General features: G+C 47.9%; 3 protein-coding genes across 8 annotated transcripts; 2 read left to right on the top strand and 1 right to left on the bottom strand.

Moving 5' to 3' along the window:
• Window positions 1-584: 584 nt before the first annotated feature.
• On the top strand, window positions 585-8,587 carry BARHL1 (BarH like homeobox 1). The gene is made up of 3 exons (XM_006076059.4): window positions 585-1,995; window positions 5,997-6,219; window positions 7,810-8,587. The coding sequence occupies exons 1-3, from the start codon at window positions 1,530-1,532 to the stop codon at window positions 8,102-8,104; spliced, it is 984 nt and encodes a 327-aa protein (XP_006076121.1). The 5' UTR covers window positions 585-1,529; the 3' UTR covers window positions 8,105-8,587.
• A 4,206-nt stretch (window positions 8,588-12,793) lies between these two features.
• Window positions 12,794-86,344, bottom strand: DDX31 (DEAD-box helicase 31). Of its 3 annotated transcripts, XM_044926484.2 has the most exons (21): window positions 86,105-86,343; window positions 81,272-81,528; window positions 81,089-81,164; window positions 80,024-80,067; window positions 78,656-78,726; window positions 77,687-77,751; window positions 71,477-71,521; window positions 70,120-70,161; window positions 69,256-69,320; window positions 67,615-67,734; window positions 67,381-67,487; window positions 65,771-66,006; window positions 64,863-65,039; window positions 62,209-62,268; window positions 50,913-50,963; window positions 49,267-49,406; window positions 45,119-45,200; window positions 38,465-38,576; window positions 32,492-32,660; window positions 13,402-13,498; window positions 12,794-13,035 (listed from the first exon to the last, which is right to left on the bottom strand). In XM_044926484.2, exons 1-21 carry the CDS (start codon window positions 86,198-86,200, stop codon window positions 13,027-13,029), a joined length of 2,121 nt encoding a protein of 706 aa, XP_044782419.1. In that variant the 5' UTR covers window positions 86,201-86,343; the 3' UTR covers window positions 12,794-13,026. The 3 variants fall into 3 exon arrangements, with proteins under 3 accessions (XP_044782419.1, XP_006076122.3, XP_044782420.1); XM_006076060.4 differs by having other exon boundaries at window positions 12,794-13,498; window positions 86,105-86,342; XM_044926485.2 differs by lacking the exons at window positions 12,794-13,035; window positions 13,402-13,498 and adding an exon at window positions 28,726-30,580 and having other exon boundaries at window positions 86,105-86,344.
• Window positions 86,345-86,417: 73 nt separating this feature from the next.
• GTF3C4 (general transcription factor IIIC subunit 4) lies at window positions 86,418-102,772 on the top strand. 4 transcript variants are annotated; one of them, XM_025261935.2, is made up of 7 exons: window positions 87,132-87,269; window positions 90,602-90,715; window positions 91,602-91,736; window positions 93,342-95,153; window positions 98,084-98,214; window positions 101,028-101,116; window positions 102,514-102,772. In XM_025261935.2, the coding sequence occupies exons 3-7, from the start codon at window positions 91,683-91,685 to the stop codon at window positions 102,576-102,578; spliced, it is 2,151 nt and encodes a 716-aa protein (XP_025117720.1). In that variant the 5' UTR covers window positions 87,132-87,269; window positions 90,602-90,715; window positions 91,602-91,682; the 3' UTR covers window positions 102,579-102,772. The 4 variants fall into 4 exon arrangements, with proteins under 4 accessions (XP_025117723.1, XP_006076123.1, XP_025117720.1 ...); XM_025261938.2 differs by lacking the exons at window positions 87,132-87,269; window positions 90,602-90,715; window positions 91,602-91,736 and adding an exon at window positions 86,418-86,638; XM_006076061.3 differs by lacking the exons at window positions 90,602-90,715; window positions 91,602-91,736 and having other exon boundaries at window positions 86,842-87,269.
• The last annotated feature ends 30,360 nt before the right edge of the window (window positions 102,773-133,132 follow it).

Consider the following 133,132-nt stretch of genomic DNA (forward strand, 5'->3'; position numbering starts at 1 on the left):
TTCTCGGGGTCCCTCTAACATCCCAGACCCGACCTGCCCAGCTTTCCAGCCTCGCCCCACAGTGAAGCCATCGTTCTGTCTCCTTCCAGGCGCAGACACCAAGCTTTCCCCACCCCTGCCAGGCCCGCCAGGTCCAAAGAGGTCAGAGAAGGGGGGCTACAGATTTTCCTTCACGAAAAACATGTAGACCCCAAAGGAAATACCCGAAAACGACGCAACAAATTAAAATCTCTTCTCCACACATACAATTCTTTTTCTGCTGGGTTTAGTCCCTTTTTCTTGCTAGAGGAAAGAAGAAAAAAAAAAGAAAGAAAGAAAGAAACAACGGCCGGGCAGGGAGGTAGGGAGGGGGTAGAAAAGGTATCGTTGACAGCCCGATGGAAGAATAATTTGAATAACTGTGGGAAAGTGTAGGGGAAAAACTTAAAAACCTTACGTCCTAAACCAAGGCAGCGGCAGCCAGGCTTTGGACCCCTCCCCGCCCGCCTGTACCCCCCTCGGCTAATCACCCTCATTAGGAGCCTCATCACCGGCCTAATGAAAGCAAACCGTGTGGAAATCGCCGGTAAACAGTTGGGTCTGTGCTGTAATTAATTCAGTGTCTCTTTTAATCAAACTGAAAGGAATCGGGCAGTGGCTTGCGGAGCCGTGACATCACCCCCAAAATCGGCCAGAGCCAATCAGCGTCATCACTCCGGGGACACGTGGGCGAGTCCCCTTAAAAAAACACACACACACACACACACACACACACACACACAACACAACGAAAAAAAAAAAACCGAAAAAAAAAAACCCAGCCCCAAAGTAAAAGTGACACAAGTTCATATTTTAAAGGAAGGGGGGGAGGCGAAGGCGCGCGCGGAGGACGGGCGGAGAGCTGCAACCGCGGAGCCGGGAGGCGCTGTCCACGGTGCTGACGGGGCCCCCGGAGCGGTGGGAGCGTGGAGAGAAGACCTCACTGGCCAGGTGGAGCGTCATGCGCCCAGGGCCGCCGCCGCCGCTATCCGCGGTGCTGACGCCGCCAGGTGCGCCCCGATCCCTCGGCTGGTAGCTCGGCTCGGGCCCGCTGCTATCCGCGGTACTGACCCCGCTGCCCTCGGCCACCACTCGCCTGGAAGAAGCGTGCAGCTTGGATTTTTTTTTTTTTAAGCCCTTCTTTATTTAGATTCCAGCGTCTTCGCATCTCTTCTGTGCCAAAGGGGAGCTCAGGCCGTCCTTCTCCCCCTTGGCTCTCCCCAACTTGGCGCACCCTCCCTCCCGCTTCTCCCTGACACTCCCACCACCCCCCCTCGGCTCGGCGGCTCGGCGCGATGCTGCAGAAGACGCGCTGAGCCCTTTTGGATCTAATGCGCAGAGGAGGTTGGCCCAGAGCTCCTGGGCTCCCCCAAGGCTGAACTCCATCCAAGGTGCCCGCAGGCTCCCTGCCCGCCTTCCCCATGCCAGCCCGCAGCTAGGGGCAGGGGCAGCGGCGGCTGGGGTTGGGGGTGGGTGGGGAGCTTTTGGGGAGGACAGGTTGCAGCTTGGCTATGGAAGGCTCCAATGGCTTTGGGATCGACTCCATTCTCTCCCACCGAGCGGGCAGCCCCGCCCTTCCCAAGGGGGACCCCTTACTCGGGGACTGCCGCTCTCCCCTGGAGCTGAGTCCTCGCTCAGAGAGCAGCAGCGACTGCTCTTCACCAGCCTCGCCAGGAAGGGACTGTCTGGAGACGGGAGCCCCGCGGCCTGGCGGGGCTTCGGGACCAGGTTTGGACTCCCACCTGCAACCTGGGCAGCTCTCGGCCCCAGCCCAGTCTCGCACCGTGACCTCCTCCTTTCTGATCAGGGACATCCTTGCCGACTGCAAACCGCTTGCGGCCTGTGCACCCTACTCTAGCAGCGGGCAGCCAGCCGCTCCTGACCCTGGGGGCCGTCTTGCGGCCAAGCCTGGGGAGGACTTTAGAGACAAGCTGGACAAAAGTGGCAGCAACGCCTCATCGGACTCTGAGTATAAAGGTAAGAAAGTGGGAGGTGAAAACCTAGGGGAGGGGGCTCCATTTCTGAACACGGCATTAAAACTGGGGTGCACACACGCGGGGACATGCACATGCTCACCCGGAGTGCCACCGGCCCAGGCAGAGCCGCTGGTCTCATCTGAAGCTTTCAGTCAGTTAGCCCCGTGGTTATGCTTTTGAGCAACAAAGAGTCCAGCAGAGAGAGCGAGGAGAGGAATTCTATGTGACGACCCAGGAGAGATTCCCGAAAACACACAAAGCAAACTTTCCAAACTTCGGCTGGGACTAACCAACCCTCCAGTGGGCAGAAGCAAGTGCCTCTCAGGCCAGTGGCTCTCTGGGAAAAGACGTTGCAGAAGCAACAGAAGACCCAACGGGTTCTTGCTCGAATGCTTTTTTATAAGGGGGAAAACCTAGCAGGAAATTTCCGCTGGAGCGCTGAGAACAGTCAATTTTCCACCCTTTAATTTGAATATCCAGATGGGGAGGGCAATTCAGCTTTCCCTCCCGTTGGCCCCGGGTGTGATCCGGTCCAGGGAATCATGCAAAAGAAATGCTCACTTAAAAGTAGAAACAGCAGTCAGGCAGGTGGCTGGCTGGCTGGGATCGCGTTCAGAGGTCTCTGTGCTCACCCAACTGTTCTCACTGGATTTCATTTGAAGTGTACTGAGCAATCAACTTCGGGCTGTGTGTGTGGGACCCAGAGATCCCCCAGCACCCAGCCTATACTGGGGTTGCAGGACCCTTTACTTGCTTTTTCACCCCGTTAATCTTTCCAGTTTCCTTTCCATCCTGTCTTAACCAGGGAGCTGAGATCAGCACTAAGAAGAAAGAGGGAAGGAGGAAGGAAAGAAGAAAGAAAGGAAAAAAGGAAGAAAGGAGAGAAGGAATTCCTTAATTTTGTTTCTCGTCCTGGCCACTGCCTTGACTTTAGGTCTTTGGTGAAGCCAGAGGCACGAAGTTCTTTCTCAGGGAGAAGTCAGGAGGCAGGAAGGGAAGGAGTTTCAGAGCCCTGTGTCCCCATCCAGTAGAAAATGAAGGGCTGGCAGGGGCTGTTCAGAGCTCTTTCAGCCTTATAATTAATTCCCAGAATGCTTTCCATGAGATAAAACTTCCCTATAACACCAACTTCTATATTGTCTTGGGGGCCCTACATCTCCTGACCCATATTTGCACTGCTAAGTTGCTTCAGTCGTGTCCGACTCTTCGCGACCCCATGGACTGCAGCCCACCAGGCTCCTCCATCCATGGGATTTTCCAGGCAAGAGTACTGGAGTGGGGTGCCATTGCCTTCTCCTTTATTTGCACTAAGTTATCACAAAAATTTAGGAAGGCTCATTTAACACTCTCTTCCCAATCAAGAATGGGTTGTGGACATGCCCTGACCTCAAACCAAAACCCATATGAGGCCCCACTCCACATCTCATTCCCTCCTCCACTGCCCCAGGCAACCAGTGGAGACTCCAAGGTCTCCCTGGGTCTGCCGTGCTAGATGGGCAGGTTGGGCTGGAGCTGGAGGAAGGGGGTCCAGACACCTGTGGCCCAGAGACCCCTGCTCCTCCCCCCAGGTCTGTTTAGAGAGGCAAGGAAAACTTGCCTGGGAGAAAGACAGGTGTGTGGTGGGGAAGTGAGGGGGAGCAAGGGAGGCAAGGTAAATATATATGTGTAACAGCATATTTTATTATTTATAATTCTCAACAACACCCAGATTTATAGTTAGAATAAGTCGCAAGCCCCCCCTGCACCGCGTGGTGCTGGTGAAAGAGTTTGGCTTGTGTCTCTTTATTTGTTTATTTTTTTGCCCATAGGTGGGATTTTGAGTCAAGGTTTCGGTTAAGATAATTGGAATATCAATTTTCTTCTCTTGTCCCTGATGATATCTGATCGGGGTGGTGATGAGGGCCGGCTGTCCACATATCACTTAAATAGGGTTGGAGCTGAAGACAGAGGAAGGTCTCCCCCACCCCTAGGTACCCCACCTTTGCATCAACAAAGTCCGGGTGAAGAAGGAGAAGAAATAACCGCCTCCGGAGCATTTCTCAAAGGCGGACCCGAAGCAGGAGACCTTACCGAGAGACAGACAGACACACGGGGTTGGCGGCTAAGCGACTCCCCTATCCACCTACCATGCGAAGAGTCCCTCCTCCAAGGAGGGCACACAGGGAAGGTCAGTCCCATCCTGAGTCCGGTATCAAAGGTTCCTCAGCATAACATTTAAAGAAGCGGAACCGGGCTTTGAAGTCAGGTGTTCTGCAGCGCACGTTCTGGCTTGCAAGAGCCGATATCCATGGAGAAACGAAATGGGCACTGTGCTCCCAGCCGGCAGGGTCGGGGGGCCTGGAACTCTCAGGCGTTGAGATTGACTGAGCCTGCTTCGGAGGTTGAGGCTGGGCACCCGCGAGTGTGTATCTGAAGGCTCCAGCCTGCGCCCGAGAGAGGAATTAGAGAAAAAGCCCCAGGAGCCAACCCGTTCTTCTGGACACCCCAAACTCAACCTCCACCCCACCCCCCAACCTTGGAGCTCAGTCCTGAGAAATGGCGGGGGGGAGGTTTACAAATAGGGCCAGACAATGAGGTCAAAAAGTAAGGTTTCCACAATATCAGGTTAAAGGTTTGGATAATCATTTCCTCAAACTTGCTCAAACTTTACCTGCCTGGCATAGACAGAAAAGATCCTCCGACACAGACAGAAAAGATCCTCCATCCTAACAGATCCCCATCTTCTGAGGCACCCTTGCCCCAATGTGGCCTGAGTCCAGGAGGGCAGGGAGAGGCCAGCGAGCTGGTCTGGAGGAGGCAGTGGGAAGGCGTGGACCCCTGCTCACCGGCTTCTCACCGGTTTCTCACCCCCTAGCGCTCTCCCGGCTCAACCTCAACCGCTGGGGTGTACCTGGTGACCGGCGCCCTCCCAGTCTCGAACCACTTTCTGGTTGAAAAGTCTTGCTCCCTCTTGGCTCAATTAACCGGATTATTGTTTCCTACAGACAGAAATTAACTCGCATTCAGCTGAACCCAATCACTGCAAACGCCATGCTCAATGAAACTCAACATAAAGGAAAAATAGAGAAAAAGGGAGAGGGAAGCCCCATGTCCATTTTGGGGAGATGGTCTCTGGTGGTATCATCACTTTAGGGGAAGAAGGAGGGAGGTCTTTGAGCTTGCTCCAGCAAGTGTGCATTTTTGGTGCAGTCAACTCCAAAGGAAAGTGCTGGGGAAAAAAGAAATCACATTGTCCAGTACCATCCTTGTGACTCGGGAGCGGGGACCCTGCTGGTGTGTCTCGACCATCGGGGGAAACACAGGGCAGCCACCTTGGCAAATGACAAGGACACACGGACCTCAGAGCTGTGTGCATCTGAGGGGTAAACGAGTCACTTATTTTTCCAAACGGCTTTGTGCTCCCTGATCGGGCACCTGGCAGTTCGCATTTTGCACTGTGCGCTGTTTGTAGTTTAAGAAACAGGGGAACCATCCCTATAGATTCGTGCCCAACCATGGGCCAGGCGAGATGTGGGTGTCCTTCAGGACCACCATTCACTCCAGGGTGAACAGGCTTTTGTCCCTCGACGCAGGTTCTTCTCCCCAGACTCTGGCCCTCAGCTTCCTCTCTTCCTGGCCCAGATGCAGCCAGAGAATCGGGGGGCATAGTCCTAAACCCCGGAGCACGCACTGGAGCAGCCCACCAGGCTAGAACTCCTGGGTCCCCTCCCCACCGCTCCCCTCCCCTGGCAGATCCACCCAGTCGGTCCACTAATCCCTCCAGGGAGCGCCCGTGCAGTGTGGGAGCTGGGTCGAGTTCTCTGTAGGCTTTGGGTTACTTCTCCTCGGAGGTGTCCATCCTCCTCGGTCTGGGGGCTGGGAGGTCTCAGCCCTGAGCAGCTTTGCTGCGGCCCCAGGGGCTCGAGTGCAGTGGGGCCACCACCACCGGGAGCCACATTTACAAGACCGTAAGGGTGGGCGGGCGGTGAGGCTGGGCCCTGATGCACAGCTGTGTCTCTGCAGTGAAGGAGGAGGGCGACCGGGAGATCTCCAGCTCCAGGGACAGCCCCCCGGTGCGCCTGAAAAAGCCACGCAAGGCGCGCACGGCCTTCACGGACCACCAGCTGGCACAGCTGGAGCGCAGCTTCGAGCGACAGAAGTACCTGAGCGTGCAAGACCGCATGGAGCTCGCAGCCTCGCTCAACCTCACCGACACGCAGGTCAAGACCTGGTACCAGAACCGCAGGTGAGGCCCCCTCCCCTCTCCTCCCTGCCCCTCCACGGACCCGCCGGGACACGGGTCTGACTGAGCTTTCCCCATTCTGGGGACCTCTGCGCTTTCCCCATTCTGTGAAACTGGGAAAGTGAGGCCTCGGACGGAGAGAGAAAGCCTTGCCCAAAGCCCACAGTGATGGATAGAGACAGGACTCGATCAGGTGGGCAGATGGACACGTGGACCATGGGAGGTCCAAGCCTGCCCACCCAGGCCACGTCCTACCACCTCCCTCCAGCCCTGGGCAGCTGCTAGGGGTAGAGGGGGTGGCACTGAGTTTTCCCGGGATTCTTCAGGCCTCCCCAGTCTTTCTAGTACCTGAGACTCAAGGAGGGAAAGGGCCCAGACCTAGCTCCTTGGGGCCTGGGGGACTGGAAAATTGGTGCTGGGCACTGGCCTCAAACCTGGTGTTTCCTAATCTTCCTTCCCAAGACATTCACAGAATGAAGAGAAACACAAATGCATACAAAACACACACACAGGCACACGCTCAATCCAGTCACACACTCATGTCGACACAACTCACTAATACAAACACACCCACAGTCACCAGCATACTCTTAGCGGAGGCTGGAATGTTGCTTTCCATAAACAAGCTCAGAACACGCTGCCCCATTAATAATAAATACCGATTACTGCTTCGGGCATTAATAATTAAGGCCCGTTACAGTAATTACACAATTATGATGATGATGAATAATTCAGGCAGGAAAACGGGGGTTGGTATGGCTGAGTCCGACTCAGTGGGGCTGCCTCACCGGCCAGGTGCACCTAGGAGTCCGGCCGCAGCCCTAGCAACCAGCGTGGCCTCGCTTCCTTGCCTTCCCGCAACCCCAGCCGGCACTCGGCTGGGGCCTCCCGGCTTCGGGACCGGACAGACTGTGGGGCTGGCCCCAAGCCTCGGACCTGCGCGCGGGGTGCGGCGGAGGCGGCCGTGCGCTCTTCCTCTGCGGTCGCCGCGGTCTCTGGCCCGCGGGCTTCCGCAGAAGCGGCCAACTGTGGTCCCGCGGCGAAGCTGGTCTCCTCCGGGCCGGTGGTGCGGCTGGCAGCATCAACCGCTCCCCATTTCACCGCGAGCAGACCGACCGTGGCACCCCCTGCGGCCCTCTCCACGGTGATCTTTCGTTCCAAGGCCTCCCCCGGGGGCCGATGCACGGGGGCGCGGGGCGGAGAGCTCCGACATCCCGCTCCAAGCGCCCAGGCTGGGTGGGACGCCCTGCACGAAGTGTGGCGAGCTTAGACCGCAGGCTCTGGGGATAAGACAGCCTAGCTTGGAACTCGGGGTCTCCTCTTTCTAGGCCTTCCTGAGATCTGACCCACTCCTCAGTTTTCTTATCTGTAAGCGGGGATGACAGTCATGAAAAGTTCGTGGAAGATTAATAGCATCGATGCCTTTAATACGCGAAAACGGTGCCCGGCAACCGGTGATTTAGTGATATGAACGAATTAGTGGGCTCCCTCCTGGCCTCTCTGCAGGCGCTCCGGGGCAGGCACTCTGAGGGGCAGGGGTCTCCGAGCGCCCCAGTCCTGATCCCTGCCTTGCGCGTTTATTTCGGTCCCTAGGACTAAGTGGAAGCGACAGACGGCCGTCGGGTTGGAGCTGCTGGCCGAGGCGGGCAATTACTCGGCGCTTCAGCGGATGTTCCCGTCGCCTTATTTCTACCCGCAGAGTTTGGTTTCCAACCTGGATCCCGGCGCCGCGCTCTATCTGTACCGCGGGCCCAGCGCACCGCCGCCCGCGCTGCAGAGACCTCTGGTCCCTCGCATCCTCATCCACGGACTCCAGGGCGCCAGCGAGCCGCCGCCGCCGCTGCCACCGCTGGCCGGGGTCCTCCCGCGCGCCGCGCAGCCTCGGTGAACGCCCGCCCGCCCGCCGGCCCGCCCGCCCAGGCGCACCCGGCCCCCCGTCCCGGGGCTCCGCACTGGCCCCCCTCCGCCAACCTCGGGGAGGGCGCGGGGTTTCACGCCTCTTCCTGGGGCGGGGGGCGGCTCCCCGACCGGCCCTCCCTGGCGTCGGGCCCAGCGTCCCCAGAAGGGCCAAATGCCAAGTCTTCTAAGGCCCGGACCCCCGGACTGAGTCCCCCTAATCCTCCCCGCCATCCTCTCTCCCGGTCACTCTATCAGGGAGCCACTTCCATCGCCGGTGTACATACGTCCCATCCCCCCAACCCCGCCACCGGCGCGCCCCCTCGCCCCTCCCGGGAGCAGGTGGGGCGACCCCCTTGCAGCGCTCTCCCGCTTCCCGCTCCAGCTGTACACCGAGCCCTCACCCCGCAGCCCTGACACACGGAGGAGAAGGGGAGTGCGAGCCCCCTGTCCCGCGCCAGGGCCGGCAGCAGAGCTGTACATACGTGTGCAAAGTGTAAAGTTATTTATTCGTGACCCATCAGCCCGTGACTGTGTCTGTGAATCAGTGAGTCTGGGGCCTGTGCCCACACACCGCCCGCCCTCCCAGGCGGGGCAGGCCGCGGCCAGGGGACTTGCCCACCCACACCCCAACCCCCGCGTCCAGCCTCCGTCTGGGGGACAGCCAGACCCCTCGGGTTCTCTCGTTTTTTAAATGTCGAAAATAAACTTCTTACAAATGACCAGGCGCTTGTCCGCGCGCTCCGTTGGTCGGTCCGCGCTCCGCCTTTCCCCATTCCTCCGGAAGATTCCTTTCCCGCTTCTGGGACTCAGGCTCTTTTCACCCTCAGTAAGGAAGCACTGTGACTCGTCTCCCTCTCTTTCTGAGAGCTGAGGTTGGGGGCAGGCGTCCCCCTTCAGGGCCTCAGTCTTCCCATCTCTATAGTGAGGCGAGCGCGCGGCTCCCCCACCTGCTCCAGCCTCTCCATCTGGTTCCGCGCTGTTCAGCCGGTCCCGGGGGCCGGGGTGGGGTCAGCGCCCGGGCAGGCTCGGCTGCAGGCCGGGATGCGGTGCCCTGGCTGAGCCGGCTCATCTGGCCGCAACAAGGGCGCCAGCAGCTGGTGACCGGCCGGCCGGGCGCGGAGCCGACAGATGGGTTCCGAGGCTGCTCCCCCCGTGGGCCCCTCCGCCCTGTGCCTCCGCTGCGGGCATCAGCGACCGGCGAGGAAGCTCCTGGCCCCTGCCCCGGGTAGGACCTGACCGCTGGGGAATGCGACTCCCCCATTTTCTCACTACCCCTTCACCCCACGACCATGATGGGGACACCACCCAGAGGGAAGCCGAACCCCGGTAAAGTCTGCCCTGGGGCCCCAGCCTCTGACTCCAGGTCTCAGGACAGGGATTTCAGTCTCCAGCCAGACTCGACTTCACTTTCCCGTTCAAAGGGCCAAGGTCACCTCCTGGGGCCCCGCAGCTCACAGGGGAGGTGGGCTCAGGTGGTCCCCTCCCACACACCACCTGCAGCTCAAACTCCCCGGAGGCGCCTGGAGCTGGGAAGTTTGGGGGCCTGGCAAGCCCAGCCCCGCTCCGTTTGTGGCCGACTGTTCCAGGAAAGGACTGCCTGGTGGAGGAGGAGTGGGGTTCGGATTCCACTCTGGACTCCCCTCCGCTGGCCTCTGCTACAGTTTCCTCCCGCCTCCCCGCCAGCACCCTCTCGCCACCCCTTTTCTCTCCTAGGGTGCTGAGGGTATTATTCTAATTTTGCCAAATGCACAGCAGCTAATTAAGTCAAGGAGCCCCTCGGCTTTCGAGTTCTTTTGCATGTGAATGGGGGTTGGTAAATCCTCAGCTCTGGCTGGAGGAGGGGGCAAGGGGGGGACTGTCCCCAACTCAGGGTTAATGAAGTGGGAAAGAAGTCTCTCACAGCCTCCTGCAAACAAACCCTCCCCCCCCCCACCCCCATGCAACACACCCTGCCCAAATCCTACATGGATTGACTTAAACCCAGGGGATAAGTGCTTTAAATTAATCTCATTGAATAAGAATGAGACCAAACAAAACTCTTTAAAATCATATTAAAAATCTATCAAAGGACAACTTGCACTGGTGTGCTTTTCATTTTGTGCAAGAGAAGGAGAGAGACTGGAGCAACCACCTTACATTTACACAGCGGCCGTGTAAACCACAGACACATTCCCACTATGTAATTGTCCTTGTACCTCCGAGCTGATTTCATATCTTACACTAATGAAGAACAAGGCTCCCCGACAAGTTTATAATTACAGTATTTTAAACTGTCCTGCACTTCCCATCTGTAATAATAACTTTACAACCTCTGCAGTGAGGTGGGCTTCGGTTTTCATCCATTTAGAAGGCTAAAACGGTTTCTCTGTTCCCAACCCTGGGGGCTGGGTGAACTCTCCCTTAGGATAGAAAAAAAAAGAATGAATGTGCGAGCCCCCCAGCAGGCAAGACAACAGGAGAGGCACTGAGAAAGCAGCGTCTTGGCACCTCTACTGACCCCCCCCCCGCCCCCGGAAACCTAGACTCCGGGGGCAGCAGAGCTGGAAAGAAGCTGAGATCCCCTCGCAGTCTTGTTGTGAGGCTTCTGAGCCTGTTTGAGAAGTCGAGCTGATTTTAAGGGGTGCTCGGCCGCCTCCACGCTGAAAGGCTTTGCTCTGAACCTCTCCTCTGGTGGAGCAGATTAAGAGATAAGGTGTCGTGGTCATGCAGGCAATTTAACAAGACCAGTGGAGCGCCCTTTGCAAGGAGGGCAACTTCTCCAGTGGGGGGGTGGAGGGAGCCTTAAATTTCTGTCTCCTGGAAGTGACGGTTGGATTCTAATGGCTTCCGCTGACTTTCCATTGAAGGCCTCAAATGTTAAATACCAAGGGTGCTAGCGGCTTGGATACACCTGCCTTAAGGGGCTCTCATTGACTCCTCTGTCTTCCCTAAATCTCGCCTCCCTTCACCACAGGGGGGAGAAAAAAAAAATCAAAGGAATCCACCAGGCTTTGTCAGAATGTCCTTTGCTGAGAGTCAGTTGGCTCTGCTTCTCTGAAAGTAGAAAATGTCGCTTGCGTTGCATCAGCGCGGCCTTCCTTACTCACTCACTGAGGGCTCTCTGCCCTTTAGTGCGTGAGAATGGGGGGCCCTGTGAAGATGCGCAGCCCATAGGGTTCCAAACATGAAGATGTCTGGGATTAAAAAAGAGCATTTTACAAGCCCATGAGGGAAAAAAGCTTTAGGCTGCAACATTCCATGAAATGTCCAGATTCTCTGACTTCTAAATATGGGGATCAGGTTTATGAGACAGAGAAAGAGGTAAGTTTGGGAAATTAGAAAAAGAAGCAAGATTAGAAATACACACAAAATTAGGATATGTACAGTGGAATTAGGCTAAAGCTTTCCCTAATTGATGCCTGAAATGTATAATCTGTCAAGAGCCATAATAAGAGAGAAAGAGATTTATTTTAAGGTTATTTAAATTTAGATAATATTAACCTTAAAGCTGCTAAATCCATGTTTCTTTATTAACTGGGGGTAATGTATTGATTCTACTTAGAAACAGGCCCGGACAGCACCCATGGCAAGAAACCTTCACTTCAGTCTCAGCACATGAAGAGGAAGTCTAGATCTCAGAATTACAGTCACTTAAACGCTTTGCAGGGTCCTGGCACTTCTGCCCGCTCCCAGGGCAGATTCCTCTTTTCATGGAAAGAGTATTTTGCGTGGGGGGAGGCAAGGAAAGCAGGGTTTCTCTTTGATCATTCCAGATCACTGGCATTAACCCTCTCTCAGACAGCTGGGTTTTGTTGACAAAGTTTGATCCCCCCTTTTCTCATCCCAGTCTTGCGGACTCTTACATATGGAAACAAAAAGTAGGTGGCAGATTCACCCCGAGTCAGTATGGCATGTGCTGCAGGTGTATTTATTTATTATCATTGTTACAGATTTCACCAAAGATCCCTATTAATTCCGATATGACAGCCAAGTCTCTGAGGCCACATTTTCCCTGCACTGGTGGGCCAGGGCTTATGAGACTCACCCTCACCTTCAGGACACGTCCCTTCTGGTGGGATGTCCATCCACGTTCACCTTACACCTGAAGGATGGAGCCAGGCCTCCAGGCTCCCCATGGCCCCCGCAGACCGCCTGCCTGTGTAACACTCACCATCCTCGCCGGGCCCTTGAGCTCACGTGGCTCTGGAGGCGTTAGGGGGGCCTCCACACTCGTGCTAGTAACTTCAGAGAATGGGGGCTGAGAACAAGAGGAGAGGTGGAGAGAGCACTGCCCGAGGACAGGAGGGGCCAGGAGGCTCTGCTCTCCCCCTCTCCTGGGCCACTGGAGTTACCCTGCCCAAATCTTACATTTATTGGGAAATCAATACGCCCCGGGGGTGTTCTCCTTCAGACCTCCCAGAAAACACAACGGGGGAGGGGCTGCTGTGGCCCGGGCTGCAGTACAGACCCCGCGCCTTTCTGGAGCGCAAGATGGAAGAGAACGCTCAGGGCAGCGGTGCCTTTTGACTTCAAAGGCAAACTAGAAAAAGGCAACAGTAAATCAATTAGTCCCAAGAAAGTACGTTTTCCCCTTGACAAGAAGGACAGAGCATCGCAGGAGAGTGTGACGTGGGCGCTCAGAGCTGCTTGCATACGCGGGAACTGAGACCCGGAGGCATTTGTGACCCACACCAAAAGCTCATTTGGTCCTTTTTAATAAAGCATTTGTATACATCAAGAAAAGGATCTGATAGTCTTTTCTCTTTACCAATTCCAGTTTTTAAAATCCTGTTTTACAAAATTCAGGCTAACATACGTGTAGAGGGCAGCTTAAAGTGAATGGTGAAACTTCTTCAGAACGGCATCACCAGGCAGGATCCCCTCCAGGTGGGTGCCGCAGGACGTCAGGATTTACATTAAGTGATTAAGTGCTCATGTGATCTACGGGCAGTGATGGAATACATCTGAGAGGGGTCTTAAACAAGGCAGGGTAATCAGCTAATCCACCTTCTGCTGACCCCTGCCCCCAGAGGGACAGGGGTCTGCAGGGGGTGGCGGTGGCACCCTCAGCTCTCACGGGGCTCCTGATGCGAACAGGACGCCCACTCCAGGGCCCACCCGGAGGCCCCGTCCTGTGCAGGCAGAGGTTAACATACTTTCTGGGACGGCTCCCCGTCCCTCCGGGAGGCCTGGGGGCGGGAGGGAGGTGGGTGTTTAATCTGTTCCCTCGGCCGAGGCTGGGCCCGGGGTACGGGCGGCGCCGCGGGGCTGGCTGGCCGGCCCCCCGCGCGTGTTCTGCTTTCTGACCTTGGCACCGCCGGTCTCCATCCCGCTGGCATATTCGGAACGCAAGATTTCAGCCAGGCGCTGCTTACTCTGGGTCTTCTTCCTCTGAAGGTCAGGCCTGAGGAGCAGTGATAGTGGGGGGGGGGGGGGGGGGAGAAAGGAAACTTTATTATTATTTCTTTTTTCCTTCTCCATTTGGGAAGAGATGGCAGCTGGTTCCGAGAGTGCGGAACTGACATTTTTGTATTAAGAGAAGTACAATCCCTTCAATAGCGCCTGTTTTGATACTCTATGCACCGCAAGATTAGACACGCTGCTGGCAGATTTTCATAACGGTGGCAAAATATCATGGCATTTTTAAAAGTGAGGCTTTGTTCTGTGTTGTTTTCACGGAAAGAAAAGAATGAAACACACTCATACTCTGATGGCAAATGAGGTGTATGATACAGCAGTTTGCCAAGGGATGGGGGGAAACCCACCCTGAAACTCACAACACTCTGCACGCCAGTGCCTGGGAGCCCCCTGCCCTCGGCTGCCTCCTGGGGACCCGGCTGGGAGGCTGGTGGGGGCTGCGGTGGCTGCCACACCTCTTTCCTGACGGAAGAGCCTCTGGTAATAATGAATCATTTCTGACCCTAAAAGTCCCAGGTGTGCCTGGGCAGACGGCGGCGCGGCATCTGCACCAGGGATGGACCCAACCCACACGGAAAATGCCGAAGCCTGAAAATCAATGTCAGATGGTGAATCCTAGTAACTGGTTTCAAAAGGCAGCTGCTTCATCGTTTATTTGATCGGAAGATCAGAGGGGGAAATTTGTAGAAGTTCAATCGTACACAGAAAAAATGATTATGAAAACTGAAGAGTAAAATAATGCTTCTTAAGACAGGATTTTATCCAAAACAACAGGGTCGTCACCAGAGGATCCGTCCTGCTGTGCCCACGGTGCCTTCAACCCTGAGGTGGCAACGGCTTGGGCTCTAAAAGAAGGCAGACACTACCCTCTGCTACCTGCATCGACAGCATTCCCTTTGCTGTAAAAATCAGAGGATACATCAGACTGAAAATAAATACAACAGAACTCCTTCAAAGCCCAGGAATTAACTACAAGACTAATACTGTGCCAGTAAAGTGATCAGGAAGTCTGTAACTAGGTTAAAGCTACCGTCTCCCTTTACACTCACACTGCAGAGGGCGGGATGCATGTGATGGGGGGTGGGGGGGGTTCAATTCATGCCAGTCACAAACGGGGAAAAATGCAAAGCCAACCTCTGCGGGGAAGAAGACTCAAGGCCGGGGCTGACAGTACCCTATGGTTAAGGGTCAGGCGTCTGCAGTAACACACATGTGGCAGTGCAGGACAGGGCGTGGTGAGGAGGTCAGAGCACGGGGGAGGACTGTCACTCCACGAGGCAGGCTCGGTCACCATCTCATGTTACAGACGAGGAAACTGAGGCCGGAGGAGGGGAAGCACTGCCCCAAGACCATCCACCTCCCAAGAGCGTAAGCCAGGTTCTAACACGGGCCATGGACACAAGCCTGAGCTCCTCCCACCAGCAGGTCCCGGGTGGAAGCATCGGGCGGAACAGGAGGGCCCAGCGGGATCAAGGACGACAAGCCACTGCGATTTGACGTGGAGGAAGCCTTCGCGCCTCACAGGCATGTTTCAGTGGGGCAATGCGGGCGGAGGCTGGAGGACAGGGGGAGCTGGGAGGGGAGAGCTGCAGCGTGAAGGGAGGACCGGGCCTGGAACCCTGCTCTGTCGCTCACTAGCTGAATGACGTCGATGGGGGACTCGGGCTTCCGCATCTGAAAAATGGGGACGATCCTTGAACCGTAGTTCACAGGCTTTGTGAATGTGAAAGAGAATAAGACATATGGAGTGCTGGTTGGTGGCTGGCACGTGGGCTGCAGACAACCACAGTTAAAACCAGGGCAACTGAAGTCCAAAGAGGCCAAGAGACTCCCGCTAGGCCACAGGGGAGCTGGGACCAACTCTGGGGCCTTGATGTCAGCGCTGGGCTCACCCTTTCAGATGGGCAGTGGCTCTAACCCCCAGGCCCTGGTGGAGCTCTGTCCACGCTTGGGGCTCACGTGCGGGTGGCACGCAGCAGGAGACGGGCCTGCAGCTGAACGCGCCCAGCGTGTTCCAAACGGAATGCTGCCAGTTCCCGAGTGTGCGGTTTATTTTTAGTCGGGTGACATGACAGACAGACTGGAAAGGTTCTGACAGGAAGGAATGCTTTTTCTTCCCTCTTGTTTGAAGCCAGGTATTCACATCGTGTATAATTTTAAATGTAACAACCCGAGTTTCAAAATATGCAAAATTTCAGTCAAAATATCCTCCCAGCAGCCTAAGCGCCACCACTCCGACACTGGCTCCTGCCGCTGTTAAGGCAACATAAACAACCAGCATCTTCCTGGGCATTGGTACGCTAATTGCCGGCAGCGCGGGGCACAGAGCAGGGATGCGGCCTGCTTCCAGCCCGGGTGCTCAGCAGCCGCCTGCGCTCCAGCCGCTGGGCTCCAGACCTGGCATCAGAGGCCATGCCGAGGTGTGTGATGCACCAGTGCGCACGCGCACACACACACAGAGTGATTCATAGCTGTACACACACACGCGTGTGCAATGTACCAGTGTATACACACACACACAGTGTGACGCATGACTGCACACACACACGTGTCCGATATACCAGTGTATACAAACACACACAGTGACACATGACTGTACACACACACACACAGTGATGAATAACTGTACACACACACGCGTGCGTGCGATGTACCAGTGTACACACACACACACACACACACACACACACAGTGTGACACATAACTGTACACACACGCCACCTCCGGGCCCCCCTCAGTCTGCCTCTGAGTCATGGGAGATCGGTCCTTCCAGGCTGACAAGCTCAGCCAGGCCTGGGCTGGGAAGGTGACCTCTCGGGGGTGGCTCCTGCCCTTGATCCAGGCCTGGGGCTCTGAAGGGTGACCCCTGGTGGGCAGGTGGTGCCTTGATCAGGAACATTTCTCAGGGTCTCCGAGTCTACCCTGACTGAGGCAGAAGATGTTGGCAGAAAGCTGGATGTGCTTGTCTTGAGATTATGATCTCAACATTTCCTAGCTATTTTAGGATTCCTTATGATTTTACTTTAATCACTATTCTTCCGACTTGAGACCCAAACTCCAGCTCTTGAGTGACGGTCCAGAGAGTAAACAGGGGGTCCTGCCTTCCAGGCTCGGACCTCTTCTGTGGGAGGAAGGGCCTCGGGGTCGGCCCTGCACGGGTTCCCCCTGGTCAGGAGACACCCTGACGGGAGCCGCCTGCTTTTCCTTTGTTCTGGGGCCCAGCACCCGAACGGGCGAAGTGCAGATGGGAAGATGAAATGACGGGTGCGTGGGGCCTCGGCTCCTTCTCCTGCCAAGCTGCAGTTCTCCCAGAAACTTGCCAACTTTCTTGCCCTCCTTGCCCTCCAAATACCCAAGCCCCTCTCAAGTGGGCGTCCTGAGCTTCCACCAGAGTAATCCCGTAGTTACCAAGCAACAGATCAGTTATCTAACCACAGGGAACTCCCTTGTAGTGAAGGCTGGATAACCCCCCCTTGGTTACCAGGCTGGATTACCCAGCAGGACAGGCAGATGCCACTTCCACTGCCAATGAGGTGAAATCCAGCCTAATTAGGGAATCAATACGCCTGCAAGGATGACCACTGAAAAGGAGAGCTCTCAGCACCTTCTCCCAACGTCACCAATAAATTCAGAGACAACCATCCTAGGTAAAAAGTCAGTCTAACACGTGGCATGCTTTTGCAGGACAGAATCGTAAATTGTAAAAGAGGATAACAGATGCATTTTTATGTATTGTCTAGTCTCTCAATATTTTACATTTTACAGCTTTAGGATTATGCTTAGAAAAGTCTTCCTCATTCCAGCTTTTAAAATATTCAAGTATACTGTGTTTCTTGAAAGGAGAGCAAACTAGTCAATCCCAAAGGAAATCAACCCTGAGTATTCATTGGAAGGACTGATGCTGAAGCTTCAATACTTTGGCCACTTGATGCGAAGACCTGACTCACTGGAAAAGACCCTGATGCTGGCAAAGACTGAAGGCAGGAGGAGAAGGGGCGACAGAGGATGAGACGCTGGGATGGCATCACTGACTCAATGGACATGAGTTTGAACAAACTTCAGGAGTTGGTGATAGGGAAGCCTGGTGTGCTGCAGTCCATGGGATCTTAAAGAGTCAGACACAACTTAGCAACTGAACAACAACAATTTTCTTTGAGCCTGCTACTGCTTTAATTCTATCTAGGTTTTGTTTTGGTTTATGGTAGGATGGGAGAAGGCAATGGCACTCCACTCCAGTACTCTTGCCTGGAAAATCCCATGGGCGGAGGAGCCTGGTAGGCTGCAGTCCATGGGGTCACTAAGAGTCAGATATGACTGAGCAACTTCACTTTCACTTTTCACTTTCATGCACTGGAGAAGGAAATGGCAACCCACTCCAGTGTTCCTGCCTGGAGAATCCCAGGGATGGGGGAGCCTGGTGGGCTGCCGTCTATGGGGTCGCACAGAGTCGGACACGACTGAAGCGACTTAGCAGCAGCAGCAGCATGGTAGGATGTGGCAAATTCAACCTTTACTTCCCAAGAGTTATCCAGTTACCCCAGTCACTAAACAAGAACTCTTTCCCCCATGGTCTTGAAATCTCCCTCTAGAACATTCCTTCAGACTGTCAGAACACTCTCTGCTGGCCTTATTTAGCGAGTATGTGATAATGGTGATGCTGATGATGCCAAACTGGAAGGGTAACAGGTCTACCAAACATATTAACACACAAGCAAATAAGAACTATGGGGTGTTCAGCAAATTTAAATATGAAAGTAAGTCAAATCATAGCCACTGAAAAGATGGCTTGAGGCCACCTCCAGGTTTGCACCCTCCTGCCTGGCCCCAACCCTTGCTGATGAAGAAAGGCCCTGAATCTGAGGGGGTTTAGGTGGCTCTCGGGTGACAGTGAGAGTAACTGATAACTCCAGGGAGAAGGTGACAGGCAGTCCTCCATGCACAGCACAGTCGTTCAGGTACAGAACCCGCTAGTGTGGACGGGAAGGTCAGCGCACCGAAGGAACACACGCTGTCAGACCTCTGACACCATGGAGGGAAGGAAGTGCATCGGGCTCTTTAACTCCAGCTTCTGTTTCGGCAGAGACAGGCGCTGATGGGCAGCCTGTCTTAAGGATGCCTTCTCTGCAGCATCTTAGGATCAAACCAACTCGAGCATCTGTAAAACTCCAGGGCCCCAGAAGACACTGCATTCCAGGGGAGCCCTGTTAGGCCGGTGCGTGCTATCCCAGCAAAGTGCCTGAGTGGCTCGTGGACACAGAGATGGAGGAAAAGTGGGTCTCGGCCTCACCCCTGAGCGCCAGCCCCCGTGAGGAGCCAGGCGCAGGCGCGTGTCAGGCCATGCAGGTCCCAGGCGGTCAGTAGGGAGATGCCAGCCTGCCCTGCCGCCTGGAGAGGCGCTGTGCTGGAAGGGGGACAGAAACAATGCCCAGAGATGGCCGGGGTCTGAGAGTGACACCCTGACTGAGAACCCCAGAAGTGCATGCAGCTTCAGGGTTACCTAAGTGCCAGAAACCTTCCATGGGCCCCAACAAGATGTAGGCCGAGGACTCTGATGGTCCAGCGTGCCCTCCCCTAACGGCCCTCCAGAGTCGGCGGCTTCCTTCCATGTCAGGAAAGGCCTCTACGGGGTGGGGCAGGGGTTGTGTGAAGGGAAAATGAAGAACGCTTTATAAAGCCTAATTCTCTGTGAAACTGTCAAGTTGGAGAAACACAGGCTGGACATGGAAACGATGAAGTTTTTGGAACTGGTGTGACTGCATCCTGTGAATACTGAGACGGATGAGCTCGGGGCAGGATTCCGGCACCAGTCCCTCTGGGCCTGTCCTGCTCGACACTATTATCGGTGACTTGCATGACATTACGAGGCATGTTTATCACACCTGCAGACAAGAAGCCAGCAGGGACAGCTAACACAACGGACGGCAGGACACCCACAACACCTCAGCAGGCCGGAAGGATGGGCTCGCTGAAAGGTGACCCTGGACTGGGGCCACTGGAGGGCTTGCTGGTGGGTCAGGGAAGGCGGGTGGTCTGGATCGTCACACCTGCACATGGGCAGGGGATAGGCTGCCAGGAGTTTCCACCTGAACCGCAGGGCAGACCTGATGCCAAGGATAGGAGAAGCTACAGTGTGATGCCAGGAGGCCTGGGTGTGAGTCCCTACCCTGCCCCGCACTGGGGAGGGACAGTACCTGAGGACACGGAGGACCACAGGAGACCCATGGCTCTACGGGAGTCCGGCTGGGGCTGAGTGCCATGTGGGTGGCTGCAGGGACAGATGTGGCCGCCCTCCTCTCTGGGCCGGCCAGTCTCCACTGCATGCTGAGGCAGCTGGACGAGCCAGTTTTGCCAAGAACCTGGGTGGAGAGAAAAGCCACCCAGATGCCGGGCTGGACGTGGGGCAGCTGGAGGTGCTGGGGAAGTGCGGCTTGCGCCCGGCTGCCAGGGCAGAGCCACTTTGGGTGCGGGAGGACCCAGCACTGCCCTGCAGCGCCTGTGGAACCTGCTCTCTGAGTTTCAAGGCACCTAGTTCTCCCAGTGCCAGTCTGCTCACTCTCAAAGGATGAAACGAACCAACGAATCAAAGCGAGTATCAGAGAGCCTATCGTGAAGGCACTCGGAAAGCGCTGACTATTATTATTCTCAGCAGCTAGGAGAAAGCAGACGAGGGGCGTCATCAGACACCTGACGCGCTGTCACGTGAACCCGGGGCGGCTTTGATCAATGAGAACAACACCCTGTATTGTTCCGTTTGTAAATCGTGCACATTCGGCATTTCAATCTCAGAGACTAAAGGGTAGAAGATGAAAATGGTCACTTTGGGCTTATTTCAGGAGCCCCAACTAGTGAGGAGGGTCCACCCTGGAGGCTGTGAGCACCCTACCTCCACCAGGAGCTGGGAACACAGGCCTTATGGGAGACCAAGGAGCGCTGTGGCCAACGGCACAGGGCGCAGGCATGCGGGAGCGTGCAGGACGCGCCTGTGAAGCCTGCACTGTTTGCTCACAGACTCGGAGAGAAGCGGGCAGGGAGAAGGGGACACGTTTACTGGACAACGACTCCAAGCCGCGCTGGTGCTGTGTGTCTGTCGTCTCTCCCCACGCTCCACACGACCTGATCATCCAAGCCCAGCCCCTTTCCCTTGCACCCTCCGCCTAGACTGGGAAGGAGATGAGAGAAAAAGTCAGACCCACATCTTGCCCACAGCTGTCTCTTCTCAAAGATCTATCTCAGGAGCAGAAAGCTTCTCCAACCCACTCCAGGAAGGTTTGCTGCTCTGCTGGCTTCAAATTAAATCCTTCCACCTAGGCACCGAAACACCTCCCGCTCTAAGTCTGCTTCTCCTGTTACACAGAGAATTATCTGTTCACATGGGAAAAAACACCCTTCACAGAATCCATCTACCGGTTACTCAGCCCAGTACTGACTCCAGAAGCCAGAAGCATCTTGAGGGTGCACGCAAGGCAGCAAAGCAAGGTGCGCAGGCTCCGGGGTCACCCAGACTCGGGGCTACGTGACGTCTCCAAGACCACGCACACAGACTCTACACAGCCCAGGGCACACGTGTGCCCTTGGGAGAGATGCTGCCACCACCAGCAAAGAACAGAAAACCCACAGGCAAACAGCCACACACCACACCCCGGGATGTTGGTTCTCAAACCGCGTCCCACTCCTGGGCTGTTCAGTGGGTAAGACATCCCTCCATGCTTCAGACTGCTGCCAGAACCTTAGGACCACAATGCAGACAGATCGCCTCTGAAAAAGACCTGGAGGCATTTCGTGTGGGCCCTAACCAGATGGAAAGGCTCTGGGTCATAAAAGCAGAGAGGACGTGGAGGGCTGGCAATGGGAAGGAGCCCAAGGAACGTGGGGACAGGTGAGAGGAGGGGAGTGGTCACCTTCAGGGGAATGGAAGCTGTGTGAACAGCACGTGGAGAACCAGGGGACCGGCGTGCTCCCTCCTGACTTCTCTGTCGGTCTGAACTAGGGGAGCCTCAAGCCAGGACAAGGCGATGGAGGGCTGTGTCTTCTGCTGCACGAGGGCTTGTCTGGCATCTGCTGATGCATGCTGGGCCGGCCACATCTCCTGATTGCTGCACCAGGAAGGCTCCAACGGTGAATGTGGCCGTCCCAGCAGCCTCCCGGGAGAGGCTGGCTGGGTTCCTGCTCTTTGTTGTCAGTCCAGACTGCTCGCCTGAAAGTGCGCCCATGGTTCCTGCTGTCTGCAGGTGACCCAGGTGTGGAGGAAGCGCAGGGCCACCGTGAAATCCCTCTAATCGCCTCATTAACCGGGTGGGGATGGGGGGGCGTGTGCTCCATGAGGAGGCAGAGAGCTGGTAAGTGCACGGTGTCAGGTAGGAAAAACACGGGGTAGAAGCAAGGGCCAGATGCAAAGGGGCGCGTGTGCGGAGCGTCATCAGGCGGAGCTCGGTTGCGGCGGAGGGCAGGGAGCTACCGACGGCCGAAGCAGGGTGCTGAGAGCAGGAGGGCCAGCTCTCCGCAGAGCCCTGCCTGCAAGGCTCAGCCTGCCAGGGCTGCCTGTGAACATGACTGGGGACCCAATAAACACATCATCCCTGAGCAACCACGGTGTACCAGGGTTCTCCGCCTGGGTCTCAGAAGAGACCCAGTCACCGACCACGGCACTGGTCCTGCCCCGTGTCCCGGTCTGGACGCTTCTTCTTCGTACAATTGTTCCAGAGAGACAATCCAGTGTAGGCTTCAAGGCTGCCCTTGACAGAGAAGCTGGGAGAATATACTCTTGTCTACACCCTGTGCAGCTTACCCAGGTTCTACATGAAAATTCTCTTTTAATCCTTGTTGTTGAGGGCACTAAGTCGTGCCCGACTCTGAATCCCCATGGACTGCAGCACACCAGGCTTCCCTGTCCTTTACTATCTCCCAAAGTTTGCTCAAATTCAGGTTCACTGACTTGGTGATGCTATCCAATCATATCATCCTCTGCCACCCTCTTCTCCTCCTGCCCTCAATCTTTCCCAGCATCAGGGGCTTTTCCAATGAGTCGCGTCTTGGCATCAGGTGGCCAAAACACTAAAACTTCAGCTTCAGCACCAATCCTTTAAATGGATATTCAGGGTTGATTTCCTTTAGGATTGACTAATTTGATCTCCTTGCTATCCAAGGGACTCTCAACTCTTCTCTAACATCACAATTTGAAAGCATCAATTTTTTGGTGCTCAGCCTTCTTTATGGTCCAACTCTCGTACCCATACATGACCACTGGATTGGAAAAATCATAGTTTTGACTGTACAAACCTTTGTCAGCAAAATAATGTCTCTACTTTTTGATACGCTGTCTATGTTTGTGATAGCTTTCCTTCCAAGAAACAAACGTCTTTTAATTCCATGGCTGCAGTCACCGTCCACAGTGATTCTGGAGCCCAAGAAAATAAAATCTTAATCCTAATTCATCTTTAAACCACAGGTTCACGTGGTGAGCTCCTCACTGCCCTCCTGTCTTGAGGCTACCCTATCACCTGTTCTGAGAACACACTCTTCCAGGTTCCCAGGGGCTGACGTGGTCTAGATGTTCCAGGTTTGACAGTCAAGTTTAGCGCCACTTCCATCTCACTCTTCAGGATTCCACACTTCCTCCAGGCTAAGGTCCAGCGAACTGACCCTCCACAGGGCATCTGCTCTGGTCTTGTCCAGGCCGGTGGAGGCCCCCACTGCAAACCCACTCATCTCCACGTTCTGCAGGTCAGTCCACATGCCTCCTACACTGCAACACCAGGCAAACAGGGCCAGAGGTGTGGTCCTCCTCGGGACTGCTTCACGCTACGAGGAAAGTGACCATGTGCTTGTTCTCTCAGGACGGACTAGCCGAGGAGTGGTCGGGGCTCCAAAAAGCAGGATTTGCTGTTTGCTGGGCTCATGAAACAATTAAGAGGCATCGGCCTGGTTCCCATGCCGCAACAATTCCTCTCTTCTCTTTCCCTTTGTCTTCCTCTCAGGATGACGGCAGGCTTTGAAGTGCCAGCCATCTATTCGAAAATACTTCCTGAGAGCCTACTATGTGCCAGGTCAGTGCTGGGGCTGTGATGAGAAACACCAGACAGAGTTTCCACCCTGAGCTACATGGAGGCAGAGGAGCAGAATGGACCCACACACGCAGACACCCCAGACGGTGGAGGGCTGTGGCGATGGCAGTGTGTGTGGAGGGATGGTGAGGTGTCTGCCCGGGCAGGCAGGCCAGAGAAGGCTTCCCTGCAGGAGGGACAAAGGCCCGAAGACAAAGAGGAGAGGGGAGAGGCCCAGGCCTGCAGCACGCTGGGCAAAGGCCCAACAGGAGCACGAGGGAGCAGGACCTCACCAAAACACTGGAGGGAGCAAGGGCCTGACGGGTGAGGGGAGCGCCGGTCAGCAGGGAGCACAGTGGCTGCAGGAGACTCAGCAGCGGACTGGCAGTTTCAGGGATTCATGAGGTGGGGGCTGGGGAGCTAAGGGAAGAGACGGATCACCACCAGGAGGCCAGAGGGGCCAGGAGACAGGTCGGCAGAGCAAGACACTGCCCTGAGATTGGGGGCGGAGAGACACCCCATGCGTCCTTTATAAACCATTGTGGAGAATCTCTGTTACACGTAATTAATGAAGAATTTAAGGAGGATAGTATACACATCAGTGGCTAGAAGTTATTAATATCAGTGTAGAAGTCAAGCTATGGGATGTTTGTTTAAACTGTCCTCATCATTTTTAGATGGTAGTTACCCGACTCCCTTGCTTTCGGCTTCGTAATCTTGGGGACCACACAGTATTGCTGCAACCGTATTTGAAAACCTCCAGGAACTTTCCACTTCTTCTTTCCAAATCAAGCCTGCATTCCACTGCCTGACTTTCAAGACTCTCCATAATTTAGTTTTGCTTTGGTTCACATTTTCTCCTGTTTGCTGTTGTCAACTCTTAGCTCTGGTCAGTCTGTTAACTGTCTCCAAACTTACTCTGGTCATTGGTTTTTGTTTATTCATTCATTCATTCATTCATTCTTGTTTTGGGTATGCTGAGTCTTCGCTGCTGCTGGGGCTTTTCCTTCTCTGGTTGCAGCGAGCGGGGGCCACTCTCCAGCTGCGGTGTGGTGGCCCCTCTTGGAGCATGCGCCCTCGGGTGTGAGGCTCAGGAGCTCTAGCAGTTGGGCTCCATGGCTGGAGGCGGCTCTGCAGGGGTGGCACATGGGCACAGCTGCTCCTCAGCATGGCTTGGGGGATCCTCCCAGATCAAGGATCCAACCTGTGTTTCCTTTGTTGTGGATTCTCCACCACTGGGCCACCAGGGATGCCCACTTTGGTTGGTTTTAATTCTCTTTATTCCTTTGCGTCTCAGCCTTCACACAGATGCGTGTCCATGCACATGTGCATGCATGTACACATGTATGCCTGCCTAAGGAAACGTGTGCACACGCACTATACTTGGCTATCTTTCCCTTTCCGTACAGTCTCTCCACATCCTGCCTCACTTGAAGGTTGAGTTGAGGTCCTTTACTGTCCAAAGTGTTTCCTTGACCCATGTGACCATCCTTTCTTCGGAAATGCTGCAGTATTGACCAGCTTTATTAACGTTTAATTAAATACTGACTTTCAGTGTTCAGGGGCTCGCTCCAGCCTCTACACTCACGTCTGGCCGATCTGTCTTCTGACAGGATGACGACTGGCTCCATGAAATGGAGAGAAATCTCACAGTGGGCAAAATTCCAGGACTGCCTTCAGCTAATTAAGTGATATTAGGGAGGTTGTAAATGCCACATAAAAACTGGCAGGCAAGCTGCCCCTAACGATGAGAATATCGCTTTGCAGGGAGATGCAGCTGCAGCGTCTTCATGTTTGTCTTGGAGGCACCAGCTCGTGTGTTCAAGGTGCTTCCTGATAAGCAAAGTTCAAGGTGCTAAAAGGCTGGCAGTGAATGGCACGTTCATGCTTTCTGGTCCACGGACACTTAAGTGTCAGGAAGGCCAGCGGGAAGAACCAGCGCTCCTATCCCGGTCAGCATATCCACAAGTGCTCCCAAGTCCAGTCCCAGACATGGTGTCGAGGCTTTGTACTCATCACTCGGTTGATCCCCAGAAACGGTAAGTGATCCAACCAAGATGCCCGTGTGCGCAAACCCAGGCCCTTCATCACTGCATAACACGATCAGCGTTTAAGGAATGAGGAGGGCAGGGAGATGGCTGACAGGGGCAAGGTAGATTCTTTATCACCTGAGGGGGGCAAGGTAGATTCTTTATCACCTGAGCCCCAAGAACTTCTCATACCAGAGTATATCCAACATGGTAACTCTTGCAGGTTATTAACAGTTATTAAACAAGTGAGAATCATAGAGAAGAACACAGCAAAGGCTTTTAAAGATGAAAAACGGGAGGAAACTCTCACTCAAAAAGATGCATGGACCCTAATGTTCATAGCAGCACTAGCCATAATAGCCAAGACATGGAAGCAGCCTAAGTGCCCACTGACAGAGGAATGGATAAAAAAGATGTGGTACATTTACAACAGAGTATTACTCAGCCATAAAAAGAATGAAATAATGTCACTTGCGGCAACAAGAATGTATCTAGAGATGATCATACTAAATGAAGTAAGTCTGACAAAGACAAAATATCATATGATATCACTTTTATGTGGAATCTAAAGAATGATACAAATAAACTTACTTACAAAATAGAAAAAGACTCTCAGAGGTAGGAAACAAAATTACGGTTACTGAAGGAGAAAGGTAGGGGAGGGATAAATTAGGAGTTTGAGATAAACAGATAACACTACTGTATATAAAACAGATACACAAAGCAGAGGGTGGGACAAACTGAGAAAGTAGCATTGAAATTTATACATTACCATGTATAAAATAGAGGGGAAGTTTGGCCTTGGAGTACAGAATGAAGCAGGGCAAAGGCGAACAGAGTTTTGCCCTGAGAACCCACCGGTCATAGCAAACACCCTCTTCTAACAACACAAGAGATGACTCTACTCATGGACATCACTACGTGGTCAATACTAACACTGAAATCAGACTGATTATATTCTTTATAACTGAAGATGGCAAAGCTCCATACAGTCAGCAAAAACAAGACCTGCAGCTGACTGTGGCTCATATCATGAGCTCCTTATTGCAAAATTCAGGCTTAAACTGAAAAGAGTAGGGAAAATCACTAGACCATTTAGATATGACCTAAATCAAATTCCTTAGGATTATACACTGAAAGTGAAAGTCGCTCAGTTGTGTCCAACTCTTTGTGACCCCATGCAGTCCATGGAATTCTGCAGGCCAGAATACTGGAGTGGGTAGCCTTTCCCTTCTCCAGGGGATCTTCCCAACCCAGGAATCAAACCCAGGTTTCCCGCATTGTGGGCAAATTCTTTACCAGCTGAACCACAAGCAAAGTGTATGACTATACAATGGAGGTGATAAATAGATTCAAGGGATTAGATCTGGTAAGACAGAGTGCCTGAAGAATTATGGATGGTGGTTTGCAACACTGTACAGGAGGCAGTGACCAAAACCATCCCAAAGAAAAAGAAATTCAAGAAGGCAAAGTGATTGTCTGAGAAGGCCTTACAAATAGCTGAGAAAAGAAGAGAAGCAAAAGGCAAAAGAGAAAGGGAAGATACCCAGCTGAATGCCGAGTTCCAGAGAATAGCAAGGAGAGACAAGAAAGCCTTCTTAAGTGAACAATGCAAAGAAATAGAGGAAAACAACAGAATGGGAAAGACTAGAGATTTCTTCAAGAAAACTGGAGATACCAAAGGAACATTTCATGCAAAGATGGGCACAATAAAGGACAGAAATGGTATGGGCCTAACAGAAGCAGAAGATATTAAGAAGAGGTGGCAAGAATACACAGAAGAACTATACAAAAAAGATCTTAATGACCCAGATAACCACAATGGTGTGATCACTCACCTACAGCCGGACATCCTGGAGTGTGAAGTCAAATGGGCCTTAGGAAGCATTACTACGAACAAAGCTAATGGAAATGACAGAATTCCAGCTGAGCTATTTCACCTCCTAAAAGATGAGGCTGTTAAAGTGCTGCACTCAATATGCCAACAAATTTGGAAAACTCAGCAGTGGCCACAGGACTGGAAAAGGTCAGTTTTCATTCCAATTTCAAAAAAAAGGCAATGCCAAAGAATGTTCAAACTACAGTACAACTGCACTCATTTCACATGCTAGCAAGGTAATGCTCAAAATCCTTCAAGCTAGGCTTTAACAGTATGTGAACCGAGAACTTCCAGATGTACAAATTGACTTTAGAAAAGGCAGAGGAACCAGAGATCAAATTGCCAACATCCACTGAATTATAGAAAAACCAAGAGAATTCCAGAAAAACATCTACTTCTGCTTCATTGACTACATTAAAGCCTTTGACTGTGTTGATCACAACAAACTGTAGAAAATTCTTAGAGATGGGAATACCAGACCACCTTCCCTATCTCCTGAGGAGCCTGTATGGCGGTTAAGAAGCAGCAGTTAGAACTGGACATGGAACAACGGGCTGGTTCAAAATTGGGAAACGAGTACGTCAAGGCTGTGTAGTGTCACCCTGCTTATTTAACTTATATGCAGAGTACATCATGCAAAATGCTAGGCTGGATGAAGCACAAGCTGGAATTAAGATTGCCAGGAGAAATATCACCAACCTCAGATATGCAGCACCCTAAAGGCCAAAAGTAAAGAGAAACTAAAGAGTCTCTTGAAAGAGGAGAGTGAAAAAGCTGGCTTAAAACTCAACATTCAAAAAACTAAGATCATGGTATCTGGTTCCATCACTTCTTGGCAAATAGATGGGAAAAAGTGGAAACAGTGACAGACTTTATTTTCTTGGGCTCCAGAGTCACTGGGATGGTGACTGTAGCCACAAGATTATAAGACACTGAAGGAAAGGTTTGCACAATCTGTAATTTGAATTTTAGTGATAAAGCATTTCACAGATGAGAAAAGTCTGGCAGTATGATTCCGCCCCCAAGGATGTTTCCTCATTTAGCGAGCACACTAAGTGTAGAACTTTGGAAGTAACAGAGGTGAAGGACACGCTCTGTGGTGCTGGGGACGGTGGCTGGGAGGTGAGGGCAGGACAAAGGGGACCACCCCACGCCCCCTTCCAATGTGGGTCCCCTGAGAGCACACCCGGATCCAGAGAGCCGTAAGTTTAGACTGTTCACCTGTTTGATCACATCAGTACCACCAGGCAACACTCAGCTCGGCTGGTGTGAGAAAATTTATTGAAAGATGCATCTATGCATTAACAGCAACATCGGAAAGACCCAGATGGTAGAAGCCAGGGGTGGGGCCAGTCTCAGGTAGCTACAAACCAGACTGGGAAAAAGTCTTGGTAAATTTACAAGTATAGCATATAATCCAAATGAGACAGGGTGGCTTAAGACCAGGAGACGCGCCCTCCCACACTGCCACTGTAACAGTATGCCCTTCCTTGAGGCTCAGAGTTTCCACGTGCCTGAACCACTGTTCAGAGTATCAAACAGATGAGGGAACTGTCTGCTCACTGGTGCTGGATAGGTTCTACTCACACGCGTGACTGCCTAGAGAGGCAGACAAACACCCTGGTGAACAACACGACTCTGCCCTCCCAGGGCGGACAGTGCTGTCTTCTGGGAAGATGGAGATTTTGGAAGGTATGTTTCCTTTCAGGAATTGCTGAATATACGTGGCTTTAAAATAACAACCACGTTTCACGAGAAGAAAACGCTGTTTGTGCTGGATGTTGCTAAGGGGCACTCAGCCTTTGCCAGCGGCACCGGCTCGTGTGTGAGCAGGTGTCGGGTGGGGCTGTCTCACAGGCCTGCGTGTCGGCGTCACGAGAGTTCTGTGCGCAGGGGGAGGCACTGACTGTCCCCTTTCAGAATGGAGGACTGAAGGGGGAGGCAGAGACACGCCTGCTGAGGAAGGTCTCATTTGGGGAAGGTAGCTCAGTCTTTCCTTTTTCTGAAATAACGGCATGTAAGGAGACAGAAGTCCCCTTGTCACTGCACGGAAATGCCTGGTCATCGCCTCGCGTGCCCTGCCCTGGCCTCACCAGCTAACACCTGGGTGAACTCTGGGTGGAGATGGCAGGTGAGTTGGGATTATGCTTACGGTCTCAGAAATTTGGTTTGCAGATTATCAGAGGTTTACGCCTGACATAATTATTCGAGGAAGTAAACACCATAAAATGGACCGCAGAACAGTTTGGGGAATTCAGCACTATTATTTCATCCACCCACACAAAACCCAGGGAAGCTGTTCTCTTTCCCGACAGATGGATTTCAGAGGAGACGCCTCAGCTCGGAACGATTATCGTGGCTGTGGCATAACGCCTCCACACTCGTGCGGGCTTCAATGGACTTTTCTTTCCCGTCCTCAAAGAGCAGCAACTGGCACTGGCTCGAGCGCTGCCTGAGGTGTGGAGAATTTGTCAGGTCTCTCTGCCGCCTCCCTGGCCACGATGACACGGTCCATGAGCAGATTAGCTGCCCAGCCATTCTTCCTCCAGGAGCAACAAGATTCCCCCCCAATAAGAAAAAGTACCTTACTGTATCCTTGAGGGCCCGTCTGCCTTGGTGAGGCAGGGCTGGGGCGGGAGGGTGCAAGGAGTGAGGGAAGAAATGCCTTCAAAAGACAGGCATAACAACGGGCAAGCGGCTGTGACAGGGCGGTGACATGGCAGGAAGAGGCGCGTCATTGTCCCGGGCGGAGTAATCCTGTGAAACACTGCTGCCACTCAGTGCCTGGCTCCCTGCCGCGCCAGCCAGACATCAAAGGCTGCCCCATACCATCCTACATGCTCTTTATCGGCTAATCAGCCCATTCTTCCCTAAATAAAGCCCTGTTAAATCCCCTGCTCACAGGGGGACACTCGTCCTGGTGCCCATCTGCCAGCGCAGGTCAGCGGGGGCGGGAGGCGGCGGCTGGCGCGCTCCCTGGTGGCTTCGCAAGGTGAGGACAATGCCAGCGCCGAGCCCCCCCCACAGGCCCCCCGCCCTGTGCTCCTGGGGCGAGGCCGGCACACCCCGGCAGAGGAGGCACCTCAGCCGCGACAGTGAACTGCTGGGGTCACACTGATCTGCAGGAAGGGGGATACATGATACAAGTCTCTTACCAGTCATCGCCTGGCAGCCCGATTCTTACCTCTTCAAGCGTCAGCATTTTAGAGACGGTGACACGACGGTCAGGCTTCCAGACCACTAGGCAGTCACTCCAGATCTGACTGTGAGCCTCAGGGCTTTGTCACATTCTTAAAGGTCAGTTACCACGTACAGACGTCAGCTACCCCAAACCCAAGGGCAGGAAGCTAACTCTGGTTCAAGGCACCCCAAATCTGGAAGGAACTGGGGCACCCTTTCCCTCTGGGAGGACCCGGCTCCAGCAGAGGGGTCTCTGGCCACAGCCCCGGCCAGGACAGGCCGTGTGTGGCAGCAGGCAATGCTCTGCACCTCGGAACCGCCTGGAAGAAACCAGAGCTGGACGTGTCTCCATGTCCTGCAGGCGTCAGAGAAGGGCGTGCAGAGAAACGCCTGCCTCGCAGAAGTGCTGGGGTGTGGTCCTGTATGACAGGGGTCGGTGTAAGAGAGAAGACGGGGCATCTTAAAAATTCCAAAATGGGAACTAAAATCAGGTAACCTTTTATCCACCATGAAGAGCTTCATGAGGGCCAAGCCCCTGGACAGCTCCCGCTGGGTGCTCTGAAATCCTAGCTCACCTGGCCTCCAGCTCTCTGCCCTCCAGTGTTTCATCTCGATGGCCCTTCATGCTTCAAAAGGCACAGTGACACGCGTCACAGGCCTCTGATTCTTGTGAAGTGGCTAAAAGCACAGATTTCCCCTTCCCTCTTATGGTTGAGGAAAACAAGGCTCTGAGACATTAAGCAAAGATACGGTCTGAGGCTCACAGGCTCACATCAGAACTGGAGCTGGAGCTGGAGCTGAAGGCCAAGTCCTGCGACTCCAAGACCAATGGCCTCCTCCCTCTGCCATTTCACAGCAGAGAACCCAGGCCCCAGTGAGGCTGGCATGTGATCAGCACTTCTTGGTGAATGTGCAAGACAGACACGGTGCGGGAACAGGTAACAGTGTGGTGCTGCCCATGGGTGCTTGGTGGCAGGGCAAGGAGGTACTGGCATTTGTAACTGACGTGCAAAAAGAAGGATACACACTGGAAGATAACTGTCCAGAGCACTCGTGGGTTCTCTGAGCCCTTCCCACCCACACATCACACAAGTAGTAACCACGATGCACCCAAACTCCCCGTAAAAGCAGCTCTTGGCATCTAAGATACTCTAGCTTGCACACAGCCTGGGGCTGGTACCGAGAGAACACCTATCTCTGAGGAGATCTCACAACTGCATTTTGTTGAGGGGAATCATCTCAGGGCTTCCTGAAATTGTGAAGATGGCCTCAGAGCCCAGCGTCCAACTGCTGGGCAACCCTCCTCATTTAGGCTCTCCTCTCACCAGGGCCCCTGGGCAGGTGCTAAGGTGTTTTTTGGGGGCAGGGGGTGGGAGGGGAGGAGGGAGATGACGCCAGTGCAGCCTCTCCATGGGAGGTTGCATGTCAGCACCACAGAGAGCAGCATGTGGTGTTGGGGGCCCCCGGAGGCCTCAACAGAGTTTCATGGACACCCCACAGTCTTCCAGGGTGGACCGCAGCCCACAGCATGTCCGGAGCTCCGACCCTGGCAAGCCCTGAGTTACTCTACCCGTGGGCAGTGAAGATGGTCCACAGAAATTTGTCTTGTAGGTCCAATAATCCCCACCACTCAGGACCCAACAGGTGACATCACTGACTTCCTGCAGATGCCTTAAAAGCGTTCAGATTAGGCGTTTTCCCGGTTGATCCAAGCACTCAGCATGGTGAGAGAATCGCAGAAACCTGAGCTGGCAGAGTCTACCCTGAGCACACAGCAGCCCACCACAGTGCCGCCAATCTGAGCAGAGGCCCCGACACCCACCTGGCCCTTGGCCTCTTGTCCACCTTACCTTTTCAGGTTTGCTTTCTTCTTCTTCATGGCCGAGGCGCAAAGATTTTTAGGGGCATCTCTTAGCCCAAAGCTCTTAGCCATGTGCCCGAGGTGGAGCAGTCGGATGTGGAAGATATGCTTCAGCTCCCGGGGGTAGGTGGCATAGGCCCGGATGAAGGACTGCAGGGCTGGAAGACAGTGGGGGAGGCGGGTCAGGACAGGTCTCTGCTGCCCAGCCTAAGGCCTGTCCTGTGCAGTTCACCCTGCCAGGCAACAACGGACACACAACCAGGACGGCGTGACAGACATGAGCAACCTAAATCTACACTCACATATTTGTTTAATTCCTAAAAATAAATAAATAAGCCTACCGGCCACAGGGGAAGTCTACGGGCTTCCCCTGTAGCTCAGTCAGTAAAGAATCTGCCTGCAGTGCAGGAGACCTGGGTTCGATCCCTGGTTTGGGAAGAACCTCTGGAGAAGGAAATGGCAACCCACTCCAGTATCCTTGCCTGGAAAATCTCATGGACAGAGGAGCCTGGTGGGCTGCAGTCCATGGGGTCGCAAAGAGCCAGGTATGACTGAGCGACTAACACTTACTGGACACAGTGAATAAACCCAACATAACTTCACTTTAATAAAGCTGATATTATCTCAGATTTTACTGTATAGCTTATACTGAGCCTAGAAGGCAGGGCCGTCTTCTTCCTCATTATGGACCTGGGCCTAGCACAGTCCCTGGCAGACAGCATGCTTACTTTTGGCTGCACCATGTGGCATGTGGAATCTCAGTGCCCCCACCAAGAATCAAACCCACGCCCCTCGCACTGGGAGCTGGAGTCTTAACCACTGGACTTCTGGGGAAGTCCCACAGCAGGTTTTTGTTGTGCAAGTGAATGAGCAAGAGAATGAGTGAAGAAACTAAGACAGGATCAATGCATACCATTTTCTTATGAAAAATGAAGTCATTACATCTTTACATTGGGAACACATTTTCTATTACATTTTAGTTTTTTGAATAGTTAACACAAACAAATGTTATAAAATCCAAAAGGTCCACAAGGCTTTATCGTGATTGTGGGTCATGTTCATTATTCCTACACATTATTATTATTATTATAAACCCTGCCTCCACCAGGAGCCACACCTCCAGTTCCCCAGCCACAGGAATCACTGATACCAGTTCACCGTAGACTCATGAAATTTTAAAACCGAATTCACGCAAAAGCACCCAGGATTGACCAATGCAGTGTTTCTTACCCATTCAAAAAATGTGTTAAAAAAGGAGATGAAAAAAGAATTTTAAAGAGGAGAAAGAAAAGGATGTAGTTTCTAAAAGAGCTCTCAAAACAGTCATCAATTGCCATGGGTTTAGAGCTGTTCACCAGACAGTCTAACCAGGAACGTCTGGGTTGTTTTAAAGTTAGAGAGAGGCCCCTGTTCTGGACCCCTCACTGGCCAGAGAGAAGCCAGGGGTGGCTCCCAGGCAGGCGGCACTCTGGATCCACCTTCACTGGATGCTCCTTGGAGGAACCCTTCTTCCATCCCTGGTTTCCCCGGAATGTCTCTCCACAATAGTGACAGTCCAGTGTCTTGCCCTTTTCTCACGAGCGCTCGTCCTCATGCACCGACTGAGCGTCCCTGCCTTCCTGGCCCAGTCGTAGCCCCACCCCTCTCCACCCAGTTGCTGGAAGCAGGCACCAGTCTCCCTCGCCCTCACTGTTTGAGCCACTGGACCGGCAAGTTTGCCCACAGCTTAAACGTAATATCCAGGCAGCACCTGGAGATCGGCGTTTATGAACAGTAATAAAAAGTGTCATTTTAGCAGATCAGCTCCTGGAAGGATCCTGGGAACCCATCAAAGCTCTATTTACTGAGCAAAGTGAACTCCTTTTCCCAATCGATGAGAAATAATAACCAAGGCGACTCCTCTGCACCCCTCTTGTCATCTGTGCTCACTCCCCTTTTTAATAACTGGGGACGAGGTTTTTCAAGGAAGATCTTTAATGTTTCAAATGGTCTCTGCAGTTGGGAGGGTTCTGACACGAATTCAAGTCCTCAGAGGGGAAAGTGCTACAACCACCACGACCCAGGAGACACTGCCTCTTCCCAACCCCCAACATCTACTCTAGACAGAAAGAGCAGGCTGGGACCAGGACATGCCAAAGAGCCTGCGCCTTTAAAACCTCATTTACCCCAATGCTGGCCCAGGCCTCCTCATTCACACTGCCCTTGTGCTGGAGCAGATTAGAATGACTGCTCTTCACACCAATCCTGAGAGCTGAGGCTGCACAGCCTAGTCCTGGGAGATATAGGGGCTCCACGAACAGCTAATCCATCCATGTATGGATGTGAGAGTTGGACTATAAAGAAAGCTGAGCACCGAAGAACTGATGCTTCTGAACTGTGGTGTTGGAGAAGACTCTTGAGAGTCCCTTGGACTGCAAGGAGATCCAACCAGTCCATCCTTAAGCAGATCAGTCCTGGGTGTTCATTGGAAGGACTGATACTGAAGCTGAAACTCCAATACTTTGGCCACCTGATGCAAAGTACTGATTCATTGGAAAAGACCCTGATGCTGGGAAAGATTGAAGGCAGGAGGAGAAGGGGACAACAGAGGATGAGATGGTTGGATGGCATCACCGACTCAATGGACATGATTCTGAGTAAACTCTGGGAGTTGGTGATGGATAGGGAGCCCTGGTGTGCTGCAGTCCATGGGGTCACAAACAGGTGGACGTGACTGAGAGACTGAACTGACTGACCGAACAGCTACAGGGAAAGGGGTCTGCCAGGAAATGGCAGAAGAGTCCTCTCCCTCAACAGGCAGGTTGTACTTCCAGGGGGCAGGAAGTGGCTCATGCTGGCAGTGGAAGGAAGTGGGGCTGTGAGGTGGAGATGGGGCGGAAGAGGAGAGGTCATGGAAGGAGACCTTTCATGAAAGGAGACTTGCGGGATGCAAGTCGGATGACGCTCCAGCCACTCAGAGCTGGTGCTCTCACTGAACCCCATTTCAGAGCTGTAAGGATGACAGGATTTAGGGAAATCTGTTTCAAAATACCTTCCAAGGACATAGGACATTTTGTCCTTTTGAGCAATAAAACCAAATCTATTCTTGGACATCTGATCAGGAAGAGCAACATCTTGTAGATGATGCTTAGGGTCAAGGAGGCAGAAAGGAGCAATACTCCAGCCTGGAAGGTGCTGCCCATCCTTGCTCCTCCCAACCCCAGTCCTGCCCCAGAGGAGCACACGTCTGGCACATTAACAGTGACAACCACCCAAAGGTAGTGGGAGAGGCGGCTTGCACCAATTCTCTTAAAGGCAAAGTGTTTGACCAAGGAGCCAGCCTCCCTCTAATCACAGGGAGGGATGATCCCTTCCGAGCCAGGCGTGACCCTAGCACATAACCCCTGCTCTTCGGGGAGGACCCACAAGAGGAAGTGGAAGTGGTGCCGTGCAGCTGAAGGACTCCGCTTTCTGAAATTTTTGTTCAGGAGTCTGGAGTTCAAACTTACATTACCACAACTTTTACCACTTGAAGCTCTACTCACAAGATGCAAGATGTGAGGGGGGAAAGGGCTAACTGCTTCTGGAAACTGACCATGATGAAATCCTGGATATTAGCAATAGCTTGGTCAGAAAGTACAAAAGGAAAACAAATGCATACTTGGCCCAGTTTCCAACTAGTTTTCTGCCATGAAGGCAAAACCCAGCTGCTTTTGTTAGTTATTCATGAGGTGGGTTCTGAAATGGCTAAAGGGGAGGAGAGTCAGGGGTAGAGAATTTGCATATGGAGATAAGGAAATGCAAAAGACAGAATCAGCTCCTGGGGTATGGCAATTCCAGGTCTCCTCTCCTCAAACCTCCAGAATTCAATCCTAAGAGGAGAGAGGAGCAGAGAACCTAACGCCTGCTGCAGGGTGACCAAGATGTTCTACAGGCAGTTCCCTTAAAAGGTAATGTGTTTATTTCCTTCTTAGCTTGTAAACATTGGGAGTAGCCCCACTCCAACATCCTTTGTAAAGAAGACAAGTAACCCTGCCAGCCTCTTGGTGTTAGTAAGTTCAACGGTAACGCTGAAGAGAACCCAAAACCATATTCTCTAAGGACTATTTACTGTCACTTTTACCCTGATGACCCAGACACGCTGAAACAATTGTGGGCTCGCTAGGATATCCAAAGCACCTCTGACGCCAGCAATACAGCGCTGGTGTGGCTTTGCTTTCTTCCTCTTCACTCCAACTCTGTTATCAACCCTGTGGCCAGCACTTGGTCAGGTATCCCATAGCAAGTTGAGTTCTTCTAACTTTCAACATGTGCCCAAACCCTCCCTGAGACATTCTGTTCTCCATGAGAGAATGTTCTAGTACATCTCCAAAGGCAGGTTCTCAGGAAGAGCCTTAGGAGTTGCTGAATTCACTGCAGGGAGACACGTGAACATATTATTAGAAACCAGACTTCTCTGGTTTCCTGATTACCATAACTGCCTGGGAGCCGGTCTCCTGGCCTTCACCTTTACCCGGGTCTGTTCTCACCCAGCCGCATGTGACCTTCTCAGAACCGCCAGACCACCTCTCTGCCCCAAGGCCTCCGCTGGCTCCCCTTTCGCTCGGGGTAGCTGGGTGCCCTGGATGCCTCCACGCCCTGCCTCTGCTGCCCCTCGCCTCCTTCCGGGCACACTGCACAAGGCGCCTGCCTGGATGCCCTCAGTCAGAGCCCCAGGACGGCCCCTCTTCAGGGTTTCACTCGTATGGCAACCATCCCAACATGGCTCACTCTGCCCTTAGCCCTCCATCTCCCTCATCTGCTCTGTTCCCTCTATCACTCTATCACCTTTCACTGGACTATTGAATTAAACTAGTTAATTATCTTGCTTTGCCAAGTCTTAGTTGTGGCACACGGAATTTTCAGTTGTGGCACGAGAACTCTTAGCTGCAGCATGTGGGATTTAGTTCCCTGACCAGAGATGGAACCCAGATCCCCTGCATTGGGAGCTCGGAGTCTTAGCCACTGGACCCCCAGGGGAGTCCTGAGACTCTCTATCTAATGTATGTGTAATTCATTTATTATGTTTGTTACTTTCACTGTCTGCTTCCCCACTAGAATGTGACGATTTTTGTCTCTTCTGATCCCTGGTGTGTCCCAAGCACCGGGAATGGTGCCCAATTCAATAAATATTAAAGGAATTTTTAAAAAAGTTTCAGTTCATAAAAAGAAGAAAACAACAGGCTGTAGTGTTTATCTCTTGGTAAGCCAGCCTGGCATTCTTCTCCCAATCATGGGTCACTGTGGAACTCCCCATAGCGGGGGTGGGTCTCATCAGCAAACACGGGACAGTCAGCAGCCAAGACACTCACATTCCAGCACGGAAGGCATTGTGCTGTTCTGAGCTCCCCTCCCCTGCGCTCTGTTTGGTGCTCAGAGTGAGCTACTGAGTCCACACCTAATGCCTGGGGCCAATTCACGCTACAAAGGCGCCAAATACTGAGTTAATACCTAACCCTTTCATAAACTTCCCATGAGCTGGGTTCATGGTCTGCGGCCCTTCCTCAGCACTGCTCTTTCTAGCTTTTCTTTGTATTTTCAAGTAGGAACTGCTTTGGTCTAACATTTCCAGACCTTGCCTTCATCTCTGATTTCCATCTCTACAACTTCTACCGACGTGCCGTATCTCGTCTATCCAGTTTTCAAAGAAAGAGGAAAATGGGTCCCGGAGACCTAAGTTGCTGGGTCACAGCTCTAGACCTGATGTAAGCCAAGATAAAGCCTCATTTGTGCAAAACGGGAGGATGGATGAAATTAACATTTAATATCACTTTAAAGCCTTCCGTGCCTGCTTCAAATCCCTGCAGAATTAGGGAGATTGAAGGCTTTTGCTGGTGAGCAGAGCTGCCTGGTTGGCCTCCCAACCTGTCTGGGGCATGTGGGTGGAGGTGGGACAATGCCCGGTTGGGTTATCCATCTACAACCACCCAAGAAATTGACCAACCTTTCTTGGCCCCGGAGACCGTCTCCTCACTGGAGTGCACGTAATCTTCAAACAGCGTCTGCAAGACTGTGGCTCGTTCCCGGATTTCCTGGGGGCCAGCAGCGCGGGACTTCTGGGAAGGTGACGGAAGGATTAGAGGACAGACAGTCAGAGTCAGGAATAATGAAGCGGTTTATAATAGATTTAATAACAGTAAAATCACACAGTAACCACCAAGGGGCCACCAAGGGTAATCCTTTCAATATTACTAGGGAAGAAAAGGGAACGATAAAGATGTTAAAGTCAAGCAAAGATGAGGATGGCTTTGTGAGGGAGCAGGTCGGGTCTCTTATTTATTTACTTGTTTACTTTTCTTCCTGGCCTCTTATCACGCGTGTTCAAAGTGAAAGTCTATGGGAGACACTTGGGAATTTTCCAAGTCCAATTCAGGCCTTTAAAACATGACGGGACAGAAGCGGTTTTCAGAGGAACCTTGTATGTCCCACTTAGGCTTTCAATCTGCCCCCAGCCTGGTATTCATCGGTGGAGCTCTGGACATTCCTATCCAAGAGCAACCCACAGCCACCTGCCCACAAGGTGGTCTGTCCCTGAATCACAGAGCACGTGTCCTCACTCCTGAGAGGTCTGGACTCTCAGTGTTCCAGAAACATTCTTGCAGCCCAGAGCCCTGTGCCCAGGAACCCACGGAGGACTGGGCTGCTCCAGCCAACCATTCGAGGCCACCGCCATGGATCTCTGCAGCCAACGGTCCCTCTGTAAGAAGTCATATTTGTATGCACAAAAGACCCTACGGGCAGAAAATGTGAATAAAACCAAAACTTCATTTCTTTTCAGCCTTTAGCAACCCCAGAGAAAAGATTTCCTTTCTTTACATCCCCCCGAAAACACGTGGCTTATGTGTTGTATCTTGACACGAACGCTGTCTCCTGAATGTGAAACTGAGAATCAACAGAACCCAAACTTGGCTAATCCGCCTTCCCAGAGGTGTTGATCCTTTGGATGGTGCTAATGAAGCTCCAGCCCTCCTCACCCGCCACACCCCACGTGGGTCACCAGGAGAAAACCTGCGTGAGGCCCAGTTCATGCTCCTTTTAACTCCCGTAGAGGACAGGGGGCGTGCTCCGGGGTCTGCTGACCGATCCTCTCGCAGGCACCCTGGCATCTTTCACGGTTAAAGCTGCTGGAGGAAGACTAAAGGGTGGGGCGGGGGGAGAAAAAGCCTCCTTCTTGGGAGCAGAGTTTGTCTCTGTATTAATAGAGACTTAACAACCTGAAAATGTTTTTAGTTTAGTCAAATCATTCCTGCTATCTGTTTGGTTGATGACAGTCTAGCCGATTTCACGGTACATGGTCCCCCTAAGGGTTTTATCCACTCAAATGTCAAGAGAAAAGTCACTCAGGAGCTGTGTTACAAAAGTGGACATTTGCTGTTGTCATTAACAAGGAATTTTTTTTACCCTCTTAACTGATGTGAAATGCAAACTTTTTTTTTTTGCTGTCCTCCTTTCGTTAAGCCACCTCAGCAACGAAACTGTCACCTTCCTTGCGCTTTTTTTTTTTTAATATGAATGTGAAATTAGCAAGGATGCCCTTTCCCCTGGCGGACAGAATCCTCTGTTATTAAAAAGTAAAGCACTTTAATAATGAAAACTTTTTCCTCTTTTTCCTGTGTTTTAACTGTTTAAAATTAATGAGAAGGGCAGAATGGTTGTCAAAGCGATATTGAAAGCCGGGCAGCCAGGACCGAATAAGCACAAAAATCCCTCCAGAGTGTTAAATAAACAGAGCTCCAGCCCTCTCCAATCCCTCTGTTGGTTATTGTATACATTCTGTAACAGCTCTCAGAATAGATCTGAGAGCCAGGGAGGCAGAGAGGTTTCAGAATTCCAATAAAGGCCTCAAATTAAAGACAGCCTGGTGCGAATTCCAGGAGAAAATTAAAGAGACCTCAAGCTTAAGTGACAGGTGACTTGCTTCTGTGTCACAACTGCCAGGGGATTTAGTGATAATATGGCAATATATTACAAAGGGCTTTTCTTATTCCCCCCTTTAGGTTTCAAAATGAGGCATCTTTTCTTCCCAACCAAAAAAAAAAAAAATTACATATACACATATATATAATGTGTGTATACCAGTAAAATATGTAGGAAAAAGGCGATAAAACTAGGTTCGCACATTTGAAATGATGAGGTCAGTTTTAGTAGAATATAAGAAAAAGTTAATGGCAGGAAACATCATACACTGAAGAGAAAGCAGGTCTTAGCCCCCCTGCCCCTTGCCACTTCCAGAAATACTTTATTTTAAAATTGCCCCTCTTGAGAATGAACGAGTTATTTTTCCGTTGTCTTCTGGGGAGGACAGTCTAAATTTAAACTGAAGACAGAAGGGGCAGAGTCAGGCAGCACCGGCTCAGCCCCAGACAGGGAGGAAGCTCCCATAATGAGGGGGGTGAGACCCCAGAGGGCACATCTCCGAAGACCAGCCCCCCCCAACCCTCAAAGACGCAGACTCAGTCCTGCTTAATGAAGCAGCTCGCAACTAGCAGACAGTGGGTGGTTTAGGAAAAAAACATTTCCAAAGGTCTAGACACACTCAATGCTCTGTGTCTGTAGAGACTTTCTGGTCTTGGGAAGAACAGACAATCCACAAAAACTAGACGATGGCTAGTGATCTTATTTTAATCTCTCATGATGCCAAGGAGCTTTCTGTTAGGATGAGCTTATAGGTGTATCTCATTGGACCAAAAAAACTTTTAGGAAGAATATGTTTGGGTGTGTGTTTATAGTGTGGAGATGGAAATTCATGCCTATCAAGAGTCAACAGATGAGTACAAGACAGCTGGGCGGGGTTATTTTTGTTGTAAAAAGTTTTAGGTGGGAGCAGTTGGGGTGGGAGACTTTTTTTTATCTGAAGCATGTGTTTTGACATTGCCAACTTCTAAGGTATTTTTAAACTAAATGGAAGGATTTTGTTTTAATCACTTTACTGCCAAGCTGAGTTTTACCTCCACAGTCCCTAGAACCTTCTGAGTGCTTCCCAGTCAAGTTGAAAGATCAAATTTATTCTCTTTGTAGGTGGGTGAACATTCGCACGCCCAGACGCAGCTATATATATTTTATATACCTAAATATGAAATATACATTTTACAGATGCTTCACTCGCTTGCTTTCTGTTCACGGAAGCCCTAAAATGTATGTGCCAGAGGGACATTTACAATGGCCTTCAACCAAGCTGGGTGAGGATGGGCTTCATGATGAGGCACCTGGCTCGGCATGAAGGCCCAGCTACCACACCCACCTTTGTGTGCCAGGCACTGGCTGGTACGCCAGCAAGAACTGCCCACATCAAAGATGCCAATTAGGGCACTGCATCTTTCAGGCAAAACAGAATCAAAAGTTGTGTCCAGCATTCACTTTATTCTCTTTACCATTCATAGGATTCACGCACATAATACACTCTTGAAGGCAGTAACCTACTTGATAATCAGTAATGCAGTCAACTGAGTTTTTGTTTTGCTTTGTCCTGTGAATGAAAGGTAAATTTGGGCAAACAGGTGGTGCTGATGGATGTGACATCTAGAACCTGGCATGACTAGTTGAGTTTTCTAAGTTCACCAGTTAGTTATTTTGGCGTGGTAGAAGCCTGGCCTTACTTAGCACTTTTTCTCTTTCAAAGATCACCAGACCATAAAAATATCGAAACATCATGTCCATCAAGGCAGCAGTTCAGGGCGGAGGTGAGCTCACATGACCCACAGTGTTCCGTGTGTTGTTTTATTTAAACCTCACAGCGGCCTAGCAGTACAGGTACTCGAGACGTCCTCCTTCTCCAGGGGGGAAAACCCAGGCTGGGGAGGATCTGCCAGGTTGCAGAATGACTGACTGTGAAGCCAGGACTCAGGTCCAAGCCTGTCGGACTCTGGGCCCCGCCTCTCACCCACCATCTCAGGAGGGCTCCTCAAGCCCCAGCCAGCCTTCCAGGCTGGTCTCGAGCCACAGAAAAGGCTTAGGGAGAGGAACTAGGGCCGCCAGCCACAGGGCGGATGTTTACAGAATGGCTTGTTTCCGAGAGAGCAGAGGAAGGTTCTCTTGCTCTGGGGAAGAGTCCTGCAGGAGGCGCCCTGTGCCCGTCCACAGCCTCCCCCGAGATACTCGGAGACACGACCATCAGCACCCGGGACAGAACTGGGCTGTGCTTAGGGGATAAATACTGAAACCAAAGCCAGTCCTGGCAACAGTGTAAGTGAAGACAAGGTTATTGAAACCTTCACTATCTCCTTGTGTAATTTTGCTGCTTGCTCTTAATTCCGGAGAACGGTCAAAGTGAAAGTCGCTCAGTCATGTCTGACTCTTTATGACCCCATGGACTATAGCCTGCCAGTTTTCTCTGTTCATGGAATTCTCCAGGTAAGAATACTGGAATGGGTAGCCATTCCCTTCTCCAGGGAATCGTCCCCAAACAGGGATAGAACCCAGGTCTCCCACATTGCAGGCAGATTCTTTACCGTCTGAGCCACCAGGGAAGCCAAGTGCTAATTTTCCATTTAGTGTGAAACTGCAAAAAAAAAAAAGGCACTGGGCTTCGTGTCAATGAGTCTGAGCTTCAATTCCATATATGCTTGTGCTGCTAACTGATGTGATATAATAATAATAATAAATACATTTCAGTCCCTGTGTTGGAACTCTTGGGTTATTTTTCGCTCAATTCTTCAATCTCCTTCTGAGAAGAAAACTAAAATTATCTCAGTTGTACACAGGAAGAAATTGACCCTAAAGTCTAGTCCTGGCCCAAAGCCACACAGCTGGTGAGAAGAGGATTCAGGCCCAAAGGCCGTGCTCCTGACCACTGGGCTATCCCATCCTCAGACAGCTCCCCGGGTGTCCCTGCTCAGCCCACAGAGCTGTCCTGGGGCTGTAATTACACAGCTGTGGGAACATCTGGAAAAACAGAAAACAAACCCTGCCCCCTAACTAGAATTTGCAGTAGTTTCTGAAGAACAGAGAAGTGTGCCAAGACCCATGAGTCTCTATAGTTTCCAGCCAGTTCCCACAACAACAGTCTATTATTATGGGATGGCCTGAAGGCCTGGGGGGGCCAGACCCTCTGTAGTGAAATATCACTTAATATAACAGGTTGACTGATCAAGTCCTTAATAGCTTTTCTTGTTCATGGGGATTGTTGCTGTGGTACCATTTACTGACCAAATTTCACCTCTATGAACACAGCTGCTTAGTTGCTCAGTCATGTCCAACTCTTTGTGACCCCATGGACAGTAGCCTACCAGGTTCCTCTGTCTATGGAATTCTCCAGGCAAGAATACTGGAATGGGTTGCCACTGCCTTCTCAGGTGCGCTTCCCAACCCAGGGATTGAATCTGCGTCTCCTGCATTCGCAGGCGGATTCTTTACCCACTGAACCACCAGGGAAGCCATGAAAACAGCTAACGTTACCCAATCTAGAAAGCATTTTAGTTTCATTACTTGCCTAATTAATACTGAATGGAGGCTTGCTGGTATCCCGTGAAGGACAGGTGGCCTACTTTCACACCAGAAGGACCCACAATTATCAGTGCACCCTCACGGATGTTCCTTCAGCTCTCTAAGCCTCAGTTTTCTCATCTATGAAGTGGGAGAGTAACATCCGCCTTGTGGGCTGCTGAGAGGCTAAGACGGGGCCAAGTGTGGGAAGAGCTCATCAGCACACAGCCAGGCCCAGAACACATGCTGGGCAACAGACGTCTGCTCCTCTCCTCTCCTTAGTGCATTTCTGCATGTTCTCTCGAACAGGACAACTTAAATCGGGGTCAGGCAAACAGACTCCTTGCCTCGGAGAGAATACTGATCCAAATAAAGACATGTACTAACGCACAAAAGAGACTCTTAAACTTCACCTATTTGGCTCCGATTTTCCAGTCTATCCACAGGCATCAGGATAGAGATGCAAAAATATCCAAATATTAAAATTTCATGGACAAAATTATACAGAGCAACACTACACACACACAGATACACACACACAAGTCTAGGTGGTAGACCTAGTAACACAGTACAGTGGGAGTGGAAGTGCTTCCGAGCAGGGGGAGGCCTCGGAAAGAAGCAGGAAAGGCTGTCCGGGGAGGCCTGCGCTGCTCAGGATCTCCATATGGAAGTGCTCAGATGATAAAAATTCTTCTTGCTAATGACCTCAACTTTACTCTTCCTCTGCGTATAGCACACGTTAGAAAATGGATGAACTAAGTGTGTCTGAAAGGAGGTTCTGAGACATTTACTTTTCCACGTGGTCCTGGGTGGATGGGTCAGGCCAGGTGTCCATGTGGGTAAGCTGGAGGGGGACCACCAGGGCTGAGCATGGAGCGCTGCTGCCTCCAGACCCTTTCTGGCCGGGGACGAGCCCTCCTTTTGGGGAGCCTGCTGCCACCTGGCAGAAACCCAGGACGGACGGGGGCCCATTAACTGGATGGGCCAGCAAATGCATCCAGAAGCAAAGAGAGAGAAACGCCAGCAAGATGTGGCCTCGTCTAATGTTCATGGTCCCGAAAACACACACTTTACTCGCCAGTGGTAGGAAGTGCACAGTCCTCAGAGCCGCTGCCTGCCCACACCAGGAGATGAGTCACATCTGTGAGCAGCAAGCACAGCCAACAATGACACTCACCTGGCCTCCCCCTCGTCTCCCCTTAAAACAATCATCCTTTGTCAGAACAGACAAAATGTCTTCCATCTTCACCTCAGAAACGCTGTAAAAAGAAGGACATATAGAGGTAAGCTTTTTATTCTTCCAGAAACATTATTCTATCAACTGTGATGCCTAATATTGGCCTCTCTTCCGGCTAATCAGATATAAAGGGGAAGGGACACTTGGTCACGGGAAAGGGAATGTTTTCCTAACCTTTCAGGAATTCGGAAGGAAGGGGACTCTATGACATTAGAGGGACAGAAGGGTGACATTACCACCAATTCTCATCCTCCCGGATACATGTACATAGGCTATGTTTAGAATCTCCTTTATGGGGATCACATCGTTATTTCTTAATAAATCTGGAAAACTACAGAGGCCTACTTATTGACATATTACCTGGACTTGAGCAGAAGGCAACAAGCCAAAAAAACATTTCCGACAGTCCCTTTAGATAAAGGAGGTGGCTGAAGACCCTTAGTCGGGCAAACAAACGCCTGAAAGTGAACAGGTGGCCAATGTCTCCCGCTGACAGCGCCAGAACTCTGTCCTAATCTACCCCGAGGGACCTTCCTGACTGTCATCCCTGAATTACTCAAGGGTGAGGACCAAATGACCTCTGGCAAATGTATAGAGTTATGGGCTAACAGCTGAAACCAGAACTCAGGCTTCACTGTGAATGGGAGCCACGAGGAGCCAGGATGAGATGCTGCAAGCAGCCTCTTGGGGGAGTCTGGATAGCACACTGTCCCCCCTGGCTCTGGAAGGCCCTGGCCTTTGTCCTGAAGAAGGGCACAGAGCAGAGTCCTGAGGCAGAGACAAGGAGAACAGACTTCCCAGGGAGGAAAGGCGAGGGAAGGAAGAGTTCTAGGGCAGGAAAACAGATTCTAAAAAGATAAATGACTTTCGGGGCTTCTCTGGTGGTCCAGTGGTTAAGAATCCGCCTCCCTCCGATGCAGGGGGCATGGGTTCGATCCCTGGTCAAGGAACTAAGATCCCACATGCCACGGGGCAATTCAGCCCTGGGGCCACAACTAAAGAAGACCCTGTGAGGTGCAGAGAAAAGCCTGTGTGCCACAATGACTCAGTGCAGCCAAAAAAAGGAAACATGTTTTTCTTGTATGTTTTGTTTTTTTCAAAATTTAACAGCAAATTAGAATGTGAATGGCAACCTCTCCTGAGGGAGAAGACAACTCGCACTCCCCCCGAAAGGTGGCCCTGACGCAGATATGGATGGACACGTCCTGAGGGAGAAGACAACCCCACTCCCCCCGAAAGGTGGCCCTGACGCACTATGGATGGACACGCCCATCTCTGACGGCGTGCACCTGCGCTGCGTCAGCGCTTCCCCAAAGCACCGCAGTCCCCAGCCCGCACCACTCCTGCTCGGCTGCCAGATTCAGGAAATCTTTTCACGACAGTTAAGACTCAATCCGAGAAGGCGAGGTACATGCGGAGAGGGTAGGAGCTGGGGAAACTGTTCATAGTTTCCTGGAAAATCTATTTTTTCATGTGGGAGAAAAATGTTATGGCTATTGAATTTGCCTCTTATTCACGCCTGGAAAGCTGGAGGAAAGTAAAAACCGGAGCCCAGTCCTGTCTTTCCCTTTGTCCAGCTGCCTTGCCTCTATTAAAAAAAAATAAAAGGAAGAAAACAAAAGGAAAAGCAATGTAAAAACTTGGGGTCAGATCCTGAAGTGAGGAGAAAGAAGGCAGGTACAGTGTTGCTCACCACCAGGGATACAGAGAACCACAATGCCAGGGAAGGCGCGGCTTCCTCAGGCACACGGGAGTGCTGTCGTGCAGCCGGGCGCCGCTCGTGGGCCGCGGTGGAGCACTGTTTACCCGAGGTGAGCAGGAGCCGGGGTTGGCCCGGAGAGGTTCACGGTGTGAAAGAGCCTCCGCCTTGTCTAAGACGCCACTACTTCTGAGGAACAGAGCAAATCGATTCTGCCTATGTATGGTTCTATCAACAGACCTGAGTCAACCCCACCTCGCTTTGGAGACAGAGCGCGGGATAAATTCAAGGAACTGTCTTTCTTAAGCCTGATCTAAGAGACACGCATTTCGAGGAAGCTTTCCCATTTTAATAAACCTACGGTGACTTTCATTAGAAAAACGTTCAAAGGAGAAGTGGGGAAAAGTGAAGAAGTTGGCAAATACCAAGAAGTCACAAGGGTGCAAAGACGAAGTTCTGAGTATCCACTCAGAGGCAGCATGGCCCGGGTCTCTCGCTCCCTCTGCTGAAGTACGTTGTCAGGGCCGGTTCCGCAGCGCTGGGCGCATGGAGGTGGGTGGCAATTTGCTGTGATGGCCCTTGCTGCCGCCTGCCTTCCTGAATTTTCCCTGTATTTCATCAGCCACCCCAGCATCCCACCGCCTGGCTCTCAGGTCCTCAGGCACCAAATAGGCACATACTCCTTTCTCTTCCTTTTTTTTTTGGTATTTAGATGTGTACCTTTTGGATTTCAAAAATCTTCAAGTCTGCCTTTTCCCACAGCACACTTGGGAATGACTTATTAGATTTAATTTTATTGTATGAAGTCAAAGAAACAGTCTGCATACACTTCCTCCGCAGACAGCCCTGCCTTGAACGGAAACCAGCATGGGTAACAACGCTCAGCAGTACCACAGCAGCAGACCTGATCACACTCAGGGTGACTAGAGCTCACCCACAAAGTAGCCACGGGGAGCCAAAGTAGTAGTCTTTTCTCACAAAGGAAAAGACGCACGCCTTCCTGAAATAAACAAAAACCACTCTTTGACCTGACAGTAAGAGATGAGAGAACCGAGAGAAAAGCTCAAACTTTCACTCCGACTCTCCTGACGTGACCCCCCGGACCCATCGGGGCAGGCCCCGGCCTCCCCAACCCTGAGGCGTGGGGAGCGTGTTTTCTGAGGAAGCTGAACCCCATGAACCATCACACCGGCAACCTCGACAGTGCTGAGAGTGCTGCAGTTGGCTGAGACGCGGGGCGGGGAGTACGGTGCTCCTCGTGGGGACAGCCACACACAGTTCTCCCGTCCAAGCGGGCGGCCAGGGCACATCAGTGCAGATGGCGAGGTGATGGCGTTCCCAGCTCTGCACTTCAAGAGGAAAAGCCTCGCTATGTAAAACACAGGCTGGGCGAGGAAGCCACCCAGAAACGCGACCCTCCAGTGAGCTACGCTGTGCACCGCATCACCGCATGACGTCACGGCAGCCGGCCACTCTCGTGCCCAGCGTGCACTGGGCTGCCAGCCTGTGCTCCGAACATGCTCTTGGCATCACTGTGCTTTGAGCAGAGGAAATGCGTGAACCTATGTAGATGAGTGTGAGTTTTTCACACATGCCTTTTGAAGCCCATTTTGAGGGCCTATTACTCCAGACACTGGAGATTTTACAGAAAACGTGACAAAACCACCTCGTCTCTGGGGCCCAGGTCAACACTTCCTGCTTTCATCAGGATCGCCTGGCCAGCTTGAGCTGCTGCCCTCCCATCTTTGTCCTTGCTCGGGGAGATCGGGGTTGGATGGAAGCCCCCGGCCCAGGTTCCAAGCTGCCGAGCCTTGTGGGGTCCCCAACCCAGGCGGAGGGAGGGGGACTGGGGCTTCACGCTGGGGGATGTGAGACACTGCCATCTGACTGGGCGCCCTTGCCCGCAAATGTGGGGTGTACAATAATTCACCCGCTCGAAACGGTTTCCTCTCTTGGCACACTTTCCAGGAGGAGGGAAAGTGATGAGTCCAAAGCATCATTTTTCCCACAGATAAATCACCTCTAAAGTCCAAAACATCAATGAACTGCAGGAGACAAAACTCAGTGACTATAAGAGACCTTGGGGAGCTGGCTGGGAGGGTGGTGCACACTCACTTCACAGCAAGAGTGATGGAGTGCAGACCTCTCCCTGAAAGAGAGACGGAGTGCAACCGCTCATTCCCTGACTCGGAGAGGCAACGCAGGGAGAGCTGTCATCTGCTGGCGGCATGAAGGGTTTTAGTCTTTGCCACTGGCTATTCTGGGACTCATTGAGGGATCACAAGGGTTAATGGCTCTTTGTCGGCTTACAAGGCCCAGCCACTGTAAGAAGCGACAGAAAGTTAATTAGGAGAGATCAGCGGAAACCCCGTTCAGGTTTCTGACTCACTTGATTTTGTGAGAAGCCAACGAGTTGACATATTCTGCCTCCGAAGGAGCCAAGACGAGCAGGCTGCTCCCATGGCAGCCAATCCGGGCCGTTCTCCCAATCCGGTGGATGTATTCGGCAGGTGAAGACGGAGCGTTGTACTAAAAGAGGGGCACGAAAATGAAGGCATTCACAGATCAAGAGATTGCCATTAATTGGGAGTGCAATACCCCTCACCTGCCTCCAGGTATCCCAAGAATTAAATCCTGGTGCTATGGTTACCCCACCACCATCACAAGGAGAAGTCACTCAACCCTGAAACTCCCGGCTTCATTGGAAATAACAAGGCTCCAACACGCCAACGGGAACAGTGGCCAAGTTTCAGATAAACGAGACATCTTCCCATCCCAATATCTCCTTTTTAATTTCACTTCTCCACAGGTCTCCTCGCTTTCCTATTTGCATCTTTTCACAGAGGTGACTGGGCAAGGTGAGAATGCAGGCAGGATGGCCGCACGACCTTGGCCTACTTCCTCGAGAGACAGAGCAGTGGGGCTGCGGGCACAGAAGATGGTGCACACAGTAGAGAGGGATTGGGTCCCAGCGCCTCGCTGCAGGCCCCCCAGTCCCCGTGAAGTGGGGCTGCAGGCGGATTCAGAGGCACATGAGAGAAATGTGTTCCGAAGGGACACACTCTGCTCCTGTGGACAGCGTTCCTGGCCCGGGAGACAGGCAAATGCTCAAACTCAGCAGAACGGGCATGCTCCCTGGCAGTAACTGGTCATCATTAATGCTAACTGACCCTGCACTCATTCTGCCATCTTGTCCTTTGCTGCTACCCGGCTCAAAGACCACGGGCTGAGATGACCACGGTGGCAGGCCAGGCATATTAAACTAATCCATACCCACAATTACAGGGGGGCACTCAATGATCAATTCTATGTGGCTTGTCTCCCACACATTAAAATCATCCTTCCTATTTCACATCTGCCCTGTGGCCGGCAGGAGAGAAGACACAATGCCTCTGGTTGCAAAGTCATCGTGTGCGGTGAGCAGAGCAGATCTCTAGCCAGTGACAATCCTGCAATTCCACTAAAATCTGAATCAACTATGACTCACGTAAACAGGGCATGTGTCCCCTGGCCCTCTCACAGAAGGGCTTAAAAATACCACTCTGCAGACTAATGAAAAGAAAAAACAAAACTGAAACCACCAGGCTCTAGGGCTAACGCCCGTACCCTCTGGCAAAGCGGCGAAGGCCGGAGGTTTGCGTAAGATACTGTCAGGGCCTTAATTGCCCCCGCAGGTCAGTGTACACCGCAGCTCTCAGGACAGCTGAGCCACTGTCTTCCCGACACAACGAGGCCTCCCGGGGGCCCAGTGGTTCCCGTTATTTTCAGAGTGCTAAAACTCGGGGTGTGACATGCGTTTGGGGGCTGGGGAGCCCGCCCCTCCTTCCTGCAGCTGTGCAGCCTGGAGGCTGAGCTGTGGTGGTCGGGGGGCTGGGGTAAGGAGAGACAGCAGGAGAACGGTGCAGATCAGGCTGGTGGCTGCCTGGGGACCAGGCAACACCCAAGAGGATCTTAATAATTACTTCGAGCCAATGCATCTGCTCATGATCCTACGTTCCGGCCTCAAGCCTGCGCCACAACAACGAGAGATGTTACCTGGACAATCCATGTGACTTGAGGGAGATCCAAGCCCCGAGCTGCAATATCCTTCAAAACAGAAAAGAACAAAAGAACATGGCTTAGGATGGAGTTTCTCCACCTTTTTGGGGTCCTGGGCCCATTTGATGATCCAGTGCAAACACTGAGGGCTCATCCCTGGGAATGTGCACAGGCGTGCATACAACTTCAGGAACCCACTGGTGTCCACCTGTGGGTAAAATTCTGCTTTAGGGATGAGTTCTACTGAACCTGCGGTGAGGCAGCTGCAACCCACTTCACTGCAAAGCCATCACCTGCACGCAGACCGGAGAACTGGAACAAGTCACGGGCTGCTGTGTAGTGTTAAGAATTCAGAGAACTGCTGGCACGTTTTACATTTTATCTGAAACACCCCTTTATGGTGAACACGGTCATGGGTTATTGCCCATGCCCGGTCTTATCAGCAATGCTGAACGATAATGTGCTTTGAGGCAGGACTCTGGAAGGTCACCCCGAGGTACGTCCTCATGTGGGTGAGCCCCAGAGTCACTGACCAAGGACGCTGCTCATGGGCCTTGGAGAGCAGGAAGGACTGAACGATGCTCCCTCTTCTGATAGGTGGTTACAATCAGAACACCAGCCAGAGATTTAACCAGACAGACACAAAGTATAAAAGCAATGGAGACTGCTTTTTTCCTTTGAGCTGGCCACTGTCTCAAGAGCAAAGACTCTGCTCTCTGGTATGTCTGGCCACTCTGGCAGGGAGACTGGAAAATGGGAATCTTTCTGTCTTTGGCAGTAAACACACAGCCAGCATCCACCTCCAAGGGCAAGCCACACCAAAAGCAGCCCCAGGCAGCAGGCTCTGAGCACTCGCCGTACGTGAGAACACTGTACCTGCATCATCTAGACTCATCATCAAAACGACGCCTCAAAACAGAGGGGAACCAAGATTCAGAGAGGTGAAGTAACTTGTCCAGGGACACAAAGCTAACAAGCAGAGGGTAGCCCGCCCACCCAAGTCTGCTCTTTTCCAAGACCAAATTACACTGCACGGTTCCGCCATCAAAGAAGACACTGTGTCCCTTGTACACGGCGGGAATGCAAAATATGGTGAGGAATCTAGGGATATCCAGAAAAATTACACATGCACTTGCCCTCTGACCCAGAGCAATCTCCCCTCTAGAAATCCATCCCAAAGGTACACTGGTGAAAATGTAAATGACCGATGCACAAGGCTATTCATTTCAGCACTGCTTATGACTGCAGGTCTGGTGAACACCCCAGTGTCCAGCAGGAGACAGGCTGAATGAAACATGGCAGTAACCACCACACAGAACAGAGCTACAGAAAGATGGAGGCGCCACCGCACTGATATGGAGAACGTCGGGGCTACATTTTGAGTGCAAATAGTATGCTTTTACATAAGGAGTGGAGCAAATACAAATATACTGGGCTCATATTTCAAAAGGAAATACTGGAGGGAAAAATCCCAAAGCTTATAAAAACAGTGAGCTACAGGGAAAAGAAGAGAACAGGGGGGAGGGGACCAGGATGGGTCCTGTACGCCGTTAAGGCCCTTATAATTCTAACCCTGAGACCATGTTTCAATGCAATTAAAAAGGAAGACAAGCTGCTGTCATGCAACAGAAGGACAGAGCGTCACCCATGACATATTCCTGCCGAAACACAAACAAAATCCTAAGACTGGAATCTAAACGAACGTCCACACCTACTGCGGTGAGGGAAGAACACGGTAAACAGCGCCTTAAGGGCACAACGAGGCAAACGCGGGGTGCAGGGTGTGTATTCTAAAGAACAACAGTCTTTCTTCAGCTAAAAAATCCAGGGAACAAAAAGGAGGGTAATGAAAATAGAAGACTTCCCTGGTGGTCCGGGGGTTAAGAATCTGCCTTACAATGCAGGGGATGCGGGTTCAATCCCTGGTCCAGGAACTAAGATCCCACATCCCATGGGGCAACTAGCCTGCAGGCCATAACTAGAGAGCCCGTGTCCTGCAAAGATTCTACGCGCTGCAACTGTGAGGGGGCTGAAGCACCCAAAGAAATACATAGAAGACGTTAGGCAGATGGATAAATGGAAAGACGGACAGACACGCCAAGAACCAACACCTGGAAGGAGGTTCACCAAACTGTCAGCTGTGGTTATCCCCGGGTCCGGAGGCTTGGGGGCATTATAGGCTACCACTCCAGTATACTTGGGCTTCCCTGTGGCTCAGCTGGTAAAGAATCCACCTGCAGTGCAGGAGACCTAGGTTTGATCCCTGAGTTGAGAAGATCCCCTGGAGAAGGGAACAGCTGCCCACTCCAGCATTCTGGCCTGGAGAGTTCCATGGGCGGTATAGTGCATGGGGTTGCCAAGAGTCAGACACGACCGAGCCACTTTCACTTTCACTCTTTGCAGTTTCCTGTGTTGTTTGCTTCGTTTTTCTTTTGACAATGAATGTATGTATTATTAACCCCATTTTTATTATAGAAAAATTTAAACCTACAAAAAACCCACAAGAATAGTACCACGAACACTTGTCAACCCTTCCCCCCGATGCACCAACTGCTAAACTGTCACATCTGTTTTCCCTCTCTGTACAGTCACGTTTTTCAGAGCCTCCCGAAAGGAAGTTGCAAGCATGATGACATCTTGCCCCTCAAACCTCAGCACAGATCACCTCAGTAAGAGGACATTCTCCTACCAGTCACAACACTGTGGGCACACCCAAGAAACTTGGAATAACTTTATTTTCCAATAATCAGCCCATCTTCAAGTTTCACCAACTGTACCTAAGATGATTTTTATAATAGGTCAGTGAAAAAGTAATTGTGATTTTTAAGTCATTGTAACTAGGCTCAAACACATCTTTATTAATCTAAATAGGAACCACTGAAATCAACAGATTTTTGCCAATGAGAAATAAGTTTGTTTATTCCTGTAGTGTAAAAATTTGTGCTTCGGGATTCAACAAACTCTTGGAAAGCATTCTCTGCCTTTTGTTGGTTGTGGAAGTGTTTTCCCTGCAAAAAGTTGCCGAAATGCTTGAAGAAGCGGTAGTCGGTTGGCAAGAGGTCAGGTGAACATGGTGGATGAGGCAAAACTCCGTAGCCCAATCTGTTCAACTTTTGAAGTGTTGGTTGTGCGATGTGCGAGCGGACATTATTGCAGAGAACTGGGTCCTTTTTGTTGACCAATGCTGACTGCAGGTATGGCAGTTTTCTGGACATCTCATCAATTTGCTGAGCGTACTTCTCAGATGGAATGGTTTCACTGGGATTCAGAAAGTTGTCACTCAGACCAGTAACAGGCCATCAAACAGTGACCAGGACCTTTTTTAGGTGCAAGTTTGGCTTTGGGAAGTGCTTTGGAGCTTTTTCTCTGTCCAGCCACTGAGCTGGTTATCACCAGTTGTCATATAAAACCCACTTTCCGCCATACGTCAGAGTCCAACCGAGAAGCGGCTCACTGCTGTTGCATACAGTAAGAGAAGATGACACTTCGGAACGATTAATTTTTTTGATTTGGGGTTAGCTCACGAGGGACCCACTTATCAAGCGTTTTCACCTTCTAATTTGCGTCAAATACCTGATGACCATAGAATGGTCGGCAGTGAGCTGTCCCACAATTTCTTGTGTAGTTTTAAGAGGATCAGCTTGGAAGATCCTCTCAATTGGTCGTTTTCAACTTCTGATGGCTGGCCACTGTGCTCCTCATCTTCAAGGCTCTCATTTTCTCTGCAGAATCTTGAACCACCACCGCACTATACATGAGTTAGCAGTTACTTGGCCAAATGCATTGTTGACGCTGCAACTTGTCTCTGCTGCTTTACGACCCATTTTGAACTTGAATTAAGAAAACTGCTTGAATTTGCTTTTTGTCTAACAACATCGCCCTAGTCTACAATAAATATAAAATATGCAGCGAGTAGTGTCATTAGCAAAAAAAAACATAAAGTGAGAAATGCACATTAAAATGATGTATTACATTACATTTACTTAAGAATGCATCCCAATATCAAAGAGCGAAGTTCAACAATGCAAAACTGCAATTACTTTTGCACCAACCTTAATCGTTTTCCTTCCCTAACCCTGGACTAAAGCCTAGCTCACTGTGTTCTATTTTTATTACAGCCATCTAGCCTTCCTTATTGTACTGTTCATGGGGTTCTTGCAGCAAGAATAATGGGGTGGTTTCCATTCCCTCCTCCAGTGGACCACATTTTGTAAGAACTCTCCACTACGACCTGTCCATCTTGGGGCACCCTGCATGGCATGGTTCATAGCTTCACTGAGTTATGTAAGCCCCTTCGCCACAACAAGGCTGATCCGTGAGAAGAGGGCAGCAGAGGACAAGACAGTCAGATAGCACCACCGGCTCAATGGACCTGAACGTGAGCAAATTCCAAGAGATGGTGGAAGACAGGGAAGCCTGGCGTGCTGCAGTCCACGGGGTCACAAAGAGTTGTACACGACTTAGCAACTGAACAACAGCCTTCCTTAACCTAGAATGGTGTATCCCTGCCCTTAACATTTACTTTTTTTTTTTTATAACAGTTTTTGAGGAGTCCAGCTGTCTGGAGGCACATCCCAGAATCTGGAGTTTTTCTGACTCCTTGAGGCAAGATTCAGGTAGAGCGTTCTGGCAGAAGGACACCACCAGGGTGGGTTGTGCCACCGAGCACTTGACCTTAGGAGACACAGTCTGTCCTGTGCGAGGAAGCTGGGCTCAGTCGCTGGAGCAGGTGGCGGCCACCCTCCCCCTCCCTCGAGGAGGGCCCTTTCTCCTTGTGATGAGTGAGGGAAACCCTGAGACTGTTTCCCAGAACCTTCTGCCCAGTGGTTTTCGCATCGGTCGAGGCCGCTTGCCTCTATCAGTTGATACCCTGATGGCTACCAGATGAGGGCTTCCTAAGCCTATGACCGCTTCCATTTGATGACTGGCACCCTTCTGTAAAGGACAGCTCTTCTGCCTCTCCCCTCATTTTTCAGTATCACTAAGGATTTACTTGAATATAAAGCAGCTTTTATATTTTTGGCCACACCATATGGCATGTGGGGTCTTGTTCCCCGACCAGGGGCTGAACCTGCACCTCCTGCCCTGGATGGGCAGTCTCAACCACTGGGCCACCAAGGGTGTCCCTATAAAGTTTCTTAAAAACCAACTCAATGCAAAGTTCTGCAAGAACCACATTAAAACATCACTCCCTGATCTTCCAGGGTCAGAGCAGGACCGGAGGAAGACACTCCCCCTGTCACCTCAGCAACCAGAACGATACTGGTGGGCAGGTCAGGGCGGTCTGCCTTCTTGCCGATTGAATCCCACCTGGATTGCGGTCCCCTCTGAACGGTGGAAGAGGCTGCATTTGTGGGTGTTACGTAGACGTTTCATGTAGTAGAAATGTGTCAACCACCCAGGAAGTGTTTCCTGACAGCTCCCAGGTGCCCTGAAAGCTGAAGGCGGATGTTCCGGGGCCAATGCCTCTGAGAACACAACTCAGAGTGTTCTCGACACAAACCAGTCACTGTCTTTAGAGAAACTGTCAGGCTCTTAAATCTGCAAAGCTCTCGTGAAGAAATGATTTATTTCATTTAGGCGCTCTGCAGTGGGAGAGGCATGGTGACAATGGCTGTCTGAGATTTAAAGACAGGCTTTGTAAAAAATTTAATACTCATCGGTTTAGTAAATTCAACTAAGAAACACAGATGGAACTCTCACACAGCATGTGATGTTCAGGAAAATCACTCCGAGCACAAACACACTGAATCAGTGAGTCGGGGGGCTCGGCAGCCACTGCCATCAGACCATTCACGGTTCTCCCACTTGGGCTGGGCAAGCCAGCCCAGGACACCAGGCTGAGAGGCTTCCGCTTCCCACGACTCTGGGTGTTGGGGAGGGGTCACCTCACAGCCAGCCACTGCTTGGACTCAACCCTGCTGTTTCCTTCAGCAATTCTTGGCAGTCTCGGCCGGGGCTACACTGGGGGTGGGAGGGATGAACGGGGAGAACTGGACTCCAGGACCACCGAGGCAGCCATCCAATCTGGGCAAATCAACTCTGCTCTCCAAGCCTCAGTTTACCCACCTATAAAATGGCTGCAATTGATTTATCTCCCCAAGTTGCTGTGACGATCCAGTGAGACAGTGGACGTGAAGTGTCTTGAGAATCATTGATCTGAGTGTTCTGGCTGGTGATGAAGTAGGAACAGGCATGCAGGCAATGAGGTGAGGCTGTCAAAGCTTCTGGGTTCTCTTCCCAGCTCACAGCCCATCACCCGACGCGGGCAGAGGACCATGGAGGAGAGGGAGACGGCTCCATCCTCCCGGATGCTGTAGCAGGACCAGACCAGACCAGAAGACTCCGACCTGCACAAGATGCAGCCGAGACTCCAGTTCTGTGCCCACCCTCAGAACTTAAGATCCAACCCGCCTATATTCCTTTAACCTAATTCAGACGAAAGAATCACTAAAGTCAGTTCTGAAAGACACTCGCGGGCGAGGCCTTGAAGGCCGTGGGCTGACAATTGGCTGCCTCCACGAGACCGAGGGGTACAGATGGAAGGCAGCTTGCTCAGGTGCCAGCCTGTCAGTTGGATTAAAATGACTCATTTATTTACCCAAGAACCTCACAAAGTGCTTTTACTAACAGGGAGAGGGGGCCTGTGGCTCTCTGAGCAAGGGACGCAGCAAATTCGCCTCTGCCGCCTTCCCGGCCTGCCAGAAGTCATTACTGCCGTGTGTGGAAAGCCATCAGCGGGGTCCGGGCCCCCGTCGTCCAGGTGACAGATTGGACTGCGTAATCAGAGGGGGAAGGAGAGCGCGCAGAAGCTGTCAGAGGCGCAAGAGCTTGGCTGGAGCCGCCAGAAATCTGGCAACATGAGTTAGCGTAACTGAGTCAACAGCCAACCGTCTCCAAATGATCTCGCCATGAACAGGGATGAAATACGAGGGGAAAAGATAAACTTCACCTAAGAGGCATAGGCCAGAGAAAACCCAGAAAGTCTCCATTTCTTGGGGACAGCAAAGGGACATTCTTGGGACATGTAGAAGCATCCTTTGTCTCCTGGCCACCTGGCACTGCGGAAATTCCCCAGGAGGAAAGGAAATTAAGAAGTGCAGAGACCTAATGGTGTGATTCAAGCAAAAAGAGGGAGAGAGAGCAGGTGAAGGAGAGAAGCACAGGTGCTTTAGGTCTCTTCTGAAAAATAAGGCACGTGTGGACAACCACACACATTCCAAGAGAGGCTCAGCAGCGACGCGGGTGGAGCCGAAAGGGCCTATCCTTGCCGGGCTGGGGGAGGGGGGGCGGGTGGGGAGAAGGCCACATCACTGGGCACCACCAGGGACAACCAGGGAGGGCCACCCATCAGCCCTAAAACCAGAAGTCACATACTGGGGTTTCTCTTTCCCAACCGCTTGATTTAACAGTGATGTTCAAAACCTCTGGCTTCGGGTGAATGCTTCACTATGAGCCAAAGGAATTAGCATGAAGGTAAGCCCATCTCCTCTGTCTGGTTCTTCTGATTTCTTAATTTCATTGAGGAAAGTGGGCTCTGAACTTTCAAATGACTCCTTCCTGCTAGTACTTTGCTCCCTCCTTTCCTTGGCTTCTTTAGATTCAGTTTTCTAGAAAAAGCTAGAAAATTACACAGAATTACATTTCAAGTATGTAAGAACTCTTCTTTTTCAGATTGGTCTCTCCTGCCCAAGTATCCTTTCACCTCTGCCCAGACTCCACGCCACTGTGGTCACACGTGTACCAAGAACTCATGTTATATAGTCATGTATCAGGTCCCAAAAGACTTCATGAAATTAAGACAGTCCTTGCTTTAAAGATGTTTATAATTGAACACATAGACACACACACCCTTAACTTCCTTCACCACAGAAAAAATACAATGGAGGGGAATGGGGAGCAGGAAGGTACTTTCTAGAAGAAAAGGAAACAGCAGAATTGTGAGCTTTTGTGTGGTTACACCAGAATTCCCAACCTTTCACACAAGACATTCAGCCTTTTGGCCTTGTTAAAAGAATCTTGGGAAAAATCAAAATGGCAAAAGAGACGGTACAAAGGCAGAAAGTCTCCACGCAACAGTTAACTACATGGGTCTCCTTTATGCGAAGACGTGAGTCTCCATCTGCCTTGTCCTGTGGCCCCACTGCTCATTAGCACCCAGGAGGCTCCCGGAGCGGTCAGAGCCTGGTGAGCAAGACTGCTGCCAAAGACGCAGTGACAACACTTCCCCAACCCAGGCACCACCTATCACAGCCAGCGAGCCTCAGACACCCCAAGCTTTGGGCCACAGCGACCACACATGGCAGAAGGAGGAGGAAGACTGAGCAGGAATGAAGAACTTCATATCATCGGGGACCCGGGCTGGCATCCTGGCTTAGAAATGGAGGGAAACGAGCCCCCACCCGGCTCTTTTCCAGTCATTTCTTCAAGCAGAATAAAGAAGAGACTGGTAGAGGCTCAGCATACTGGACACGACCTGGACCAGCAAATGAACACTCAGGGGCTTAGAGAAATCAGATGATGGCAAGAGGGTGCTTTTCACATGGCACTGGGGCCTGGTAGGGGGCAGAGGTGTGGGGCGCCGCATGTTGCCAAGTCAACAGCGCTCATCATCTAGCTGACATCACCTGCTTGCAGGCAGCAGCCAGGTTGAACAAGGAAAGCCATCAAGTGCTTTGACCCCACCGAGAGCTGCATTTCAGAAAATGATCTTTGCTTCCATAGAGCTACTGGAAAAAGACAAAAACCAAAAACTGAACTTAAATACCTGGAGTTTTCTTTGAGACTTGGAGCTCACCCACACCTGTGAAATACACGGTTGCATTTGCTTACCTTGGGAGACTTGACAATTTCCCACCAGGGACATTTCCAGCATCTTAAGGGTCAAAGAAAGCACTTTGTTCCAGTCCTAACCCAAACTCCAACACATGGGGTCTTGCTGCCTTCTGTTTTAACATAGGTGATCTCCAACATTTACTCTTCAGATAACACCATGCATATGAAAAAATACTTATTCCCAATGAGCACTTATAAAAAAAAAGTCACAAACAATCCTTTATAGGAATGTTTACGAGAATCCCATGGGTAAAACTGAATTTTCATTATTTTTTTATTGAGGTACAGTTGACTTACAATGTTGTATTAGTTTCTGGTGTAGAGCAAAGTAATTCAGTTTACATATGTGTGTGTGTGTGTATACACACAAATATATTCTTTTTCATATTATTTTCCACTATGGTTTATTACAGGAAACTGAATATAGTTCCCTATGCTATATAGTAAGAACTTGTTGTTCATCTATTTTACATATACAGTTTGTATTTGCTAATCCCAAACTCCTATTTTATCCCTCCCCCACTCCCTTTTGATAACCGTAAGTTTGTTTTCTATTTCTGTGAGTCTGTTTTGTAAATGAGTTCATTTGTATTGTATTTTAGATCCCACATATAAGTGATATCATACAATATTTGTCTTTCTCGGTCTGCCTATTTCACTTAGAATGATCATCTCTAGGTCCACCCATGTTGCTGCAAATGGATGATTTCATTCTGTTATGGCTGAATAGTATTCCCTAATGAACAAGTATATTAATGTCAGCCTCAGTGTTTAGAAAAAGATATATATCAGTGATTCTCAACACTGATCCCCAAGTATCCACCCATTTAACCCACAAATACCAGTGCCTACTGCACGCTGCTCTGTGCCAGACGCTGGGACAGGACTGCAAACAGCACACAGCCCCCATCTTCACGAGCTTGTGGTTCGGTGGGAAGACACCGAAGCCCGTTGGGAGGAGCATTAAGAATCGCAGGGTGCCCTGGCAGTGTCTCATGGGGAAGCACGGGGGCTTCTGTTTCCAGAAAAAATGACAATGAAGCTGAGACCTAAGAAGGGGTGAGTCTAAGTCAGGGTGGGGTGTCCCAGGAGGAGGGAATTCATGTACTAGAGCCCTGAGGCCAGAAGGAGCCGAGAGAGGGGCCTGTTTGGCTGAAGGATGTGGAGTAAGAGGGAAGTGGGGACACAGGGGAAATGAAGGGGTCAGGCTCCAGAAGTGTCAAGGGACATAGGATTCTTAACAAATTTCTGTGCCAAGTAGACTGTCTGGACTTCTCTTCTCTTTACACCACACCAGGCATGTAAAGATGGTTTAGGATAAACACAAGCATCTGACTTGATGGGGGTCATAAATATAAGGGCTACTTGGCTAGACTCAGACCTCCTTTGGAGGCAAGTGTTCCAGCAGTCGCTGCTCTAAGATCTGAGTCATCAGGGCCAGCGGAGCCAATGCTGCACACACACGTGCGCGCACACACACACACGTGCGCACTTGGGAACCGGCAGCAGGTAACCAGGCAGGCCTGGCTTGTAGATCATATGTACATACACACAAGTAACAAAGTTGTACTCGCCCACAAACTCTCAATTTAGAAAGAAAACCATCTCTATTACCTTCAAAACTAAATAGAAAACAAGGGTTCCTTCAAAAGTAATTGTAGTAAATGAGGCCTACAGAGGCCTTCAAACAGCCAACTGTCTTTGTTTCTACCTCGCACTTGTTCACGGGGTTACTAAATCCACGGTGAGATTTCATTACTGTATAGATACGGATTAAACAACCGCTGGAGATTAAGTTACATCTTCCGAGATGGCACACATGGGGAAGGCATTTTAATCTTGGGAGAGAGCAGCACCTTTGGTGAAGTGAGTCCCTGGAGAAGCGGGGACGTTGAAAGTGTGTTTCCAAGCTTGAAAGAGCACAAGAGATGTGCAGGAAAAAGGTCAGAGCAGTGCTGGAGAGGCCAGCTAACCACAATCGTGAAGACTGAGGCCGAGTGAAATGGCTCTGAAAACTGCAGGGCAAATGGCAGGTTTAAACAAGAGCGCAGAGAATCTGTCCAAGCTCGTCTATTTTCCTTTAAGAAAAGGTGAGCACAGGCAGGCAGAGTGATTTTGTTGTGAAAAGGCTTTCTCAGCTCTAATTACTCCCGATAGCTGTAATTTACAAGTTCTTGGTGGATAGAAATCACCAAGATTCACACATTTTCAGACCAACAGCTGCCACCATTAGTGAGCAAATCGCCGAGTCTTCTGGGCAGTGGCAGCCCGCTACTCATGGCAGTGGGGTGACAAACCAGGAGGGCAAGGAGACCAGCACGCCCAGTGGCCCCCGAGATCCCTGCTCCCCATAGGGCCGCTGACTGCCAGGCAAACCGTCCAGAGACAAAAAACTGCAACCACCACCACCACCACCATCAATTTTCAACCTTCCCACGGAGCACAGAGTGATACATACCGTGCAAAAAAGAATGCCTGTTTTGGAATGCGTGAAATCTTGAAACACTGCTGTTCTTTCCTACAAAAACAAGAAAAAATAGGGTCTTTATAACTCAGCTCAACGCCAGCTAGGCAGTGGGCTTAGATTCTCACAAGTCTCCCGACTTCCTACTATTGTAACCACTTTGAGGCACAGAAAGGTTTAGCCAAGGAAGAGGAAGAAGTGGATTCTTGGTATCATCCAACAAGACCCTGTTCCTACAGCACGAGGCTTCTTCCAGACAGAGACAAATAATGGGGAGCAGCACATTTCATTAAGATAATGCAGGGAGAGGGGCACACCCTCCAGAGATGGCCAACACTAAGAGTAGGGGTGCCAAAGGCAAGTGCCTGCCCTTGGGGGTCCCAACTCAGAATTTATTCTAACACCTTTTCTACAGGTGATCTGGAGGATGAAGAGCAACCAACCTTTCCTATAGAGAGATTTTTTTAATTTATTTTTTAAAAGATTATAAAATTGTTAAGAACCATGTCTTAACTGGAGAAAAATATTTCAAGTCAAAGGAAGAAAATGAAATCATCCCACCTCTCAAAACAAACCATACAGCTGGCAACATCATGAGACTCCCTCTGAGGGCTCCTACTGAGGGCTACCAGGTACCAGAGCTGGCCTGCACTCTGTGTGTCTGACGTACCCGATCTGCACAGGTACTGCCACCACCCCCCGTGACAGGGGGAGAAACTGAGGCATAAGAGGTTAAGGAACTTGCCTCTTAATGTGCATCCACTGTTAGTAAAGGGCTGAACTGGTTTCTGAACCCTGGGAGTTCATGGCTTCTCCGTAGAGTCAAAACCAAAAAAAGTTCCTAAGAACCCATGAAACACCTTAAAGGCAGGACATGCTGTGTGCAGACGTGGAGTAAGGAATACAACGACCAGACCCCTGAGGATTCAGCATGGCCATCAGGAGACAATTCCTTCAACAGCAGCCCCTCTCTGATGCTCGTAAAGTGTTGAGTTGGCCACTCAGGGAGACCACACTGAGATCATGTGGAACAGTGGGCAGGGTAACTAGCCAGGAAGATGTGATGGGCCCGGTTTTAGCTTAGTCCTCAGGACAAGACACTTCACTCGTGTTTAAAAAACGAAATGCAGAGACCCTCCCTTCAACCTCCTACCCATCTCACAGGGAGGGTGTGATGGCTAAACACCTAACAAACAGGACAACACAAATAAAATACTAGGAATTATTAAATGATGAAAAAGTTACTTTTTCTGAAAGAGAATATCAACAAGGATGGCCCCTGACATGTACTGAGCGCTCAGTCTGCGCTAACTCAGTGAACCGCCACAACTCCGCAAGTCTGTACCACTGTTCTCTCCACGTTAGAGGCCTGGGCACCAAGCACAGAGGGTTAGATGTTTCCCTGAGGTCACACAGCCAGTGGATAGCAGTCAGGCCCAGGACACGGGCAGCCTGCCCCAGCGCAGACAGCTGTGAGACGCCCTGTCTGAAACACCCTCACTGCAGGGTCTTCTGCTGACCTCTGCAAGTCCCTAGACCCTCCTGGGACCACATTCAGCTTCTTCTTTACCCTCACACCTCCTCTGCAGAATGGCTCTGGAGAAAAGAGACCTAGAGGACTAGTAAACTGAGTTAAAAAACAAACCATAAATGGCGTTACATTATGAAATCAACAAACTCAACTGAATTGGGAAACCTGGAGGTAAAACTCAAGAGTTTACAAAACTCATTAAGGCTGGAATATTCAGGACATTTGGCAGAGTCTTGTGTTAAGAAGCTGTGTCCTTGAGTGACCTTGAGTAACTTCATTTTTCTAAGCCTCCATTTCCTTAATTATTAAAACAAAAAAGCAATAACAAAAAGAGGGGCTAGACTTGACGGCCTTCTCTGGCTCTAAAAACGCTCTGACTTTGCTAAGGTGGTTCTAGTCAAACCGTCCTCTGCTTTCGGGCTCTCCGTTTCCTCAGCTGCCTGGTAACCTCTCCTCTAGGACAAGCTGGCTCCCTCTTCAAGCCCTGCCTGTCCTCCCTGCCACAGTTCCAGCGAGCTCACCTCCTCCTACATCCTGCTCGACTCCCTGAATGGCTGGCTTGGCGACCAGCAGCGGAATGAGAGTGAACGCAGCTCAGTACCTAAGTACCCAAGATGAAGAGAATGTTCCACTCTCCTTCCTGCTCAAAAATACTCGCCACACGGAGCCCCCGCAGCCCCTGGTGCCCCGTGTCCTCTCCCAGCCCGAGTGCTCCGAGTGAAGGCTCTGCATCTTGTTGACAATGACAGCAGCCTCGCTCAGCAGTACCATATGGGAGCCACGATTTAGCTCCATTAATGCTCTTAATTTGAAGACATCAAGCCCTAATTACACACTGGGTACTAAAAAGGCAAAAGCCTTCCCTGGTGCCAGCTACTTAGTGGTGCTCTGTTGCCTTAACAGCTGGCTGGGGCAGAGTCCGGCCAAGCCGGCCCGCGCGCTCTCTCAGGTGGAAGAGACCTGCTCCCGGACCAGAAGTGAATGGAAACGAGGGGCTCCTCGCGCCCCACCCAGGGACATGGCTGTGTCACCTTCTGTGGCCTCCAGTGGGTCGCACACTTTAGCCACGCTCTTCCCTGGCCCAGCAGGGTCCCGGTCCAGGGAGCCCAGGGCTCACCTCTTGCTCCAGGGCGCTGTGCAGCCGCAGAAATTTTAACGGCGTGGAGGTGGATGGCAAATGCTCTGGGGCCAGGGCCCCAGAGCCGCTCAGCAGGGTCTGGAGGAAGAGGGTGTAGTGGAACTCCACCAGCTCGCAACTTGAGAAGAAGACGATCACCTTCTGGTCTCTCTCAAACTGCACGGACACAAAGCGGGGGAAACACCACCACACATTTTTAAGATCAGGTGACGCTAAAATGAATCTCTCTGTAAAACACGTGGGCAGGCTGGCCCCGAACTGGAAACAGAGGTGACAGATGGCTTTGAATTATTTTTAAAAACAACACTGGTCCGCAAAGAATGCAGGACAGGAAAATGACATAGCTGCCACCTCAAACGGGCCTCCTGCATCTGAGAAAAACAAATATGCTTCAGAGCAAAGCTGCATGTGAGCTCGGCCTCCCTCACTCACTCGGGGCTTGCCACGCACAGCCCTCCCCGTGGGGACCCTGAGATTGAAGGCAGTCTAGAAGCTGCACCCTCAAGCCCTTCCACCTACTATTTTCTCATGTACCAGAGAAAGTTATCATGTGAACCCGGTAAATACACAAATAGGATGAGTCTCTAAAACCACGCACACAGACCCACGTATCTGGCTCACATCCAGCATGCTTCAACCACGTGACATCTCCAGTGTCAGTCTAGGACTGGTCTATGAGGCATATCTCAAGTTGAACACACTGACCCCTGAGTCCTTACTGCAATTCTAGAACCACTGACTGAGAAGATCTCTGCTAAGGCCTGCACTCGCCACCACAGTGAAGCTGGGAAACTTCCATGCGCACCTCGGCCCGCTGCCCTCCATGCCTGACATAAACAGCACTGTGGTCCTTTCAGGATCAGGTCAGGCCCAGCCCTCAGACCTACCTTGCACTTCTGCAGAATGAAGGCCGCCAGGCAGACGAGTCTCAGCTTGCTGGGGACCACCACCACATGCTGCTCGAGACCGGCTGGGATGGCGAAGCCGTCCAGCTCATCAGTCGCCTGTGGAGGAGAAGCTTCGAGAAAGGCTTCGCTCTCCGGGCTAGACACATCATGGCTTTCATCCAGGACAGAGATGCTGACAGGGTCGTGTAAACTGATGTCAGCTAGCCGTGCTACACCTTTGAGAGAAAGCGAGAAAGACAGAACAGCTGACAGGCATGTGCTGTACAACCGTCACGTCCGCACACCCCCACCACCACACATCCAGGCTTACTAAGAAATCTCTGACGGGTACCCCCAAATGCTAACACTGATCTGCCCCACTGTCAGGCTCCTAGGGATCCAATTTCTTCCTAGGGCCTAAAAACCCATATACACCACCAATGTTTCTAAACTCTGACCTGCGGAAGACCACTGCAACAGATGTCTGCCCATCACTTCCCAGAAAGGCTTCGGTGGTCAAACAAATTATGGAAATACTGATAGAAAGGTTTCCTGGGATTCTTTCGTAGGGCTTCCTGTGTTTACAGGCCTTGTCAGAACCTTTACTCGTGTGACTGTGCCAATGAGTCTCCTCGAGGGAGTGGGAATGTGTGGCATTTCCCCCACTCTGAGCACAGAATCCCTTTTTCATGGATTCTCTCTTATGGTCACTGTTAGTTAGAACACACCCTGAGAACTGCTGGTGGGGCAGGTGGATGGCGTCTGGTACACATGCACTGGCTGGTATACCAAGTGAAACAGGAACACAAGCGCTGAAGCACCCTGCAGCGCTCTGCGTGCAGGGAATCCTGGTGGAGCCTCAGTGCTCCCATCTACGACAGAGAGCTAAGAAGCCCCATCTCACGAGGATGGAAAGACAGAAACGAGTTCACGGAATGTATTTTTCAGGTTTAATTAAAAAAGAGCCTTAAAAGCCCCAGCTGGGCTTCCCTGGTGGCTCAGTGGTAATGAAACCGCCTGCCAACGCAGGAGATGTGGGTTCAGTCCCTGGGTCGGGAAGATCTCCTGGAGAAGGAAATGGCAACCCACTCCAGTATTCTTGCCTGGAAAGTCCCAAGGACAGAGGAGCCTGATGGTTGCAAGAGTCAGACACGACTGAGCAACTAAAGAGCAGCATGGTGTCTTCAGGAGAAAGGCAGATGATGATGCTTAGAAACGTGCTGGCAGAGAGGCCACCTCCTTCAGGACAGGAGCCCTACCCTGAGCGGGCAGCACCCACCATCACAACCTCTAGAGACCACCAGCCTCCTCCTACCTCCATACCGACGTGAGTGCCGGCAGCTTCTCCCTCCCGCGAGGGTGCTGGACCTGGGACCTGCCCTTTCTCCTTCTTCTCAGACGCCAGGGGCCAGAGAGTCAGGATGGTGGGGAGAGGAGGCCGGGTATGCAGGACATGCGGTTTGAAGAGCAGTCCTCTCAGGACGCCTTCCTCCTTGCCTCCCCAGCCCCCACCTTGAGGCCGAGAACCAAGGCAGGCAGACAGCCGAGGGGCAGCTCCTGTCCAGGCCCTCCTCTTCACTGAGAACAGAGAGAGTTTCTTTTCAACTCACCTTCCGTGAGCGTCGCCGACAGCAAGACATTCTGTCGTTCCTGGCACTCGGCATTCACAGCGTTGAGGATCACCGTGAGGTCCTTTTCAAAACCCAAATCCAAGATTCTGTGGTTTCAAGGAAGGAGTTTTAATCTCCATGAATACATGGAATGCTACAGGACTCCAGAAGTTTCAGTGAAGATCCAGAAACAGCCCTTTCCCTTCACCTCTCATGCTTCCCAGAAGGGCTCACCTGTCTGCTTCATCCAGAATCAGCCAACGGATCTGACGGAAATGGATGTTCTTGGTGGATTTTATATGATCCACAAGGCGCCCAGGAGTGGAGATAAGGATATTTATTCCTTTTCGGAGCCTGTTTACAAGCATACATCACAACAGAAAGTAAATGTGACGGAGCCGCATCAATGGAAGACACAGCGAAAGGGTTAAGGAAGACAGATTCATGGCCAGAGCCAAGGTGCCACAGTCTGAGTCATGACAAACATAACAACAGGGAGATACAAAGATATATTTAAGTTCTTGTTTTTCTCTGTAGTTTCTCTATCTTGCAGAAAATAACTGTAAGTGCTGAAATTCTATTAAAATCGTAAAACCTTAAATCTCAAACGAATCTTGACTATATAACCCAATGCCCTTTATCTGATCCACAGATGCTTTCTAGAATATTCCAGATCGTCACCTCGCTTATGCCAGGGAATCCCTTACGTGAACAAGTCATCCCATGTCAATGTGCTGTAATGGCTGGAAGGTTTCTTACATTGAATCCTTGTTGTAACTTCCAGGTAATGTGCCCCTCCTTGCCCCATAGACTAGGAGGAACAAATTTAACTTCTTACTCCCCAGACATCCTTTATCCCATTAGCCCACAGTAATAAAAGTGTATAGTTTTCAGCTGAGTACATTTTCCAGCTGCCCTTGTCATTAAGTGGACACATGCCTATGTTCTAGCAATAAGATATGTGGAAAAAAGAAACATGCAAATCCTATCAGTACCTTTAGAAGAAGGAGGTATGGCAGGAGGCTAGATATAATGGCTGGAACTCCAACAACTATCTAACACTATGAGGAAAGCTTGAAAACAAAAGCCTCACTTAATGGCACAAAAAAAACAGGATGAGCCAGGGGTCCTCACGCTGGTGCACGCACCATGCCAGCCAGCTTCTTAAATGTGAAAGAAAGAGGAAAAAAAACTTCCGTATCATTTGTGGCACTGTTGCTGTTATTTACAGTGGAGTAGAATCTCATCCTAGCCAATATTTGAAGGTTTCACGTTTAGAATCTGCTCCTTGGTTACACATTACACACAGGGTTGGACATAACCACTAAGCATGAGGCTACAATAAAATAAAAACGTCTTCAAGAGAATGTGGACAATTTGGGATGTACTTCTTGCAACAATTTTCTATTGACATCCATGACCAATTCTAACACAGAATTACAAATAAATGTATCTGGGTATAAAAAGCAAGACGTAAAGCATCATGTAGGTTTAGAATCTTGTTTTTGTAAAATCAAACAACAAATTCCCAAACTCCCAATGTCACAAATGGGAATCTAAGAGGATATATCCTTAGCAAGGGGGACCATGGATATTGGGGGATGGGAGGGGTTGAGGGTGCGAGTTAAGAAGGTAAGGAGCTGTCACTGATCACATCAAAAGGGAACCACTGGTAGGCTCATCAATATTTAAAACAAATAGCACTGTTTAGAACGACCCCTCACGGGGACTCGAGCTGTCCGTATACCCTGGGACTAGGAACCACCGTCTGGGACAAGGCTCTCTCTCCCCAGGATGAGAAGGGCCAAAGTCTTACAGCAGAGGAAGACAGGGCAGATTGAAAAAGGAATTAACAACAAGCAAAACTCTCCCTACCTGGCCTTTTCTGATTTTCTCTTCTCTCCTCCCATTAACACTCCAGGCACAATCCAGGCAAACGGCTACAGAAAGACATCAGACCAAAGTCAACGTGAAGCCCCGTTTACAGAAACAGAGCCTAACTGCAAATTCCTGTTCCTTTAGGAAGCTGGAAGGGAGAGCTTCTCAGTGCAGGAGGCAATACTACGCAGACGCAGTTCCAAGGCATTGCCAGGCCCGTGGTTACCAGCACTAACTTAAATTACAACTATTCAATTAGCTTCCAACGCTGCAAGAGAGGAATATGAGCTTTTTAAATGATTCAAGGAGCTTCTCTGCCTTTCCCCATAGAGCCTGAACTGAAAACACGTTTCAGTGAGTCTATTGCCTTTTTTTATTTTTTCCTTTTTGGTTAAGATCAAACCCAAATACAATGCTTCCTCATTGCCACCCATGATGAAAGAAAAGGAGAGATCAATTCTCATTATAATTTGGTGGGCTGGCAGGCTTTGACTCGGAAGCTTTCTCTGTCTCCATTCTGAAACAACCCCTGCTTGCAGCCCGTTAAGTTGCTTTCACTGGATCACCTTAAAGTTGTACCTGTGAAGCTCTGTAGGTAGCTTGCTAGTGACTACGATGAATAGATTATAGGAATGGAAGTACCAGGAAACACTAGTAAACTCACTAAGCCAGAAACCAGTGATTCATAGGTTTAGATCAATAAAAACCTACAAACTGTACCTGGGGAGAGCAGAGACAACCAGGGAATGGAGGGACACTGGAGTGATTCCTAGCTCTTTGAAAATAAAGAAAAGACTGTGGGATCTCTTTCCTCAAAAAGTCGGGAAAAAAAGACAAAGCTGAACTCGTGGCTTGCCTTACCTTAAGCAGTTTCTGGACAGTATCAAAGCTTTGCAGAGCCAGCTGTAAACATGAAAAAGTGAGAAATGATGAGCAAGGTCCCGCCCTTCCTTTTCATTTATTTTTAAAAATTTAGACAGTGTGAAGTGATAAGGATGCAACCTAGGACCTCAAGCTAGGATTAAAAAAAGTCCTCTACACAGAATCTCCTTGGGAAACACATCTTGTTCTTAGGCTGATGCTGAAACCTGTCAGTTTGGAGAATCTATTTCTTGGACACACAAACACAGTGTTCTGTGCTCCCTCTGCTGGCTCAAATTCCCAGAGTACCGTGCAGAGAGGTACAGTCTATGGTGCACAAAGATGGAAGAAAATGAAGCAGAGTCGACCTGAATCTGGCTGCCTCTGGAAAGAACAGAATGTAGTATGTGTGAAGGGGTGTGGTGACGCAGCAGGCTAGCCTTGGGGTTGCTGCTGTAGAGGTGACATGACTATTTCCTAAGGCTATGTCGGGGCAGAGCAGCAGCTAAAGACAGAGATGATCATTTCCCAAGTTTATTAAGGGGGGTAGAAATAACACAGAAACTAACAAGCCCAGTGGAAACCAGAGAAAGAGAAAATAAACGTAGGTTATAGCCTTTAACAACCATCAACAAAGCCTCTACGTAATCCCTTTATCCAAGGAAGATACACAGTTTCCATGTGTTTAGTATTCATGAAGCATCCCAGGGAAGTGGCGAGGTTGCTGCTGTAAAAATTTAAATAGCTCTATGCCTGCTCCTTCACTGGATGGAGCTGAGACAGGGCACTGCAGGATGTTCAAAAGGCTGGGCTGAAACCTCCATCACCGAGATCTGTTCTCTGCAAGGAAGTGATTGGCATTTGATACAGGAAACACATATCCTGATCTGCAATTGCCTCCACAGGCAAATAAAATAAATCAGATAGAAGAGATTTCCACCAAGAAAGAAGAAAAATATCAAAAAGCTTAACTTTCAGAAACAAGTACAAAATTTAAAAAAAAAAAAAAAAAGGTTCATTTTTAGGGTCAACTGCTTTTAATTTTTAATTAAGTTGTAAAAGGAAAAAAATGTACAAAAATGCAATTATTTTAATTACTTTTAAAAGAAATCTATAATGTAATTAGTTTTTAGATAACAGAGAAACACTTCTCCAAAACCCAAAACTTCTGGTTTCTAAGACTATTTGAATTTTTCTTCTTGTCAGGAATCAGAGGATGGTTCCCTGCCAAAGGAAAAGAGTGTGGTGATTGGTGCAGTAGGGAGAAAAATAGTCAAAACACCTGAATTTTATTCAACGATATTGCTGAAAGAACCTGCTTATTGTTAGCACACACCCCGAAAGTGGGACTGCTTACCTCTCTTGTTGGCACTAGTATCAGAGCGTAGGGGCCATCACCACGCTGTTGAACAGAAGAAAAGAAATGCCATGAGTTGAATGAACACAGGTCACAGGAATCTGGACAGATATTAAGGGTAGCCACTTGTAAACATGAGAGGCAGTCTTATTAAAGAAAGTGGTAAGATGGCCCACTGTGCTTGAGTGCTCAGTCAGTCATGTCCGACTCTTTGCGACCCCATGGACTGTAGCCCACCAGGCTCCTCTGTCCATGGAATTCTCCAGGCGAGAATAGTGGAGTGGGTTGCCATTTCCTTCTCCAGGGGATTGTCCCAACTCAGGGGTCGAACCCAGGTCTCCCTGGGATTCTATATCGTCTGAGCCCCCAGGGAAGCCCATTATCATGGAACAATGATCTAGAAGTTCTGACCCATGCAATCAGACAAAGAAATATGCATGAATCTGGAAAGTAAGAGGTAAAGTTGTCATTATTAGCAGATGATATTTTATCCTAAAGAAAAAAAAGCTTAAGAAATCACTTGAAAATCTATTACAGAAAGACAATTCAGTCAACTAGCTGAATGTAAAATTAATATATAAAAATCAATAACCTTCCAATTCAGAAAGTTAGATGGAACCATGTTTAGGAATAGCAAAAAAATTAAAAAAAAAACCAACATAAAAAACTACACTTCACAAAAATACAATAAAAACTTTTAAATACCTCTGAGGAACATAAAATAAAATTTAAATAAATGATTCTTGGATAAGAAGACCCAATATTATTAATAAGCTAATCTCCCTAAATCAATCCATAAATGTAATTCTAGTAAAAATGTCATGAACATGCATATTTATGCGTATATAAAATGTCACAAATACACATATACATGCATATAAAAATAACATACAGAACCAGATAAGCCGATTTCAAAGTTCACATGGAAAAACAAATGTGCAGGAATAATCAAGATATTTCTGAACATCAAGTGTTAAAACAACTTAAATCCGTAGTAGCTTTTTCAAAACTGATGCTAGTACTTAAGAAATTATAATAGCAAATACAGTCCAGAATTAAATCAAATACATATAAAAAGCCAGGAAATACAGTAAGGGGTAATTTATATCAACAAGGAAAAGACGGACAATTTAAATGCCCTTTTAAAACTAAGCTAGAAAAAATACAGTTGGAGTTAAGTTGGCCTTTTTACAGATGACATAAAACTCAGAAACTATAAAACATGAAGAATTTTATTACACAAAAAATTTAAAATTTCACAATGAAAAAGTAATACCTAAACAAAATTGAATCAAATAACATGGGGAAAAATATGCCATACATAAGAGAAAAGACCATTTCTTAGTTTATAAAGGTTTGTAATTCAATTAAAAATAAAAAAAACCATCAACTCAAACAGAAAAATGGAGACGGGCATAACAGTTAATTTATGGAAATAATAATTCAATATATGACTTTTAAACATGTGAAAAGATGCTCAACTTTACTCCCAAGAGAAATTCAAATTAAAACTATGAAACAATATTTTTCCCATCAGATGAGCAAAAATAAAACAGCCGACAGTGTTGATACAGGCACAGGGACACAGAAACTCCTGTACACTGTTGGTGGGAATGAAAATTGGTGAAACTCCTTTTAAGATCAATTTTGGCATTATCTACCAAAAAAAAATACAAATTCCATTTATAAGAACTTCTCAAAAAGATTCGTGTGTGTAAAAAAGTTGTTTAATTGCTTTGTAGCAAAATGTTGAATACAACATAAATTCCATCAATGAGGGAATGACTCAATAATTCATGGTACAAACATCCAGTGGAATACTAGGGGGCCATAAAAAAACAAAGGAGGTCAACACAGCAATGATAAGAAAGCATCCCCAAACATATTAAGTGAAGACGAGCAAGGCACAGTGCATAGCAAGCAACCATTTCTGTATCAAACAAACAAAAACTTCAGCCAAAGGGGGGGAACTATGCATACTCAGATTTACTTTACACCCAAAGAATATCCCTGGGAGGATAAACAAGATGCTGGTGATAAGGACCACACTATCCTAAGAGCCGTGCTATTTGGGCCAAGGGGCAGTAGAACGACTCACTGATCACTGTATGTTCTTTGGTACTCTTCAAGAAATTTTTTTAACATATACATTATATTCATAAATCACAGTAACAATGATAGAAGAAAACAAAGTAATCTGAAAAGGGTCCAGTGGTGCCCTGCATCTCCAAGGGCTGGGACACGTAGGGGAGGAACCAAAACTCTGTTAGGGAACTTCCCTGGTGGTCCAGTGGCTAGGACCTCACCTTCCAATGCAGAGGGTGTGGGTTCGATCCCCAGTCAGGGAACTAAGACCCCACATGCCTCGCAGCCGAAGAATCAAAAGAGAAAAGAGAAGCAATATGGTAACAAATTCAATAAAAGCTTTAAAAAAATGGTCTACATCAAAAAAAAAAAAAAAATCTTGGGGGGGAAAAAAAGCCACATTAGTGTAGAAGCTAAGCACAGATTTAGTGGCAAATTAAATTACAAGGATGGTTTTCATGTTTTGCATAGGAAATATTTACCCACAAGGAGAAAAAGATTTGGAATTCAAACTAGAGGTGTCTGTACTCAACATCTTTGCGAGACGGCACTGAAGCCCGGGCGGGGAACGGTAAACATGTTAGTACAAGGGTATCAACACCGCAGCGTTAGAGATTCTGACATTTCAAAAGGTGTTACTACACAGAGAAGAAAAAAGAACAATCAGTTCCTCGCAAGGCAGAAGTGAGTGAGGAAGGATGGATGAGATGTTAAAAAATAAAAATGAGAGCCCAAGTTGCTGAAAGTGTGGAAACACAGAAAATTGGTCCGTTCTCATCCCATCACTACAGTAATTGAAGCCTCTGCCGGGTGCCTTGAATTCACTGCTTCCTCCAGACGGGTTTTTAACAGGCCAGATCCGTTTACTTTGAACCGCAAGGGCCTATACTGAATGTTACTTGAAATAAATTTGGGCTTGGAAAACCATTTCTACAGAATACTTCCATCTTTAATAGAACGAGCTGTTATTGATATTAAAAAAATACTTGAGTAAATAAAAGCAATGACATACACGGCTGGTTAATGCTCTGAATATAAGCAATTCAGAACACTGCCCTTCATACAAGTTCACGTTGCTGACGACGAGGACACTGAGAGGGCAGGTACTGTTGCCAGGATCGGGGAAGCAGGGCTCTACTCTCCAGGTGCAACGCCTTCCTTAATCCCGGCAACCCCAGGACACAGGCTCCCCATGATTCCCCCCTGGAGCATACAGGGATGGAATGATGCGCTCTACGTCTCACTCAGACCCAGGTTCTGAGCAGAGCCCCACCATGCTGTCCACTCTGGGAACACAACTGCATCTCTGCTGTCCTTAGTTCACGGGTCCAGGAAATGAGTCAGCTGCGCTGGAACTGTGGGACCCACGCCAACTCAGATATACGCCCAAACCCTCCAACTTTCCAAGAAGGAAAAAACCTCCACTGTCTACAGACATTCTCCTGGAGTATCTAAAGGGCTGAGACTTTACCACACTGACTTAATAATTCATATTTCTTCTCTAATCTGTACCGGGTACAATGTGAAAGCCCCTTGTATGAACCCCAGCACTCCAAAGTACCCAGTGGAAGAAAACACCAGTCATCGACAGGAAGCAGAATCTCACTCATCCACCTCAGAGAAAACCAGTATTAGTTTGAAAAGTGTCTTTCTCATCTCAGAGTGTGCATGCACATATATATATGCATATACACGACCATCAGTTATGAAACTGGACCATCATTATACACACTGCTTTGTAACCTCCCTTTGTTAACACGGCAAGAGTGCCTATTGAGTTCACAAAGAGGAATTGAAGAAAATATCGCTTTCAATAACTACATAAGGTTCTGTCACTTGAATGATAGTGTAGGATTTGTTTTATTGACTTAAAATCATCTAAATAAAGTTTAAATAAATTTGAACATGTTCATTCTGAAATAATTTCGGGCTTACACAAAACTACACAAATAGTTCAAAGAACTCCCTTACCCCCTCCTCCCAGCTTCCTTATATGACATTGATTCTCAAAATCATTATGTTAAGATCTTATGGAAAAATCTGAACAAACCTTTGGGCCAACCTGATACACTGGAAATTAACACTGATTCAATATTATCAGTTAATCTATAGACCTTATTAAAATTTTGTTAACTGATTTTCTAACATGCCTTTTTCCAGACTCAGATCCAATTCAGGGCCACACACAGCACTCAGCTGTCATGTCTTTCGTCTCCTTTACTCTGGGGTAGAGCTTTAGTATATCTTTGTCTTCTGTGACCTTAATACTTTTAAAGAGTACTTGCCAGTTGCTGTGTAGAATGTCTTTTGACTTGGCTTTATTTGATGTTTGTGATCAAATTAGAATTGTGCATTTGTGGCAAGAAAACCAGAGAAGGACTTCCTTTGTGGCTCAGCGGTAAAGAATCCACCTGCCAATGCAGGAGACACAGGCTCAATCCCTGACCCTGGAAGATCCTACATGCCACGGAGCAACTAAGCCCACACACCACGACCACTGAGCCCGTGCTCTACAGCCTGGGAGCTGCAACTACGGAAGCCCTCACACCACACCTAGAGAGCAGCCCCACCTGCTGCAGCCAGAGAGCAGCCTGTGTAACAGTGAAGACCCAGCACAACCAAAAACAAACAAACAAACAAAAATATATGAAAATTAAAAGAAAAAAATATATATATGAAAGAAAACCAGGGAAGTACAATTTTATCCTTCATCCCCCTAGCAGGAGACCTGTGAGGTCAACACAACCCCGCACTGGTGAGGTCCCGCATGAGCCCGTGGATGCGGTGGTGACAGCCAGGCCCCCCACCATAAAGGTACCATCTTTTCCTCTAGTTCCTGGAAAGATAACTTGAGTGTGTAAATATCCCATTTTCCTCACACTTTAATCCGCTCACTCTCGTATCTCTGATGATTCCTGCCTGAAGCAGTATCACTGTGGCATTTGCTACATGATGATGTCCTATACGAATTCACTGGACTTCTACTGTAAGGAAGGGCTTCCCCTTGCCCCATCTGTTTAGCCAATAACTCACCTGCATGAGTGTGGACCACAGGTGTTTGTCTTAGACTGTGGACCGGAACCCACACTATTGGTATTCCTTCCATCACTGCAGTAACAGGAAGGCTCGGCACACATGCAAGTCTGCGCGCCCAAACCAAGGCAACAGTGACCAACCGGCTCTTCTTATCTGCCGGCGAACTACTCTGCTTCCTATTTCTATTCTCACCGTTTCCTCTCAACTCAGAATAACCAGGGTGGATTCGTGAGATTCACGTTGGGTTCTGAGATGATACTGATGCCCCCGGAACACGGCACTCACGCGGCCTCCTCGGGATCCGTGCCAAGGAACCTAGTTCTGGCCCCTCTGGCCCAGGTGCTAAGTGTGTTTCACAACTAAAGAGAGGTCCGAGAAAACACGAAACACAAGGCGGCCCAACTGTCACATTCACTGATGGGGTGCTTATTTTCACTTCTACTATTCATGCCAAATCCCTGTTTTTAATACAATGCTAATCATTTCTGGTAAGGGGAGCTTGGCCTTTGGAGCCAAAGAGAATGGAGGCGGAGACCCAACTTCAGGCTCACTCCCCGCATGGCCTTAGGATGGTATTTAACTTCAAGTCTCCTTGTTTTTTTTCAAATTGAGGTAACAGTAATTCCTTCCAATTCAGTGGGATTAGGGCAGTTAGCAAGCCAAGAAGATAAGGTGAACAAAGCACACAGCAGCACGTCTGACACACAGGTAGCATCTTACAAACGTTCCTAGGAGGCCTGCTGGAATGACTGTTACAGTTGTCTATTATTTGCTCTGTTTTCCATTCTGTCCCCCACTCGGGGCACACTCTTTAGATGCAACATACTTACACAGTACATGATTAAACAGAGACAGGAAAACAAAGCTAAGTGAAAAGATTTTACCGCTTTGGTTCAGTTTGATGGTTTCATATGCACCATGAACAATAACAGAAAAAATGCAGTTTCTTTTCTTTTTTGGCCTTGTCGAGCAGCTTGCAGGATATCTGTTCTCCAGCTAGGGACTGAACCCAGGCCCCTGGCAGTGAAACTCCAAGTCCTAACCATTGGACCGCCAGGGAACTCCCAGAAAGACAGCCTTCCCACTCACCTGTATTTTGGATTGCATTGCTTGAAGAGACTGGACCACAGGGATGCAATAGGCAAGAGTTTTACCTTTTAAAAGAGGACAAGAGGAATTAAAACCGGAGTCTGAGGACATCAGAAAACCAAAAATAGTAAAGGAAACTGGCACCGCCCTGAAGTCTGGAGATAGAAAAGTGCACTCACATTTAGGGGAAAATGGAAGTCACCTGTCTGTCACAGCTCCTAGTTCTGCACTGTGAATGCAGTGCTTCTAATAAACCTGCAGCTTTGCTCCTTTAATGTCTAGCAAAGGAGACAATGATACGCTTCTCAAGTCTCACAGAGGCTCAGCTCAGTGAATGTCCCTAGGAACTAGAGAAGCTCCCCTCCCCGGGGTCACCTTCAACCTCTCAAAGGCGCTTCTGAAGGCACAAGTGTCGTCTGTGGTGCTTTCACGGTCAGGAGCCAGTTGGAAGCCCAGAGCTGGCCTCCAGAATTCAAGGAGAAACCATGGATGGAAAAACCCTTGGGCTTCCGCCCACCTGGACAGTGGCTGAGCGGGGAAGGAAAGGATAGCTGACTTGCTCTTACAGGCACAAGAGGTCAGAAAAGCCCTTCCAGGCTGTTCTGGAACAAAACCAGTGCTCCGTGATTGAGCACAACAACTGGCACCTGATCAGGGTGTGCTCATGGCAAGAGTGTTTCAACACCAGAAAAAAAAATTCATCGCCACTGGAGTGAAGATGGACGGCTCTAGCCATAGATGGTGGGACCAGGTGGAGCCCTGGGAGGGGCGCTGAGAAATGACTGTGGAACCTGACTCCTTTCTGATCATTCCTGATTGTGGTCCCATTGATCATCCCCTTCCTTTCAGGGCTCTGATCAGAAGCAAGCATGGCCTCCCCTCCCCCCACCAAACAAAGCAGCCACCACCATCAACAGACAGCTCACCACATGACCATGGAGGAAGGGCAGAAATCAAGTGATGACTGACCTGAGCCCGTCTGGGATCGCACGAGGGCATCTCTGCCTTCCAGCAACACGGGGATGCTCTGCTTCTGAACACTTGGGCAACCCGGAAGAAAGAGCACATGCTTACCTATGATGTACTACCTGCCCAGGTTTACAGGCAGAGACACAAGATCCACAGAATGCAACTGACCCAGGCTCTACGTCACCTTGGAGGTCACCTGAACAGTCATGGGAAGGGCTGAGAAGCCTTGGATGGTTAGAAGGGCAAAACCCTAGTTAAATTTTTGAAACTTATGGGGCTGAAAAGTTGAGGCAACCCAGAGATTGGCTAGTATGCTACACTAATTAAAAAGAAAAATGCGACTGGCGTGATGACAAGCTGGAGCCACCACAAAGCACATCACGTACTCTATCTTCTGAACCAGGGAATACGAAGCAATAAGACGTTATGGAAAGATTCCCAAGCAGAAGAGGGAAAGGGGGACTTCGTGAGCCCTGCAGACAGCCAGGAATTGCTGCCGACTCTAGAAAACCAAATATGACAGCCACGGACACGGTAAGATGTGTGTCCAGGTGTGTATTCCAAAACAAACAACTAAAATGACAAGGTCTTACTGCATAGTATAGGGAGCTATATTCAACGTCCTGTGATAAACTACAACGGAAAAGAACACGAACAAGAATATACATTTATATAACTGAATCACTCTGCTGTAACAGCAGAGATCAAAAATTATAAACGAACTATATTTCAATAAAATTTAAAAAAAACTGAAAGGATATGGAAATCACATTTGATTGCTAAAACCGAACAAAACAGTAACAAAGGGGCTCATTTTTTCTTTGATGCTTTTACTAACAGCTCCTTCTAAGTGAAAGGTGACATTAAAACGTACATGAGCACACATACTCAAGGCGGTGGGGTGGGGTGGGGGGGTCATTTTTGCTCCATACCTCTCACTACTCCATTTCCATTTTCCAGGCGTTGTCACTAACATTTAAAATCTTTTTTCAGCATCCCATTACATCTAATCAAGTATTTACTCCTCTCTTGTAGCTGACTCTACCCCTTACTACTAAGAAATGACAAGATAAATTCTGTATTTTAGACAAATTATTTTCGGGCAGCATAGACCACAGTGGTGTCCCACGCAGACCACTTCTGGACAAGAGACCTCTTAAGAGTTTAGAGCTGAGGGTGGCAGGGATGGAGACCCAGTCCCATGTACTACGTGGGGAAACCGAGTGGTTACCAAGCCCTCAGGGGTTAATAACCTGGCATTGCTCTCTAAGCCAAGACATGAGTTTTCTGTCCTCCTGGGACAATTCAGGTTTCATTTGCTTATACCCACTTAAATCCTGAGAAAATCAAGTGACCCAGAACTCTTACCTGGTCATACTAGACATTTTTAAGACTGTATTTATTGTGGAAATCTAAAAGAAAAGACAAAAAATAAATAAATAACATATATATTTTTTGGTATAAATACATTTAATGCAAATAAGGATGCAAAGAAGGGGAAAATATTGGGGTAAAAACTGATGATCACAATCCAATCAAGTTCCTCCAAACCAATGGTTCTCAACTGGAGGTGGTTCTGTGCACTGGCCCCCTGCCAGCCTGTCCCAAACCAGTGGTTCTCAGCTAGGGGTGGTTCTGCACACTGCCTCCCTGCCAGCTTTCCCAGGACGTGTGGCAACATCTGGAGAAACTGTTGGTTGTTACAACTGGGGGCGGGGATGCACCTGGCACTGGCTGAGCACAGGACCTGCCAAACATCCTACAACACTCAGGGCAGCCCCTGAGACACAGAGGCCCCGTCTCCCAGTGTGCACAGTACCCTGGCGTGGAAAGCCGCTGCACTCTGCGCTGAGAACACAAGCACAGATAACCTGCCCGAAAGAAGCAGCAGGTAAAGCCATGACCATTTGAGCCAAGAAAATCTGGACTTCCTAAAAGTGAAAGTATTTCTCTCGCCTTACTCATAAACACAACTGGAACACTCATTCACGGTTGTTTGGTTTCTTTTAAGTGTCCATGTTCAAAAAGACCCTTCTTCTTTCAGTTCTTTATAACTCCCTTAATAGCAAGATGACAGTTCATCTCCCTCTCCATGACACTGGCACCCAAAACAGTCTTGATGCCATATTTATCCAGTAATTATGAGGTGGTCTTCAAGTCAGATATGTGGAGTCCCAGTCCTAAAGTGAGTTAGGTGAGCAAAAACAAAAAAGGTGGGTGGGCTGGGGTCGGGGTGAGGACAGTGAACAGATTCCTAAGCTCATGTGAACTGACCTGGAAAAGCGTCTTATCAATCTGAGTTTAGCTGGGTAACCTGGAGCAGATATAACTTCTTTGATTTTTTTTTTCTTCCTAGAACTGTCACTTCACAGACATTCTGAATGAACAGACCCCCAAAATCGAGACACCCAGAAATCAAGGAGGGATACTTACGAGATGTGGGTGGAGGTCCAGGGCTTGAAAAGCATCTGAAGTAAACACCTTTTCTTGCACCTGCTTTACTACAGGTCTGCAAATAATGAACAAGATGCAGGCAATCAGTTCCAAGAGACAAAGAAAAGGGCAGAAGACACTTAATCCCTTTCATTCTCGCAGGGTGTCTGCCCCTGGACATACCTGGGGAGTTCCGGGATCTCAGGGTTGTTTTTGAACAGTGATGAAGTCTTGGCGCCCGGCTTCCGCTCCTGGTCTCCATCCCTCGCGCCGGCTGAGGGCTTCTTGGGAGAAAACGTCCTCTGTGACTTCCCCTTCAGGGTCCTGCGAGTTTCTTTAGCGGCAGTTTTCTTGGCCGGGAGAAAAGAGGCTTTGCTCCTCCGTTTCGCTGGGGGAGCCTCGCTGGACGCCTGGCATTTTCTTTTGGTGGCCGCTGCTTGCTGCGTTGTTCCCAAAAGGAAAGAGTGACAAGAGATGCGTCAGTCCATGAAGACAGACCTCAGAGTGAAGCCTGACTGCCCACAGAATTGCATCTCTCCCTGCAGAGATCATTACTCCCCATATGTCAAGCAAGTTTAGGGTCTGCAATCAGATTCTTTAACTCAGCCCTTTTCTCCCCAAAAAGGAAAAAAACAAACAAACAAAAAAACCCCACAAATCTCAGCTGATACATCTACCAGACCTTACCAATCGTCTTAACCTCCACTTCCACCAAGATCATCAAGGGAGAGACATTTTTCAGGCTGAATGTTAACAACTGGAGTCTGTTTGCAGGGAAGGGAGGACCCACCTAGTGAAATGTGCAGCTAAGGTGATCCAAATCCCTAGGAATCCATTTACACGGCAAGCACGGGAAAGAGGAGCGATGAATCTTGCCTCTCTCCACCAACAAAGCCCGTCGGTTACTGCACGTGCCCAGGAAGCGGAAACCTTCATTACCGCCTAGCCCGACCGCTTGGATGGCTGTCATTGTCTGCCCTCGTGCTGCTCCCCCAGATTCAGGGGGTTTGGAGACGATTCCTCCTCCCAGCTTTCATTCCAAATGAGAATTATGCTCCATCCATCACCTCCATTGCAATTACTCCCAACGCATCTCACCTTTCCATTCCCCATCTGATCAGCGATTACAGGCTACAACATGAGATATTTTCTTGCCTGTTGCTTCTTATTTCCATAACATGAATGTTGTTAAATGCATGGTGTCCAAACTTCCCCTAGGAGAAGAATATCCAATTCCTCTATTTTCCTTGGCCTTCTCTTCCAATTCACATTACACATGAATATACAAACATCCCCTGAGTAGCTGGGGCTTATTATTCTGGAGTTCTGGTTTCTCTTGGAATACGCTATCTTCCTCTTGGCTTGAGATCATGACTTCTGTGTACAGACATCAGTTTGCTTTAGCTGTGACTGTCAGCTTCTGACTAACCTGGCATTAACAACAGTTCTCTGTTCCTGGCAACCCTAAGGGCACCTATAGCGAGGTAATTCAATATATATAACTTCAAATATTTGGTATTAATATTTAGCATTGGTATTAACATTTAGTATTGATAATCTGCTTCATTTTACAAATGTCACAAGTTTATTTTTACAAAGTCCCAAATTTTCAGACTAAAAAGAGATGAAGTCAAGAATCAGGTCTCATTTGCAAGATGGGATGAAATGTGCAGATCTTGCTTGGTTTATAGAATCACAGGCTCTTGAAGTACAAAAAGGCCTAAAGGCCTCTCCCGCTGCGCATGCGTGGACCTCCCATCGCAGGAGCCCTGCCAGGCGTCCCTGCAGCTCCTGCCTGCACCTCCTCCTACTGCTCTCCACCCCACGAGGCAGCCCATTCTGTTCCCAGCCAAATTCCAGGGGTCCGGAAGTTCTTTCTGACATTCAGGCAAAATATGTTTCCTGGAAAATCCAAGTCCTGGTCTGCAGTTTGTTCTCGGCACCAACTCTTATGCACAACACTCCTTTGTTCACCACAGAATTCCATTTTTTTTCTCCTTCTTTGGACTAAATACCCCAAAGAGGACACAAACTTTAGACCCCTTATCATCCTAGTCATTCTTTATTCCCATGTCAGCATCTCTTTAAGTGTTTCAAGTTAAACACAGTATCAGGCAGGCTTTCCATTGTGCTCAAGCTAAAATCCAGAATGTGTGACCTGAGCTATTAAGAATCTGCCTTTGCCCATCTCACCAGCCTCAGCTTTACTCTCTGCCATCCTGGTCTTCCTTAACTTCCGAGGATATCCTAGGTTCCTTCTCTCTTCAGGGCCTTTGCACGTGCTACTCCCAAACCCAAGTCCCCAACCCGCCCTCTTGTACTCATTCCTCAAATCCAGGCTCACCTGCTGCATCCTCAGAGGAGCCTTTCCAGACTTCCTGCCTCCACCTATCAAAGCAGGGTCCCTGTCCTTGGCTCTCCTGGCACCCTTCTCCTTTGTAGCACTCAGTGGATCAGTAAATACAGGGTGTCATTTGCTGTGTGATGTCTGTCTTTCCCATTAGATTGTTATAAACGGACAAGCCTGTGCTGGATAGCACTGCATCCCCTGCACAGGACTGTGTCTGGCACAAAGTAAGTGCTCAATAAATACTTGCAGGATGAATGAACAACACGTCATTGAATGATCCTTTTCTGTACTCTGGACACTGTTCTACTTGTCAGGCCCCAGGCCGCCAGCATGCACAACATATTCATTAAAAAAAAAACTGACCACTTAGTAGCTGTCAGGTAGCTTGCTTCTAAAGGTACAAAGATCTGACAAGCTCATGAAGAAGTCAGAGACAAGTGGATGAGACAAAAGTGTAAGACTGCAAACCAAACCTGTATTTGTACTACAGAACAGGTGTGGACAAAGCATTCTAAGGGCACAAAACAAGAAGACTACCATGGCCCACGGCGAGGGGGAGGGAGGCAAAGATACAGGAATGCTTCATGGGGTGGCAGCTGAGCACAGAGGAGAAAAGATATACCTGGATCTCTTTAAAAACATGCAAGTCTTTGCGTCCACTCCCCCACCTGCCTAATAAGGGGATATGGCAGACAACCTCCAGGGCCCATCCAGCCCTAACAGTCTTTGATATTAACAAGCACATTAAGTAGTTACTATGCACCAGCCAGTACGCTAAGTACTACATGAGTGATGTCACTGGGCCATACAGTACTGGTATTACCCCATCTTAAGCTAACAACACTGAGGTGGCAATGGGGGGGGTGACCTGTCCCCGCATCACTGAGGGATCAAGGCTTTGCCCAAGCATTAATTCCACAGCCTAGTTTCTAACAGTAATGCTGCAACACCATTTAGAAACTGTATCCTGTTTGGTTAGAAAACATCATGTACAGTTTGATCCCTATTTTGCTCTGCTTCTTTTCTAGAAGGATAAACATCACAATGTTACCCAGAGTTATCTCTGAGTATGGCAATTGTGGGGGTTTTTTTTTTAATCTACTTTCCAAATTTCCTACAATAAATCTGTGTGTGTGTGTGTGTGTGTGTGCATATATATATATATATATATATATTTCCACCCCCCCCAGGAAAAACATTCTGTGTAGTGTTAGAGCATAATTTAAGCTGTCAAGGTCTTTCCAAGTCCAGTATATTAGCAACTCATGCCAAGTTCAGGCTATTAGCAAATTTGGTTAGCATATACAGAATTCTCATTCAAGACATAACAAATATGCAGACAAGGCCAACACAGCTGTTTAACAATATCCTTTTGATATAGTGGTTCAAGCAATCATAAAACCAGATATCTTACATTTATTTATTCAATCCACTCAATGAACTTTCAGTAAGTGTTTTCTATGTCTTGCATGTACTTGGTATAAGCACCTTACTGACCTGATGGAGCAATTCTATCACCCAAAATGGAGTCAATATGACTTATAACCTTATACGAAGTCAAAATCACTGTTCTCATATTATAGGTAGGAAAAGTGAGGATCAGGGAGGTGAAGTAATTTCTTCAAGGTCACAGAGCCAGCATGTTGCAACGCTGGCATCTAATCCCAGGTCTGTGCTATTCCAAAGCCCCTGTGCCCAACCGGCTCTTTTGTACTTCCCTCCCCCTTCAGTATAGATGAAGCCACAAAATCGCCCAGCAGAAAAGTTTTTACTTACAAGAATCTAAACCTAAACTTGATTACCACGAAAAAACTCTAGACAATAATCCAGACAGTTGCTATGAACTGATATAAACTCAAGAAACTTCAGCGGCACTACACTAGTTGAAAGGAACTGAACCGAACTTTGACAAATAATTTTTCAATGGCATTAAATGATGCTTTTTTGAGAAAACACACACATACGCACACTTTCTTTGGCAGCAAACTGTATCCTTCCTGGTCATTTAAGGCAACAAGATTTTTCAACAGATTTTCTGTCCCATAGTCCTCCTCTTAGCTAGGAGCTAAGTCAGCCATCCTAAAAACCAATTTTCTGCTCTGGTTTGGGCTAAATTTCAGGCATCTTTGTCTCTCAAACGAAGATATTACATTGACGAGTTGTATTTTTCTTCCCCGCCCCCCACCCCTTCATGGCGCGTCGATGTATGTCTCGGTTTCGAACACTCTTCAAAGAAATTTCTAGTCTCCAGTCCTCATTCCCGAAACAAACTGACCCATAAGAGTGGCTGAGAGAAGATTAGATGATGGGGCTGCTAAGGGACTCAACGCCCCGACAGTCCGTTTCTAACTTCGGGTGACAAGTCTCTCATCCCCGCCTTCAACTAACAAGCGGCCCCCAGCCAGCTCCGCCCGCCTCCGCCCGCTCCGCTCCCGCTCCGAGCGCGTCTCTGCGGGCCGTGGTCGGCTCTTAAGACACGCGCGGCTCAGCGACTCCTCCGGGAGCTGCCCGATGAGTGACTTTTCCCCACCTCAACTCCGCGGAATTAATTCGAATCCCGACGGAGAAGGCCTGGTCCGCAGCTTCCCTGCGCGTCGAGGCCCCACCTCCCCCCCCCCCCCACCCCCCGGGAGCGAATGCATCCAGAAAACCGGATCAGAACTCACCCGCCTCGCGTGGGCCGGGCGGGGTTTGGAGAAGGTCCTGAAGACCGCGGCCCGGGGCTCGGGGACCTGAGGAAGCACTCCGCTGACTGCTGCCATGTCGACAGAGAGGCGCCTCCGGATCTCGCGAAACCCGGAGCGAGGCGCCGCGAGACCCCACGTGGGACGCGCGCGAGGACCCCGCTGTAGCTGTCCCGCCGAGTCCTGCGCGCCCGCGCGCGCTTTCTGGGGTCCCCCGCCCCCCTCACGAAGGGGCCCGCGCCACTAGCCTGCCGGATCAGCGGCGCCCCGGGCCACAGGGCAGTCCCTCGTGGCGCGGCCTGTGCCGGGGGTGGGGGGGACGCCAAGTCACACCTAACCCCAGAGTTATTGCCCTTGACGTTCTTTTGAAATTCCTCTCAGGAAAGACAGGCGTGTCCCATCGAAACAACGCCTCCTCCTTTGACTCTCCTCAGCACTTTAGTTGTCAGGCGCCGGGGGTGGGGGTGGGGGTGACTCCCTGCCCCTCGCCCACCCGCGATCCGGTCCCACCACAAGGTGAGATTTTTTTTTTTAATTTATTTTTTTTTACAGGCAGTGCCTTGGCCAGCCGGCAGGGGCTGGGTTGCCTAGCAACGGCGGGGTCCTTCGTGGTTCGGCGGCGCTCCGGGCCTGAGGGGGGGAAACCACTGCTGAGGAAAGCTGGGGGCCCGGCGGCCTCGGTGCGGGAGGCGGCAACTGGACAGCGACGCGGGGCGGGGCGGGGCGGAGCGGGGCGGGGAGGGGGAGGAGGAGGGGGAGGTTGGCGCGCGCCCCGGGGCCCGGCCTCTGCCTCCGAGGAGAGATGAATACGGCCCTGACCCGGGTGGGGCCCGCGGCCGAGAGGCCCGCGCCGCCCGAGGAGGTGGAGGGCTCTGAGACCGGCGGGAAGGAGCCGGCGGCGGACGCGGCCCCGGGGCCCAGCACGGCGTTCCGCCTGCTGGTGACGCGGCGGGAGCCGGCGGTGAGGCTGCAGTACGCGGTGAGCGGCCTGGAGCCGCTGGCGTGGTCCGAGGACCACCGCGTGTCGGTGTCCACGGCCCGCAGCATCGCGGTGCTGGAACTCATCTGCGACGTTCACAACCCGGGCCAGGACCTGGTTATCCACCGCACGTCGGTGCCCGCGCCTCTCCACAGCTGCTTCCTCAAAGTAAGTCATGCCCGCCGCCCCGGGCTCTGGGGGTCTCCTGACCGCCTCCCTCCCTTCTCTCCCGCGCCCGCGTCCCCGCGGATCCCCGGGGGAATCCCCGGGCCCACGCCTCGGCCGGGGATTCCCGCCTCCTCGCACCCTGAGTCTTTAGGGTCGCCGCCGTAGCTTAAGGGGTTGGGGGGACGCCGTGTATGCCCAGTTTCCCGGATCGCCCACCCACTCCCGAGACACAGGTACATTTCGGAAGGTCCCTCTCCGGAGCCAAGTTCTCCCCGCGGCCCGGCGTCTGGCTGGCTGTTGGCGCAGATTTCTTCCCTTGGTGCTTTCTTAGGCTCCACCCCCATGTTGACCCAACCCCAGACCTGCCTCTGCCACCCGCTCCTATTGTCTGGGGCCTGCTCCCCGAGGCTCCTGGCTGGCTTTGTTTACTGTGATGTGCCCTCCTCTTCCGCCTCCTTGGCTTTGGAAGACAGAATTTTTTTTTTTTTTGCTTTGTCTTTAACTGTTTCAATGACTTTGTTATATGAATGGTCCTTCTCATCTTGGGCAGATGGATAGATACTGGATGTCAGGGGTTAGTACTCCAGTTTTTCTAAAATAACGAAAAGGCTTTGGGATGTACAATGAAAAATAAAGCTTCTGGAAATAAATGCAACTCTTAAGATCTTCGTATAGATTGAATGCTTCGTGTAGATGTAGTGCTTTTGGCTTCAGATTAACTAAGTTTGCCTTCAGAACTATAAAACTGCTAAAGTTTTATTGTTCGAGCATCACCATTTTCAAAATGTTTTAAAGTAGGAAGTCGTGTTCATTTAATGGTTTAAAAATATTAAAACTTTATTACTATTTCCTTTATAGGTCTGTATGCATATGTGTGATTATCAAAATGTACATTCATTCTTTCAACACACCTTTAAATACCACTATGGAAATCTCATGGACTGAGGAGCCTGGGGCGCTACACAGTCCATGGGGTTGCCAGAGGGTGGGCTAGGACTTGGTAGAACTTAGTGACTGAAACAACAGCAACAATGTATCAGCTAGAGATCAATCTAGGCTCCAGAAGTAAAACATTGTACAAAAACAAAATCCCTGTCCTCTTGGAGCTTACATTCATTCTTTTGACAGGTCAAAAACAACAATGGAATAATAGGTAGCGATAAGTTGTAGTATGTATCTATATACAGAGAAAGTGTTTCTGTGAATGTGAAATTTAAAAAAAACAAACTACTCTGCCAAGCCATTTAAAATATAGATCAGTAACTGAATGGGGTGCAGAGAACCCACACCGCTTTTAGCATACTTAATCCAGGTTTGAAAGTGACAGCTTGATGTTGAATTAGATCATTGATAAGTTTGTATGACTAAGTTTTCAAAGATCTTGGACAGGGTGTGACAAATTGATTCAAGTATAAACCAGTCACCTGGAAGTTGGTGATGGACAGGGAAGCCTGGCGTGCAACGTCCATGGGGTCGCAAAGAGTCGGGCATGCCTGAGCAACTCATCTGATAAACCAGTCATGTGAATAGATGTTGGTGATCCTATGAAACTGAGAAACACTCAAGGAGGGAGGCAGAACAGAGGGGTTTTAAAAGGTGAGACACCTTTCACCTCTGCCGAAAAGGAACTTACTGATGCTAACTATATGCACATCAGCTAGAGAAAATTTTAAGTGTGTGTCTCAGTGTGGTAGACTTAATGCTTCAGCAGAGAGAATTTAAAGAAGTAAAGGAATGCTGAACCGAGATGCTTTTATTAGGGAAGGTTATTTGGTGGTGAATCTGCAGCAGACCCAAAAAAAAAAAAAAAAAAAAAAAAGTAGGGTTTGGGTTGTAAAAAGAAGGGAGAAAGGGGTCATCCAAGTGCCAGGAATAAGGTGCCCATCTTGTGCACAGACACTTAAGTGATGAACACAGCTTCTGGTTGCTTGTGTAAATGATTTTGGGTTCACAGCTGAGGTCAACTAGCTTTCCTAGAGAGTCGGAGACAGTAACGTGAGGTCAGTTTGGGAACTTGGAAGGTTAGTCTGAGATGGTTGACTTCAGTTTAGGAAGCCCTGAGGTGCTATTACAGCATCATAGATGAGGACTGACCTGGTGTGGTACAGGAATGTGACTCCCACTGGACTAGAGGCAAGTAGGTGATGGTTGGAGTCAGCATAAAATAGGGGTTAAGAGAGTACACTTTGGGGACTTCCCTGGTGGTCCGGAGGCTAAGATTCCAAGCTCTGAATGCAGGGGGTCTGAGGTTAAATTCCTGGTCAGGGAACTAGATCCCACATGCCGTGACTAAGACCCAATGCACCCAAATAAATAAGTAAACAAAAACAAATATTTTAAAAAAAGAGAGATTACACTTTGGCACAAGATAGCAAGCCAGGTCTATCTGTAAAAGGATAATAAAGCCTACCTCGTTTAGCATCTTTAGAAGATTAAGTTAAAATATATTATTATATGTGGATATTTATATATATGCTTATATGTCCATATGTACATATGTGATTACTTAGCACAGTTCCTGGCACACTGTAAATGCTCAGGTTAAAAAATAGTCATGCAAGTATGAAGGTAGGTCTCTGGGTTAATGCTTTGGCTATGGATACAAAGTTATCTCTTATCACTGTATTCTGATAAAAATGTGATTCTTGTCATTGGTTCTACAACTGGAAAATGAGTAATAGGAAATCCTTATATATCCCTCTAGTAATCGATTGCTTTCCTGAAATTATTCAGTGGTGTCTTCCCCTTCTGCTTTGGTGTGCACCTCACAGAAAGCACCAGTCAGTTGGCAGTCTTATTCGCAGGCCCTGCCTGGGAAATGAAGGCCGAGATGTCCCTGCAGTTCTGAGAGAGGCCTCTGTGGGGTAAAGCTGGAGTAATGGTGGGAGTGTAAGGAAGTCTCTGTCTGTGCTTTGGTGGCACTGCCCACTCACAGGCCCTGTGGATTGAAATCTCTTTGGTGCTGGCCAGTTTGCTCCAACAAGGAATATGGACTCCTGCAACCTAGATCGCAGTTTCAGTGTGTAGAACTGCTAGACGGCTAGATGCTAAACCTCTTTGAAGCTTTTGCTCTGATTGTTATTTAGATTATGAGTTTTTTCAGGAAAATACACAGTTATAATAATAGTTCACATACTATCTGCTCTTTGCAAGTTACTGCCCTGGGCACTGATACAAAAGTGAATGGTATAAATCTGAGAACCAGTGAAGCACTGACTTAAGAACAAGTTTGCAATTTTTCTTCCCATTGGACTGCTGATTTAGTGAATCATCTAGTTGCAAACACTTCCAAAATCTAATAATATGTGCATGACTACTTTTGTTTGTTTCAGCTGTTAGGAGCTTTAGTAATATCAACGCCATCTACTCCATTAAGTTAAATAACTGTTTCCTGTCTTTGGAATTATATTCCTGCCCTCAAGAAGCTTACTGTCTACGAACTTCAAGTGAGTTTTTGTTAGGTGCTTACAAAGTATGTGCTGATTAGTTGTCATAGTGGCCAACTAGAAACAGGATAGCATATAGTGAAAAGATGCTCTTAACTAACATGCTCCTGGGGCATCTGAGTACTTGTTTTGATTCGTTAACTAGTTTTGTGATGTGAAGAGTTGAGGGGAGGTGCACTAGGTTAATTCAGATTACCTAACATGGAAATTATTGCATAAAATCCTAAGGATTTTCCTTACTGGCTGACATCCAAGCTGCTCTCCATCCTGTCAAGGATTCTTGCTGCTGTGGGTTAGGACCAAGCTTGAGCTTCCTTTATTTCATTCTGTACTGCTATTTGGAGTTATGCATTCTCTAAGTTTATTTTCAGTTCTATAGTAGTTTTTATTGTAGTAAATTATCCTAGTCTGAGAATTACTGCTTAGTTTGTAGTATTATGGGATTTGGTGAATAATTTTATATCCACCCTCCATTTGGCAGACAACTTAATACCTACCTAACCTGCATTTTACTTTTATTAGGTCTCATTAACATTTACTGAATCCTCAGAGACTACTACTACTTGTCATCGTAGATAACATTTATTGAGCATTTATTAATATATGCTTTACATACATTGACTTAATTAACCTTCCTAACTCTATGAGAATGTGTCATTGCACTCTTTATAGATGAGGAAATTAAAGCCAGAAGGTTTAAGCAATTTGCTCAGGGTCACAGAGCTAGTATGTGACAGCCAGGATTTGAATCCAGGCAATCTGCAGATTTTCAATCAAATTTTATCTACCCCATACAAAGCTGTGGGCTTTGATTAGCGTTGTTTTATTAACAGACTAGCCAGTGATACCTCTATTTAATTGGAATTTCTGGTCTGTATTTCTCCAGTATATCCATAGGTGTATCCAAGAGACTACCCTGCAATTAAGATACACTGCCTAAGAGCCCATTTCCAGAGTGTTACTTAGGATGAAGAAAGATGACTGCCCCTGCACCGCCCCGCCCCCCCACCAACGCCATAAGGTTCTGTTGTTAAAAAGTTTAGATAACTCTAGCTCTATAGTAGCTACAGAGCTACTCTATAGTAGCTCCCAGCTATAACTCTTGAAGGGGGAATAATGTGTAATAAACAGCATTTGCAAAACAGTTTTAGTTACAAAACTCTTTTTCAAGGGGCAATTTAGTAGAGTGATGTTCTGTTTAACACACTTTAGAAAAAGTTAGTCTAATTCATTTGTTGGGATTTGTATCTATGTCTGTGTGGACAGTCACGTCCAACTCTTTGTGACCCCATGGACTAGCCTGCCAGGCTCCTCTGTCAGTGGAATTTTCCCAGCAAGAATACTGGAGTGGGTTGCCATTTCCTTCTCTAGGGGATCTTTATCTACCTTTCACTTTATAAGCTTATTTGTTAATGTGATCTAGCAGTTAACTATTCATTGCAGTATGGTTTTCTGACACATTTCCAGTTGTCCGAGCTTTATTGAGGAATGTTATAGTTCTGAATTCATCTTCTATGTTCTGGAGTGTTATTCTTCTGGGCTTGGGGGCTTAAACTCATTTAAAGTGAGTTTTTGTGTGTGTGTTTTTGTTATATCCATGTATATTTAGGCTAGAATTCTTTATTGATCATGTTTAATGTACCCTTTCCAGTTTGAAGATAAGCATCTATGGAAAAGAAGAAAAGACAGTGGATCAAGTCCTTCTTCCTACTTCTGACATAACAGAAATCATTTCTAATTGACCTCTGCTCTCTTTGGCTTTAGTCTTCCTGGCTATCTTCTTATGACTCTGGATCACCTTCTTTTGGTCATTTCTCTCTCCTCTATCTTTAATGTTCCTTTAAAGTGTTTCTAAAGAGCTTACCATTGTACACCTAGACATTAAATAAATAGAACTGCTCGTGTATGTTGCAAACTCGGAGGAGAGAGAGATAAGTGAAAGCTAGAATGTTCTCAGAAAGTCTCATAGAGCTTGACCTGGTAGGATAGATGGGTTCAGATAGGAGGAAAGATTATTCTACACAAGGGGGAGCCAGGGAAGGCAGGGTGAATATTATTCTGTAGAAACAGTGGAAAGAGCTATTGGAGCTGGTTCTCAGAGTAATCTGTCAGTGAAATTTCAGATGGAAGACTTATATTGCAAAGATATTGTTAAAAATCCAAACATCTAATTGTATCAAAGATATATATATATTTATATATAGATATAGATACATATCTTTTCATGACTTTTGAACTCCTTTATTGTTTGTGACTAGTTTAGCAGAATGCTTAGTTGACTCTTTAGAATCAACTACACTTCTGTCATTGCTACTGCGTTTGTTAATTCTGAGAAGAAGGTGGGAACCAGGCTGTGAGGAACCACAGCACTTTCTCTGACCCTTAAAAATATTGCCATTTCCTATAAACAAACTAAAATTTTAAAAATTGCCATTTCCTGAGTAAATGCTTGTTTAGTTTTAGACATGAAATTGATCTTTTAAATCCATGTCACGTCAAAATCAATAGAATTGATGTCAAATTACTGTACGTATTTATGTGGATCAATTAATCCACCCTATGCAATGTAAGTCTGTTCCTCTTAGAGTGAAATATTTATCTGATAGTTTTTATATCTTATTTTCAGGTTGGCTCAAAAAGGGAAGTTGCCGAGTGTAAACAGAGATTTGCCACCTCTGAAGACCCCACAGTCAGTCAGACTTTCATGTTGGACAGGGTGTTCAACCCTGAGGGGAAGGCTCTGCCACCACTGAGAGGGTTCAAGTACACTAGCTGGTCCCCCGTGGGCTGTGACGCTAATGGCAGGTGCCTGCTGGCCGCACTGACCATGGACAATCGCCTGACCATCCAGGCTAACCTCAACAGACTGCAGTGGGTCCAGCTGGTGGACCTGACGGAGATTTACGGAGAGCGTCTCTATGAGACCAGCTACAGGTTCTCCAGAAACGAGGCCCCAGAGGGCAGTCTCAGGGATTTCGCCGAGTTTCAGAGGCGACACAGCATGCAGGCGCCAGTGCGCATGGAGTGGTCGGGCATCTGCACCACCCAGCAGGTCAAGCACAACAACGAGTGCCGCGACGTGGGGAGCGTGCTCCTGGCGGTCCTCTTCGAGAACGGGAACATCGCCGTGTGGCAGTTCCAGCTCCCATTCGCAGGGAAGGAGTCCATCTCTTCATGCAACACCATCGAGTCAGGAATCAGCTCTCCTAGCGTTTTGTTTTGGTGGGAATATGAGCACAACAATCGGAAAATGAGCGGCCTTATAGTGGGGAGTGCTTTTGGGCCTGTGAAAATCCTGCCTGTCAACCTTAAAGCAGTCAAAGGCTATTTCACCTTGAGGCAGCCTGTCGTCTTGTGGAAAGAAATGGACCAGCTGCCAGTCCACAGCATCAAGTGCGTGCCGCTGTATCACCCTTACCAGAAGTGCAGCTGCAGCTTAGTGGTGGCTGCACGAGGGTCCTATGTGTTTTGGTGTCTTCTCCTGATCTCCAAAGCAGGTCTGAATGTTCACAACTCTCACGTCACAGGCCTGCACTCCCTGCCCATCGTCTCCATGACTGCCGACAAGCAGAATGGGACAGTGTATACTTGCTCCAGTGACGGCAAGGTGAGGCAGCTGATCCCCATTTTCACAGATGTGGCGTTGAAGTTTGAGCACCAGTTGATTAAACTTTCTGATGTGTTTGGCTCCGTGAGGACACACGGGATAGCCGTGAGCCCCTGCGGTGCATACCTGGCCGTCATCACCACTGAGGGCATGGTCAACGGCCTCCATCCTGTTAACAAAAACTACCAGGTTCAGTTTGTTACTCTCAAAACCTTTGAAGAGGCAGCTGCTCAGCTTCTGGAGTCTTCTGTCCAGAATCTCTTTAAGCAGGTAGATTTAATAGACCTAGTACGCTGGAAGATTTTAAAGGATAAGCATATCCCTCAATTTTTACATGAAGCTTTGGAAAAAAAGATCGAAAGCAGTGGGGCCACCTATTACTGGCGTTTCAAACTCTTCCTCCTGAGGATTTTATACCAGTCGATGCAGAAAACCCCTTCAGAAGCTTTATGCAAACCTACCCACGAGGACTCAAAAATCCTACTAGTTGACTCACCTGGGATGGGCAATGCTGAGGATGAACAGCAGGAGGAAGGCACCTCTTCCAAACAGATTAGTAAGCAAAGCAAAGACGGTGATCCAGAGGACCCCACAGAGGACTCAGTCCCTCAATCTGGGGATACTGGAGGCCGAGAGCCAATGGAAGAGAAACTCCTTGAAATCCAGGGAAAAATTGAAGCAGTGGAAATGCACTTGACGAGGGAGCACATGAAGCGAGTCCTGGGCGAAGTGTACCTGCACACCTGGATCACAGAGAACACTAGCATCCCCACCAGGGGACTCTGTAACTTCCTGATGTCTGATGAGGAGTATGATGACAGAACCGCACGGGTAGGTGTTTGTCAGCAAAAACACTGAAAACCGAAAAATCTGCTTGCTTCACGAGAAAGAAATGACTTAAACTTAATTCGTAAAACTCAACCTCTGCTTTGACATTTTTAGGTAATTGATGAGCATGAGGTGCAGGAAAATAAATAGGAAGCAGATTAATGCAGAGGACATATTCATGTCCCACTAAGAGTTATGTCAGTTCTTACTCTTACTGGTATCTTGATTGATGTCCAAGGTTTGGGCGATTTCGGGCTGTGGATGAGCTCCAGGAGCAGACTTGGGCAGACACTGCAGGGCTGCGATTGGGCAGACGCTGCAGGGGAAGGATGGCAGGCCCGCCCTCCCCTTCCTGTCTGCAGAAAGATGGGAGCGGGAGGCCTGTGGCAGGGATTCTTTGCATTTGATAGGACTTCAGGAGGTTTTCTCATTTAGCCTACAAGGGCATAGGAAGTAAAACGATTATCCATTGGGTGTTTTTCCCCCCCACCCCACCTGCAAAAACTGAGTATAATCTTTATTTTGGTGGTAGAACAACCTTACAGTGTTATCTAAAATGTATTTCACAGAATTAAAGTTCTCTGACAGAACAGTAGGGTTCCAAGCCATACTCCTCTTAGAGGTTTCCAGTGTACATCATCCTTCTAAGGGTTCTGAGAATTCCTAGAAGAAAGAGGCCTTTAATTTTGTGCAGTTCAGTGTCATGTAGACTTTTTAATCAGGAATCCTGAGCTAACAGCTTCTAAAATCCTGAAAAACTGTTTTAAGGAATATACTGTATACTAAAATATTCAAGAAGACAAGACTATCGTCCTTTTTACTCTGAAGTTTGATGTTTATTCTCACTGCCTGAAGTCTTATCTAAAATCTAAAATGTTAATTGAAGGTAATAAATTCAGGTATCTTCATGCGTAATGTTAAACCATTCACAAGTCACTTGTTGCATTTTCTTGTTGGAAAGTTGTGTGTGTGAATCCATATACCCCTAAAATTATTTCTTAAGGATGTTTGCGACAATCTGATGTTGACTGGGAAAAAAAAGCATAACCTAAAAGTTATGTTTTATTCGGCAGGCAAAACTGAGGACTTAAGCCTGGGACGCAGCGTCTAAGATAACTCAGAGAGACTGCACCAGAAGGGCAAGGGTGTGGAGCTAGGATATATAAGCATTTTTATAACAAAGACTGTAGTCAGTCTGTGTTGCAAATAAGGAAACCAAGACATATCAGGTTAAGGAATTTAGGGCTTCTCTCTGTCTGGGAAGATAACAGGGTCTGGGCTCACTGCAGTCGTTACTTTGACGTGTACCTCAGCTGTCTGGGGCCACATATCCTGTGATTCTCAGCCTGGGTCTCCTTAGGATGCCCCACTGGGGGCACCGCAGCCGCTGACAGCTAGATGGGGGCCATCCTGAGCTCCCTCAGGGCTCACCCTTGGGCCGTGGTAATGTGCAGCTCCTGGCTGCAGCACCTTTTCTTTACTGATGTTCAGCAGCAGCATGTTCATTCACACTCAGGAGCAGTTAAGATGCACTCTTCACGTAACTGACTTTTCATCTTCGAGAGTCAACTTTTGAAGATCGTTTCATTGTGATCTCAATGGTGTGAAGGAGTTTTCTGGTTACCGCTGGTTCATAGGACCAAGTAAGGATATTATAAGTGTAAAATATTAACAAAAACGTATTAGTAAATCTATAATGAAAGTTGGTTTGCAGTGGTTTAGAATAATTATTGCACATGCTGTATGAGCATGGAAAGCTACATTTAGCACAGTTAACTTGGTTCCAACAGGGCCAGTTTAAAGAAAGGAAGATTATACCTCGGCCCAGCTACAGCAACTGAGTTTAGATTGAAAACAATACATGTCTTGTTTGAAAATCCTTCTGTGTACCTAAAATGAATCTTTTCAAACCTGGTACAGTAGTTGTCCTTGCTATAAGGGACCATAAATTAGAATTCTCAAGACCTTTAAAAAAAGCCAAAAGTTAATGGACTTTAAATTTGCAAGTTATATGCACAGTAGGTAAGACACCCTTCTGAGCTATTAAGATACCCTTCAGAACATCAGTGAGCTAATTTTAGTGAATGGTAAACTAGTAAGTTCTTCTTACACAACAGCTCAAGTGTAAATGGATTATAACTTTGAAGGACATATCTGCTAATAAGACAAGGTGGTTCTTGAGGATTGACATATTCCATGCCTCCCAAAAACATAGCTTGTGAAGGTTTTTTCCAACAAGATAATGAAGTAGATTTAGTCTTTTTCAGACTTTCATTGAACTGGTGCAATCCTAATAAAGCAGAGAAAGAAGCAAAACTGAAGTAGGGCCAAGGCCTCAAGCTGCCCTGTCTACCTCCAACAGCGGGCCCCCCATACCTTTGCTGTGGGGCTGGTGGGTCTCCTATCGCGGGCTCACTAGATTGGTCGTGGGTCTTTGGGCCATCAGAAGGAGAAGGTATTATTTTTTAATCTTGATCATCTTTTTACTTTGTAAGCTTTTCTGAAAGAATAGACATTTGTTTTGTTCTAGAGTTAGTATTTCACATGATACTTGGCCTGTACAGATTATGCTTTTCTTTCTTAAAAGTCAAACATTGTAAGTATAGCTGAATACTTTGTCTTCTGACAGAACTCTGAAGTCCTTTCAGAAGCAAGTAAAGGCAAATAATAAGATTTGTGTTTCAGAACATTTCTCCTTTAGTGAGTAAAGTTCAGCGTTGTCACGGGGTGCCTGATTGAATTTATTTTATTTTACTCAACCAGTTGACACAAGTTGAAGGTCCAGCTTCTTTACTTTCTACCCAGTGTGGCGGGCCCACGTGGGGACACAGCGCTCCTCTCTGGTGGAAGACGCCGTGGAGTTGTCCTCCTCTCCTTGGTGTTGGGAAGCCCTGCGCTCAAGTGGAATGCCGCTGACCCCTTTGTTTTCCTAGGTGCTGATTGGACACATCTCAAAGAAGATGAACAAGCAGACCTTCCCTGAGCACTGCAGTTTGTGTAAGGAGATCTTGCCGTTCACAGATCGCAAGCAGGCCGTCTGCTCCAATGGCCACATCTGGCTCCGGTAAGCTGCTTTTGCGTGTTTCCAGCCTGTGCCCCACAGACCACTGTCAAGTGTTCATCCAAAGGGTATGGTGCCCGTGCCATCAGGCTGGAGAAAAGCTGCTGCCGTAACACCTGCTGTGGTTTTTTTTCCATCTGTTTGACTGAAACCCTTTAGGAGTAGTTTTCTTTGTAACTGCTTGTTTGTAACTGTAATAGGGGTTTCTCTGTTTATGTTGGTAATACTGTATTTGACTTCCCTAGTAGCACAGATGGTAAAGCAGCCACCTGCAATGCAGGAGACCCAGGTTCAATCCCTGGGTCGGGAAGATGCCCTGGAAAAGGAAATGGCAACCCACTCCAGTATCTTTGCCTGGAAAATTCCATGGACAGAGGAGCCTGGTGGGCTATAGTCCATGGGGTCACAAAGAGTCGAACATGACTGAGTGACTAACACCCAATACTATTTTACTTTGAAGTTAGTGCTGAATTTTAAAAAATCATTATGATGAAAGCAAAGGCCATTAAAGTTAATAGAATATAAAGTGCTCCTGTACTGTGTTTGGTTTAACAAAGGGTAGAAGTCTTCCCCTTCTCTCTCCTCAGTGTCACTCTGAGAGGACCACTCTGTGGCCCTGTGGGCTGTTTGACACTGTTGATCCCTCCCTTTTCCTCCTTCATAGAGCACCGTTTTATCACCTGGCTTCCTGGACACAGTATCTCCTTGATGTCCATCTTTGGACATGTTTTTCTTCTATCAGCACTCTCCCCACGGTGTGTGTGTGCTAAGTCATGTCCGACTCTTTGCGACTCCATGGGCTATGGCCCACCAGACCCCTCTGTCCATGGGATTCTCCAAGCAAGAACACTGGAGTGGGTTGCCATTCCCTTCTCCAGGGGTTCTTCCCAACCCAGGGATCGAACCAAGTCTCCTGCAGCTCCTGCATTGGCAAGTGGATTCGTTACCACTGAGCCACCTGGGAAGCCCACAGCATTCTCCCTGGGCTGCCGCGTATATCTGTACACTGGTGACTTAAGCATCACTTTAGTCTGAATCTCTTCCCTCAGTCCAGGCTTCATATCTAAGCACCTGCTCAGTGGCTCTGTTTGGAAGTTTTACAGGCATTTCAAATTTGAATCCAGCTTTTCCCACTACCTTCACCTCTACATCCCTGGTCCAAGAAACATCATCTCTTGCCCAGGTTATTACAGTTATCTCCCAACCCATCTTCTATGTCTTTCCTCGTGCACACGACATCCCTCCCAGCCCAGACATCTGCACTGGCCGTCCTTTGCTCGGACCGCTCTTCCAGCAAGGCTTCTTCCCAACCAGGCTGCCTAACATCATGACACCCGAGGACATCCCTCTCCCCTCCTGGTAGCCTTCATCCCTCTTCCTGGCTCTGTTTTCCTCCTTAGCAGTTATCACTACTTAATATATTTTTTTACTTTGGATTTTTCTCCTCCCTCTAGAGTACAAAGCTTCATGAAGACAGGGAATTTTGTTGTTTTGTTCCTGGCTATTTCTGGAACAATGTCTGATATGTGGTAGGCACTCACTAAATTGTTTAAATTTATTTTCAATAAAAACAGGATTTTGCTACATATACTTAATAACTTCCCTATTCTCTTACCAAAATGTTGTGGTTATTTTCTATATCAGTGCATAGATCCCATTCTTAACAGCCATAGAGTTTCCCATTGTGTGGATATTCCATTATTTCTTCTCTTGTTGACTGATATTGGGATTTTTTCCAGTCTTTATTGTGCACCTATACTTTTTTCTAATTTAACTGTTGAGACTTAGGTTTCAGGGGGGACTAGGAATAGCAGTGGTCCTGTAACAACAGCAACCAGCACCTCTTGCTGCTGCCAGTGTACGAGGCACAACGCTCAGCAGCACACACATCTCAAGCCACATGTCGGACACAGATGAAGAAACTGGGGCCTGGGGATGTTCAGTACTTTGTCCACAGTCATGCAGGTGGTTAGTGGCAGAGCTGAGAACCTGGCCTCCTGGCTCCAGAGTTTTCATGTGTAACCTCTGTCCATTGTTGTCTCTTGAATGGCTTCTTCCACAAAGAATGGGTGAGAATGGGTGCTTGCTCTCATTCAGGTATAGTCTTTCTTCCTGTGCACCCAGGTCTTTACTCAAGGTAAACCGACTAGGAACTCCTTCCCCCACCTCCCTTCTTCTTTGTGTGCTTTACTCCTTATTGCTCTTCCTAAATCCTGTTAGCTTTCAGAAAACCTTCCCTGCAGAGCCCAGCAGCTCTCTCTGACCTCCCATCGCTCCCACCTGCCCTTACTTGCCAGGTCCTGGCCGATGCTCAGTGAAAGGTCATTGGATGGAATTGAATCTCTGAGCATTTGTTTGTGGCCCTTATTTTTTTGTACCACTAATTGTGTCTTCTATATCTTTCAAGGTTTCACCACTGTGCCATTAGTCTTAAACATTGTGCTTATACGTAATCTTAAAAATCACTAACAATAATTTCTGATATATAGTTATTTTGTTTAACGTATGAAAAACTCACAGTATAGTTGGGTATAAACAGACTGCATTCTTTCCCAGGGCTGCAGTGACTGTCTGGATTAGAAGCCTTGTCTCTCTTGGCTTAGCCTGACACAGGCACTTCCCCTTTACTAAGTGTGTGGTGGGTCTGGCCAGCTATCCTGTGCAGGGGGATACATGGTTGCCATGAATTTGTCAACCATTTTTGCCCTTCACTTAGTTAACTCATTTTAGAATACTTGTCCGTGGTGAGTTAACCCTCGACACTGTGCTGCTTTCCACTGTTGGTAGCACTGATGATACAATCTGTCTGCTTTCAGGTGCTTTTTAACCTACCAGTCCTGCCAGAGTTTGATATACAGAAGGTGTTTGCTCCATGACAGCATCGCTCGCCATCCAATTCCAGAAGGTGGGTGCTCCCCGGCCGTGGCAGGGTGAGGTTGAGCGCGCTGCACGTGCTGGTGCCTCAGGGGCACCCCTCGCCCCTGCTTGGTCTCTGGCCGCCGGGGACAGTGAGCAGGCTCGTTCTGCGCTGTACAGTGTTGTTATGAACCCACAGCTGATTAACAAGATCACTGGAATCATCAACATGCGGAGAGCCTCACACTGTGTGAGCAAGCAGGGCCGCCGCGTGCCGTGCTGGCACTGCAGAGTCTTCATTCGAGCAGTGCCAAAGGCTTTGTTTTAGATGGCATAGGTAGATTATATTTGAATGAAAACTCTGCAGCTGGTAACAGATGAAGACAGCCTTGCCGAAACAGGACATGCACCTGGAGGCGCCCTGCTAGTAACCACGGTGGGACTGTTTTTCTGGTTCATCGATATTCGCTTTCCTGATAGCCCTAGTGACAGAGTGCACATTCCTGAATCAGCTGTTGGAATAAGATCATAGACATGAACCAGGAATTGATGATTTAAATAGTCACATGAATGTCAGTTTATAACCTGAGTTTCATTAATATCACACTAACCGAATGAGCTTACTAGACAGCACGCATACAGCGGTGTACGCTTTGGGGGTAACGTGTGGTCTCAAATGTTTTACACAGAATGTTCTGTGTAAAACCACACAGCCTTCTTGATTTTTGCTCTAAACTGGCTGAAGCTCTCTAATTCTGAGAAGTGGACGTGTTGGCATGTTCTGTTCTGTCTTGACTCTTTATTGTGGAAAATGCAATCCTAAAAGTAGAGAAAAAGAGGATGAGAAACTCTTACGTACCTGTCATTCAACTTCGAAAATGGCCAGCTCATAATCTTTCATTTCCTCTATAGTCCTCCTCCTCCTCTCCTCTGGCTGCATTATTTTGAAACAAATTTGGGGGACTTTTAAACACTTGTTGCAATTGAGAATTGGTCTATAGTTTAGACAGGAAATCAGGGAAGATGGGAACAAACTCAAAAACAAGCACACCTGCCAGCTGACTTTGCACTGAGCCACATGCAGCTCCTGGGGAGAACGGGAATCTCTGAGCTCTGGACAGTACTCACCAGTAGGCAGAGCATTTGACAGGCCAGGGAGTTCTGTAAGAGGAGGAGAGAGTGTTGACACAGTGTTTTCAGAGTAAGTTTTAACATTAACCATGTATGAGAAACACTCATTCGTTATCCTTATTTTCCTCTTTCATCACACATTTAACTTTGGGAACCACAGATCTAGTCCAGCCTCGTCTAGAATGTTACAGTGAGGACCTCTGTGCAGCGGGGCCAGAATACCCACACCTGCACACCATGGTCGGCCCAGGGCATGTCCCATCTGACCGCCTTCTCTGAAGTGCGCACTCACTATCGCTTGTCTCCCTTTGGCAGACCCTGACTGGATCAAGAGGTTACTGCAGAGCCCCTGCCCTTTCTGCGACTCTCCTGTCTTTTGAGTGTCCACGGTGGGAAGACAGAGTGTCGTCTAGCCCGAAGAGCTGGGACGCGCTGGCGCAGGCCTGGCCTCCACAAGAGGAAAGGTGCCCTTGTGACGGTCGGTAAGCCTGGGAACTCCCTGCTGAAGTGTGTGCTCCATCTCCAGGGACTACAGGATATCCATAAAGGGACTGTGTGCAGAGATCTTAAGTCATTTTGAGATGAACATTAGCCCCCACTCCTTATCACTTGTTTTTCAAGTGTTGAAGTATCTTGACTGAAGCAGTTTGAACACAATGGATGCCCTGTTGTTTCTCAACAGAGTGACCTCTTCTAGGGAGTGTGGGTAAGGGCCTCGCTGGGCTGAATTAGGCTTTAATCCTGGCCCAGGTCTGGAGCTGTCTCGTGGCTCCAGGACGCTTAGTTACCAGGTACATGGCACGTGGTGTCCAGCAGATACTCAAATGTCTAAAACAATATGTGGGCCTCATATTTTGTTCTCAACAAATAGCTTCAGATCTACATCCCACCAGTTTTTTCGTGCGTATTGAAACCATTTTCTTAAAACTATATATTTTTAAGAGGTTAAAGCCAAGACTAAAGTTAGTTTTAATGTGTTGGAAGATCAGGTGACTCTCGTAATTGTGACTTGTTTTTAATGATCTCTCCTGTGTCATCAGTTCTGCCCCAACTCCTCCATGTATATGAGGGTGTCATAGTATTCCTGTTTACCTGCGTCACACCTCTCTTCAGACTGAACTGTGATGACCAGGTGAGATGTTTGTACATAGAGGAAAAAGAATATTTTCTCCTTTATTTTCTCCTAGTACTAAAACCCTTACTATTTTTCATGTTGACATGTCCAGATGTCTCATTTCTATCCCAAGTCTGTCTAGAGACTTCTAGAGAGAGCTGGACAGCTCAGAATGTGGACCCTTGAGCCTTGGTGCTATGGTGTATGTGGCTGGGTCAACCAGAACCTGGGAATGCCTTCTCTCTGCAAAGATCCTTGATATTTATAACACAGGTATTTTTCTGTGGGCTGTTAAGAGATGTTAGACGTTAATTGGTCTTAAAACCTAAAATCAAAAATAGACATTCTAGAACTACAGTGTTCTTGGATTTTTAAATAAGTATCTGAGGGATTGGTGCTAATTATTAACAGGACTGTAATGCCCACACCTTGAAAAGGTGCATATTTCTGAGAAGTTGAATAGGAAATAGAAAATGTGAAATTTAACTCATACTAACACTTCTTCCTGCTTTCATTTTTGTATCCTTAGTGAAAGACTTTTGCCCTCGCCAAGTAGTTATTTTTGTTCAGTCTCTCAGTCATGTCTGACTCTTTGCGACCCCACAGACTGCAGCCTGCCAGGCTCCTCTGTCCTCCACTGTCTCCCAGAGGTGACCTGCTGAGAAACACTTGTTCTTTGGAGAGTGTGTAACGCAAGCACTGCTCCCTCCTGTAGTGTCTCCCTCCTAGTATCTTCCCCCTCTGTCCATACATACTGGAGACGAGCCTTTATGAGGCGCTTCCAAACAGTCTGCTTGGAAATGTCTTTTGTTTCCCATTCAAATTTTTGTCTCCTGTGTTTAATTCTGTATTTCTGCTGCTGTTCTCATTCTGCTGGTGTCTTCGGCTTGTCTTTCTCATTTTGGTGGCAATTTCAAGTGGAGTGTTTGTTTGTCCAGACTTCAGGGTCCACCATGTTCAATAGATTATCAAGAGAAAGAGAGCTAGGCAGCATTAAGATCATGAAGAAAGAAAGTGAAAGTGAAGTCGCTCAGTCGTGTCCGACTCTTTGCAACCCCATGGACTGTAGCTACCAGGCTCCTCTGTCCATGGGATTTTCCAGCAAGAGTACTGGAGTGAGTTGCCATTGCCTTCTCCAGGGGATCTTCCCAACCCAAGGCTTGAACCTGGGTCTTCTGCATTGCAAGCAGACGCTTTACTGTCTGAGCCACCAGGGAAGTCTCATGAAGATCATGAAGAGCACAGCCCAGAAAGTTGTAGCCTTTACAGCAAACATGACAGTAAAAACTGAGATCCTGTCGAGGCACTGCTGCGGTTTGTACAGTCAGAGTTTGCTTGCGTGCATGTGTGCTCAGTCACTTCAGTCGTGTCCGACTCTGTGTGACCCCAGGGAAGCCCCATAGCAGGCTTGCTGCTATTGCTTCTAAGTCGCTTCAGTCGTGTCCGACTCTGTGCGACCCCATAGACGGCAGCCCACCAGGCCCCCCTGTCCCTGGGATTCTCCAGGTAAGAATACTGGAGTGGGTTTCCATTTCCTTCTCCAATGCATGAAAGTGAAAATTGAAAGGGAAGTCGCTCAGTCATGTCTGACTCTTCGCAACCCCATGGACTGCAGCCCACCAGGCTCCTCTGTCCATGGGATTTTCTAGGCAAGAGGACTGGAGTGGGGTGCCATCGCCTTCTCCATAGCATGCTTAGTTTCACTTGTTTTTTTGGTCCTTGGACTGCAAGATCAAACCAGTCAATCTTAAAGGAAATCAATTCTGAATATTCATTAGAAGGACTGATGCTGACGCTCCAATACTTTGGCCACTTGATGTGAAGAGCTGATTCATTGGAAAAGACCCTGATGCTGGGAAAGACTGAAGGCAGGAGGAGACGGGGACAAGAGGACAAGGTGGCTGGCATCCCCAACTCAGTGGACGTGAGTGTGAGCAGCTCTGGGAGACGGTGAAGGACAGGGAGGCCTGGCGTGCCGCAGTCCATGGGGTCCCAAAGGGTCGGACACAACTGAGGGACTGAGCAACAGCAACAAATCAGAGTTAGTACTTGCTTTGTTATTATTGCAGAACTTTGTGGTGCTGCCATTTAAAACATACGTTAAGTTTTTATTGAAATCTATTGTGCATTTGGGGGGAAATTTTGACTCTTAGGAGTGAACTTAAAAAGGGTTGCCTGAGTTATTCTGTATATCTGTAGGGGTAAACTTGGCAACAATTTTACTGGAAAGTGGCTTCTCTGTACAGGGGCTCTGCCCAATGGCATACTTAGACTCTGAAGTCCAGCTAACACCTGCCTCAGCCTAAACTTCTGCACACTGAGTCAGGAGTCCTCCCCCGTTTCCTCACCCCTCCCCTCTTCCATGGAGGTTAATCCATTGACCTGTGAGGATGAGAGGCGACTGTGAGTTAGGGTTAGGGTTAGCATCACAGACACGGTACCCTTCTGAATGTCCTAAACGTCAGCTCACTTGGCGACAGTGCTGAGCGGTGAAGCCCTGGAAGAGTGGGCAGGACACCGGGAGTCTTCAGACTGGCCGCCTCTCCTGGTTTACATGTACCATACGCTCTCTTCCATCCTGAAATGTCCCTGGCCTGGGTGGTGTATTTCAAGTTAGTTTCAGCTGTCACTGCTCTGTAGGCTCTATAGCTCTATAGGCGTGGATGCAGTGGCAGTGATGCCGCTGCTCTGTGTGACGGTGCAGGAGCAAAGGTCCTCCACGACTGGACCTCTGAAGCCAAGGCAGCACTGCATCTTGGGAACCTGATATCCACACCTGTGTCACGTCTTCCCTGCTTAAGGTTCATTTGTTCCCATTATCCTAGATAAGAAATTGATAGCTTGTTAGGCTTGATATTCATTCTGAAATCCTCCTGTGTCCACGACCCAGACTTCAAGCCATCTCTGCCTGCTATCATATCTGCCAAAACTACCAATTATTTTTCAATGTCAGAAGTTATTAGAAGCACTGGTGAAGCTCGTGGTGGAGTGTGGCATTTTTCTGCTTCTCCCTCTAGGAAGTTTTTGAGAATGTTAATGTTGGGCATCGGGACTAGAGCTGTTAGCAGCCGTCACCAGTTAATCAGGTTAAAAGAATGTCAAGGGGTAATAATCAAATATTAAAATATGTTCTGTTGTAATTGTGATGGTGTGAGCTAAGAAACAGAAGAAATCAAGGCTCATGGGTCTTGTCAGGAAGAATACGGAGCTGCATTTATGGAGTCCCCGCTCCCTGGGCAGCGCTGAACCGTGTCACACGAGTTGCCACAGCTCCCGGAGTGAAACGAGGAGGTGCTGTCAGTGTCCGACTTCCACAGGCCTGCCTGTCCGTCCATCCCCGCTGCTCCTGACCGCTCTCTGCCTCGCTCCTCCTTCTAGGAGAGGCCCTCTCTATTTCCCTCCCTTTCCTTCTCTCAGCCTTAGGACACCCTCTGAGCTATCAGTCTGATAGAAAATTAGGTTTGTGATAAAATGTCTTAAAACTACATTCCTAGAAGGCTTCCCTTCCTATAAGGAACTATTAAACATTAGTTTTTCTTGCCAAAGGTAATATAATAGTGTTAGCTGTTAAGAGCTCAATAAACTGTATCTGATTTTTTCCTCAAAGTCTCCCTGTTGGAGTGCCCAGCACCTCCAAACTGGATTTCAGGCAGAATGGACTGCATTTCCGCTCCCTGCCACACCCACTCTGCTTCCCACACCAGTAAGTCCTGACAAGCAAAAATTCAGGTTATATTCCAGGTCAGCAGGCCTCAAATTTTTAAATGAAAGTAGATTTTGTGCCCCCCCCCCCTTTTTTCATTTTAGAGATTGGACAGCACAGACAGCAAATAGCCGGATAGATAATGCATTCCTTTATGCTAGCCTGCCATGGGCTGTGGAGCGTGAACACCTCCGTGCACTCTCCCACTGCTCCCCGTGTGGGTGGAGCTCGGCAGGGCTGGTCACCACACAGTGGCTTGAGCATCTAGCCTCCCCCTCAACACTGTTGGACTGTTAGAATGCCTCTAACGGAGCTCAAGTGAGGCGCTTGCACTTGGGATCTTGGTAGAAGCATCACCTGGCAGTTGAAAGCAGAGTTTTGGGCCATGTCTCAAGTCTTATAGGTATTGAGCTTTGCACTGCTCTTTCTTGACCCTAAAAGCAGTTTTTGGAGCTAAGATCTTCATGTCTGCTGTTCAAACTGATGTTAGAGTGTGTGCAATTTGACTGTCATATTGAATTAGGGCTTCCCTGGTGGTTCAGTCAGTAAAGAATCTGCCTGCAATGCAGGAGACTTGGGTTCGATCCCTGGGTTGGGAAGATCCCTGGTTGGGAGGAGGGCATGGCAACCCACTCCAGTATTCTTGCCTGGAGAATCCCCATGGACAGAGGAGCCTGGCAGGCTGCAGTCCATGGGGTCGCAAAGAGTTGGACATGACTGAGCGACTAAGCATGGCACATATTGAATTAAGTCACATTTGCAGAGTTGCTTCTAAGGACCACTCACCACAGCATCACGGTCCTGGTATAGAGCTGGGTTTTTCAGAAGATGAAGACTAGTTTCCGTGGCACGATGCACATCAGCGTCAGGACTGGCTGGCTGGCCTGAGTCTGGTAAGCAGGGTGCAGCCTCCCATCGGCATGTGTGGTGTTTTATGATGGCTGTTTCTGAAAACCTGCTGTGAAATCAGTAAGTTTTAACAGGGAAGTGACTTTATATATATAGATGTCCTATAAAGAAGTTTAGTCCTTTTGGTATATGCGTATTTAACACACACCCCCCCCCCCACCCCCCACAGCCTCTTTGATTAGGTTATTCAGCTTTTCTTGTCTTGCTTTTTTTAGGTTGTAACTATGCTCCGGGGAAAGACTTAGTATAGGATCTGATCCTAGGCAGCGAGCTTACTTAGCACAGTGTTAGTGGCTTCCCCGCATGGTGTTCATCCCTTCATTCCAGGCTTGGGAGGGGCCGCAAAGCAGGGAATGATGGCACTTTCATCCTGATACGAGAAAGTGAAGGTGTGGGCTCTCTAGTGGAAACACTGTTAATGAGTTGGCTGGAATTGAATTTCAAAACTCTAAATCTTGTAATTTTTTCTAAGGTAAAAACGATTACGTCACTATCATGAGATCCTGTTAGTTTCATAAAAAGGTCCCATGAAGTGGTTTCATTGGATGGTGTAAGAGGTGGTGGCTTTGAAGCATTTTGTATTTTATCAGTTTGACATTTGGCTAATGGATTGGTGAGATCAAGGGTGTTTTGTTTTTGGTACTAATGCAAAATTAAATGCAAAAATGAATTATGACTTTTTAAACACTTTGACACAGATTTGTACTTCAGTGTATGAAAGGAAAGTGAGTATCAAACTTGGGAATACAGAAATAAGACTATAGGAAAATAAGCCCGTGTTGTGTATAGTGGCATATATTCTATGTTTATCCTATGCCTGTGCTATCTTTGTGCTTGGCTTCAAACTACGTGTTTGTTTACATGAAATATTTTTTGAAATAAAAAGAACAGGCATCCAAAAACTTGGGTTATAGAAAGGGGACTTTTTAAAATTCTTACCATCTGATTAGGTTGTATGTTTTAGACTTTTAGTGTGTAAGTAAAACAGCCTTGAGACTAAATAGCACATTTTGCTTGGAATACCCCATCCAGAGGAATCCACTGCTTCTCTGCACTGTACATATGTACATAGTGTCCATGATTAGATTGTAAGCTCCTCGAGGGCAGGAACTGTCGTCTTGTCTTGGGAGTTCCTGCGGCGCCGAGTGTGAAGTGCCTTGCACAGCGTAGGTGCTGGTGACACAGAGAAGGAGTGAGTAGCTTCCTGCCACCTTTATGACGAAGCTTGCTTTACTTTCTCCACTGTGTTGAGAACTGCAAAGTACTAATGATGGGAAGAGGGCAAAATTCTTTCTTGGATTTCAGCTGGGTCTCCTGAGCTGAAGCAGACCATGCTGTCTCCTTGGCACTAGTTATCTTCTTGCCCTGAAGACATACTAGTGTCCTGAGCTTTTATATGATAAAAGGGCGGCAGTCTCTGGGCAAAGTTTGAAGTGGGAAAGATTATAGAGAAAATGAAGTGGAAATTTTGGAGGGTGTTCATCAAATGCAGTCCTGTGGGGCAATCTTACTTTAGTTATTACTAAAGGAAAGGATAGCAATTCTCTTTCTTTACCAGTTAGCTGGTTGGCCAAATTTCCAGTTAACGAAAGATTGTTGGTTTTTTTTTTCAAATTTTTTCCCGTTTTGGATTCCCCCCTCAATTGCTCTTTATGATTCTAGTACTTAGAGTCTATTAAAGTTGCTGTGAATACCCAGTGCTGTACATAATGGCCGTTTTGTAAATGTGAAATAACCTCAATTATGTTGTGTTTTGTATGCAGAGCCACTAGTATTGTTATCTTGGCCACTTTTTTTATTCAAAATAAATAAAATAATCAAGTTATTTGTATATTGTGTGCATATTTTGTCGGGTTCACCAGTTTGTAGCAAGGGTTAGAAACCTTCTACCCCACCCAGCACCAGCAAAGGCGCTGCGAGAAGAGAAGGGGGAGAGCTGTGCCTCAGGGAAATGGCCGTCAGCAAGGGCCGCAGAATCAATGCAGAATGCCTTCAGTGGTTTATTCTAGAACAAGTTGAGGAATGTAAGGGGAAATCAGACAGCTTCAGTAGGCTGTTAGACCACAAATACTTAATGTCAGTTGACGAGTATCTGGTGAGTGTTTAAGTGAAGTGCTCAATACCAGGATTTCATCAACAATAAGCATGTGATTCAGACAAATCCTCCTGGTGAGAACAACCAGAAACACCAAACAGGAGAAAGAAAATGAATACATGCCTCAATGTGTGGTAATAAAACTTCTGAAAGATCAAAGAGAAAAAAAAACTTTAAGCAAAAAAAAAAAAAAAACATTTTCTCAAAAGAAAACAAGTTAACCTTAAAAAGAAAAAAGTAGTAAGATTTAAAGATGACTTCTCATGGAAATGGTGAAGATGAGAAGGCAGTAAACGGGCCTTTGGGGGCTGAGAGAGTAACTTCCAACCTCGTATTCAGAGTGCGGCAGAAAAGTCAGACATGTTCAGACAAACAAGAACGGAAAATGAAAGCACCAGAGGAAATTCTAGAGTGGCGTCAGGTGGAAGGCAATTAAAGAGCACTAGGAAGGGGAGGTGGGAGGGCAAGGCTGTGAACGAGGGAAGCAAACAGAACATCCTGAGGTTCTGAAACAAAACATGCCTGCAAGTCAGGAGTGTTTGGTTCTGTATGTCCGAGCCCTGTCTAGGAGCAGGCATAACTAATCCATATGAGACTGGATACGTTTTTTTCTCTAAACACTTGAAGAAAATCAAAGGGTCTATAATTAAGCTCATGGAGGACAGAAACCAGAACATTTTAGAAAGAATCCCTTAAAAGAAATGGAGTAGCTGTCATAGTCAACAAGAGTCCTAAACGCAGTACTTAGGTGCAATCTCAAAAACAACAGAATAATCTCTGTTCGTTTCCAAGGCAAACCATTCAGTATCTCAGTAATCCAAGTCTATGCCCCAACCATTAATGCCAAAGAAGCTGAATTTAAACGGTTCTGTGAAGACCTACAAGACCTTCTAAAACTAACACCAAAAAAAGGATGTCCTTTTCATCATAGGGGACTGGAATGCAAAAGCAGGAAGTCAAGAGAACCTGAAGTAACAGGCAAGTTTGGCCATGGAGTACAAAATGAAGCAGGGCAAAGGCTAACAGAGTTTTGCCAAGAGAACACACTGGTCATAGCAAACACCCCCTTCCAACAACACAAGAGACAACTATGGGCAACAGTTATAACTGGACATGGAATAATGGACTGGTTCCAAGTTGGGAAAGGAGTACATCCAGGCTGTATATTGTCACCCTGCTTCTTTAACTTATATGCAGAGCACATCATGAGAAATGCAGGCTGGATGAAGCACAAGCTGGAATTGAGATTGCTGGGAGAAATATCAATAACCTCAGATAAGCAGATGACACCACCCTTATGGTAGACAGTGAAGAGGAACTAAAGAATCCCTTGATGAAGGTGAAAGAGGAGAGTGAAAAAGCTGACTTTAAACATTCAAAAAATGAAGATCATGGCATCCAGTCCCATCACTTCATGGCAAATAGATGGGGAAACAATGGAAACAAAGACTTTACTTTCTTGGACTTCAAAATCACTGCAGATGGTGACTGCAGCCATGAAATTAAGACACTTGCTCCTTAGAAGAAAAGCTATGACAAACCTAGACAGCATATTAAAAAACAGAGACTTTGCCAACAAAGCTATGGTTTTTCCAGTAGTCATGAATGGATGTGAAGAGCTGGACCATAAAGAAGGCTGAGTGCTGGAGAATTGATGCTTTGAACTGTGGTGTTGGAGAAGACTCTTGAGAGTCCTTTGGACTCAAGGAGATCAAACCAGTCAATCCTAAAGGAAATCAACCCTGAATATTCATTGGAAGGACTGATGCTGAAGCTGAAGCTCCAGTATTTTGGCCATCTGATATGAAGACCTGACTCATTGGAAAAGACCCTGATGCTGGGAAAGACTGAAGGCAGGAGAAGGTGATGACAGAAGATGAGACAGTTGGTTGGCATCACCAACTGAATGGACATGAGTTTGAGCAAGCTCCAGGAGATAGTGAAGGACAGGGAAGCCTGGCATGCTGCAGTCCTTGGGGTCATAAAGAGGTGGACACTATTGAGCGACTGAACAACAACAACAAAAGGCAAGAAAGGAGAAAAAATAAACATAGAATAGTCTGTGAAAATGAAAAGCAAATAAGATAATGGATTTACACTAAAATAGAGCAGTAATTACAGTGGTAATTACATCAACTATAAATAAACCATCCAATCAAAGCAAGACTGTCAGACTGATTTTTTTAAGTGTTAAAAGTGATAAAATATAAGGATATAGGAACTTTTAAAGGATGGAAAACTATACCATGCAAACATTAATCAAAAGGTAGTTGATATTTCATTGGATTGGAAGACTCAGTATTGTCAAAATGACTATACCACCCAAGGCAGTCTACAGATTCAGTGCAATCCCTATCAAATTACCAATGGCATTTTTCACAGAAGTAGAACAAAAAAATTTTTTTATTTGTGTGCAAACACAAAAGACTCCAAATAGCCAAAGAAATCTTGAGAAAGAAAAACAGCTGGAGGAATAAGGCTCCTTGACATCAGACTATACTGAAAAAACTACAGTTGTTAAAATAGTATGGTACTGGCACAGAACCAGAAATACAGATCATTGGCACAGAATAGAAAGCCCAGAGACAAACCCATGCACTTACGGCCAATAATACATGACAAAGGAGGAAAGAATATACAAAGGAGAAAAGAATTTAATAAGTGGTGCTGGAAAAATTGGACAGCTACATATAAAAGAATGAAATTAGAACACTCTCTAAAAGTACACACAAAAATAAACTGAAAATGGATTACAGACCTAAATGTAAGACCAGACACGATAAAACTCCTAGACGGAAACAAAGGCAGAACACTCTGACATAAATCACAGCAATACCTTTTTGGATCCATCTCTTAGAGTAATGGAAATAAAAACAAACTGGACCTAATTAAACTTAAAAGCTTTTGCACAGCAAAGGAAATCATAAATAAATTGAAAAGGCAACATACAGAATGGGAGAAAATATCTGAAAATGATATAACTGACAAGGAATTAATCTCCAAAACATATAAACCACTCACACAGCTCAATATCAAAAAAAAAAAGAAAAGAAAAAACCCAATCCAAAACTAGGCAGAAGATTAAAATAGACATTTTTCCAAAGAAGACATCAGTTCAGTCGCTCAGTCACATCCGACTCTGCGACCCCATGAACCACAGCACACCAGGCCTCCCTGTCTATCACCAACTCCCAGAGTCCACCCAAACCCATGTCCATTGAGTTGGTGATGCCATCCAACCATCTTATCCTCTGTCATCCCCTTCTCCTGCCCTCAGTCTTGCCCAGCATCAGGATCTTTTCAAATGAGTCAGCTCTTTGCATCAGGTGGCCAAAGTATTGGAGTTTGAGCTTCAGCATCAGTCCTACCAATGAATATTCAGGACTGATTTCCTTTATGATAGACTGGTTGGATCTCCTTGCAGTCCAAGGGACTGACTCTCAAGAGTCTTCTCCAACCCCGCAGTTCAAAAGCATCAATTCTTCAGCATTCAGCTTTTTTTATAGTCCAACTCTCACATCCATACATGACCACTGGAAAAAACCATAGCCTTGACTAGACGGACCTTTGTTGACAAAGTGATGTCTCTGCTTTTGAATATGCTGTCTAGGTTGGTCATAACTTTCCTTCCAAGGAGTAAGCGTCTTTTAATTTCATGGCTGCAGTCACCATCTGCAGTGATTTTGGAGCCCAGAAAAATAAAGTCAGCCACTGTTTCCACTGTTTCGCCATCTAGTGATGGGACTGGATGCCATGATCTTAGTTTTCTGAATGTTGAGCATTAAGCCAGCTTTTTCATGCTACTCTTTCACTTTCATCAAGAGGCTCTTTAGTTCTTCACTTTCTGCCATAAGGGTGGTATCATCTGCATATCTGAGGTTATTGATATTTCTCCCGGCAATCTTGATTCTAGCTTGTGCTTCCTCCAGCCCAGCATTTCTCATGATGTACTCTGCATATAAGTTAAATAAGCAGGGTGACAATATACAGCCTTGACATATAGATGGTCAAAAAGCACATAAAAAAAAGTTCAACGTCACTGACTATTGTTGTTCAGTTGTTCAGTCATGTCCAACTCTTTGGGACCCCATGGACTACAGCACACTGGGCTTCCCTGTCCTTCACCATCTCCTGGAGTTTGCTCAACTCATGTGCATTGAGTTGGTGATGCCATCCAGCCATCTTGTCCTCTGTCATCCCCTTCTCCTCCTGTCTTCAGTCTTTCCCAGCATTAGGGTCTTTTCCAATGAGTCAGCTCTTCACATCAGGTGGCCAAAGTATTGGAGTTTCAGCTTCAGTATCAGTCCTTCCAGTGAATATTCAGGGTTGATTTCCTTTAGGATTGACTGGTTTGATCTCCTTATAGTCCAAGGGACTCTCAAGAGTTCTCTAAAACCACAGTTTGAAAGCATCAATTCTTTAGCATTCAGCCTTCTTTATGGTCCAACTCTCACATCTATTCATGACTGCTGGAAAAACCATAGCTTTGACTTTACAAATCTTTGTCAGCAAAGTGATGTTTCTACTTTGTAATATGCTGTCTAGTTTTGTCATAACTTTTCTTCAAGGAACAAGCATCTTCTAATTTCATTGTTGCAGCCACCGTCTACGGTGATTCTGGAGTCCAAGAAAATAAAACCTGTCACTGTTTCCATTTTTTCCCTATCTGTTTGCCATGAAGTGATGGAACCAGATTCCATGCATTCCAACATTTTTTGAATGTTGAATTTTAAGCCAGCTTTTTCACTCTCCTCTTTCACCCTCTTCAAGGGGCTCTTTAGTTTCTCTTTACTTTCTGCCATTAGAAAGGGCTGGTTCTAGTAATCCTTTTTTAAATCCATTTTGAGTTTATTTTTGTGTATCGTATTAGGGAGTGTTCTAATTTCATTCTTTTACACATAACTGTCCGGTTTTCCCAGCACCACTTATTGACGAGATTGTCTTTTCTCCATTTTATATTCTTGCCACTTTTGTCATCGATTCATTGACCGTGTTTGTGTGGGTTTATCTCTGGGCTTTCTGCCCTGTTCTGTTGATCTGTATTTCTCTTTTTCTGTCAGTACCATGCTGTTTTGATGACTGTAGCTTTGTAGTATAGTCTAAAGTCAAGGAGCCTTATTCCTCCAGCTCTGTTTTTCTTTCTCAAGATTGCTTTGTCTATTTTGGGGTCTTTTGTATACTAATTCTCTTCTGTAAAGCTTGCTTTGAAGATTGTGCTGGCCACTACCCTAAAACAGCTCCAGCAAGGACATTACGTGGGCAGCCAAAGGGGTGGATGGTAGCAGAAACTGGATGCCGCTCACATATGCCCGTGACTCCCCTGGTCCACACTTAGGTGTGGTAGCAGTGTCAGCAGTGCCTGACACCTTTCTCAGCTTGAGCATTGGTTTCTCTCCTCTCCTGTCTGAGGGCTTCTCCTGGCACCCCAGGGACTTACTTGGTTGCCAGATAGCAGTAGTCTTGGGGAGTCAACTCCCCTGAGGGCAACTCTAAAGCAATGGGAAATGAGAAATGAGGGTTAGTCCCTGGGAGGGATGATTTCAAGGGGTGTTCCCATGGTTTTTTGGAGGATCCCCCAATGGGATGCACCCTGGTAACCTACAATAGTATCCTGCCCATCAACCTAGACTTTATTGACCTCTTTCCCTTTCCTGTCTCCCATCCCTACACGTATTTCCTAGGATCACCTCCCAGTACCCAAGACCCTCCTTGTCCCAGGATCTGCTTTGGTGTGAACCCAAACAAGACAAAGCCAGTCTTACAGACAAGCAAAAATTTAGGTGCAAAACTCCTAAAAAAGATTATCAAAATGGATTTGTTATATATATGATTAAGTATATTTAATATATAATAAAAATAAAGAAGGCTGAGAGCCAAGGAATTGATGCTTTCTAACTGTGGTGTTAAGCTTGTCACTTGAGGGTGCGGAAGGGACACTGTGGAAGGAAGAGGCCTCCTGGGTCTGGTGGATTTTGTCCTTCCTTTCCTTCCTCCCTATCCTCTTCCTCCTACTCAGCAGCTGTGACCACCACTGTAGAGGATCATCATTGCTGCTCTGCCCCAGAGAAGACTTGTGAGTTCCTGGGACTGCAAGGAGATCAAACTGGTCAATCCTAAAGGAAATCAACCTTGAATATTCATTGGAAGGACCGATGCTGAAGCTCCAGTCCTTTGGCCACCTGATGGCAAGAGCCAACTCACTGGAAAAGACCCTGATGCTGGGAAAGATTGAAGGCAGGAAGAAAAGGGGGCAACAGAGGATGAGATGGTTAGATGGCATCATTGACTCAATGGACATGAGTTTGAGCAAACTCTGGGAGATAGTGAAGAACAGGGAAACCTGGCATGTTGCAGTTCATGGGGTCACAAAGAGTCAGACACGACTTAGCAACTCAACAACAAAAATTATACTACATCACAACCAAAGTAGTTTTCTCTAGAAATGAGCCAGAAAGAACCAAGCATTGCAGTTTACTACAGCAAATGAAGAGAAAAATAAAGTGATCATCTCAAAAGATGGAAAAAGAAGATTGATGAAATTCAATAATAATGATTTTTTAAAAAATAACCATCTCAGCAATCTTGGAAAAGGAACGGTTAACTTCCTAATTTAATAAAATATATCTTAAAAAATTCTTAAATGTTAGGCTTAATGGCAAAATATTAGAACTCTACTGAGATCAGGAACAAGAAAAAAAAGAGACTTGCTATTAGCACTCCTACTCAATATTGTACTATAGGTCCTGGCCATTGCAATAAAGGAAGAAAGAGACAGGTATAAAAATTGGAAAAAATAGGCACCATATTCTCAGTCAATATGACTGGGCATGAAAAAAGTATAAAAGAACCCACTGGTAAATTTTCAGAATTAAGTGAGATTTTCATTCCAATCCCAAAGAAAGGCAATGCCAAAGAATGCTCAAACTACTGCACAATTGCACTCATCTCACATGCTAGTAAAGTAATGCTCAAAATTCTCCAAGCCAGGCTTCAGCAATACATGAACTGTGGATGTTCAAGCTGGTTTTAGAAAAGGCAGAGGAACCAGAGATCAAATGGCCAACATCCGTTGGGTCATTGAAAAAGCAAGAGAGTTCCAGAAAAACATCTGTTTCTGCTTTATTGACTATGCCAAAGCCTTTGACTGTGTGGATCATAATAAACTGTGGAAAATTCTTCAAGAGATGGGAATACCAGACCACCTGACCTGCCTCTTGAGAAACCTGTATGCAGGTCAGGAAGCAACAGTTAGAACTGGGCATGGAACAACAGACTGGTTCCAAATAAGAAAAGGAGTACATCAAGGCTGCATATTGTCACCCTGCTTATTTAACTTAAATGCAGAGTACATCATGAGAAACGTTGGGCTGGAAGAAGCACAAGCTGGAATCAAGATTGCCGGGAGAGAGGAGGAGCCAAGATGGCGGAGGAGTAGGACGGGGAGAACCCTTTCTCCCCCACAAATTCATCAAAAGAGCATTTAAACGTCGAGTAAATTCTACAAAACAACTTCTGAATGCCGGCAGAGGACATCAGGCACCCAGAAAAGCAGCCCAACTCTTCGAAAGGAGGTAGGAAAAAATATAAAAGACAAAAAAAAAGAGACAAAAGAGGGAGGGACGGAGTTCCGTCCCGGGAAGGGAGTCTTAAAAAGAGAGAAGTTTCCAAACACCAGGAAACCCTCTCACTGCCGAATCTGTGCCGAGCTTTGGAAGCACAGAGGGCAACATAAAAGGGAGGGGGAAAAAAAAATAAACAATTAAAAATCGCGAATTGTGAGCCCTACCGTAACTCCCCCAGCGGAGAAGCAGTGCAGACGCCTGCACACGGCATTAGCAAGTGGGGGCTGGGCAGGGAAGTGCGGCGAGGGCTTGTGTCCCTTAGAGTAAGAATCGGGCCGAATGTCCTGAGCGCTATCGTAGCGAAATAATTTGGGCTAGCAAACCAGACTGTGGGATATCTACCACGCGAAAAGCCAGCCCTAACCTAAGACACCGCCAGGCCCGCGCACAGAACAAAGGACTGAACAGAGATAGCCGGCTGCAGACCTTCCCCCTCCGGTGACAGGCAGCCAGAGCCGGAAGGGGGCAATCGCAGCCCCAGGGAGACACTATCTATAAAACTGTAAGCAGGCTTCTTTGCTAACTAAAACTTCTTGGGGGTCTGGACGGTCAACAGCTGCCTGAGAAGGTGTGCCGGTTTTACACCCAGATAACCGAGTGGCGGGGAGGCGATAAGTCGCAGCATTGGCGCCCACCAAACACCTCATCACCTGAGCTGCTCGGATCTGGGAAGAACACAAAACGCAGGCCCAACCGAGTCTGCGCCTCTGAGGACTACCCGAGTGCCTGAACCTGAGCGGCTTGGACCTGGGAGCTCAGCCCAGGGCCGGCCTCTGATTGTTCCCGGCGGAACAACCTAGAGCCCAAGCAGTGTGGGCAGGGAGGCTACACGCGCCGTGAGCGGGGGCAGACCCAGTGTGGCTGAGGCACTGCGAGCGCACGCCAGTGTTATCTGTTTGCAGCATCCCTCCCTCCCTCCCCACAGCGCAGCTGAACAAGTGAGCCTAAAAAAAAAAAAAAAAAAATAGTGTCCTCAACCATCCCCTTTGTGTCAGGGCGGGAACTAGACACTGAAGAGACCAGCAAACAGAAGAAGCTATAACAGAGGGAAACACCTTGGAAGCTACAGGCCATAGATTAAAACCCTGTGGTTACTACAGATTACATAGGAAGGGGCCTATAGATCTTGAGAAATATAAGTCAGACTAAGGAACTGCCAAAAATGAACTGAACCCACAATACTCACAACAAAACCAGAGAAAGACCTAGATATATTTTTACTATTTTTACGATCAATCTTTCTTTCTTTTTTTTTTTAATTAAAAAAAAAATTTTTTAAGTCCTCTATTGTCCTTTAATTTTCACTTTTATAACTATTACTTTGCAAAAAAAAAAAAGACCCTATTTTTTTTTCTTCTTCAGCAAACTTCATATATATATTTTATAATTTTTTGACTGTGTTTTTTTTTTTTTTCTTTTTTCTTTTTCTTCTTTTCTTTAACATTGTATTTTTGAAATTCCAAACTCTACTCTAGATTTTTAATTTTAGCCTTTTGGTATATGTTATCAATTTTGTACCTATAGTTTTTTTCATAATTTCTGTGACTTTTTTTTCCCTCTCTTTCTTTCTCTTCTTCTTTTATATAACATCGTATATCTGCAATTCCAAACTCTATTCAAGATTTTTAATTTATGCTTTTTGGTATTTGATATCAATTTTGTACCTGTATTTTCTTTATAATTTTTGCGACATTGTTTTTGTTGGTTTGTTTGTTTTCTCTCTTTATTTTTCTTCTTCTTCTTTTTTTTTTTTTAACGTTGTATTTTTGAAATTCCAAACTCTACTCTAGATTTTTAATTTTTGCTTTTTGGTATTAGTTATCAATTTTGTACCTGTAGTTTCTTTATAATTTTCACGACCTTGTTTGTTTTTCTTTTTTCGTTTTTTCTTTCTTTTCCTTCTTCTTTTCATTAACATCGCATTTTTGAAATTCCAAACTCTACTCTAGATTTCTAATTTTTGCTTTTATGTATTTGTTACCAATTTTGTACCTTTAAGAACCCAATCTTCAGGACCCATTTTTCACTAGTGTACGAGATTACTGGCTTGACTGCTCTCTCTCCCTTTGGACTCTCCATTTTCTCCACCAGGTCACCTGTATCTCCTCCCTAACCCCTCTCTACTCTACCCAACTCTGTGAATTTCTGTGTGTTCCAGACGGTGGAGAACACTTAAGGAACTGATTACTGGCTGGATCTGTCTCCCTCCTTTTCATTTCCCCCTTTTATCCTTCTGGCCACCTCTGTCTCCTGCCTCCTTCTTCTCTTCTCTGTATAACTCCGTGAACATCTCTGAGCGGTCCAGTTGTGGAGTGCACATAAGGAAGTGACTACTGGCTAGCCCACTCTCTCCACTATTGATTCCACCTCATCTCATTTGGGTCACCTCTAACTCCCTCCTCCCTCTTCTCTTCTCCATGTAATGCTGTGAACCTCTCTGAGTGACCCTCACAGTAGAGAAACTTTTCATCTTTAACGTAGATGTTTTATCAGTGGTGCTGTATAGAAGGAGAAGTTTTGAAACTTCTGTAAAATTAAGACCGATAACTGGAAGTAGGAGGCTTAAGTCCAAACCCTGACTCCAGGGAACTCCTGACTCCAAGGAACATTAATTGACAGGAGCTCATCAAACGCCTCCATACCGACACTGAAACCAAGCACCACACAAGGGCCAACAAGTTCCAGGGAAAGACATAACAAGCAAATTCTCCAGCAACAAAGGAACACAGCCCTGAGCTTCAAGATACAGGCTGCCCAAAGTCACCCCAAAACCATAGACATCTCATAACTCATTACTGGACATTTCATTACACTCCAGAGAGAAGAAATACAGCTCCATCCACCAGAACATCGACACAAGCTTCCCTAACCAGGAAACCTTGACAAGCCACCTGTACAAACCCACACACAGCGAGGAAACGCCACAATAACGAGAACTCCACAAACTGCCAGAATACAGAAAGGACACCCCAAACTCAGCAATTTAAACAAGATGAAGAGACAGAGGAATACCCAGCAGATAAAGGAACAGGATAAATGCCCACCAAACCAAACAAAAGAGGAAGAGATAGGGAATCTACCTGATAAAGAATTCCGAATAATGATAGTGAAATTGATCCAAAATCTTGAAATTAAAATGGAATCACAGATAAATAGCCTGGAGGCAAGGATTGAGAAGATGCAAGAAAGGTTTAACAAGGACTTAGAAGAAATAAAAAAGAGTCAATATATAATGAATAATGCAATAAGTGAAATTAAAAACACTTTGGAGGCAACAAATAGTAGAATAACAGAGGCAGAAGATAGGATTAGTGAATTAGAAGATAGAATGGTAGAAATAAATGAATCAGAGAGGATAAAAGAAAAACGAATTAAAAGAAATGAGGACAATCTCAGAGACCTCCAGGACAATATTAAACGCTACAACATTCGAATCATAGGGGTCCCAGAAGAAGAAGACAAAAAGAAAGACCATGAGAAAATACTTGAGGAGATAATAGTTGAAAACTTCCCTAAAATGGGGAAGGAAATAATCACCCAAGTCCAAGAAACCCAGAGAGTCCCAAACAGGATAAACCCAAGGCGAAACACCCCAAGACACATAGTAATCAAATTAACAAAGATCAAACACAAAGAACAAATATTAAAAGCAGCAAGGGAAAAACAACAAATAACACACAAGGGAATACCCATAAGGATAACAGCTGATCTTTCAATAGAAACTCTTCAAGCCAGGAGGGAATGGAAAGACATACTTAAAATGATGAAAGAAAATAACCTACAGCCCAGATTATTGTACCCAGCAAGGATCTCATTCAAGTATGAAGGAGAAATCAAAAGGTTTTCAGACAAGCAAAAGCTGAGAGAATTCTGCACCACCAAACCAGCTCTCCAACAAATACTAAAGGATATTCTCTAGACAGGAAACACAAAAATTGTGTATAAATTCGAACCCAAAACAATAAAGTAAATGGCAACAGGGTCATACTTATCAGTAATTACCTTAAATGTAAATGGATTGAATGCCCCAACCAAAAGACAAAGACTGGCTAAATGGATACAAAAACAAGACCCCTACATATGTTGTCTACAAGAGACCCACCTCAAAACAGGGGACACATACAGACTGAAAGTGAAGGGCTGGAAAAAGATTTTCCATGCAAATAGGGACCAAAAGAAAGCAGGAGTAGCAATACTCATATCAGATAAAATAGACTTTAAAACAAAGACTGTGAAAAGAGACAAAGATGGTCACTACATAATGATCAAAGGATCAATCCAAGAAGAAGATATAACAATTATAAATATATATGCACCCAACACGGGAGCACCGCAGTATGTAAGACAAATGCTAACAAGTATGAAAGAAGAAATTAACAATAACACAATAATAGTGGGAGACTTTAATACCCCACTCACACCTATGGCTAGATCAACTAAACAGAAAACTAACAAGGAAACACAAACTTTAAATGATACAATAGACCAGTTAGACCTAATTGATATCTATAGGACATTTCATCCCAAAACAATGAATTTCACCTTCTTCTCAAGCGCACATGGAACCTTCTCCAGGATAGATCACATCCTGGGCCATAAAGCTAGCCTTGGTAAATTCAAAAAAATAGAAATCATTCCAAGCATCTTTTCTGACCACAATGCAGTAAGATTAGATCTCAATTACAGGAGAAAAACTATTAAAAAATCCAACATATGGAGGCTGAACAACACGCTGCTGAATAACCAACAAATCACAGAAGAAATCAAAAAAGAAATCAAAATTTGCATAGAAACGAATGAAAATGAAAACACAACAACCCAAAACCTGTGGGACACGGTAAAAGCAGTCCTAAGGGAAAAGTTCATAGCAATACAGGCACACCTCAAGAAACAAGAAAAAAGTCAAATAAATAACCTAACTCTACACCTAAAGCAACTAGAAAAGGAAGAAATGAAGAACCCCAGGGTTAGTAGAAGGAAAGAAATCTTAAAAATTAGAGCAGAAATAAATGCAAAAGAAACAAAAGAGACCATAGCAAAAATCAACAAAACCAAAAGCTGGTTCTTTGAAAGGATAAATAAAATTGACAAACCATTAGCCAGACTCATCAAGAAACAAAGGGAGAAAAATCAAATCAATAAAATTAGAAATGAAAATGGAGAGATCACAACAGACAACACAGAAATACAAAGGATCATAAGAGACTACTATCAACAATTATATGCCAATAAAATGGACAACGAGGAAGAAATGGACAAATTCTTAGAAAAGTACAACTTTCCAAAACTCGACCAGGAAGAAATAGAAAATCTTAACAGACCCATCACAAGCACGGAAATTGAAACTGTAATAAAAAATCTTCCGGCAAACAAAAGCCCAGGTCCAGACAGCTTCACAGCTGAATTCTACCAAAAATTTAGAGAAGAGCTAACACCTATCCTGCTCAAACTCTTCCAGAAAATTGCAGAGGATGGTAAACTTCCAAACTCATTCTATGAGGCCACCATCACCCTAATACCAAAACCTGACAAAGATCCCACAAAAAAAGAAAACTACAGGCCAATATCACTGATGAACATAGATGCAAAAATCCTTAACAAAATTCTAGCAATCAGAATCCAACAACACATTAAAAAGATCATACACCATGACCAAGTGGGCTTTATCCCAGGGATGCAAGGATTCTTCAATATCCGCAAATCAATCAATGTAATACACCACATTAACAAATTGAAAAATAAAAACCATATGATTATCTCAATAGATGCAGAGAAAGCCTTTGACAAAATTCAACATCCATTTATGATAAAAACTCTCCAGAAAGCAGGAATAGAAGGAACATACCTCAACATAATAAAAGCTATATATGACAAACCCACAGCAAACATTATCCTCAATGGTGAAAAATTGAAAGCATTTTCTCTAAAGTCAGGAACAAGACAAGGGTGCCCACTTTCACCATTACTATTCAACATAGTTTTGGAAGTTTTGGCCACAGCAATCAGAACAGAAAAATAAAAGGAATCCAAATTGGAAAAGAAGAAGTAAAGCTCTCACTGTTTGCAGATGACATGATCCTCTACATAGAAAACCCTAAAGACTCCACCAGAAAATTACTAGAACTAATCAATGACTATAGTAAAGTTGCAGGATATAAAATCAACACACAGAAATCCCTTGCATTCCTATACACTAATAATGAGAAAACAGAAAGAGAAATTAAGGAAACAATTCCATTCACCATTGCAACGGAAAGAATAAAATACTTAGGAATATATCTACCTAAAGAATCTAAAGACCTATATATAGAAAACTATAAAACACTGGTGAAAGAAATCAAAGAGGACACTAACAGATGGAGAAATATACCATGTTCATGGATTGGAAGAATCAATATAGTGAAAATGAGTATACTACCCAAAGCAATCTATGGATTCAATGCAATCCCTATCAAGCTACCAACAGCATTCTTCACAGAGCTAGAACAAATAATTTCACAATTTGTATGGAAAAACAAAAAACCTCGAATAGCCAAAGCGATCTTGAGAAAGAAGAATGCAACTGGAGGAATCAACCTACCTGACTTCAGGCTCTACTACAAAGCCACAGTTATCAAGACAGTATGGTACTGGCACAAAGACAGAAATATAGATCAATGGAACAAAATAGAAAGCCCAGAGATAAATCCACGCACATATGGACACCTTATCTTTGACAAAGGAGGCAAGAATATACAATGGATTAAAGACAATCTCTTTAACAAGTGGTGCTGGGAACTCTGGTCAACCACTTGTAAAAGAATGAAACTAGAACACTTTATAACACCATACACAAAAATAAACTCAAAATGGATTAAAGATCTCAACGTAAGACCAGAAACTATAAAACTCCTAGAGGAGAACATAGGCAAAACACTCTCTGACATACATCACAGCAGGATCCTCTATGACCCACCTCCCAGAATATTGGAAATAAAAGCAAAAATAAACAAATGGGACCTAATTAACCTTAAAAGCTTCTGCACATCAAAGGAAACTATTAGCAAGGTGAAAAGACAGCCTTCAGAATGGGAGAAGATAATAGCAAATGAAGCAACTGACAAACAACTAATCTCGCGAATATACAAGCAACTCCTACAGCTCAACTCCAGAAAAATAAATGACCCAATCAAAAAATGGGCCAAAGAACTAAATAGACATTTCTCCAAAGAAGACATACAGATGGCTAACAAACACATGAAAAGATGCTCAACATCACTCATTATCAGAGAAATGCAAATCAAAACCACTATGAGGTACCATTTCACACCAGTCAGAATGGCTGCGATCCAAAAGTCTATAAGTATAAATGCTGGAGAGGGTGTGGAGAAAAGGGAACCCTCTTACACTGTTGGTGGGAATGCAAACTAGTACAGCCACTATGGAGAACAGTGTGGAGATTCCTTAAAAAACTGGAAATAGAATTGCCATACGACCCAGCAATCCCACTGCTGGGCATACACACTGAGGAAACCAGAAGGGAAAGAGACACGTGTACCCCAGTGTTCATCGCAGCACTGTTTATAATAGCCAGGACATGGAAGCAACCTAGATGTCCATCAGCAGATGAATGGATAAGAAAGCTGTGGTACATATACACAATGGAGTATTACTCAGCCATTAAAAAGAATACATTTGAATCAGTTCTAATGAGATGGATGAAACTGGAGCCTATTATACAGAGTGAAGTAAGCCAGAAAGAAAAACACCAATACAGTATACTAACGCATATATATGGAATTTAGAAAGATGGTAACAATAACCCTGTGTACGAGACAGCAAAAGAGACACTGATGTATAGAACAGTCTTATGGACTCTGTGGGAGAGGGAGAGGGTGGGAAGATTTGGGAGAATGGCATTGAAACATGTAAAATATCATGTAGGAAACGAGTTGCCAGTCCAGGTTCGATGCACGATACTGGATGCTTGGGGCTGGTGCACTGGGACGACCCAGAGGGATGGAATGGGGAGGGAGGAGGGAGGAGGGTTCAGGATGGGGAACACATGTATACCTGTGGCGGATTCATTTTGATATTTGGCAAAACTAATACAGTTATGTAAAGTTTAAAAATAAAATAAAATTTAAAGAAAAAAAAAAAAAGATTGCCGGGAGAAATATCAATAACCTCAGATATGCAGATGGCACCATACTTATGGCAGAAAGTGAAGAAGAACTAAAGAGCCTCTTGATGAAAGTGAAAGAGGAGAGTGAAACAGTTGGCTTAAAGCTCAACATTCAGAAAACGAAGATCATGGCATCTGGTCCCATCACTTCATGGGAAATAGATGTGGAAACAGTGGAAACAGTGTCAGACTTTATTGTTTTGGGCTCCAAAATCACTGCAGATGGTGATTGCAGCCATGAAATTAAAAGACGCTTACTCCTTGGAAGGAAAGTTATGAGCATCCTAGATAGCATATTCAAAAGCAGAGACATTACTTTGCCAACAAATGTTTGTCTAGTCAAGGCTATGGTTTTTCCTGTGGTCATGTATGGATGTGAGAGTTGGACTGTGAAGAAAGCTGAGCACTGAAGAATTGATGCTTTTGAACTGTGGTGTTGGAGAAGACTCTTGAGAGTCCCTTGGACTGCAAGGAGATCCAACCAGTCCATCCTAAAGGAGATCAGTCCTGTGTGTTCTTTGGAAGGACTGATGCTAAAGCTGAAACTCCAATACTTAGGCCACCTCATGCAAAGATTTGACTTATTGGAAAAGACTCTGATGCTGGGAGGTATTGGGGGCAGGAGGAGAAGGGGACGACAGAGGATGAGGTGGCTGGATGGCATCACCGACTTGATGGACATGAGTTTGGGTGAACTCCGGGAGTTGGTGATGGGCAGGGAGGCCTGGCGTGCTGCAGTTCATGGGATTGCAAAGAGTCGGACACGAATGAGCAACTGAACTGAACTGAGCAAGGTTTCTGGATACAAAAAGAACCCTCAAAAAAAATGATATAAATGTGTATGACAGTTCTGTTCATAATATTCTAGAGCCTGGAAACAACACAAATGCCCATCGATAGGTAAATATATTAAAAAATGTAGACTATCCACACAAAGGAATACTACACAGCAGTAAAAAAGGAGCAGGTCCATGATACACGTGTGCCGCTTTACTGAATGCTCAACGCTTAGCTCCAGACACCCTTCAGTGCCACCTCGGCTCTAATGGGCTCCCTCCTTCAGCGTCCCTCCTTTGCAATGAGCACGATGCTAAGCTTGTCAATAGAAGGTGCTGGAAGGAGACTGCAAAAGGAAGGGGTTTCCTGGGTCTGCTGGAGTTTGTCCCTCCTTTCCTCCTTACCTCCTCCTTCTCCTTAGCAGCTGTGACCACAAGTACAGAGGATTGTCACTGATGCTCTGCCCCAGGCTTTGCTAAGTGTCTCCAACCATGAGGGCAGCTAGCCCCTGGGTCCCAGATTTGATCAGCCTAGTAGGGTGACCAACTCATGCCAGTTTGTCCAAGACTGGTCAGGTTTTAACATTGAAAATCCCACAACGCCTTCAGACCTGTGGATACTGGGACACTGATTCACCCTACAAACCATGGTCCTCAAACATGAACTAAAGAGCTTTTAAGCGGAAGGGAGAAGCCCAGGACTTCAAGGGCATCTCTGTGCAGTTAACAGGAAGGACCCCATCCTTGCCAGGATCGCAGCCAGCCCACAACCGTGGCTAACGCCATCCTTGGCTGTGTTTCCACATCCAGGTTCTGTTACTGTCTCCTCCTTTCCCTGTCTTCTCCTTCAAACAAGCCAAGGAAGTCAGGGGTGAGAGGGAGGCAATGACGGTGTTAGCGGGGATGGTCGTCCAGCTGTGACGCTTTGACGAGACCATCACGTCTGCCGCCCATGTTTGCTCACTGGAGACGCGGACCAGTGTTGGAAGATTGGGGTGATCGTTCAAGACAGGTGCTTCCAAGAGTCTCTCGGGATTTCAGGGGAGGCCGGGTGTTGGGGGGACTCAATCCAGCCCCAGGTCTGAGTCCTTGAGTCTCTGATTCTCTCAGCTCTGCCCTTCTTTGCATTTCAGCTTCCTCGCCAGGCCGGTAGCAAGATATGTGCTGGATAACTGGAAAAATGTTTTCAAAGTGGTGCCCATGCCTGGCTGCACCCAAGGAGGCAAGCGTCTTTTGAGCGGCCGGAGGCAGGCTCTGAGAAGCTCTAAGTTGCGTGAACACCTCAGGGGATGCTAACACACTTGTGAACTCACCTGCAACCTCTCATGGTGCTCCTCCACATGTTTGTGCACACACCGCAGCTTCACTCTACCAGGTGACCCCGGTCACTTCCAAAGCTGGTAGCTTCCCCGCCCCCACTGGCAGTCTGCATGAGTTCCCGTTGCTCCACATTCCTTCAACACTAGGCGCTGCCAGGCTTCTAGATTATTGCCAGTCTGGGAGCATGTGGCACCATCCCAGTACAGCGTGCACGTCCCCGGTTACTAACAAGGTAGGGTTTTTTTAATATATTCAGTCGGCTGGTCGTGTTTTCTTCTGTAAAATGTCCGGTTATGCCTCGTTCACACTTCTCAGTCACATATCCGTGTGTGCTGCCATTTAGGCCTATCCCAAATGCATTCAGCTTTTTAATTAACATATAACATAGATAACGAAGTGTATGGCTCAAGATTTGGGCATAACTTCTACCCAGACTGATGAAAACTTGACAGCGTCCAGAAGGTTCCTGGCACCAACGCCCTTCCTCCGGCAATGATCCGCTCAGCAGTCTTAGTTATTTCTGATTTCTGTTAGCAGTGATGCGTTTGTATCTGTTCAGGAACTTCATCCACATCAAGTCATAACATCGAGTCTTCCAGGTCTGCTTGTGAGACTCACTTGCATTAGGGCCTTTATCAGGGGTTTGTTCTATTGTCACAGATCACCTACCTGTGTAATATGTCACAACTGATAGACAGTATTGTTTCCAGTTTAGGGTTAATACGAACACAACTGCTCTTAGCAAGTTTGTATACAGATGCACACATTTTTCTTGGCACTACTAGGAGAGGAATGCCAGGTTGAGGGGCAGGCACCCATGTGTAGCATGGGTAGACATCTGCTTCGCCGTCTTGTGAATGGTTAAACCAGTGCTCCCGCCCCCTGGTACTGCAGGGGAGTTCCAGTGTCTGTCTTGGCTCCAGCACTTTGTGATGACAGTCTCGTTAAAAACTCGTGGCGGGGTGTGCAGGCAGCTCTCACTGGGACCCTCATCTGCATTTAATACACTTCAAATGAATGAATTCTTGCTTTAAATGAACAATTTCTATGATATGGGAATATCTCAATAAAGTTGATGTGGCTGGAAAGTTTACATTGCTGCATCTTCTCCATCACACACCACGACCTCCAAGCTCTGGTGGCTTTGCAGAGAGCTTATAAAGTTATCACTGCAAAGGAGACCCCAACTCGGGCACACCTGTGGTTCAACCTCCCCATGGATCCGAGGCGGCAGGTTCGATGCACTGGGCCTGTGAGCTGGTCCCTGCTTGTTCTTCCTCTCCACTTAGAGATCAGTGGAGGGTCCCACGGTTTCTGAAGTATGACTCAGTTAGTGCTCTGTTGGCTATTTACACGTAAATTACACTATAGTGTCATCCTGTCCGGGTGGGAAAGATTTGCAAAGGCAACGAGAGCTTGACAGGAAACGCTGGACTTCACCACATGGCCATCACTAAAAACCAGTCTATGGTTGAGCAGAAGTGACTGCTGAGAACCAAGCTCAGCCCTCTTGCCCTGGGGAAGGAATGACCGCATTGGTGACTTGGTAACTTACTTGATGGCCTTGAATGGCTGCCGGGGAAGAAAAAATCAGGAAAGCGTTTTGCTGAAGAAAGGTGCCTGGCTTATATGACGACGTGGGTGCACTCCGAGGGCATTTTGCTCGGTGAAATCAACCCGCCACAGAGGACAAGCGCTGCGTGATTTCACTGACATACAGGATCTGAAATAGTCAAGCTCACAGAAGCAGGGAGCAGGCCGGGGACTGCCAGGGGCTGGGGGAGGAGAGTGGGGTGCTGCTGTTCCCCGGGTACAGAGCTGTAGTTTACCCGAGAGGAATAAAAATTCTAGAGAATCGCTCACAACAATAAGCCTAGAGTCAACACTGTACTGTATGCTGAAAAATTTAGGAGAGTAGATCTGTTCAGGGTTCTTACCACAGTGTTTAAAAAAGCAGGTTACAGGGCAATATATACAATACCGTCTGTCCACCTGTCCACTCATTCATCTGTCCATCCATCCATCCATCCATCTGCTTCAGACTTTGAAATACAGTTATCTCCAGCGAATGACACCTAAGGATTTTATTGTGGAGAGGATGGGAGTTTTCCTTCCTAAGGGATGAGCTTCTGATGTACTGCTTGGCTTTTTTTTATAAGTTAACATTTGAATAATAAAAATAATCATGTTTCAATTTTTTAATGGCAGCATTTCCATGATCAACTCATAGTCACTTTTTCCTGTGCTTTCAAACTCTCATGTGCCTCAGAAGTCAGCCCCCAAGCCACCGTTGAGTCCTGACTATGTTTAAATTCCCTGCCACCTGCTGCCTGGCCCTGGGCACACACTCTATGCACTGTGCCCAGGAACCTTATCTGATCCCCTATGGAAAAAAGAGCTGGCTGGGAGGGTGCAGGGCTGTTTCAGGGGACCTAGGGGCAGAGATGGATCTTAGGAACTATCAGAAATTAGGTGGTGTCTTTTTCTGTCTCGTTTCTGTCATTTTTTTGGTAAAATGTAAGCCTCAACCCACTCCAGTATTGTCATCTGGAGAATCCCACGGACAGAAGAACCTGGTGGGCTACAGTCCATAGGGTCGCAAAGTGTCAGACACAACAGAATCAACTTAGCAAGCACACACACACACAAAGCCTCAGTGGGGCTTCCCAGTTGCCACTAGCAGTAAAACATCCGCCTGCCAATGCAGGAGACATAAAAGACGCAGGCTTGATCCCTGGGCCAGGAAGAGCCCCTGGAGGAGAGCCTGGCAACCCACTCCAGTACTCTTGCCTGGGAAATACCATGGATAGAGGAGCCTGGCGGGTTACAGTCCATGGGGTTACACAGAGACATGACTGAAGAAGCGACTTAGCATGCGCGCACACAAGACTCATTAGGACAAGGATTTTTGTCTTTTTTCCCGTCTGCTGTATGCTTAGTGCCAGGCACACAGTAGGCACTCAACAAGTACCTGTGGGATGAATGGGGCGGGCACGTGTCTGCCTCTCTCTTGGTTCCTCCAGATGAACTTGCATTGCTCTGCTGTGCTGCGCATGGGCCAGACAGATCCCAGCATTCTCTCCTTTCCCCAAGCCACAGGACGAGAGGGACCTGTGCCCTCTCTTCTCTTCCCAGATTCCTGGGAGAGAGAAGCTGATTGGCCGGCTCAGAGGAAGTGCAGGTATACATACGCCTGGGCTCAGCAGCGGCAACCAGTTCCAGGTCCCACAGGAGACACACCTGCGGGGTGGGGACAGGCAGAAACCCCAAAGGACCCTCTAGAGTGTCTGGATGGCTCAGTGCCGGGGGTAGCAGGGAAGGGAGGGGCTGGACAAACACAGACCGGGGCCAGGGGCTCGGGTGTAAGAGAAGGAGGGGAGAGCTTGTAGTGACAACAGGAAAAGAGGCTGGAGGTGAACGAGGGGACTGCTTTAATGACGACAAAGGCACGACTGTTCTCTTGCAAGTTAACCTTAATCAAACCTCAGAGTTTAACTTCAAGCACAGCCCCTCATCTGGGAATTAACACGACATTTGCCCTCCAGCCACAGGACTGGGCCTCTCCTGGGCCGGAAAGCCCCCAGATCGGCATCGCTGTGGCTGGGACCGGATGCTAATGTTCTCCAGCTGGCTGGGGGGAGGGGCGCGGAGGACGAATGTCATCTGCTCGTCGGGCCAACCCAAGCAGCGCACACCCGAGGGGCGGGCCCGGGATCGAGTGGCCGGGCGCATTTCAATGAAGCCCGCGCCTTCCGGCTCTGCGGCGGCGCTGGAACCCAACCGAGGCCCTGCATCAGGGTATCCGGGACGCCGGGGCCTTTGGGAGGTGGCGGGAAGGAGCGCCGGGCGACATTTGTCCACCTGGGTGGAGGGAAGAAGGCAGGGGGCCCTGCGAGTCCAGATGCCTTCAGCAACCCCGACGGTGACTGAGGGCAAAGCACCGGCCTGCGGGTCATCTCCTGGAGTTCTGGGAGCAGCGAGTGACCCAGGTGCCGACCCCTGCTGCCACTTAGCACATGCAGCCGTCCACAAGTTATTGGACTCCTCTGAGCCCCAGTTTCTTCATCTAGGGATAAAAAAAGAAAAACAGCCTTGACCTCAAGGAGAGCTGTGAGAACCCCAATGAGAAGAACCGCATTTGTGGCATATACTATTTGCCACACCCTATTTTTAGCTTTGGTATATGTATTCATCATTCCATCCCACAGTATGTGCCTAGTATTGCCTAGGAGGCAGCGACCCTTCTCATTCATTTTACAAGGGTCCAGAGTGGTGAAGTAACTCGCCCCAGGCCACACAGCAGCATGGGGACCCAGGCTGCTAGGGTCCACAGTCCAGGCTCTTGGTGGGGACATCACCTGCCCCACAGAGCGAGGACAGCTGCTCTATGCGGGGCAGGGCAGGCAGAGAGAGAGGAGGCTGTGCACAGAGCAAGCAGCGCTGTGTGAACGGAACGAGTGTTTGTGATGTCCTGAGCTAAGGATCTGCATCGGGATGGGGTTCCATTGGAGAGTAAACTGGGGCTGCGGTCTCTGGTGCCCAGGACGACACGCAGCAGGGCAGGCAGAGCAAGGGGAGTGACCCCTGGCTAGGCTGTTGCTGGCCACCCTCCAGATCTTCTGTCTCCTGCAATCAGGGGTGCTGGGTACACGTGGGCAGAGTTTCAGCACAGCACAGCAGCCTGGCCTTATGGTCTGGACCCGAGACCTCTCCTGGGGCCTCTAGGGCCTGAGGAGGCTCCACGGGCAGGATCCCAGGGTCAGGGGGCTTCGGGGGGAGATGCCCTGTTCCCTGTGGGGTGGGGAAGGGGAGGGGCAGGGGCAGGGGAAGGCCTGATGGAGTGTCAGGAGGTGGCACCCAGTGCCTGGGCAGGATGGAGAGAGAGAGAGTCGGGGGCGGGGCCACTAGGCATGGGGGAAATGCTGTGGCCAGATGCCGCCTCTAGAGAGGGGGCCTAGTCCTGGGAGGTCTGGCCAAGGCCTTAGGGGTTCACCCTGCCGTGACCCAGGTAGAGGCCGGAGGGCAGGCCCGGAGGCCTGGCTCCATGGGCCCCAGCTGCCAGCTGCCAGCGGTCACAACGGCCATTGCTAGGGTCAGATCTTTGCTGGGCGGACTCTGGACTGCCCTAGGCTGGAAGGGGCTTTAGCCATTAGACCCAGAGTCCCAGAGTCCCAGAATCCCTGACCACCCAGAGCCCAGGAGCTCGAGTCCTCGTCTTGGACCCTGGCTGG

Source organism: Bubalus bubalis, chromosome 12, assembly GCF_019923935.1.
Source record: "Bubalus bubalis isolate 160015118507 breed Murrah chromosome 12, NDDB_SH_1, whole genome shotgun sequence".
Taxonomy (NCBI): Eukaryota; Metazoa; Chordata; class Mammalia; order Artiodactyla; family Bovidae; genus Bubalus; species Bubalus bubalis.

Excerpts from the sequence above, each read along its gene's own strand:
- GTF3C4 (XM_006076061.3), top strand. The coding sequence starts at position 86,925 with ATGAATACGGCCCTGACCCGGGTGGGGCCCGCGGCCGAGAGGCCCGCG. Across the intron at positions 87,270-93,341 it reads TCCACAGCTGCTTCCTCAAA|GTTGGCTCAAAAAGGGAAGT; the intron begins GTAAGTCATGCC and ends TCTTATTTTCAG. Across the intron at positions 95,154-98,083 it reads ATGATGACAGAACCGCACGG|GTGCTGATTGGACACATCTC; the intron begins GTAGGTGTTTGT and ends TTGTTTTCCTAG.
- DDX31 (XM_006076060.4), bottom strand. The coding sequence starts at position 86,200 with ATGGCAGCAGTCAGCGGAGTGCTTCCTCAGGTCCCCGAGCCCCGGGCC. Across the intron at positions 67,735-69,255 it reads AGAAAATCAGAAAAGGCCAG|GCTCCGAAAAGGAATAAATA; the intron begins GTAGGGAGAGTT and ends GCTTGTAAACAG. Across the intron at positions 38,577-45,118 it reads GGAGACGAGGGGGAGGCCAG|AAGTCCCGCGCTGCTGGCCC; the intron begins GTGAGTGTCATT and ends TCACCTTCCCAG.
- BARHL1 (XM_006076059.4), top strand. The coding sequence starts at position 1,530 with ATGGAAGGCTCCAATGGCTTTGGGATCGACTCCATTCTCTCCCACCGA. Across the intron at positions 1,996-5,996 it reads ATCGGACTCTGAGTATAAAG|TGAAGGAGGAGGGCGACCGG; the intron begins GTAAGAAAGTGG and ends GTGTCTCTGCAG. Across the intron at positions 6,220-7,809 it reads ACCTGGTACCAGAACCGCAG|GACTAAGTGGAAGCGACAGA; the intron begins GTGAGGCCCCCT and ends TTCGGTCCCTAG.